At 35.0% G+C, this 144,179-nt stretch overlaps 1 protein-coding gene and 1 pseudogene across 5 annotated transcripts; both read left to right on the forward strand.

Annotated features, from left to right (window-relative positions):
• Positions 1-1,514: 1,514 nt before the first annotated feature.
• Positions 1,515-57,453, forward strand: LOC309966452 (platelet glycoprotein 4-like). Of its 4 annotated transcripts, none has more exons than XM_082846513.1 (14): positions 1,515-1,602; positions 22,757-22,965; positions 28,960-29,120; positions 35,534-35,681; positions 36,128-36,307; positions 37,582-37,670; positions 39,642-39,688; positions 42,620-42,689; positions 47,899-48,086; positions 49,102-49,220; positions 50,443-50,516; positions 51,076-51,130; positions 51,991-52,155; positions 54,678-57,452. In XM_082846513.1, the coding sequence occupies exons 2-13, from the start codon at positions 22,846-22,848 to the stop codon at positions 52,153-52,155; spliced, it is 1,416 nt and encodes a 471-aa protein (XP_082702639.1). In that variant the 5' UTR covers positions 1,515-1,602; positions 22,757-22,845; the 3' UTR covers positions 54,678-57,452. The 4 variants fall into 4 exon arrangements, with proteins under 4 accessions (XP_082702639.1, XP_082702640.1, XP_082702641.1 ...); XM_082846514.1 differs by lacking the exon at positions 54,678-57,452 and adding an exon at positions 53,477-54,671; XM_082846515.1 differs by lacking the exon at positions 54,678-57,452 and adding an exon at positions 53,144-53,465.
• Positions 57,454-83,395: 25,942 nt separating this feature from the next.
• On the forward strand, positions 83,396-119,299 carry LOC309966302 (platelet glycoprotein 4-like; annotated as a pseudogene). The gene is made up of 9 exons: positions 83,396-83,428; positions 86,500-86,664; positions 99,594-99,752; positions 104,069-104,216; positions 104,459-104,642; positions 105,884-105,974; positions 116,941-117,128; positions 118,141-118,259; positions 119,279-119,299. The product of its transcript is annotated as a platelet glycoprotein 4-like (transcript).
• The last annotated feature ends 24,880 nt before the right edge of the window (positions 119,300-144,179 follow it).

Below are 144,179 nucleotides of genomic sequence, written 5' to 3' on the forward strand. Positions count from 1 at the left end.
ATCTTACTAATGATTATTCTTCCTTTACATTCAACACATTGTCACTCTGTGGCAAACTCTATTCACCATTGTACAATATTTAGATTACTCTATCATGACATTCAGGAGACATCAATTGGTTAACACCATGGCAATTTTGCTCATAAAAAGAAGTTAAGGAGTGTTATTAGCTGTGGCAGATACAGTGGTAGCCCCAAATATTTTGTCCACTCCCCTGCATCTGTCAGACCCCTACAATTAGGAGCAGTTATGCAATAAATTCTGGCTGACTGTCCATGGATGGAAGCGCCACAGAATACTTCCTCAGAAGCATTGCAGAGCATTCAGGTTCTTATCAGCTGCTGCTACACCTGACCACGTGCAGATGAGATGGTGGACTCCCATCAGCTTGACTTCCTGGGTGACCGTGTAGAGCACAGTCCCACCAGCTCTCAAGTGTGAGGCATGTGTTATGAAAAAGAAATCAACTGTTGCTGTGTTAAGCCATGCAGATTTTGTTAAGTTATATTATCATGAAAACAAAACCAGTTTTGAATAATAAAAGATCCCCCAAAAGCTGGAAGTTTTTCAGGTTCTCTTCGAAGCCACCAACAGCCTATATACTACCTGTTTGATAATACGGAAACCTTGAAGATCTTTGTATTTGAGAATTGAGATATCCTGTAGCAATGTTAACTAAATGGTATCCCTTAGAACACTAATTCTGGAATATAATAATACATACTATATGGGAAAATTTGGTCCTCTGGGGAAATATTTGGGAAATATGGCAAACTAAATAGCCCTCTTGGAGAGTCACTAAACATATAAGCATGCTATATGTTCCAAGACACCAATATTCCTTTAATCCAATTTTCTAAACATAAGAATGGAACACAGTTTTTTCCATTAAATATATGGGGTAGTAAATTACAGAATTCCAATGTGGGAAAGCCAACATAAATAAATGTTTAGTACTTCTTTTCAATAGGACTGCTAAGTGATGGAGGGATTATGTATATTTTATATAGTTCAAGAGCTCCAGATAAATGGGTGCAATATAGGGAAGATAAAGAAGACATATGTTAGCTCAAAAAAGAAGCCTCTTTACTCCTAAGAAAGTGCTTGGATGGAAATAATGAGGACAACCCTCAACTTCAGCGGGCGGCAGTCAAGCTCCAAATGCAAATAGATTATTTGTGTGGGTCCCTAAAGTACCTGAACCTTAACTTCTCAGTCATGACAAAAATTTCCTGTTACATATAAAATTTTGAAGCAGATAAACAAAGGGAAGTACAAGAGGCACACATACACACAAACATACATGTGCGTGCACGCATGTGCATATGTGAGTGCGTGTATATATATGTGTGTATATACACATATATCGTGCATATAGATAAGAACATAAAAATGATTTTTTCCCCTCTCCTTAGAGAGTTGAGTCAGCTTTGCAAACAAGTCAGGTAAAAATTAGGTCTGCCAAGATTTTTAGGAGGCCTTTGACATTTACATATTGATCTAGCCCTGCTCACATGAGAGCTACCCACATATACAGAGGCGCTCTCAATTTAACCTGTCTTTTATACACAGTTCCTACCACGGCTTCTATGAAACATATGTGTAAGTTTATTTTATATCTTTGATGCAGTAGGTTTACTTTCATCCTGTGCTTTCGTTAATTAGACAACATGGCTTAAGTCTAAACTTTAATGACGTTGATATTTCTACATTTTATCTTTAATGATGTCCTTGAAAATTTCTTTTAAAAGTGATATTAAAACCTCAGTTTTAATCTCTCAAACTTTCACTGGCATTGCTGTATACTGTTATGTCTTGTGCATTTAATATTCTCTTTTTAAACTATGTATGTATATATTTATTCCTGCATGTGAAGCCCCTCCTCACTATATAAAGCAGATAGAACCTGCCTTTGGTTTACTACTTCTGTAAATGAACAAGGCACTGATTGAAAAAATAGATGTTTGTTTATGTATATATATATACACAAACACAAGCATGTGTGTTATGCATGTGCACAAATATGTGTGTGTAAATTTCCATGATTAGTTTTCCCAAGGATTAAAGTGATAAGATGAATTTTACCTTATCGTTTTGCAGTGGTAACTAATGTTTTGAGGTACTTTACAGTGTATGTGTTACAGGTCTTTAGAATGAGTTTTATTTAATCTCAAAATAATTCTATTATTTGCCACATACAGAATATGTTCATTGTCATTCCTTGTTTGTTGAATTTAGATATAATTTTCTAACATAGCATTATTTAAAATTGTTATTCTGTTTATACAAATGTCTTAAAAAGAATATGGAAAGTTAGGTATTGATCAAAAACTCATTTATGTATATTTTTTTCTTTCGGGAAAGAGTATAGGCTCTTCAGTCAGTCTATCAGGATTTTAATCCTTGTTTTGGCACATGCTAGCTGTGTGACCTCAACTAGTTGTCTAGAGAACATAGTAAGGTGATGTGGTGGGTCAACAAGATAACCTATGTGAAACACTTATTTCAACAACTGGCAGACAGTAAGCCCCCAGTACGTGTTAACTCTGTTACCTTATCATCATCATAACTTATAGGTTTTGATTGCTCATACAATCTAGAATTGCAAAGCATATGACACTAAAATTCTTTTCATTTGCTAGACTGCAAAAAAAAAAAATGAATCAAACATTTTCGTCTACTATATAGAATCTGCATACACCTGTACATTTTAAATTTAAATCTACCATATAATGATCTTCAGCTTGAGGCTGTAGGTAGGCTCTGTAGTTATTCTCTTTGACAAGAAAGGAAATCAGGAATATGAGGACTGTGTGCTGCCCAGTTCACAAAACCTATTATTATTAAAAGAGCTGTGGTCAGGACTTGGGCTGTGTGATTCCTCTTCTAGAACTCTTATTATGCATCCATTGTCTGCTTCTCAAATATGTTGTAATATTTACAATTACTCAATGTACTTTACTCTTCCTCTTTTACTTCACAAGTGATAAAGTCCATGAATCAGTTTATTTAGAAATACTGTTCTAAAGGATTTTTTGAAAACATACAAATGCTAGAAGAAAGTCTGTCTGTTATTTTTTATATTCTTGGAGAAAACCTTTCAAAGCATGACACAATATTTAAAAGTGAAAGTTAATGGCATAAAAGTTGAAATTTTCAGTAATTGAAAAATACAATAAAAATAAAGTTTAACATAGTCAAAAAAATTTTTAAGTGTCAAATGTAAGAAGAGAGGCTATTTCATTATTAGTTAATAAGGAAAGGACAAACAAACCCACTAGAAAAAAAAAAGATGAGTAAGTATATTCTCAGAAATATTTTAAAATATACATGTCAATATACTTAATAGGTTAAAACTTCACTCAATTAAATATTTACCAATAAAATAAGCACTTGTTAAAAATTTGAATTTCAGTATAAACCAGTGTGTGTGATGTATGGAAATAGGCATTTTCACACATTGCTGTGTACATGTAGGAACAGAAATTAGATAAAACTCTTCCTACCAAAAAAATAAGTACGAATTTTTGACCCAGAAATTTCACTTTCTCTGTTTACTAGTGCCCAAGCACATAAACAAAACTATACAGACATGAATTTTTAGCATCATTTTTGTTTAAGATCAGAGAACTAGAAGGCACCTGATATTAAAAGAGGCAAGTCACAGAAAGTATGATTCAGTGTATGTACTAGTCCATATATATATGTATATAAGTTTAAAATCTTAAAATTAATGGAGGGTATGAGGACACACCTGACATCGGTCACTTCTGAGGAATAGAACTGGTGGGTGAACGAGACTTCTCATTTTATACCCCTCTATAATTTTCAATATTTTTTACTTGTCCATATTACTTTAATGAATTTCCTAAAATAAAAATTTGCCAATGATCACATAACAATTATTTATTCAACAAATACTGTATGTCAGGGTCTGTGCTAAGTCCTTCATATTACCACTCTCGATCTTTACAACAATGCTGAGAGGGAGCTATTTCCACTATGACTAAGAGAGGTAAGGTAGTTAGCAACAAGTCACACACTGTAGGAAAGGAAGAATTCCAAATCCCACTTAGGTCCATTCACTTCCATAGCAGATGCCCTTCACCTCAAAGCACTACCTATTTGTGTTACAAACTAGCAATATAATAACCTCTAATTTCTGGTCATTCTCACTCCTTTCAAAATATTATTGTGGTTGTGATAATCATATGTGTGTCCATTCATTCAACTGATTACCAGCTATGAGGCTGCTCTGTGCTCTGGGGATTCAGCAGTGCACTAAACAGATAAAACTGTCTCCCCTCCCATGAAGCCAACATTCTAGTAGATGCAGAGACAGGACAAAAAAATAGGTCAAATGTATGTCTGATGAAGATATGTAATCTCCAGGAAACAGCAGAGAAGGGAGAAAAGGGGCAGGGGCCCGATGGGAAGGGAAGCATTTTGTTGCCTCATAATCAGGTACCTGTCAAGTGTTGCACACAACTCGCCTTAGTTAGTTCTCATTGTGATGCCCTGATTTATTTTCCTCCATTTTTTGATTAAGAAAATAAGAATGAGTTATCAGTTAACTCCTAATCCCCAGTCAATATAGCTAGGGCCTGGTAACATTAGATTCCAAACCCTAAGTGGTCTTTCAGAGAAAAAGAGTTCCGAAAGCACTGTGCCTAAGGTGACTTTAGCATGTGGACAATTTTAGCTTTCATTTTGTCTAGAGCTCTAGCGGATTTACATAAGGCAAGGTATACCCTCATAAAGAATACCCCTTCAAAATACTGCACATGCATAATCTTTTTAACATGGAAACACCAACATACGTTAGAAATGGGTATATTTTTCTGCCTTACTGCTCAAGCAGAATATTTTGCTCGAAATATAAAAATACGGTTGCAGATTTTACATAGCTCTACATTTTCAGAGTCTTGTGTGCTAAGCTACTCAGGAACTGTTGTCTATGGGACTGAACCCTTAACAGCTGCCTCTGAGAATGTAAATTTGATTCTCTGGTTTGCTCATGGGAGGATGTGACATTTTCCTCTCCAGAAACAGAGGATTTGGATGGCATTAAGCTACTGATTAAATAGTGATCCAAGTAAGTCCAGTGTCAACTTAGGCATCTATTTTACATGTATTTTTTTCTGAAATATCTTTCTCTAACAGTGTTCATATTTTCATTATAATTTAACTATCCTTTCAATACATTTAAGATATGCTGTATAAAATACCATCTGAACTCCTGTGTTAGTAGGCTATTTCTGAATTGTTACACAGGAGGGTGTGCATATTTGTGAGAATGAAGACTGAGAAGGAAATGTATCAAAGCAGTTTAACTACAAGAAAATACATATTCTTAATTAAAATATTTATTAAATTAGCCTTTATACTACCTTTTTACTAATACAACAAAGAAAAAGGTCACAGGTATAAGGGAACCATCTCCTTAAATTACCTGAAATCCCTGTAAGTTATTCTTTTTAAATGAAAAGCATAAATCATAATGAGATTACACAAGCCCGTTTCTACTTTATCATAATTAAGTGATCTGCCATTTGAAAAAACCCCAATATACCTAAAGAATTTTATAACTTATTAATTGTTAAATAAGTGTGTCAGTCAAAAAACCCTGGAGAAAGAAAGCAATGCTTGAGGAAAAAGAGTGCTTTGGTACGCGGGCCTCTCACTGTTGCGGCCTCTCCCGTTGCGGAGCACAGGCTCCAGACGCGCAGGCTCAGCAGCCATGGCTCACGGGCCCAGCCGCTCCACGGCCATGTGGGATCTTCCAGGACCGGGGCACGAACCCGCGTCCCCTGCATCAGCAGGCGGACTCTCAACCACTGCGCCACCAGGGAAGCCCTAAAAAATGTATTTTTAATATTGAGGGTCTTTTTTATCCTCCCCAAGTGCAAGATTTGGTTAGATTTTAAAATAATGACTTTCTTTTAAACTAACTTATGATTATGCTTTTTTATATTAAAGGGTCATCATAAATAGAATTATTTAAATGTTATCTAACAGTTGTCTTTTTATCTGAAGAGATCTAAGAGAAATTTAATTTTTTTGGTTTTCATAGAAGGATTTTGTTGTGCTCATGAAACTTCTGTACAACTAACAGAAAATGATAGTGAAGAACTCCCAGTTAGAAAAATAGCCTATTTCCTTTTTAAAGTCTGTTTGTCACCCTTGTTGACTGAGAGTCTCCAGTCATTTTCACAATTATTAGCCTCAATACCCTTTAGATTAATGCTGTATAGAAAAGTACGCTTTATTTAAATATCATGAAATGAGTTTTTCAAGCTCAATCATGCAGGAAAATGAGACTGATAATTCTCTTTAATTATTCACTTTAATTCCTCAGACCCAGTTTATCATCTGGAGTAATGACTGTGTAGTAAAACAGAGTATATTAGAGGCTACTCAGCAAGTTAGTTCCTTTTGTCTCTCTGGCATCTGATATACTTAGATAGAAAATGGCCAAAAAAAAAAAAAAAAAAAGTGCTGCAGAGGATCTCAGATATAGGTAATGGGTCCTTACCAGAACATAAAAATATACCCATAGGAGTCATATCAGTGGTGGGATGTGTGTGGGTTTTGTTTTTTTTTAATTCCTCTTGTACCAAACCAGTCACTGGGATCTGACGTCTTCATTTTTTTTTCTGAAAGCATATTTAAACTCTCACACTTTATGTAATGAGGATTTCAGTGTAGGGTTTTTCTGCAGAATACCATTTGGTCCTACTAAGAATTGACTGTTCAGATGTTGGAGCATTTGACTGAAAAATCCTTCTTAGCCTTTTTAAAAGTGAATCATAATGGGTTTTTTTAATAAAAAGATTTCTATTTCCCAAATTAATAGGAGATGACACTACTATATAAACACTCTTAAGAAGTTATAGAATAACAACAGCAAGCAGGAATTGTTTTCTTGAAGTTATTAGGCTTTTTTAAAAAATTAGGTTTCTGTTGTTTTCCAAGTTAGTAACCTTCTTACCTTTTATGTTTAAAAAAATATTAAAACATTGTCCACTAGTCTATGGCATTTTGCTTCTTGATGTTTAAAATCTTATGTTTATCTGTACATATTTATCAATATTTAAAACGAGGTACTATCCAATTTGATTACTGCAGAACTTTCATTGTCTACTTAGGCTATTTATACATAATTTCTAATTTAAATTATGAATAAAAGTCAACATTAATAAAAATTAGTATAGTGGAATTAGTTCTTATAAATGATTTGACACTCTTATGCCAACATGCTTCCTAATATGCAATTATTAACTAATTATTTTAGAGAGTTATTAGTTTAACTTTCTATCTGAATTTCACAACTTTTGGTGAAACTTTGTCTACATGGCTAAATGCAATGTCTTCTTTGGATATGTTCTTTTTAAGTGAACAAAGATACTGTAGTTGCTACTGCGAATGGTAAATTATATTAATTCCAAATAAGGATTCTAGATTTAATAATTTTGTATAAATTATATAAAATTCGGTAGCAGAATAAAAACAACTCAGAATTAATGATTTTGGCTATTTAGGAAGCTTATTACAAATATCAGTGAATTATTTTCCTGAATGATGATACCAAGTTTAGATAACAAAAATAATTCTGAAGAAATTTAAAGTTTTAATTTAATTAGTAAGTGAATTCATACATAAATGTAAATGGCATAAATTTTCTATATCTCAGTTTCTGGAATTATCAAGTTACATATTGAAAGATGTTTTCTAAAATCTTTTGCATGCACTTTTCAGTCCTTTCTTTACTATGTAGTTTTAAATTAGTACAAGAAACATTGTTTTTAATATTCATTCAAAAAATAATCCAAAAAATTTACAAAAATTGTTATGTAGATAGTCCAGTGGTTGACTGGATTTTATGAGAGAAAAAATACATAGAATTTTTTTTCATTTATCAGAATCATTAAGAGACTGGAAAAGTAAATCCAATACATAATCATCAGATAGCAGGTTAACCTGGGAAGAACCTCAAAATTACAATTGGAAAGGTACTTGGACAGAGTATACTGAAAATTTTGAAATTTACCTTGAAAGTTATAGTTGCTACCCATATTTTTTACGAAAATATTTGGTGAAGTTTACTCAAACATATTTGAATCTTGTGGATTTTTTGGTCCTGAAGGAACTGATTCTGTAACTATTATCTGATTTAACCACAAGGTGTTTTAGTTCAAGTGGGTGTTTTAGGCCCAAGTCATAGCTGAAAATTTCAAGGAGCACTGTTCTAAGCCAGAAGCTTCCTTTTTATTTGCATGATAGTCTTAGTTCCTGTATACATAAATAACAAATCATCTCATCAGATTTTATGGTAATCTAAGTGTTTTGCAAATAATCATTCCTACTTGTATAAACTATATATATTTATTAGATTTTTAAAAAATAATACTTGGCCAGTATGCGATAATATTTTACTGTTATGATTGTTCAAAATAACACATCATAATAACATTTGAAATAAAAATAACATGTGCTATGATAGGAATCTTTATTCATTATCTCATTTAATTTGATCTGACATTTGCAATCTTATATGATGTATCCTATCTCCAGTTAGTGAAAATTGAGCCACAGAGAAATTATAATATTAAGACCCAGAATTGACCTAAATTACTTAACTTCAAAGCCCAGAATCATAACTCTTGAAAATTGTATAGTATCTTATTATTTACAGTAAAACTTGAGTTAGAAATAAAACAGAGAATAGCATTTCTGTCGTGGATTCATCAAGAATGGCTCTAGATAATCCTATTTGAACCAACATGACTCTAAGAGAATAATTTCAAACTTATAGTAATCCCTGTATATCAAGTACTGCAAAAAGTACTCTAAAAGATAGGCTTATTTCTAGAAGAATCCTTAGTATAACAATATAACAATAAATATAGTATTTATTGTTTTAATTTTTTAAGACTGTGACCAAAACAAGTTGTAAGTTGTAATATTTGAGAGGCATAATTTAGTGAAGTGTATTATTTTATATTATAGATGTCTATAAATGTTTTTCTATCATATATTTTTAGCTCCACATATTCTGATACGATGGAAATGCAGAAGTAAATTAGAAGGATTATGGTAACTTCAATAAGAAAAGGTGTTGGAGATCTCCTAATCTAATTATTTAAATATTTTCTACAGAGCCCTTGGGTTCTGTGGGGATGACTCAGAGCCCAAATGAGATGTGACTGGAAAGGGCAAGGGCCACAGTTCTTGCTAACTTTGACCAGAATAGCTGTTCTTTTAACTATCTTTATGTATTGAAATTGCACGTAGAATAAGTACTAGTCTAATGACCTTTTGTTTCCACATAATGAAACACAACCAGATTTAAATGATTGATTTAACTAGCTTGAATGTGAATCTGCATATTACTCATGTCTGGGGAATCATGGCTTTGTAAACACACCTAGATATCGTGTAAAGTAAGAGTGTGAAAAGGAACTTAATTTTAAAAGTTAACTTTCATCATTCATATTCTACCTGTTGTTGCATTAATCATAACCAAAACTCTAAAACTGGGTTCTGTGGGTAGATACTGTATTTATCAGGTGAGGAAGACTGTGTATCAAAAGAATCACAGCATGTGTCTAGTGGAAAACAGAGGTGTGTGATCTGGCTTCCTATTCCAAGGAAAAGGGGAAGGAAGGTTTATGGATAGAATAGGAAATGTGAGATACTCACTCATGAGTACAAAAATGTCATACAGGTCCTGGCATTCATTTGTGGTACAAGTATGTACTCTTGTCATCTGAAACTGTTTTAAAGTTTTGTAGTTCACATCCCAGGAAATTTTACCTCTGGCCAAGCCTTTCCTTCGGGGGGGTTTCCCAGGGAACACAGCTCTATCCACACATCTGAATAATTACAGATTCTCTGGGAAAGTTCTCTGATTTTCTGACCTATTTACTGGACATACATCTTATAGCTCAGTCTCAGTTCCTACCACCAGGTTTCCAACATAGTGGAAAGGCATAACGCTCATAAGTTCATCCTAGAAACACTCCGTAGATATGACAGCAAAAAAAGAAACAGAAAAATTCTATTTCCTCTTTCAAAGATAGCCCACATGTAGATATACTCATGAGTTCTACAAATGAGAATAATCTATGATCTGACACAGCTAATCTCCCTATAGACGCAAGAAAGATATGCAATTAGTGGTATCTTAAAACATGCTTTCTTATTTTCTCTTCTTGACCTAAGTTCCAATAATTAGTTTTCTTTCCTGTACCTGTGATTATTCTTTGTTTTCTAAATTTAAGTACTTTAAGCAAGCAGTAAATTACTATAGATATCAATGTCTTATCTATTTTTTATGATGAAGAAATAACAATAAAATATAAAATTTAATCTAATTAGTAGGTAAAATAGATTTTAATATGTAAGAAGCTACACTATTAAGAAAACCAAGCATGCAAGGCAAAAATTTTATATGCTCTAAATAGCTGCATTTGAGAGAAGAGTGGGGACAAACAACACTGGTTTCCAAAGGTAAACATAAGTGGAAAAGCTAAGTAAAACATACTGAGTAACCTGAACTTTTCTCTTATGTACTCAGTGCATGTCTTACATAATGTGTTTGTCCCTCTTTTGCTTCAGGTGAATAAAACTACAGTTGACCCTTGAACAAAACAGTTTTGAACTTTGTGAGTCCACTTTTACACAGAATTTTTTTCAATAAGTACTACAGTACTACCCGATCCACAATGTGTAGTTGGTTGGATCCATGGATGCAGAATCACAGATAAGGAGGACTTACTGTATAGTTAGTTATATATGGTTCTTCCACTGTGCACAGTGTCCATGCCTGTAATCCCTCTGTGTTGTTCAAGGGTCAAATGTATTTGGAATTTTGTAGTGTGAAGCATAAGGTTAAAGCATGATTATAATAGCAATACTTAATCATGCTGACAAGACACTGAAGCATAATTAATGGACTCACAGTCCCCCCTTATCCACAGGTGTTAGGGGATACCTTTTAAGACCCTCAGCGTGTGCCTGAAACCATGGATAGCAGGATAGCACCAAACCCTAAGTAGTCCCCCCTTATACATGATTTTGCTTTCTACATGTTCAGTTACCCTCAGTTGGCCTTGTTTGACCATGGGTAAGTAAAACTATAGAAAGCAAAGCTGCTGATAAAGTAGGACTACACTCGTGAAATATCTTGCCTGTTCTTATAGGAAAACATGGAAATTTACATCAACGTAATGAAAGTGAGTCAGGCAGTTCAAAATTTGAAAAAGGAGGTAAAGTCAATCTTTTTCTGTTGAAAATATCAGTACACGTATGCAGGAATGTTAGAGTAACTCTTGTATCTTTGCTTATGCATCATCCAGACAGTGTTAGACTAAGAACTGTCTAACCATGCAATTCAACACAATAAATTATTGATACTTCTGTTTTCTGATGAGCTTGACTCAACAGCAGTGGGCTGTGTAAACTATCTCACTTCAGTTTTAAGTTCAAAGCAGACAGAGCCTAGGCAGTACCCAGGTCTGCCCATAACTTGACACCTTTGGACTCAGGGTCCTTGCAAGTCATAATAATGAGTTTTAAGGTTTAAAGAGTAAAGCACTGAAGAATATGTTGCCCCCTGGGTTTTCTAATGTACTTTCTTGGGACTCTTTGCCCTTTGGGACCCTTCCCTGTAGTCCATGGGGCTGCCTGAATAAAGGAGAATGATTCTGGGAAAGGTCAGGTAAATTCTAAACTTAGTGATGGCACAGAATCTGAAAAATGGCAGATATACACACATATATCCATTTTAGAAACAGTAGTTCTGTAAATTTTAGAACAATTTGGTACAGTCTCCCAAGACTGAACTAGGAAGAAATAGAAAACATGAACAGACCAAGCACTGAAATTGAAACTGTAATTTTAAAACTCCCAACAAACAAAGTCCAGGACCTGATGGCTTCACAGGCAAATTCTATCAAACATTTAGAGAAGAGCTAACATCTATCCTTCTGAAACTATTCCAAAAAATTGCAGAGTAAGGAAAACTCCCAACCTCATTCTATGAGGCCACCATCACCTTGATACCAAAACCAGACAAAGATACCACAAAAAAAGAAAATTACAGGCCAATATCACTGATGAACATAGATGCAAAAATCCTCAACAAAATACTAGCAATACGAATCCAACAATACATTAAATGAATTATACACCATGATCAAGTGGGATATACCCCAGGGATGCAAGGATTTTTCAATATCCACAAACCAATTGGTGTGATATACCACATCAACAAATTTAAGAATAAAAACCATATGATCATCTCAATAGATGCAGAAAAAGCTTTTGACAAAATTCAGCACTCATTTATGATAAAAACTCTCCAGAAAGGGGGCACAGAGGGAACCTACCTCAACATAATAAAGGCCATATATGACAAACCCACAGTGAACGTCATAATGGTGAAAAGCTGAAAGCATTTCCTCTACGATCAGGAGCAAGACAAGGATGTCCACTCTTGCCACTTTTATTCAACATAGTTTTGGAAGTCCTAGCTACAGCAATCAGAAAAGAAAAAGAAATAAAATGAATCCAAATTGGAAAAGAAGTTAAACTGTCACTGTTTGCAGGTGACATGGTACTATACATAGAAAATCCTAAAGATGCTATCAGAAAACTACTAAGCTCATCAATGAATTTGGTAAAGTTGCAGGTTACGAAATTAATACACAAAAATCTGTTGCATTTCTATACATTAACAATGAAAGATCAGAAAGAGAAATTCAAGAAATAATCCCACCTACCATCGCATCAAAAAGAATAAAATAGCTATGAATAAACCTACCTAAGGAGACAAAAGACCTGTACTCAGAAAACTATAAGGTGCTGATGAAAGAAATCAAAGATGACACAAACAGATGGAAATATATACCATGTTCCTGGATTGGATGAATCAATATTGTCAAAATGACTATACTACCCACGGCAATCTATAGATTCAGTGGAATCCCTATCAAATTATCAATGCCATTTTTCACAGAACCAGCACAAAAAAAATCTTAAAATTTGTATGGAGAAACAAAAGACCCTGAATAGCCATGGCAATCTTGAGAAAGAAAAAAGGAGCTGGAGGAATCAGGCTCCCTGACTTCAGACTATACTACAAAGGTATAGTTATCAAAACAGTATGGTACTGGCACAAAAATAGAAATATAGATCAATGGAACAGGATTGAAAGTCCAGAGATAAACTCACACACCTATGCTCAATTAATCTATGACAAAGGAGGCAAGACTGTACAATGGAGAAAAGACAGTCTCTTCAATAAATGGTGCTGGAAAACTGGACAGCTACATGTAGAAAAATAAAATTAGATCATTCTTTAACACCGTATAAAAAAAAAAAGTTCAAAATGGATTAAAGACCTAAATGTGAGACTGAACACTATAAAACTCCTAGAGGAAAACGCAGGCAGAACACTCTCTGATATAAACTGCAGCAATATCTTTTTCAATCCATCTCCCACAGTAATGGAGATAAGAACAAAAATAAACAAATGGTACCTAGTTAAAATCAAAAGCTTTTGCACAGCAAAGGAAACCATAAACAAAATGAATAGAACAATTTTTATTCCACCTGTCAGAATTGCAAAGGACATTGATATTGAATAATTTTTAGTGGTGCTTATACAGAAAATAAAACATCTTTCTAAAAGAGATGACTTTATCTTTGAGTTATATTTTTTTTGTTATGTAAACAAAACTGGAATTTGACCCTGGGGATTTTCTGTCCCAACTTTTTAATGAGTTGGAACCATAGGTTTCTACAGAGATTCTCCTTTAGTTTCCTAAAGATGGGACAGGATAGCGTTAGCTGCGAGGTGGGAGATCAAGTTAGGAATTAGGGTCAGGGTTCCCACCACTGTTGTAATCATAGTCACTCTGCCTGGTCTTCCATGTAAGAAACTGAGTGGAAAACTGGTTCAGCTGCTTAAAATAAAAACTGCTTAAATTAAAAAATGCAGACCTCATCTTAGCATCTTATTTTATACATGAGGAAATTGAGGAAAAGAGTGATTAAGGGGCTTGCCCATGGTCACCTGGCAAGAGAGTGGCAAGACTTTGGTTTAATCTCCAGTCTACCAGACTCAATTACACCAGGTTGGATCCCTGTATTCTGATAACCTGCAGGTGAGAATTGGGGAATGGTCTATGACAGCGGTCTCCAACCTTTTGGCACCAGGGACCAGTTTCATGGAAGACAATTTTTCCATGGGTCGGGGAGGCAGGATGGTTTTGGGATGATTCAAGGGCATTACAATTATTGTGCACTTTATTTCTATTATTACATTGTAATATATAATGAAATAATTATACAACTAACCATAATGCAGAATCAGTGGGAGCCCTGAGCTTGTTTTCACTTGCCACTCACTGAGAGGGTTTTGATATGAGTCTGCAAGCAATTGATTTATTATGGTCTCTCTGCAGTCAAACCTCTCTGCCAGTGATAATCTGTATTTGCAGCCACTCCCTAGTGTTAGCATCACCACCTTAGCTACACCTCAGATCATCAGGCATTAGATTCTCATAAGGAGCACGCAATCTAGATCCCTTGCATGTGCAGTTCATGAACAGTAGGGTTCGTGCGCCTATGAGAATCTAATGCTGCCACTGATCTGACAGGAGTGGAGCTCAGGCAGTAATGCGAGCGATAGGGAGCGGCTATAAATACAGATGAAGCTTTGCTTGCTTACCCGCCACTCACCTCTTGCTGTGAAGCCCAGTTCATAAGAGGCCATGGACCAGTACTTGTCCATGGCCTGGCGGTTGGGGACCTCTGGCCTATGAAATGGGCAGTCAGTAAAATATTACTTAATCAGCTCACCTGAATAAGATCACTTGTATATACTACAGAACACCTGGATGATAGTTTCTACTTAGCAATTAACAGATGATGTTTCACAAAATTTTTAAGGGACTGTGCAATTATCCTTTGCATAGGAGATCCTACTTGAGACTATCTAGTCATTACTATCAGGTTTAAATAACTTGTTCCATTGCACTATGACAACCTTGGTCAAAGCCATAGGAGGTAGTATGTTATTTTTCACCCTCCATCCCCAAGCAATTAATAAAAATCCTATCCTACTTGCTCAGGGACATATAAAATTCCATAGGGAAAGTAAATCACTTGTTTAGGCTTCTGATTTCTCCAATATAAACATTTTGTTTACCTTGGAAAATCATGTGACACTAATGACTATACAAGTTACCTAGCCACCAAGACCTCAGTGTGAATCAGTTTGTTCATCCTGATTTACAGTGGAAGTATCCTAGGTATTAGGCATAGGTAAAGGGAAATCCTAAAGGATATAAAACAAATAAAGTACCATGAAAGGAGGAACCAAGATGGCAGAGTAGAAGGACAGGCTCTCACTCCCTCCTGCGAGAACACCAGAATCACGACTAGCTTCTGGACAATCATCAACAGGAAGACACTGGAACTCACCAAAAAATATACCCAACATCCAAAGACAAAGGAGAAGCCACAATGAGATGGTAGGAAGGGTGCAATCACAGTAAAATCAAATACCTCAACTGCTAGGTGGGTGACTCACAGACTGGAGAACACTTATACCACAGAACTCCACTCACTGAAGTGAAAGTTCTGAGCCCCACGTCAGGCTCCCAACCTGGGGGTCCAGCAACGGGAGGAGGAATTCCTAGCGAATCAGACTTTGAGGCGTACTGGGAGTTGATTGCAGGACTTTGACAGGACTGGGGGAAACAAAGACTCCACTCTTAGAGGGCACACACAAAGTAGTGTGTGCATCGGGACCCACGGTAAGGAGCAGTGACCCCAGGGGAGACTGAACCAGACCTACCTGTTAAGGTTGTAGGGTCTCCTGCAGAGGCAGGGTGTGGCTGTGGCTCACCGTGGGGACAAGGACACTGGCAGTAGAAGTTCTGGGAAGTACTCCTTGGTGTGAGCATTCCCAGAGTCTGTCATTAGAGGCAACAAAGAGCCCAGGTAGGCTACAGTGTTGGGTTGCCTCTGGCCAAGAAACCAACAGGGAAGGAACCCAGCCCCATCCATCAACAGTCAAGTGGATTAAAGTTTAACTGAGCTCTGCCCACCAGAGAAACAGTCAGCTCTACCCACCACCAGTCCCTCCAATCAGGAAACTTACACAAACCTCTTAGATAGACTCATCCACCAGAGGGCAGACAGCAGAAGCAAGAACTATAATCCTGCAGCCTCTGGAACAAAAACCACATTCACAGAGACATAGACAATATGAAAAGGCAGAGGGCTATGTACCAGATGAAGGAACAAGGTAAAACCCCAGAAAAACAACAAAATGAAGTGGAGATAGGCGACCTTCCAGAAGAAGCATTCAGAATAATGATAGTGAAGATGATCCAGGACCTCGGAAAAAGAATGGAGGCAAAGATTGAGAAGATGCAAAGGATGTTTAACAAAGACCTAGAAGAATTAAAGAACAAACAAACAGAGATGTAGAATACAATAACTGAAATGAAAACTATACTAGAAGAAATCAATAGCAGAATACCTGAGCCAGAAGAACGGATAAGTGACCTGGAAGACAGAATGGTGGAATTCACTGCTGCAGAACAGAATAAAGAAAAAAGCATGAAAAGAAATGAAGACAGCCTAAGAAACCTCTGGGACAATATTAAACACAACAACATTCTCATTATAAGGGTCCCAGAAGGAGAAGAGACAGAGAAAGGACCAGAGAAAATATTTGAAGAGATTATAGTCAAAAACTTCCCTAACATGGGAAAGGAAATAGCCACCCAAGTCCAGGAAGTGCAGCGAGGGCCATACAGGATAAACCCAAGTAGAAACATGCTGAGACACATAGTAATCAAATTGGCAAAAGTTAAAGACAAAGAAAAATTATTGAAAGCAGCAAGGGAAAAATGACAAATAACATTCAAGGGAACTCCCATAAGGTTAACAGCTGATTTGTCAGCAGAAACGCTACAAGCCAGAAGGGAGTGGCATGATACACTTAAAGTGATGAAAGGGAAGAACTACAACCAAGAGTACTCTACCCAGCAAGGATCTCATTCAGATTTGATGGAGAAACCAAAAGCTTTACAGACAAGCAAAACCTAAGGGAATTCAGCACCACAAAACCAGCTCTACAACAAATGCTAAAGAAATTTCTCTAAGTGGGAAACACAAGAGAAGAAAAGGACCTAGAAAAACAAACCCAAAACAATTAAGAAAATGGTCATAGGAACATACATATCGATAATTACCTTAAACGTGAACGGATTAAATGCTCCAACCAAAAGACACAGGCTTGCTGAATGTATACAAAAACAAGACGCATATATATGCTGGCTACAAGAGGCCCACTTCAGACCTAGGCACACATACAGAGTGAAAGTGAGGGGATGGAAAAAGATATTCCATGCAAATGGAAATCAAAAGAAAGCTGGAGTAGCTATACTCATATCAGATAAAATAGACTTTAAAATAAAAAATGTTACAAGAGACAAGGAAGGACACTACATAATGATCAAGGGATCAATCCAAGAAGAAGATATAACACACCCAACATAGGAGCACCTCAATACATAAGGCAACTGCTAACAGCTATAAAAGAGGAAATAGACAGTAACACAATAATAGTGGAGGACTTTAACACCTCACTTACACCAATGGACAGATCATTCAAAATGAAAATAAATAAGGAAACAGAAGCTTTAAATGACACAACAGACCAGATAGATTTAATTGATATTTATAAGACATTGCATCCAAAAACAATAGATTACACTTCCTTCTCAAGTGCGCACAGAATGTTCTCCAGGATAGATCACATCTTGGGTCACAAATCAAGTCTCAGTTAATTTAAGAAAACGGAAATCACATCAAGCATCTTTTCTGACCACAATGCTATAGGATTAGAAATCAATTACAGGGAAAAACACAAACAAATGGAGGCTAAACAATACGTTACTAAATAACCAAGAGATCACTGAAGAAATCAAAGAGGAAATAAAAAAATACTTAGAGACAAATGACAATGAAAACACGATGATTCAAAACCTATAGGATGCAAAAAAGCAGTTCTAAGAGGGAAGTTTATAGCTATACAAGCCTATCTCAAGAAACAAGAAATATCTGAAATAAAAAATCTAACCTTACACCTAAAGGAACTAGAGAAAGAAGAACAAACAAAACCCAAAGTTAGCAGAAGGAAAGAAATCATAACGATCAAGCAGAAATAAATGAAATATAAACAAAGAAAACAAGAGCAAAGATCAATAAAACTAAAAGCTGGTTCTTTGAGAAGATAAACAAAATTGATAAACCATTAGCCAGATCATCAAGAAAAAGAGGGAGAGGACTCAAATCAATAAAATTTGAAATGAAAAAGGAGAAGTTACAACAGACACCACAGAAATACAAAGCATCCTAAGAGACTACTACAAGCAACTCTATGCCAATAAAATGGACAACCTGGAAGAAATGGACAAATTCTTAGAAAGAGATAACCTTCCAAGACTGAACCAGGAAGAAACAGAAAATATGAACAGACCAATCACAAGTAATGAAATTGAAACCATGATTAAAAATCTTCCAACAAACAAAAATGCAGAACCAGATGGCTTCACAGGTGAATTCTATCAAACATTTAGAGAAGAGCTAACACCCATCCTTCTCAAACTCTTCCAAAAACTTGTGTAGGAAGGAACACTCCCAACCTCATTCTATGAGGCCATCATCACCCTGATACCAAAACCAGACAAAGATACTACAAAAAAAGAAAATTACAGACCAGTATCACTGATGAATATAGATGCAAAAATCCTCAACAAAATACTAGCAAACAGAATGTAACAACACATTAAAAGGATCATACACCATGATCAAGTGGGATTTATCCCAGGGATGCAAGAATTCTTCAATATATGCAAATCAATCAATCTGATATACCACATTAACAAATTGAAGAAGGAAAACCATATGGTCATCTCAATAGATGCAGAAAAACCTTTTGACAGAATTCAACACCCATTTATGATAAAAACTCTCCAGAAAGTGGGCATAGAGGGAGCCTACCTCAACATAATAAAGGCCATATATGACAAACCCACAGCAAACATCATTCTCAGTGGTGAAAAACTGAAAGCATTTCCTCTAAGATCAGGAACAAGACAAGGATATCCACTCTCACCACTGTTATTCAACATAGTCTTGGAAGTCCTAGCCACGGCAATCAGAGGAGAAAAAGAAATAAAAGGAATAGAAATTGCAAAAGAAGAAGTAAGACTGTCTCTGTTTGCAGATGACATGATACTATACATAGAGAATCCTATAAATGCCACCAGAAAACTACTAGAGCTAATCAATAAATTTGGTAAAGTTGCAGGATACAAAATTAATGCACAGAAATCCCTTGCATTCCTATACACTAATGTTGAAAAATCTGAAAGAGAAATTAAGGAAACACTCCCATTTACCATTGCAAAAAAAAGCATAAAATACCTAGGAATAAACCTACCTAGGGAGACAAAAGACCTGAATGCAGAAAACTATAAGACACTGATGAAAGAAATTAAATATGATACCAACAAGTGGAGAGATATACCATGTTCTTGGATTGGAAGAATCAATATTGTGAAAATGACTATACTACCCAAAGCAATCTACAGATTCAATGCAATCCCTATCAAATTACCAATGGCATTTTTTACGGAACTAGAACAAATAATCTTAAAATTTGTATGGAGACACAAAAGACCCCCAATAGCCAAAGCAGTCTTGAGGGAAATAAACAGCGTTGGAGGAATCACACTCCCTGACTTCAGACTATACTACAAAGCAACAGTAATCAAGACAGTACGGTACTGGCACAAAAACAGAAACATTGATCAATGGAGCAAGACAGAAAGCCCAGAGATAAACCCACGCACCTATGGTCAACTAATCTATGACAAAGGGGGCAAGGATATACAATGGAGAAAAGACAGTCTCTTCAATAAGTGGTGCTGGGAAAACTGGACAGGTACATGTAAAAGAATGAAATTAGAACACTCCCTAACACCATACACGAAAATAAACTCAAAATGAATTAGAGACCTAAATGTAAGAGCAGACACTATAAATCTCTTAGAGGAAAACATAGGAAGAACACTCTTTGACATAAATCACAGCAAGATCTTTTTGATCCACCTCCTAGAGTACTGGAAATAAAGACAAAAATAAACAAATGGGACCTAATGAAACTTCAAAGTTTTTGCATAGCAAAGTAAACCACAAACAAGATGAAAAGACAACCCTCAGAATGACAGAAAATATTTGCAAACAAATCAACAGACAAAGGATTAATCTCCAAAATATATAAACAGGTCATGTAGCTCAATATTAAAGAAACAAACAACCCAATCCAAAAATGGGCAGAAGACCTAAATAGACATTTCTCCAAAGAAGACATACAGATGGCCAAGAAGCACATGAAAACTGCTCAACATTACTAATAATTAGAGAAATGCAAATCAAAACGACAATGAGGTATCACCTCACACCAGTTAGAATGGGCATCAGCAGAAAATCTACAAACAACAAATGCTGGAGAGGGTGTGGAGAAAAGGGAACCCTTGCACGGTTGGTGGGAATATAAATTTATACAGCCACTGTGGAGAACAGTATGGAGGTTCTTTAAAAAACTAAAAATAGATTTACCATATGATCCAGCAATCCCACTACTGGGCATATTTCAGAGAAAACCATAATTCAAAAAGACACATGCACCCCAATGCTCATTGCAGCACTGTTTACAATAGCCAGGTCATGGAAGCAACCTAAATGCCCATTGACAGATGAATGGATAAAGAAGTTGTGGTACATATATACAATGGATTATTACTCAGCCATAAAAAGGAACAAAATTGAGTCATTTGTTGAGACGTGGATGGATCTAGAGACTGTCATACTGAGTGAAGTATGTCAGAAGAAGAAAAACAAATATCGTATATTAATGCATGTATGTGGAACCTAGAAAAATGGTACAGATGAACTGGTTTTCAGGGCAGAAGTTGAGACACAGATGTAGAGAACAAATGTATGGACACCAAGGGAGGAAAGCCGCAGTGGGGTGGGGATGGTGGTGTGCTGAATTGGGCGATTGGGATTGACATGTATACACTGATGTGTATAAAATTGATGACTAATAAGAACCTGGTGTATAAAAAAAATGCCATGAAAAATGGTTATAATTTTGTTATACATTTGGGGGAAAACCTAACTTTCCTTATTTTCTTAAAGAATTAATTAATATCAAGACTTTAAAAGAATTAAATGGTTCCTCAAGTGAAGAGAAATACTAATAAAATCATCAGAGCGGTATTTCTACCACTACAAAGCTAGGGAGGGAAAAACTGAGACCATAACAAAATATAAGTTTTATTATTATAGTCACAAGGATGACAAAAATATTGTTTGTGTGTCTTTTCTGTCTATAGCCTCCATTCTGTTGGCACTTTTGTTTTCCTTTGCCAGGGGCATTTTGAAGCAGGGAATAATTTTTTATAAATACAAAGCACATTCCATTTATCAATGTCAGGTCAACCCCATTTTAAAAAATGCTGTTGCAAACAAAATGTCTCAAATGAACAGGTTTTTGAACACTAGAATAGCAAATTCTTACTAACTTTGTTACAGAAGGATCTACCAATTCCACTAAGAGTTTTCTTTCAATCTTTATGAAAGGAGCATATATTATATGAAGATACCAAAGATAAGACTGACTAGGTGAAATACATACTGACACAATCTACATATTTTAACAGAATTGGCATGAGTCAGCTGTCCAAAATGAACAATATTGCATTTGAATATGTTAAAAAATTCATTTGAGACTAGTAAGAAACCAATGCTGTGACAGAAACTAGGTATCCTCTACCTTACATATTTTCTTCAAATCTTTTTTACCTCACAACTATCTAAAAGTCAGTTACTAAAAATTAAATTGAAAATACTCTTCTTTAAAATATTTCAGTGTTTTCAACACTGTGCATAAGAAAGAATTCAGGCATGAACTCAATATTCCTGACAGTGGAATTTTCTTTTAATGGTGCTTATAATTTTGATGATATTAGAGACTATTCTAGTATTATTTTCCCAACTTACCCATGCTTTTCTGTTTTAACAGATAGCTTATAAATGATTAGAAAAAATGATTTCTTCGCAGACTCATCAGATCATTTCCTATAAAATCCCTATCTTTCTATTTGTGAAAAAGGAATAGTAAAGAAAACATCTGTCACTGTACTTGCTTAGCATTTGGATGGAAAAGACATCAGTCCACCCACATTCAGTTTGCAGGAGAACTCCAGGTAGGGTGCAGACAGATGGTTGTGTTTGAGTGGAGAAGCCAGATAGAGGATAAAGATGCTCATAAGTGTCCCAAGCTGATGGAAGTTAGGCAGGGGGTGAGAGTACAGTAAGCATATTCTCCTTAGTTAATATTTCAGTGTGTTAATCATCCATAGAAAGAAAATTTAAAAGAGGAGAAATTTAAAGAAATGCTCTATGTGACAATATGTATTACTTCTACCACTGGTAGGTAGTTCAAATTAAGAAAGGACAAAACCTAGAAAGTTTATATATTAAAAAAAGCATCTGTTTATTTATAACTGGCAAAATGATCTGTTTCAGTTGCATGTTTACTTTGATCTTTTTCTACTGGTATTTAAGTTTCTGCTTTATGATCTCCTTCCAATGATAGAACCAGACCTCCTGGAAACCACGTTCATCAGACCTGGGAGTTTGAAAGAAGCAGGTGCTGAACCTCAGCTGTCCCCCTGAACAAGAAAAATGGGCTGCGATCGAAACTGTGGGCTCATCGCTGGTGCTGTCATTGGTGCAGTCCTGGCTGTGTTTGGAGGTATTCTAATGCCAGTTGGAGACATGCTTATTGAGAAGACAGTTAAAAAGGTACAAGTATTATCAAGAATGTTTCTTGTCATCCTGATTCATTCTATCTTCCATCCCTTTTTGGCTTAGGGTGCCTGTTTTATATTTCATTGTAACTGGCAATTCTGTGTCTTCGACACAAAGGTGATAATGAATAATTGAAACTCTACATGATAGAGAAATGGTCAAAGCATGATGTATATTCTATATGAATGCACTGTCATCTTAAGTCTAAATATCCAAATTTTGATAAAAAACTATATTAGGTATGCATATTAAAAGAAATAATTGCTTTTAATTATGTCCAAAGAGTATGTTGATATGCTTTTTTTTGCATACATATATACCATTTTTTATTGAAAGAAATATTCTTTAAATTTATTGGCACACAGTTGTTCACAGCAGTCTCTTATGATTTTTTGCATTTCTGTGGTGTTGGTTGTAACTTCTTTTTCATTTCTGATTTTATTGATTTGGGCCATTTCTCTTTTTTTTCTGATGAGTCTGGCTAAAGGTTTATCACTTTTATTTATCTTTTCCAAGAACTAGTTTTTAGTTTTGTTGATGTTTATTTTTTGTATCTATTTCATTTATTTCTGCTCTTATCTTTATGATCTCTTTCCTTCTACTAACTTTGGATTTCTTTTTGTTCTTTCTCTAGTTCCTTTAGGTGTGAGGTTAGGTTGTTTAACTGAGATTTTTCTTGTTTCCTGAGGTAAACTTGTATAGCTATAAATTACCCTGTTAGAACTGCTTTTGCTGCATCCCATAGGTTTGGATCATCATGTTTTCATTTTCATTTGTCTCTAGGTAATTTTTGATTTCCTCTTTGATTTCTTCAGAGATCCATTGGCTGTTTAGAAGTACGTTATATAGCCTCCACGTGTTTTTCTTTTTCCAGCTTTTTTTTCGTGTCGTTTAAGACTCCCTTTTAATAAGATTATTGCACAGTCTGCACATAATAAAAGGCACTCTGGTCTACTGTGGTGGAGTACATATACTGATGGGTGATGGGATACAATGGAATAAAAGGACTAAATAGGGAGAGGAGTGAAAGTTGCAAACTGTAAGATAACCAGTTGAGTTATTGAAGGGGATGTATTCCTTAGAAGAATAAAAAACAGAGGTTTTAGAAGTGATTTGATATGAACATCAGATGTATTTCAAAGGTCAGTGCTCAGAGAGATTTGATCATTACTATAGAGATTACAGATAAAACTAAGCAATAGGTTCACTTTCTAGAGAGTCTGAATGTAGAGACAAAAAGACAGAGAAACTGGCCAACAGTAGGAGTCACATCTCTGAATTATGTGTAAACCCAGTGAGCCAAGTGTTTTACCCCTACCTCAAGAGCACTTAAGCTAATGCTGTTATTTCACAAATATATACAAGTTTTAGTACTGGTCAGTTTTTGTTTACCATTGAAATCATTGCAGATTACTTGCTTCATTTAATTGACTAATACCAAATTGGGAACGTTATTACCTGCATACAAACACTATTTAAAAAAAAAAAAGACGAATTAAAGTGCTTCATTTTAACAGATCAGAAAATCATCTCATGATGTTATCTAATTTTTAAAGTATAGATTTGGTACTCTACGATACCTTTCAATTCTAAAAGATGGTCCCCAGACTCCAGCATTTGAAATGGCCTAAAATAGTCCATACAGTTTACTTCATATATATATATATATATATATATATATATATATATATATATATATATATTTTCATATTTCTTTACTGTTTATTTCCAAGGGATTTTTTTTTTCTTTTTGCGGCACACGGGCCTCACCGCTGTGGCCTCTCCCGCCGCGGAGCACAGGCTCCAGACGCGCAGGCCCAGCGGCCACGGCTCACGGGCCCAGCCGCTCCGTGGCATGTGGGATCCTCCCGGACCGGGCCACGAACCCGCATCCCCTGCATCGGCAGGCGGACTCCCAACCACTGCGCCCCACCAGAGAAGCCCCAGGGATGTTTTTTAAGGACTTCATGATTTTTATGCGTTATAGCTGAAAACTATTTTTTTTTTTTACCAGTATTTTAGACTATGATTCCTGGTAGATTTTTCTGGACCAGCAGGTTTATGCAATCTTGCTAGACAGACTAAAAGTCAATGGCATGAGCTGCCATGTATGTGGAGAGTAGAAACTACCAAAGGACTTCAGAAAAAGGACAAAGTTTTGCCACTATTTACAAAGGATAATTTGTCACGTTGACATTCTTCATATCACTTGCAAATGCTTAGTGAATACTGTATAACACAGGTAATTTAAAATAAATTTTAATTTAATTTCCTTATGATATTAACTGCAGAACACCAAGAAGCAAATTAAAGATTTTTCTCTCAGCCTGTACACACATGCATGTGCATAATATATACACATATTAGAAAAATTTTTGGACGTGGAAACTGCTTGTAATTGGTCCCTAATAGAACAGATTTTGGTAGTGAGTGGAGAAGATGAAAACTATTTTCAGTATGTTTCTGCTTTTTAAGGAAGTTTTGATTTCACTGGATGGAGAATAAATATATAAATAATTAAATAGCAGAAAAGGAAGTGCTACAGGATTTTACATGTTATTGCCACATAACTGGTTTAGACAGTAATGCTAAGAGCAAAGTAGTTAAAGCAAGACGGGAAGCAAGTGAGATGAGAGTTCTCCTTCAAAGGGGTGGACAGGATTTGTATAACAGTAGCCAACGTTTATTGAATGCCTGCTATGTGCTAACACTGTTCTAAATGCTCACATTTAATAAATCCTATAACAACCCATGAGGATAAATATTTAATTACACCATGTTCTACTTATTCTGACTTTGAAAAATACTAATTTCATATAGTTCAACTTAATATTATTATTACCCCATTTTACAGATAAGGAAACTGAGGTACAAAAAAATTAAATAACCTGCCCAAGTTTAAATGGTTAGCACATGACCAAACTGGGGATCAAACTCATAGCATCTTGTTTCATTGTTAACCACTTCACTCTAGGCTTTGAGTAAAGAAGCCAATGGACTTGGTCAGGCTGGAAGTAGGGTAAGGAAATCAACTCATAGATTAAAATATGCTACACATGATACTGTCTCCTGTACACTATAAGAGCCTTGAGAAATGGGACAATATATTTTTGACATACGTGCTCTACATACTTCATGCATAGGAAGATATCAAGGACATTTTAATAGTTATACTAAAGTTGCCAGTCATGTGGATGAGTACTGTTTTCCTGTAACAGCAATAATCAAATGACCATGTGACTAGATAAAAACTATTACTCTTCCCAACGTCTGCTTTCAAATTAGCAAATGTAGCAAAATAGAAGTTTCAAGGTAAACAAAATGTAGCAAATGTAGAAGTTTCAAGGTAAATGTCTTTCAACTCAGCTGGAGGCCAAGCCACGTGAGAGTCATCAGGCTGGAATCCAGTCATTGCTAGGGCTGAATCAGCCAAGTGCGAGGAGCTTAAATTATATTACTTTTTCTATACACATAATTAACACCTTTGTACTTCAAATTTAGCAAAAGATTTGCAAAATAGACAGATAGTCCAAAGTCAATTTAAAATCAAGGCCTCTTAAATTCACAAAGGACATAAAAACTTTTGCTCCCTTTAAAATTAGAGGAACTGATGATAAAATAATCTTAGTAGTCAATGAGGTCTATACGATTTTCTAGTACATATAGTAGTGTTAGGATCAGAAGAAATGCATTCCTATTCTGACTGTTTCAGTATTTTTTTCTTTGTGAACAAATCGTGGTGTTATGCAAACCACACAAAATTGTAGTAAAAGACCTGATTCTCCATTATCTACTACTAAATTGTCATACAATATTGAATCGGACATCTGTTTTCTGTAGGACCTACTTCTACCTCTAAAAAATGGATGAAATTAGATGATCCTAACTCTAATAGCTGATAATTCAATGCATTCATTTCAACTCTTTGCGTTTCAGCTTTCCCAGTTGAAAAAATATCTCTAGATGAACAAATAAGGCAAAGTGATTCGTGGCTTTTAGAAAAAAGACATGATATGCTTACAATGCCTTTTGATATTAAATGCATAACCATTAGAATGAGGAAGTTTTCTGTCCTGCCAAGTACATTCTGTCACAGTCCCTTTTCAATTCTTTAAGTACTTATAGAGTTCCTTTCATTAAGAACTGAAACAAAATATGTGCCTTGAGAGGTACATGGTAAACAACTGATATTATATTAGTCCTTAAGATTCTTATATCACTAGTGTGAGAGTAATAATGTGTAGGCTCGTGTGTTTTCTTGAAATGGGTAAATTAACACAGATTTCAACTTCAGTATAGATTTCAGCTTCAACACCCTCGTAAACACCTTTACATTTAGAGGAACAGCCATAATACTTTATCTATGTGCAATATTGTCTTAATTTTCAGCTTACTATGGAAATAAGATTTTTAGGAGCAATAAAGCATTTTTTAAGGATAATTTGTTGTAAAAAAGTAAGATCTAACATCACTTTAGCAGCTCCAATGTACCCAGTGTAAAAGGATTGCAACAGCACAGGGTTTTGTAAAGGCATTATACCTGATGCCCTGTTCTTCTCTAAGGAATTCCCTTATTTCTCCACTAAGTAATAAGTAAAGTTTCCTGAAGCTATGAAACTTAACTTGACTTCTACCAACTAAGTGCAGAGGTGACAGGAACAAAAAATAGTAAAACACGGTGTAAAAGAGGACCAGCCTAAGGGTCAGAGACTAGGATCCTCGTCATGATTCTACTTCTAGGTATTTGCCTCGGTTACCCTTGGGCCAGACACCTGCTTTCTCAGAGCCTCAGCACGCTCTCCTAGAAAATGTGCTAATGTCCAATGTCCTTTCCTGATCCATCATTCTATGAAAGCAGGTGAAGGAAACAAACAGGTCAGACTGTCCCTGTAATCATGGGTCTTGTTAGGCTCATTTTGTGTGCAATACTTTTCTCCCTCTTCCTCTAGCACTAAGGTAAGTTGGAGCTTTACACCTGGGCATTCCTCCCAAGGTGCTTACTTGGAAACACTGCCTGCTACAAAGTCACCTTTGTCTGCATTAGCTACTAGAGCTTCAGAGGCTTCCTGCCCAGAGAGTGAAAGCCTTGGAAGGAAACCACGAGACCATCTATAATTCCCTTGTTTTACAGATACTGAAATTGACCCAAGGAATCTGGTGACTTTCTCCTCAGTCCCAGCTCCTAAAGCACAGGAGCCAATTTCTAATGTAGGGCTTTCGGATTCTGTCATTGGTATTTTTTCTGTATCTGTCTTTACTATAAGGAGCATCAAAGATTTTTAATGGATTTCACAAAAGAATAATAGGACATGTCCTTTTTTCATTCTTTTATCTAAAATGTAGTAACCTAATAGTAACGAATCAGACTGTTGTAATTTTTGGAAACACGTACTAATAGATTTCTGCAGATGTACTGAGAGTTAGGAAAGCCTCATTGAGCAGGGTTTGGAAGGGGAGAAGCGAAATTTGTGTTTTTCTTAGTCTGACAAATGTTAAGTGATAATCTTCCCTGGAACTGTCCAAGATTTGAAGAAAATGAAAAAGCTTCCAATACCACTACATTTTTCTCTCAGTTTTTCTGTTTTGCCTCCTCAGTCTAACTCACTGAAGGCAGAGGAGAGGTTAATGTTTGACCTGATAAGAATTTTTTGGAAAAAGTTTAATAAAATTTGCTTAATAAGTTGTGTTACGAACTCTCGCAATATTGCCATAGGGTCACTCTAAAGCTTGCCAGTGGCTGGCCTTACAATCGACAGACATGTCTACAATATTACACACTGATTCTCTTTGTAAAAGGTTAACTAAAAGAGATTGCTATCGTAAGGTGTTGAAAATATTTCTGTTCCAAGCGTGTGGCAGGCTGCAAAGGTTCTCATGAGCAACGTACTTGAGCTTATTGCTTTCGGTGACTAACTAAAGGTTTTCAACTCCCACAAGTGCCCATATTGACTACAAGTAAATAACCCAAACTTGTTTTCTTTTTCATAGGAAGCTGTCCTTGAAGAAGGTACAATTGCTTTTAAAAGTTGGGTTAAAACAGGCACAGAAGTTTACAGACAGGTTTGGATCTTTGATGTACAGAATCCAGAGGAGGTGGCAGTGAACAGCAGCAAAATTAAAGTTAAGCAAAGAGGTCCTTACACGTACAGGTGAGCGAGTCCCCATAAAAAGTGGCATTCTTTCCTTGACCATATGTGTTTCTGAAAAAGCTTCCACTTGACAACTGCCATTGTATTGAAATGTACTTATTATTTTCTTGCCATTAACATACATTGAAATATTCTGTTTCTGCCTATATAAAACCCTAATCTAAGGATTTAATGATTATAAGAAATACAGACTTTATTATGAATTTACCAGCATCAATTAACTGCTCTACATTTAAGAAGTTACAGGTGCTTTTCACTTGTAGCATATATTCTCAACAACTCTAGCAGTGTGTACATGTCAATCCCAAACTCCCAATCTCTCCACACTGCTATATTTAAAATAAACAAGGACCTACTGTACAGCACAGGGAACTCTGCTCAATACTATGTAATAACCTAAATGGGAAAAGAATTTGAAAAAGAATAGATATGTGTGTGCGTATATAAATATATATATATATATATATATATATCAATCACTTTGCTGTACACCTGAAACTAACACATTGTTAATCAGCTATGTTCCAATATAAAATAAATATTAAAAAATAATAGTAATAAATAGAATTTTAAAAACAAGTCTAAAATATACATGCTAAATAAAAAACCATCTATCAAAGTTTTAAAACCAGAGCACTTTAAAATCCTAAAATTGAAAGTGTAGGTTATATGAGTGGTTCTCCAAGGGTGGCTCCTGAACCAGCCACATCAGCATCTCCTGGGAACTAAGTAGAAATGTGAATTCTCAGGCCCCACCTTAGACCAAATGAATCAGAGACTCTTGGTTTAGACCCCAGTAATGAGTTTTACAAGTACTCTGGGGGATTGCAATACACACTCAAATTTGAGAACAACATTAAACTGATTTTATGTAATTACAAGGCTGCTAAGGATTTCTATTCAAACTATTTTCCAGGTCTTAAGGGTGTTTTTATTCATCCAGTAGTTTCATTCTTGTATTTTCTCCAGTACTTAGACTGAATAAGCTATACCTTTATCTACATTCCTTAACAGTTTAACACATTCTTGAATAGAATCTTAGACATTAGCACTAGGGGGAAATAATTAGCCAGAACCTTTCATTTTGTAAATTTTGAAAACTCATTCCAGGGGATATGAAGTGATTTACCAAGTTCACACATACCTAGGGACTGGTAACTCTTAGATTTTTGTGTCCATTTTCTCCTATCTAAGTTATAGACTATGTGTCTTTTCTAACTATTAAAGTAAGAAAAAGAGAGACTGAGGTGCTAAAGACACTAAACTTAACCAAGGATTAGAAATACACTTATGGTGCCCATATGGGAACAGAATTAAGTCCTGCTGTATGATTTGTTATAAAAATGTGTGATTTTTCCTCAAGAATAATTACAACTAGTTATATGCCATGATCAAGTATTATCACAAAATTTCGTATTTGTAATGATTTCTTCTAACTCATAGTTTTACTTTCTTATCTGTTTCAGATGGTCTATAATTATATAATTTCTTTCCTCTCCATTCATTAATATATTTCTAGATTGACAACTCACACTCAAATATAATGAAATAACAGTAGTTGGGAGGGTGATGCCTGCTGCCGCAACACATGAGCATGTCTGTGAGCATAAGCACGCATGCCGAGCGCCTGGGTGCCTATTCTGTCCTAGTAATTATCCCCACGTCTCCTGTCTCCAGGCACATCTGTGACTATTCACAACTCTGTCAAAGATGGCTTGGTTTTCACTGTTTCAAAAACAAAAATAACCCTCACCCTGGAAAATATTTTTATTTTTTCATGGTCTATAGTTCTTATGTTATTATCAAAAGCCTATGTGAGTATTATCTTGGTCCAAAAAAAAGTTGTAGCTATGATGTGTACCGATGAAAATCTAGAATTCCCACATGACCAAATAAGAATCTAAGCACGGTTGTTTAAATATTTCTATCCTGGCCTGAGAGGGCAGGGAGCGCAGCTGCAGGGTCCAAGCAGCGGGGGGCGAGCCCGGAGACCCCGGCCCTGGGAGCCTTCACACAGCCTCTGCACAGATAATGCTGTGCAGTTAATCAGTCAATAAATAAATATACTCTAAGAGAACTCAGTATGTGTGAGAATATTTGTTAGAATTTGAGAGCTGATCAAGTTTTTTGTTTAATTTTTTATTTGTTTGGAAGGGGTTATGTTTTTACTTTTAAAGATATTAACTGGAGTATCAGAAAACATAAACATAATATTGAATCCTGTGCTAGTCCTGCTCTGATAGGTGACAGTTAATATAAATTTTATTTTTAGAGGTTTTAACCTATCTCTCTAAGGGATGAAAGGGGGTGGGTTAGATATAATTGATTTACTTGGAGAAGCAATATGGGGAGGATTGGAGAAGAGAAGTTAGATTTGCAGCTAAAGTATGTAAACAATAAACTCCTATTTATATAACAATGTTAAAGGAATTTATGATCAACTGTGAGTCATCTTTTCTCATGATGTCGACAAAACAGAGTCCTTAGTGTCTGCTTGGGTGCCTTAAATGATGGGAAAACGACTGGTCACCTTTCAGAAAAAGTTAATAATTTGAGAGTCTTCCATGTGTTGAGTTGAACCTGCCTCCCCATCAATTACACCCTGAACTCAACTGAAATTGGAAGTGGAGGAGGATGTCCCTCCTTAAACAGAATGGCTGCTAATGTGAGCTTGATGAAACTTTGACAAGGTGTGACATGGGTCAAAGCATGAAATTACCTGGATAGACATCTTAATTATTATTCCAACCTACACCATCTCTATGAAGACCCAGTAACTCCTTCTGAATATTCTCAGATCCAACATGTCTTTTTTTTTTTTAATTACTTTGCTTTGGCAGGAGTACATAGAAAGCAAAACCTGAGGCAGATTCCTCCCTTTGACCTTATTAATACAAATTTTACAATTTGTATGGAAACACTAAAGACCTTGAATAGCCAAAGCAGTCTTGAGAAAGAAAAATGGAGCTGGAGGAATCAGGCTCCCTGACTTCAGACTATACTACAAAATTACAGTAATCAAAACTGTATGGTACTGGCACCAAAATAGAAATATAGATCAATGGAACAGGATAGAAAGTCCATAGATAAACCCACTCACCTATGGTCACCTAATCTATGACAAAGGAGGCAAGGATATACAATGGAGAAAAGACAGTCTCTTCAATAAGTGGTGTTGGGAAAACTGGACAGCTACATGTAAGCAAATGAAATTAGAACACTCCCTAACACCATACAAAAATATAAACTCAAAATGGATTAAAGACCTAAATATAAGGCCAGAAACTATAAAACTCTTAGAGGAAAACAGGCAGAACACTCTTTGACATAAATTGCAGCAAGATCTTTTTTGATCCACCTCCTAGAATAGTGAAAATAAAAACAAAAATAAACAAATGGGACCTAATTAAACTTAAAAACTTTTTGCACAACAAAGTAAACCATAAACAAAATGAAAAGACAACCTTCAGAATGGGAAAAAAATATTTGCAAATGAAGCAAACAACAGGGATTAATCTCCAAATATATAAACAGCTCATGCAGCTCAGTTAAAAAAAAAAAAAACCACCAACAGCCCAATCAAAAAATGGGCAGAAGATATAGACATTTCTCCAAAGAAGACATACAGATGGCTAAAACGTACACGAAAAGACACTCAACATCACTAATAATTAGAGAAATGCAAATCAAAACTACAATGAGGTATTGCCTCACACCTGTCAGATTGGCCACCATCAAAAAATCTACAGACAATAAATGTTAGAGAGGGTGTGGAAAAAAGGGAACCCTCCTACACTGTTGGTGGGAATGTAAATTGGTGCAGCCACTATGGAGAACAGTACGGAGGTTCCTTAAAAAACTAAAAACAGAGCTACCATATGATCCAGCAATCCCACTCCTGGGCATATATCTGGAGAAAACCGTAATTCAAAAAGATACATGCACCCCAGTGTTCACTGCAGCACTATTTACAATAGCTTGGACATGGAAGCAACCTAAATGCCCATCAACAGAGGAATGGATAAAGAAGATATGGTACAGATATACAATTGAATATTACTCACCCATAAAAAAGAATGAAACAGTGCCATTTGCAGAAACATGGATGGACCTAGAGATTGTCATACTGAGTGAAGTAAGTCAGACACAGAAAGACAAATATCGTATGATATCACTTATATGTGGAATCTGTAAAAAGGGTACAAATGAACTTATCTACAAAACAGAAATAGAGTCACAGATATAGAAAACAAAGTTATGGTTACCAGGGGATAAGGGGAGGGGGGAAGGGATAAATTGGGATTGACATATACACACTACTATATATAAAACAGATAACTAATAAGGACCTACTGTATAGCACAGGGAACTCTACCCAATACTCTGTAATGGCCTATATGGAAAAAGAAGTAAAAAAGATTGGATATATGTATAACTAATTCACTTTGTTGTACACCTGAAACTAACACAACACTGTAAGTCAACTATGCCCCAATAAAAATTAAAAAAAAACCCACCTTTCTAAAACCTGTATATATTCTTCTTTTTTTTTCTTTTGGCTGCACCCTGCACGGCATGCAGGATCTTAGTTCTGCAACCACGGATAGAACCCATGCCCCCGGCAATGGAAGCGTGGGGTCGTAACCACTGGACCGCCAGGAAATTCCTTATACTCTAATTTTTAAACCAAAAATTCAGTGATTATGTTCTCTTTTTAAAAGTACATTCTAAACACAGGCCTCAGTTTAAAGGATTTTTTTTCTCTTAGTGAGTGCCATCTACTGGTATAGTATTGTAAGTACAACTAAGTAAACTAGAATTGGGTCACAATTATTTTGCTGTTATCTCAATTATTATATACACATAAATGTTCCTGAAAATTAGAGCATTTTAATTTTAAATGTTAATAATATGTAATATAAGTTTAAAATACAATTATCTAAGAGGAAATAGTAATTGACTATTAATAGACTGTCCTGGCTGCTGTTTCAGATTTTTATATTCTTTGTATGTCTACAGTACTCAGAGAAAAGTAAATAATAAAGCTTTGAAGAAATTATATTAAAAGTAAAACATATTTATATCTTTTTTGAATTCTCTTTTGAGATATTAATGTGAGGTATTAATTAATTTATTCATTCAAAATTTTTTGTTGAGAACTTACCAAGTAGCAGGCACTGTGATTGGGAATCAAAAAAACACTCATAATACCAACCCTACAGGTATTGTACCTGATTGAAATGTGTGGCTTTTTTGGTTTGTTATGTATTATACATTTCAGTCCCATGTTTTTTTCAGTCTTTATCTTAGTTAAATAAAAATAGATAACTACTGTAGCCTCAAATAATAGACATTCAAATATATGATAATGCAATGTCTACCTTATTTCATCTCAGTAAATATCTTGTACTGGCAAAAGATTTTTTTTTCCATAATATGACCTTTCACCACATTCCTAAAAAGTAGTTGGTACTTTGCCTAGAGATTTTAGAGCCAGGAGCTTAGAGCTAATAAGTATACAATATATGAGGCAGAGATGGAGGGGAATTGATCTCTTAAGTGGAAATTATATTCCATTAGTTATCCTTCTCATTAAAATACTGGAAATTATGAAAAAAACAGTGCTGGCAAGGCTGTGCACTTTGAACAGTCTTTCTAATGTAAGAAGACATGCTTTTACTGTTCCCTTCCTTAAACCTCTCTGCTGTCTCCTCCTGACCCTCAGGATAAAAAGCTAAATATCTGAGTACAGGACACAACCCTTTTGTGTTTGAGATCTTGTTTATTTTAGTGGCTTTATTTCCACCACTCTCCTCACTCTAACTCTGTAAACCAACCATAGTAAAATGTTTGCAGATACATGTGTTAGCATATGGTATTTGTTTTTCTTTCTGACTTATAAAGCAGAAACTAAGACACCATTGTAAAGCAATTATACTCCGATACAGATATTAAAAAAAAAAGTTTGCATATCTAAAATTATACCATGTTCTTACTCCTTAATGTTCTACATGCTACTTTCTACCCTATTTTACCTAACTAAACTTCTCCTTGTCATTCAGACCACTTATGTGGAATTGTATCTTGTCCATTATCCCCCCATAACCATCCCAAGCCTGGGTTTGTACCTGTTCTGTGTTTTCCCACAGACTCTGTGTAAACTCCTATAATAACGCGTACTCCTTCTCCCCTGCTCTGCACCTCTAAGACACCTCCCCACCCACCCCTCCCCACCTTCTCTGATTTGCTAGAAACTCAGCATTTGCTTATATATCATTTTAACCTACCTGTTTAGCCTAATTTCTGACATAGTCTGTGCACTCAAAAATTATTTGTTGCATGAATGAACAGCATTTGAGACTTAATGTTCACTTGCAACAATTATTTTGAATTTTATTTACTTTTTTTTTCAGAGTTCGTTATCTAGACAGGGAAAATATAACCCATGACTCCGAGACCCACACAGTCTCTTTCCTACAGCCCAACGGTGCCATCTTTGAACCCTCACTATCAGTTGGAACCGAGAATGACACTTTCACTGTTCTCAATCTGGCTGTAGCAGTGAGTAGACAAACAGCGAAATTACTGGTTTTGAAGTACTCTAGAATCCTCTGTAATTAATCTCATGATTAGAGTTATCATTAAATATTATTTTTGTCATTTTTATGAAAATGTGTTCATTTGGCATTATTTTGAATTACGGTCATTTGGAAAGATGACAAGATCATAGAATAATCAACTGAATTGAGAAGACCACTTAAAGTGTATCATTTTAAAAAAGTAGGATTTAACTTTGAAATCTTCTTCCTGTGGCTCACACTGAGACAGAGAAAAGTAATCATTCAGAGATGAAGAAAATTACACTTTTAGTCCTGGAAAGATTTGGCAGTAATTTTAAAGAAACAGTTGAAAGTTGTTTTATTAAACTTAATTGTACTATTTATCCATTTCTTCTTAAAAATCTGATATAGCTATTGGTGTCTTAAACAGTGGTTTTTTTTTTATAGGCTGTGCCCCATCTCTATCCAAGCGCATTTGTTCAAATAATAGTCAATATCTTTATCAAAAAATCAAACTCTTCTATGTTTCAAAAGAGAACTTTGAAAGAACTATTATGGGGCTATAAGGATCCATTCTTGAGCTTGATTCCATACCCGGTTCCTACTACAGTTGGTGTGTTTTACCCTGTGAGTACCAAATATGAATGTCAATATTGTTAAACTTTAATTGGATAAATATAATGGCATTGTTAATTCATAATTTTATCATTTAGTGTGTTAACCTTATTTCTGATCTGGGAATACATATTCTAAGTTTTTTAAGTCTCCATCTCACATGGGTTTAGCTTTCCTGGTTGGGAACATTTACTTATCTGAATTTAACAATTAAATTTTTTTAACAATTTAATTTAAAATTAAGAAACTGAACATTTAATCAAGTTTCCACTCTTTGATAAATATACAACTGTCTAAAATTAGATTGTAAGCTGGCAAGGCTTTGAGCACTGTTTTTGATTTCCTGTCTAAAAAAATCAAGTTTAATGCCACATTTTTATTTATTTATGTTAAATATATTCGTCATGTCATTCTTCCTTCTCTAGACATCCTACAAATTTGTTGTACTGAATATTTAAAACTTAGCCAAAATTGCACACAATGAGACTGATACATCAGCAATGTCACATTTTCATAGAATTAGTTGAAAAGAATTTCTATAATCTACAAAAGTTATGAAATGGCAGTTTGGAGATTAAGAAAAATGTGAACTTGGTGATGTACTTAGTTATACCTTAATGTTTCAAGTTATAAATAGGATAATCTGACTAGTGAATTGAAATTTTGACCATGATTTCACTTGGCACTGTATGTGACATTAGTTATATTCTCCAGTTCACTGTTGTTATTTTACTGTAGATGTTTTTTTAGGATTGCAAGGTTATATATCAATTAAGAAAGCATTAAGGGATAAAAAATTCAGTTACTAGTATTTAACTAAATACTCTGAATTCTTTTGTTGGCTAATTCTGTTTTTAATTCTGTGTACCTACTCTTTAGTAACCACTTATTAGAAATAATAACGTTGAGAAAACTTCTAGAAATCTGTCACAGTTCTCATAGGTTTTGTTCACTATCCCGTCACCTCAATATAACAGGAGGAGTGATCAAAATGGCCTTTCTGGCTTAATTACGGCAAAGAGTGGTAGAGTTGGATCACATCAGCTTCTTATATTTGTTTTCTTCCTTTGCTCAGCATCTAGCGCTTATTTCTAGGTACCTTTCATATTCTGTCTTTTTAAAATGTTAAAGACCAATAATTTTAAAACTTTATTGCATATATATTTCAAATTACATAAAATAATTATAAACAGTGAGAAATGCAAAAGTGAGTTAATTACATATTTTATAACTTGGAAAATATGGCTTGTTCTAGAAGTAATTTTTTCTTGTATGCATCTTTTCAGTACAATACTGCAGATGGAGTTTATAAAGTTTTCAATGGAAAAGATGACATAAGCAAAGTTGCCATAATTGACACATATAAAGGCAAAAAGTAAGTATCCAGGCAAAGTGTGTATGTGTATGTGTGTGTGTGTCACTAGGATACTCTAAGGCAGGTAAGAAACTTATTTAACAACTGGTAATGCACAGGCACCAACCTATGGAACAGACCTGCCTGTATCTCAGCCCTAGAAACTCCTGTTCTGCCAGGTGTTAACCCTTTAGTTGTGATGACTAGTCACACTAGTGCATAGGTGCTGAGTATCAGCCCCACTTGAGGGTTGACGTTTATGCACAGGGTCTCTTACATAAAGAAATCTAAAGGGACTACTTCCATCTCTGCTGCATAACAGGCACTATCAAGCACCCGTACAATTACATAACCACAAATGAAAAGGAAGAAAATCAACTCGGTGTCTAGCAGGTTGAAAAGTATATATTACTGGGTGTTTTTGTTTTTTTTTTTTTACTGAGCATGGAATATAAAAATTGCTCATTCCAGTAACGTGACTAAGTGTGCCATAAGGTGGAAGCTCAATGTATCCATGCCAATGCTTTCATGACCTTCCCTTTAAACATTTTCTTGAAATAATTTTCTATATTGATAACTCAGCTTTTTTAAACCTTTATCAATGAAAAAATGGAATTAGTATTTCAAGTTCTAAAATTGACATATTAAACTTGAAGACAAAGAGCACGCCTCCTGTGAAATAGTAGTAAAATGAGAGATGTTCACATAGCCATGATTTCCTATTTTTCCCTAGCTCCTGCCTGTTTATCTGGAGTATACCAAATTCATCATATGTCTAAAATAGGAAGAACCCCAATAAATATCAAGGGAGAAAGTCTTTCCTCCTTAAAGTTAAAATGAGTTTTAGATCAGTGATTTCCTGACAAAGAATAAAGTAATCAAAATCAAGAGATGAAATATTTTAAGTAACTCTTGCCTCACACTGAGTTCCTATCTAAAAATTGCTTAAAACAGTTAAACGCTCACTCATGTAGTCCTTTTTCTTCCACAGAGTCCACAGTCACATATTTTTTATAGAAAAGTCTAATGGAGGAAAACAAACACTTCTAAATGCTCACTTCAGGGGAATCACATCTCTGTATTGAGGAAAATGAGCATTTCCTCTATTTCAATATTACAGATAGGTTTAAAGGAGAGTTTAAGATTATGACAAGGTTAATTTAACTGATCATGGCAAGACTGAGCATGATTAATCGCTTATTCTGTTTAAAAAAGAAGCAATAGCTTGCCTTGACATCTTACTGGATGGTATGTTAAGAGTGTGAAAAACCCATTTTCCATCACCAAAAAGTGGCTGAGTGTGCAGAGAAACTATCACTACTGTTGTCTTTATTGCTTCCATATATATATATATATATATATATATATATATATACTGAATATATATATATATATCTTTTGTAGATGCCAGAGCATAAATTAATAAACTCTGTCCTACTTAAATGCCAGTTATTGCAAGAGTTAAAAGAGAAGGAAAAGTATAAATTATCTATGTTTCCAATCTCGATTGATCCAACATCTGCTTCTCTTTCTTTCCTCCTCCACACTCCCCTCTTCTCCCTCATACTGAGTTTACATCAGTTATCCATTTACTATCTTCCTCCTATTCAGTTTGAATGCAACATACTATGAAATAATCCCACTGGGGAAAAAAACTTTCCCCTAAAAGATCTAAGTGTCTGATAAATGTTTCTCAATTTTCTTTTCTGCAGAACTGTTTCTGTTCCATGTTGTTTCTAACAACATTTGGCAGTTTTTATTTTATAATCTGATCACTTAATGGTTTCAGGCACTTCATTTAACTCAACAAAATGGAAACATCAAACAAAACATGGATCAAATGATTTAGAACATTTCTTAAACTTAGCCTGTCACATCTAGTCTAATCAATATTTATTATTTTAGCAGAAGTACTGAATCATAATAGACAAAGTGATGTGAGAAAGGTGCCCTTGAAATAAGAATATCATTTTCTATTTTTTTATTCCTAAGGCATCTCTCCTATTGGCCAAGTTATTGTGACATGATTAATGGTACAGGTAAGGGCATATGTTTTTTTTTATTGTTGTTGTTGTTTTGTGTGTGGTACGCGGGCCTCTCACTGTTGTGGCCTCTCCCGTTGCGGAGCACAGGCTCCGGACGCGCAGGCTCAGCGGCCATGGCTCACGGGAGCAGCCGCTCCGCGGCATGTGGGATCTTCCCGGACCGGGGCACGAACCCGTGTCCCCTGCATCGGCAGGTGGACTCTCAACCGCTGCGCCACCAGGGAAGCCCAAGGGCATATGTTTTGTGGTAATAATCACAATGAAACCAACTCCTTTCTCCCACAAATCCACCTCCATACCTACAATGTTCTGGGCGTTGAGTGTATGCGTTTGCCTATCTTTGTATTCCTGCAACATAATTCAGAGTCTCTGTTCTTACGTAGGTTTAGTAAATGTCTGTCTAATGTGATGGAATTTCTCAAGATTAACCATCGAGGATGAGCCTTTACTGCATTTCTGGGGAAACGTTTGCTTTGTACAAACTTAACGAACTCCTTCCTGACCACAGAAGTAAAGGGTTAGAAAACCTTAGAGTAGTGGTTACTGTTCACATCTTTTGTAAATACTATAAAGATAATAATTTAAAATTAAAGGAATTAAAATATCAGGATAATTACAAAAGGTAAGACATACCTCCAAAGATTTCAGGCTGAGTTAGAATCAGTGAACTTGTAAGCAGAGCCACCTATTTTGAAGAAGATGGTCAGAAAGAGAGAGAAAAGAACAACAACAGCAACAAAAACGAGGTTACATGTGTACTAACCATGAAAAATGTATGCAAAAATGAACATTCTGAATTAGAGTTAGGAAGAAAGAAAGTACTATGTACTTAGATTTAAGCGTGGTTAGATCCAGCTTATTATTCTTCTTGAAGTAAAGCAAAGTATATATATGCCTATGAGTTTAAGAATTAAGATTGTAAAAAGCAATGGGAATTGAATACCAAGAGGTGAGCTCTCCGCTGCTAAAAAGCAGAAGCAGAGCATAATGCTTCCAAAGCTAGTTAGGCAATACTTCATAGGAAAGTAACATAATGAAAGTGAAAAATGTTAAATACAAAGTTATGTAAAAGGTAGGGAATAAAAAGCAAACATGGGGAATGTTTACTTTTCCAAAGGTATTACTGAGTTTTGCATGTTGATTTAATTTTTTAATACTCTCTTGAAGAAAAAACAGCAAAACCACGGTTGAGTTTGCTTTGTAGTACTTTGAGTCATGGAATTGGGTGAAGAAATTCCTTTCTAAGTAGTTCATTTCTGCCAATAAATTGTCAAGTGTCCCAATACCACTAACTCTAGTAATTTCATAACCATAAACTTCATACTGTATCCTTAGATACAGAGAGAAATATATTGTGCTTCTCCTAAATCGTAAAGGAGTATTTATGGGTTTAAGAAAAAAAAAATTCAACACTTTTGTCCAAAACTGAGAAGAAAGAAGTTTTAAAAATGAGGTAGAGGATTTATTAATGACAATAACATAACTACATGAGTATCAGGCATGAAGTTAAAAGTATCTAAGAAGAAAATAGATGTAAAACAAACTAGGAACAGAGGTAGACTGAACAGGCCAGAGGACTCTGATGGCATCCCTGTGAGAGAGATTTTTGGTTATGGCACTAGGGAAAAGAGACTAATGAAATGGAAAAGATTCCAAGGAGTTTTAACCATGATTTAGAAGTACTTCCTCTATCTTCTTCAACAAACTTAAAGAGACAGAAAAGGAAAACACTGATTTACATTTGAATGCATTTAAAAAAGAGCCCTGCTAATATCAGCTATCCTATGATCATGACCCATGGTAATTGCTGGTGTCATTAATACATAATCTTCGATGATATTTCAAATGATTTTTTAAAGCTTTTCAATGTATTCTTTTCTTTTACGGCTAAGGTGTTGGGAAGACAGTTGTAGGCAACGCCCATTCAGGGACCTGTTTGGGGAGTTTAAGCTAATCTTTAATATCTCATTCTCTCAATGCTGATTCACTGTGATCATCTGTTGTATTTCACTTATCACAAGAGTATAAGTGAAATGTAATAAGATCACAAGGTTAGTGCAGTTATAAGAAAAAGAGTGTGGTATTCATAATTGAAGGATGGGTCTTACTGTTTTGAACAAACACATTCAGTAGTGGCTCATTTTGGTAATATTGATTTGTGGAGCAAATGGAGGAATTACCTATTTCTTCTTATATCCAGTGTGTGCATGGATCATAACCATAGTAGAGATTCAATAAACTCAACAAATGCCCTTTTTAGTTTGATGTGTATATTTTTCCAGCCATTTTCAGGAAATTCTATTTAGTGAGAGAACTTCAATAAATGATTTTAAAAATATTAATCAGCCATTAGGGCAGATGAATGAATCACTATTAAAAGTAAGAAGACCATTTACCAAACAGGAGTTCTAAATGAACCTCATGGTAAGAAAAGTGCTACTCTATAGATAGGGTGGGGATTTCAAAAACAAACACAATCACAGTTTTAACAACATGTGGTTTTGCCATTGTTTTTTTAAACTTGCATTTATTTTTAAGGAGTAGGAAAATTTAATATGAATGGATACCAGTGAATGTGTATAGTATACAGACTTGTTGAATACGGTAGCTACTAGCCATGTGTCACAATTAAGCACTTGAAATGTGGCTAGTAAAAATTGAAATAGGCTGTAAGTACACACTGGATCTTGAGATTTGTTAGTTTTTATATTGGTTACATGTTAAAATGATATTTTGGATATGGTGGGTTAGACAAAATATACCTGATACTTATTTTATTTTTAAAATGTGGCTACTGGAGAATTTTAATGTTATATATACAGTTTGTATTCTATATCTCTTAACTATGCTGGAATTAAGATTTCTAGATTTTTCTAGGACACATATTTCACCTAATCCCTTGCCACTTGCTTGATTTTTAAACAGATGGAGCCTCATTTCCACCTTTCATTGAGAAGACCCGGGTATTGCAATTCTTTTCCTCTGACATTTGCAGGTAAGACAAAGAAACTGATATGTTCCTATATATCAGAATTCTTTCTCCAAGTGAAAAAACACAGGCATAGAAGATCATACTTGATAATCATATTATTTGAGAAAAATAAAATACATTTAGGCAAGTTTTTCTTGACGTATTAAGAATAAATACAATATGGAATTCATAATATGTTTATTAAGTCTTTAAAAAATTGAAGGTTGCAGAAGGATACTTTGCATAACGAAAATCATTTTCTCCTTCATTTCTAAGCAAGAACATTTCTTTTCTCTTACTAAACTAGTAAAACAGTGAGGCGTGGCTCCACCTGAGCAACCTCATTCTCAATGTGCTCACAGGGTCCTCACAGATGTCAATGGACAGACGACAGAATATCAATAAGGCAACAGAGATCCTAAATGACACAATAGAACAGTTAGACTTAATTGATATTGTCAAAACATTACACCCAAAATAACCAGACTACACATTGTTTTCAAGTGTACATGGAATATTCTCTAAGGTAGACCACATACTAGGACACAAAATAAGCCTCAACAAATTTAAGAGGTTAGAAATTACTTCAGGCATCTTTTCTGACCACAATGGCATGAAATTAGAAATCAACCACAGAAAGAGAAATGAGAAAGTAATGATTACATGGAGACTAAACAACATGCTACTAAAAATACAATGGGTCAACAATGAAATCAAAGAGGAAATTAAAAATACCTTGAGACAAACAACTATGAAAATACAACCATACAAAATCTATGGGACACACCAAACGCAGTCATAAGAGGGAAGTTTACAGCAATATAGGTCTTCCTCAGAAAACAAGAGAAATCTCAAATAAACTAACTTACCACCTAAAAGGATTAGAAAAAGAAGAAGAAAGAAAGCCTAAAATGCACAGAAGGAAGGAAATAATAAAGATCAGAGAGGAAATAAATACAATAGATATTAAAAAAATAATAGAAAAAAAAATCAAGAGCTGGTGTTTTGAATGGATAAACAAAAGTGACAAAATTCTGCCCAAGCTCACCAAGAAGAAAAAAGAGAGGACTCAGATAAACAAAATAAGAAAGGTACAAGGAGGAATAACAACTGACACCACAGAAACACAAAAAATCATAAGAGAACACTGTGAACAATTAAATGCCAACAAATTGGACAACTGAGAAGAAATGGACAAGTTTCTAGAAATATACAGCCCACCAAAACTGAATCAAGAAGAAATAGATAATTTGAACAGACTGATCACTAGAAGTAAAATAGAATTGGTAATAAAACAAACAACCAAACAAAAAACCTCCCTGCAAACAAAAGTCTAGGACTGAATGGCTTCACTAGGGAATTCTGCTAAACATACAAAGAAAAACTTATACTGATCCTTCTCAAACTCTTCCAAACATTGAAGAGGAGGGAACACTCACAAAGTTATTCTATAAAGTCACCTCCATCCTGATAGCAAAACCAGACAAAGGCATTACCAAGAAAGAAATTACAGGCCAATATCTTTAATGAATATAGATGAAAAAATCCTCAACAATATATTAGCAAACTGAATCCAACAATATATAAGAAGAATCATACACTATGATCAATTGGATTCATTCTGGAGCCACAAGGGTAGTTCAACATAGGCAAACAATCAATGAGATACACCACATCAGCAAAAGAATAGACAAAATGTCACAATAGATATGATTATCTCAATAGATACAGAAATATCATTTGATAAAATTCAACATCAATTCATGATAAAAATTCTCACCAAAGTGGATATACAGGGAACATATCTCAGCATAATAAAAGCTATTTATTAGAAACCCACAGCCAACATAATACTCAAAAATGAGAAGCTGAAAGCCTTCCTGTTAAATTCTGGAACAAGACAAGCATGCCCACTGTCACCACTTATATTCAACACAGTATTGGAAGTCCCCATCACAGCAATCAGACAAGAAAAAGAATCAAAGGTATCCAAATTGGAAGGGAAGAGGTAAAACTCTCATTATACGTAGATCACATGATACTCTATATAGAAAAACCCTAAAGACTCCACACAAAAGCAAGGTAGCAGGATACGAGATTAACATACAGAAATCTTTGCATTTCTTTATACTAACAATGAAATATGAGAACAAGAAAGTAAAAAACCAATTTCTTTCAAAATCACATCCAAAAAATGCTTAGGAATAAACCTGACCTAGGAGGTGAGAACTATAAAACACTGAGAACTATAAAACATTGATAAAGGAAACTGAAGATGATTCAAATAAATGACTATATCTCATGCACTTGGCTTGGAAGAATTAATGCAGTAAGTCGCCTACATTCGAACGAGTTCCATTCCAAGAGTATATTCGTAAGTCCAATTTGTTTGTAAGTCCAACAAAGTTAGCCAAGGTACCCAACTAACACAATTGGCTATACAGGACTGTACTGTAATAGGTTTATAATACTTTTCACAGAAATAACACATCAAAAACAAACAAACACAAAAAAATAAAGAAAACATTTTCAATCTTACAGTACAGTACAGTAGTACCAGCTACATACCACCGCCACTTTTACTCTTACTTTTGGACACCCTGGGCTTGAAATACAGATACTGCACTACTGTACTCTATACAGTAGTGTACAGTAAAGTACACAAAAGCACAACCACTTGTGGAGGATGCACACACGTGACAATGTATGCCAGACAGGTGAACTAACTTATGTGATTGGACATATGAACGCATGTTCACATCTTTGAAAGTTCACAACTTGAAGGTTTGTATGTAGGGGACTTATTGTATTGTAAAAATGGCCACACTACCCAAAGCAGTCTACACACTTAATGTGATCCCTAACAAATTACCCATGACGTTTTTCACAGAAATAGAACAAATAATCATCAAATTTATATGGAAACACAAAAGACCCAGAATTGCCAAAGCAATTGTGAGGAAAAAGAACAAAGCTGGAGGTATAACCCTTCCAGAGTTCAGAAAGCTACAGTAATCAAAACGTGTGGTATTGGCAGAAAAACAGACATATGGATCAATGGAACAGCACAGAGAGTCCAGAAAGAAGCCCACGTATCTACGGACAATTCACCTTCAACGAAGGAGACAAGAATATACAATGGAGTAAAGAGTCTCTTCAGCAAGTGGTATTGAGAAAGCTGGAGAGGTGCACGTAAATCAACGAAGTTAGTACACACTCACACAACATACACAAAAATAAACACAAAATGGCTAAAAGACCTAAATATAAGACACAACACCATAAAACTGCTAGAAGAGGACCTAGGCAAAACATTCTCTGACATAAATCGTAGCAGTGGTTTCTAAGGTCAGTCTCCCAGGACAATAGAAATAAAAACAAAAATAAACAGATGGGACCTAATCAAACTTACAAGCTTCTACACAGCAAAGGAAAACAACAAACTGTAAAGAGAACATAAAGACTGGGAGAAATTATTCACAAACAATGTGACCCAAAAGGGCTTAATTTCCAAGATATACACACAGCTCATACAGTTCAGTGTCAAAACAAACAAACAAACAACCCAATCAAAAAATGGGCAAAAGACCTAAATAGACATTTCTCCAGAGAAGACATACAGATGACGAACAGCCACTTGAAAAGATGCTCAAAACTGCGAATTATTAGAGAAATGCAAATCAAAACTGCAGTGAGGTATCACCTCACACCCGCCAGAATGACCATCATAAAAACGTCTAAAAATAATAAATGCTGGAGAGGGTGTGTAGAAAAGGGAACCCTCCTACACTGTTGGTGAGAGTGTAAATTGGTGCAGCAATTATGGAAAACAGAATGGAGGGTCCTTAAAATATAAAACTACGGTTACCAGCAATCTCACTCCTGGACATATATCTGGAAAAGACAAAAACTCTAATTAAAAAATATATATGCACCCCAATGTTCATAGCAGCACTATTTACAATAGCCAAGATATGGAAGCAATCTAAATGTCCATCAACAGATGAATGGATAAAGAAGATCTGCTATATATACACAATGGAATATTACTCAGCCATAAAAAGAATGAAATAATGACATTTACAGCAACACAGATGAATCTACTGATTATCATAGTAAGTGAAGTAAGTCAGACAGAGAAAGACAAATAGTGTATGATATCACTTATAGGTGGAATCTAAAAAAATTGTATGAACAAACTTATTTACAAAAAGATTCATAGACACAGAAAACAAACCTACAGTTACCGAAGGGGAAAGTGGGAGAGAGAGAAACTAGGAGTTTGGGATTAACATATACACACACTACTATATAAACAAGGTCCTAGTTTATAGCACAGGGGACTATATTCAATATCTTGTAATAAGCTATAATGAAAAAGAATCTGAAAAAGAATATATATGCATATATTTGAATCATTTTGCTGTATACCAGAAACTAACAGAACACTGTAAATCGACTATACTTCAATTTTAAAAAATGTCCAAGATGGTGATACCACAGTCACAGAACTATGTTCATGTGCTCTGCTGACACTACAGCATCTTTTCAAATTGATGGGGTCCAGTAGCTATCACACAAGCACTGGCACCCACACTGGTATGCTTGCATCCTAGCTCTGTTTCTAGACACTGTGTGGTGTGGGCAAGTATTTAATATCTTTGAATATTTTCCTTATCTATAAAATTGAAGAGAGTAGCATTTCTTCATACAGAATTATCTGGCCATTAGAAATATTATGTATTGAGTTCCAGTACGTTGCTGAGGTTATGGTGGACACTTGGTAAATGATGGCACATAGGAGACATGTATCAAAACCCACATGCACACACCCTAGGAAGTGAGCAGCCCTTCTCTCCAGGATTAAGTTGTGGAAGATTGAAATTTTATTTTCTTTCATTTAAACTGGGCACAAATAGAGGACTTGAGGAAGTCATATATTTACTCTATAAAGGAAACTAACTCTGAGAAATGTCCTCAGTATAAATACTCCACGGTAGTTCACAAGCAAAAATTATTCTCAGAAGCTTTTGAAAACAAAGGTAAGAAGAGCTCATACTCAGGTACTGAGTTCTGGTGTGTCTTAAAATATCACAAGAACATTTTTCCTAAGACTTAAGCAAGAATTCTAACAAGATTATATCCAGTTTTTCTAATTTAAAAATAAGAAAAACAGAATCTCCATAATGAAGTTCAGTTTTCCAGAATGAAGGTCTTTCTTATCTGTGTTTAGATCATTCTATGCTGTGTTTGGAGCTGAAATTAATCTGAAAGGAATCCCTGTGTATAGATTTATCCTTCCATCCTTGGCTTTTGCATCTCCACTTCAAAATCCAGACAACCACTGTTTCTGCACAGAAAAAATTATCTCCAAAAATTGTACCTTATATGGTGTGCTAGATATTGGCAAATGCAAAGACGGTGAGTAAAAGGTCTTGATGTCACAATCCATGGCATAATATGCATTTTTCTTTAAAATGTAAATTTCACCTAGGTTTCCTTTCCACCAGAAATTTAAAGTGAGAAAGTAAAAAGGGCAGAAAGTAAAGGTGATGATAAGATATTTTTGTTCTGATTTTTGTACTGCTTTCAAGCTCCCAGTTGTATCAGTGTTGCAAAGCTTAGTTATTATTAGGTAAAACCCTACTGATATTTCCCTGTGCTACTTTGGAAAATGTCTCTTTAGGTCCTTTGCTCACTTTTTCATTGGGTTATTTACGTTCTTGAGTTGTGTGAATTCCTTGCATATTTTAGATTTTAATCACTTATGGGATATGTGTTTTGCAAATATTTTCTCCCATTCCATAGGTAGGCTTTTCATTTTTTGGTGGTTTTCTTTGCTGTGCAGAATCCCTGTGCTCCTTTTAGATTTAGGGTAAAATGAAAATAATTCTCAGAATACTCTGAACATCCCAACTTACCCATCTGACATTTTTCTAACTTTTTCTACCCTAGAAAATGGTAAATAAAAATAAATATATTTCAGGATGTCTCTGAAAGAAGAATTGACTCAAACACGAAATTTGGAGTCTATCTTATTTTGCTCACCTTTTTCATATTGGAGTGGGTGAGAATAAAGAAAGAAAAGCCTCTTAAATTCTCAGTCCACAGACATATTACTCCCTAAAACATGAAGGTATGTGGTTGTAAATTTGTGTTCAGCAGCTAAGCTTTACATATTGAAAATAAACACCTAAGGGATAAACGACAGACATCAACTGAATGGTTAGTAGGATGATGCAGAAGCTTATATTTTATTTTTGCTCAAAAGTGATTAGATGTAATAATTTTCCCTCACCCTCATTCCCCATTTAGTATTCAAAGCCAACTTTGCATTTCTTTTAACTTAAAAATCTATTTTCAAGGAAATCTTTTGAGTGCTATGCGTAATGAGGAAAATGATTTATCCCAATTGTCTCTTAAAACTTGTTTTCAGGAAAACCTGTGTACATTTCACTTCCTCATTTTCTACATGCAAGTCCTGAAATTGCAGAACCTGTTGAAGGCTTAAGTCCAAATGAAGAGGAACATAGCACGTACTTAGATGTTGAACCTGTAAGCAAATACATTATTGATCTGATTGGTTTAGCATTTTTTTAAATCAAAGAAAAATTAAGTTCTTGCCTTTCTGTCAATCACATTTATTGATGATATTTACTGCATCACAATCTTGACAAATTACTTAAAATTTTTTATGGAAGTATAGTTGATTTACAATGTTGTGTTAATTTCAGGTGTACAGCAAAGTGATTTAGTTATATTTATATGTATTTTTTTCAGATTTTTTTCCCTTATAGGTTATTACAAAATACTGAGTATAGTTCCCTGTGCTACATAGTAGGTCCTTGTTGGTTATCTATTTTATATAGAGTAATGTGCATATAATTACCTACTTTTATTTCAAGGAAAATCTCATTGGTTTCTTCCTGTTGTTGCCTATGAAATGTCGAGGTAATTCTATTTTAGTTTTTTCAGCATATGGAACTTTATAATCCTTTTTAATTGTTTGTAGGTCAGGGATAGTAATGATGGGTATGATTCTAATTGGCTTAAAACAATTTGGTATAAATTACAATTTTACTGTCATTTTATACTTAACTGTAAGTATTGCTTATATGAAGGGACACTGTAGATCATGAGGGATTAAAAGATTTTATGGGTATATGCGCATTTGAGGCAAGATCTATTATACTTAGCGTCAGGAAAAATCTATTAAATTTCCTATAGTGTAACAGTTTCAACTTTTAATTTATTTTAATATTCTCCTCTTCAAAAGTTAAACGTGCCAGACATGGCACGTTTGTGCCAGACATGCCAGAATTTTAGTAGTCACATTTAATTTTAACTAATGATAGAAGTATTATAATTATACTGATGACACATGGGTTCTGACTGAATATATATTTGACCATATATAATTTGGGATTTAAATTGACTATATGAGTTCTAAGTTTCACTGCTGTTGTTGTTGATTCCCCAAAACCAATTCAGATAAATATCACCTTGACAGTAGGTTGGGCAAAGAAATTGTGTGTGTGTGCATATATACATGTGTGTATAGGTCTGTATACACACATGCATATATACATAAAATGTAATTATGAAGAGTTATGTACATAATATTTAATATGTCTAATTAATTATTTAATAAATTTCACAAGTTTCAAGTACTACAGTTTTCCCTTAGGTTCTATATAACAGTAAAAATAAGTTTTAGATATTATAAATGAATTATTTAAAGGAAGTTGGTAATTATTTTAGTTTGTTCTCTTTTTAGATAACTGGATTCACTTTACAATTTGCAAAACGCCTGCAGATCAATGTACTGGTTAAGCCAGGAAAAAGCATTGGGTGAGTCTCTTGAACAGGTTCATTATGATTTTTAGTATTTTCTTGCCAGAAAGTGAGTATATGTATGAAATTAAGTGGAAATAATATAAAATTTCAACTTTTCTTTGGCTTAATATCATGAAATAATTTACAACTTTCATCTGTAATTTAGAATTATATCTAGTGTGTATTGAAATTGTATTTACACATATTCTGGAATTAGTGTATGATGGCGTTTCTCATTTTGCTAGCTGTCCAAATATTTCCAGGACAATTGTTTCTAAAATTCAATTTTAGTTTCCTGGGTATAAATTGTCGAAAGGGAAAATACATGCTTAGAAAAAGTCAATCTAATTAGAAATATGTATTAGAAAGATTTATAAGAGTGAAAGATGTCTGACAAACAGCCATAGTAATATTTAAATGATTCATTACAAGGAACAAAAATCAAGGAACTTAGCAAGTTTAAGAGCAACTAATTTCTGAACATTTATTTACACTAGTAATTACTAACATTTCTGTTATATATGGGTATTATATTAGTATATATTGTTATAATTATTTTCAATGTTTATTACAGAGCATTAAAGGGTCTGAAGCAGAATTATATGGTGCCTGTTCTTTGGCTTAATGAGGTTAGTATTCTTATCTCTTAGTCACCAAAAACTGTAAACTTCCTTGTATACAGAAACAGCTTTTAGTGTTTGAAAATTGAATACACATGTATAGAATTTGAAGTTGTATGTGTTTCCATTACCTATATAGGTGAATTTATATATTATTAATTATATAATTAATTATTCTGAGAGAACGAAGCCACACAGAAATATCAGGTTTATGTTAGTTTTCAGTGTTTTTATTTCAGAAGGATGAAGTACTTCCTATAATTTTACATTATTTTCATAATACAACTAGTAAACACTTTTTCTTGTCATAGTGCTTGTGTTAGGAAAGAGTCATACATACACGTAACTCCAAGTAACTCAATGTGAATACTGTAGTGCTAATAAAAGCAAACCAAACTTATAAAGACCACGTAAGAGTAGGTGTCTGCAGTCTATCCGAGTGCCTAACAAGATATTTTTAGTACTAATCACAGAATTGATTAGCCACAGAATGAGGAAATGCACTACAGAAGTCTTCAGAGGAAAGAAACTGTTGGCCTTTCCAATTTCCCTCTGTCACTAGGAAACATCCTTTGGAAAACTGGAAAATATTTCAGTAAGACCTTTGTATAGATCAATGAAGTCAGTGTATTGGAGAGGGCTATATAACATGTTTCAAAGGAAGATTATATTTCTCTCTCTAAATATTCTACCTTGGCATTTACTGCCTTCTTTGACATGAAAAGGGAATTACACTGTCTTTTCTTATAGATAAAGATGACTAACATCTATGCAGTGTTTCGAAAAAAGAGTGATACATAAATGGAGAGTTTTGAGTAATTTGCTCCACTAATCAACTGAAATAATGCTACTTGTTAACTTGATTACAGACTGGCACAATCGGTGATGAGAAGGCAGAAATGTTCAGAAATCAAGTGACTGGAAAAATAGAACTCCTTGGCCTGGTAGAAATGATCTTAATCAGTGTTGGTGCAGTGATGTTTACTGCTTTTATGATTTCATACTGTGCATGCAGATTGAAGAGTGTAAAATAAGTAAGTATATAACAAAATATATATATGGCTTCAGTAATGTTAGTTTATATATTACTGTTTCCATTTTATCAAACAGGAGTTATAAATTAGGCTGCAAATATTTCTGGACATGTCTGGCCAACTATCATTGTTAATACATCCTCGAAGTTTTGAGATACTAAATGTAAATTAAAACATAAATGAAACCTGAATGAGTAATAAGGCCTACTAATATCAAGCAGATCACTATATTTCATCTTTATTATTGGAGGAATGGGCTAAAATATGAAATTGTCACCTTTCAAAGTTAGAATGTTGCGCAAAAGCTATATATGTACTAACTTTTCTTTTCCTAATTATTTCTAGCTAGTTAATTATTTTAAAATTACAAATAATTAATTTAATAGATCAATGACCAGGAAAGTTTATGTAAAACTGAAAATGGTAGCTATTTGGGGAAATTAGAATTTACAAGGGAAAAGAAAATAAAAAGGAAAATTAAATAAGCTAGAAATTAATGAGAAATGAAAACTCAATGATAGAACTAAAATTAGGTAAAAAATATGCTATTTTTAAATGAAGATAGCATATTAATATAGAAACAGGATTGTTGCATATAGTCATGCTGTCCAAAATCACAGTGTGCACTCTAGATGTTTAGTGTGGAAGCCCTGATGAATTATTACAATTCAGGAGCTAGAACTGAATACAACAATACAAGAAAACAGAAGACAAAAATGTTCACACAGTAAAACCAAATTACTCAGAGTTTACAGGAAAATCAGCTAAATGTAGACAGATTTGAGTTTTGACAAAACTGTAGAGGTGTTTCAGGCCTCTGTGTTTTAGGTATTACTGCACAAGCCCCCTTGTACATAGAGGAATGAATGCCTGACCCTATCTTCCCTAAGCCTTTCTTTACTAATCATACTTGGCATAGGTATGGCCTATGGGGGGTAGGAAGGGAATTTGTCACTTACCCATAGTTTCTGTCCCCCTCCCTTCCCAGGAACCTCAAAAAATATACACAATCAAAATAAAAGCAATATACTTGGTATGAAAAAAATCACAACTTCAAAACAAAAGTCTTCTTGTTCTACTTCCAATCAGCCTGTTGACTGTAACCTGTCATGTAGAAATTCTGGAACTGCCACTGATAATTACTGAGCTTTTATTATGTGCCAAAATCATGCTAAATATTTTACATGAATTATCACAACTAATCCGTAATAATATTTCATGAGTTTCCAATAATCAGGGATTCATTAGCATCCATTCTATCTTATGGAGTCATCCCAGAAAGTTATAAATTTAAACTGTGCAAAATTGTCCATTTTCACAGTGTGAATCAGTCAAACTGAAGATGAAGAAAAATGAAGTGGAATTTTTGGACAATATTTTTTTGGATATGAAATTGAGAGCTTGAGACTAGGAAGGCAACTCCATTTTTTGTTCTGATTATTTCTGTCACTATTCACTCAAAAGAGGACTGAACAATTCTGCCTACAATCCATTTGAATAGGTATTCAAAACGCTAACCTAATATATTCACATTATAACACATAAAGGAAATATTGCATCACCTTTAAGACCTGTCATTAGTCCAGTAACAAATAAGTTATGATTAAACAAAGTAATTCATATGAACACATACAATAGACAAAAAGATCATCCACTGAAAAGGCAAATTACAACAAAAACTTCTTCTTGTGGGAAAATATGCTTTTCAAAATGAAGTATGAGTCATAAATTTTTTCTGTATAGTTCTCTACTGAAATTACATGAACAACTTCATCAGTGCTTAATGAGCCCTGAATGCCAATTATCTTGGGTCTGTACATGGCTCTATTAAGGTGAAAGATTGAAAACTTTCTAGAGTGCCTTTGTCAACAAGTATATTGGTTTGGCTTAACATCTGACTGTTACAGGGAAAAGCTACTGCTCTTTACACAACAATACATCTTTTTTCTTTACAAATAGAGAAGAACACTGTTTTCTGTAGATTACTTGATTTACTAGATTTAGAAGAATTACAGATATAGATTTCCTTAAGCTTCAGTTTCGAATATTATAATAATTATGCCTTTGGGAAGATTTAAAAACAATTGAAAAGTAAGGAGATGGATGTACAAGAGGGAGTAAAGCAAAGATGGTGGAGCTAAGGTGTAATTTTGCTCAATGAATCACAAAGAGAGTAAGCCAATAGTCCTTTCGAAAGTAGCAGTATATACACCGCTAAATGGAGGATGGTCTGAAGGGACAGCAAAGAGTGGAAATGCTCATCCAGAGCAGATTTAACGAGCTACCCCTCCTTATCTGGCCACGCGCAGCTCTTGAGAGCTGGGAAGCAGCCTTCCATGTATCCTGGAATGGGAAAATAATTGCCTTATCCATGAAGTTCATCAGAGAATTTTTCTCTGCAGCTTGAGAAATTGGGCTAATTACTAGAAAACATGACATCTGCAGTAATTAGAATTTGAATATTACCTGTTTTATTTTTCCACGACTTTTTGATAAGTACTTACCTTTCTTCTGCTTTCCAGGAAGCAAATGAGTCTTTACATTTATGCACCAGCTACATCAGGACCTTTCTTAATATCGACCTACAAAATAAAGATTTAATATGCTTTATGTTTGCAAAACACATCTTATCTTATAGTTGAAGAACTGGTGGCAATTTTTTTTTTTTTGTACTGAGAAGCAGCACATTTCTAAAGGATTATTAAGATGTCATTAAAATCCATACTTTGAAAAACACAGCACCTTTTAAAATTCAACATGTTCACAATGGAATGGATTTCAGTTTCTACAGATGTGGCTTCAGCATTATCCAGTTATTTTTATTTGGTACTGATTCACTGATTGGTTCCAGTTTGCTAAATTCAGCAGATGGGTGGATGTTCTAAACAAATCCTGGACCCTGAACTCTTGTCTTCCTCATCAAAGGGAAAACATCACTACCCTCATCAGTGTCCCTGCAATACAAAGACCCCAGGACTGTCAGGACATTGCATTTCATGAGTATCAACTATTTTGAAAGACATTTAAGAATGGAAACTAAATGACTGGCCTATGAACCATTTATTAAACATTATTTAATTTTCTTTCTCTATTAAATCCTTCAGACAGCATGAGCAAGCCTATCACCACGCTCTTTATAACAATATGGCTCACATTTTTCTCAGTGATAATGCAAATGAACATGTTTAGGGACTTTGTCATTTTCCACATTCTGGAAATCTGAGTAGATTTTGATCTTTTCACTCAGTTGCATATAACTTATGCTTGGCAACTTCAGAATGCTGTGCTAGTATTAAGAGTTGTAAATGATAATAAAGAAATTATTGTGTGGGAGATTACAAAGAGTAGAATGTCCATTCATAGTTATTTGTTGTAATAATTCTTGCTTTCATAGTCGCCTCAGAAAGACTGGTTTCAAACATTAAAAAATGTTGCTCCTTAAATTCCTGTGCTTTTGTCCAGTTCCTGTTGTGTCACAAAACATTTACTCTGGTTTTCTGACCGATGTATTCTATCTGAATTTTTATTTCTTTATGCATCTATATTTCCTCATGAAACATTTCTAAATTCAATCTTGACCACTTTTTCCTTTGCTAATTTTTTGAGCCAGTTGGGGGAAAAGGAAATAAAAAGATACTTGGTCATGCTTTAGAGTTGCAGTATTTAAATTCTAGACTGTGAAGTATATTTCCTTTTTATTAGAAGACATATTGTTAGGTAACCCTGCTTTCTTTAGCAGGGGTTCACTTATGGCAGAGAGCACTAGGCCCCCTAAAAAGGCCCCCCATACAAAGAGAAGATGGATCACATTCTGCCTATGTTTTACACACAGAGGTTTCTAGGATAAATTATTAGTAACTGGTTTGTCTAGATACTGAAATCAAGAATAATTAATCTCCTCATGCTAGCTGCCAGGGTAAATACTGAAAACCCCAAACTAAGATACCACCAGTTTGGAAGGATTGTTGGAAAATCTTGAAGATACTCAAAACATACTGATGTAATAATGTCCTCTCATTTATTGGGAACAGAAAAAAAGTATCCCCCTAAGATATGGACATATGAGATCCTAAACATCCTCTTCTGATACTTGAGTCTACTTTCACCATATTAGGATATTTGTGGACATGTTGATCTAGGAGGAATATAAAGGATACTTCTTTAAATCTTAAACTAAGTAGGGCTGAATGATGTAAAGTAGAAACTGTTCAGAAGAATTGGTTGAGAAATTACATATCCACCTCATGGTAGAACTGTATAACCAAACAATTTTAAATCTTCATACAAAAATGCATCTCATAGTATATAGATATCAGGAAAAAGGCTTTGATTTATGTGTCTATAACTAAATACATGAATATTCTAATCTTTACCATTCCTCACCATGTTTTCTCTAAATTCTATATATTATGTATGAGGAAGGATAATTCATACTCAAAGATAAGTGAAATACATTAAAAATACCCAGTAGAAAACAATAATACTTCATTTAATAAATGGGAGATAGATTTTTCATATAAAAAATGGATTTGGATGTGTGTGTGTTTCCGTGTGCATGTGCGTATGCTGAATTGGGAGTGGGCGCTTTGGGGAATGTGTTAAACGTGACTTGTTTGACTTAGAGAAAGTGTCATTGTACACGTGAATGAATTTGTATGTTTTATTCCATAGAAAACTTGCACCATTTTGTAAAGTGGCACATTTTCATTCCAAGGTATGTTTAATCACCACAAAACTATAGTTGTTCAAAACTTAAGTTTGAAAATGTATAGCGTATGCAAAAGAGTTAACATAAGTTAGAGAATCTACAGCATCTTAAAACGGGTGAAGGCTTACTGTTGCTGACAAGTACATGAAAAGAGCTATACAGTTTTCAGTTCTCAGAAAAAGAGAAGAAAAGGGGGTATCATTTCAGGAAAAAAATGTACTAATAAGGCAAATTGGTTATCCCTGAAAATTTGTTCTTGTGAAAGTGCTGGATATTTGTATTTGGATTTTTACATGTGAAATAATCTGTCAATCTTAACCCATTTTCAATGTCTGAGCTACACATTAATTATCTTTGGAGCTCGAGTTTGTTGCAGCTGTGTTCCACCTGTCAGTTCAGTGTTTCCAGTTGAAGTTCAATGTATTAGAGACACTGTGGCTGCTCTCTCTTCATCTGCCTCTTCTGGCCCATCTACAGCTCTAAATAACCACTCCACTCACTCCACTTAAACGATCACTGTCCCTTACCCTTTTCTGCATACACTAACAGAACTACCTATGATTGTTTTTCTGAGTTATTTGCAGTGAGCTGAGCTAATGAACTAAGAATGACTCAGTGTTGAATATCTGTATCAAATACATATAGGCATACTCTGCTTTTTCCTTTCCTGGCTCAAAGGAAGCTACGTTTTTAAATATTTGTGAAAATAAAAACTTTATTAGATAAATGATTTGCTTTTCATTTATAATTTTTGAATGTGCTTGACTTCAATATTGTTTGATATTGCTACTATAATTGTATATTAGCTGTTTTTGTCTATGAGTTATTGACATATTAACTCCCATTTTCTTTTCCCAACTGCTCTCAGATGCTAGTAAGCTTATGTGTACATACTTCAGAAATGTTCCATTCTACACACTCATGAAGGAGAACTGTGACATACCTAGGAAAACATAAATGTTTTAAAGTTTTGTTTCTTTAATTGTGTGAAATCTGAGTCGGGTTTCTCAGCATAACCTGTGAACTTGTTAAAAATGCAGAATCTCAGATGCTAACCCAGATCTACTGAATCAGAATCTGTAGTTTAATAGGATACCAAAGCGATTTCTATACGCAAGAAATTGAAAAAGCCCTGATTTAAGTCATACTGAAATTGGACCACTGTGTAACAGTTTTATTTGACCTGTTGCTGGTAATAGTTTGATATATCAGCAGAATAACTTAAGAGAACAAAGCTATATAAGCATACTGAGATAAGAAGAAATCCATCAGACTTTAAAATTTGCTATAAATATTCTACTAAGTTTTGTCATTTGACTGTTGACTTGTAAATGCTATTTTCAGATGGTAATAGAACTATCTATATGGCAGAATAGAGGGTGAGATAGTACTAACTTTATACTCTCTAAATTTTCTAGAATGTGTTCTTTGATCTGCTTGACAATATTCATGACAAATATTCATATTTACTGCATGTAAAGTAGCAGATAGGTCAGGGGCAAGTAAGAGATATTAACACTGGAGATATTCCCCAGAATCAGTCTACATAGTTGAGGACTATGGTCATTATGAAAAGATGGGTCTACATGAAAGGATAGGAAATAAGTGGTGGGTCGTTTTATAAACTCCACCTCCTAAATATTAAAGAGGAGAATTTAGTTATTGGAGACTTTGAGGAACTGTCTTAAAATAGAAATCTGGATTGTGAGAAAATATTAAATATCTTCAGATTTTGATAGAGACCAGGGAGCAGGATTCTAAAAATTTTCTTTCTTCTGAAACTTTTTTGAAATATTAACATACATTAGTGTTGCACATTTTTCCATAGATATCTGAATAATCATTTAAAATTAAAGGTCCTATAAGATTGTGAGAATTATCTGTATTGATCATCAGCCACTTCCTTTTGCCCATCCCCATTCCCTTCCCACCCCAGCCTGCCACCAGCACACATGTAGCATGTTTCTAGAAGTATAAGGAGGGGTATCAGTGGAGTAACCAACTCAGTGGGCAGTTGAGTCACGAGGATTCAGAAATTTCTTCTACAAATAATTCTTGCTGAAATGTGTTATTTTTCTGTATTATTTATATTTGCTGTGTTATTAATGAATATTTAGCTCTGGTTCCAGTTGAAGATGGCAACATAGGAAGATCCTGAACTCAACTTCTCCCACACACATTTCAAATCTACAGCAGCATAAGGAACAATTTTCTCTGAATAAACTAAAAACTAGCTGATCAATTCCATGAGACCCACAAGGGCACAGAAAAACTGAGAAATGACTCTGTTAAAGGGCTCACATGCTCAGGCTCACCTCCCCCAGGGCTAGGTACAGAAGCAGCAGAACAAGAGGCACCCAGACTGTATATGAGAGAGGCTCATTTGCTAACTTTAAAATGTCAGACTGAGGTGCAGGCATCTCATTTAGTACACATATAGGCACCTGCTGGGATACTTTTGTGGGACAGAGGCTGGTGACACCATCTTCACACTCTTCCTCTGCCCTGTTCCAGCAGGTGGGTGCCACCTCCCTCTCCCTCCATGAGCACCATGCTTATGCACCTCCTCTGCCCCATTCCAGCCAGAAGATGCCGATTTCACACTCTCCCTCTGCAGTGCTAAGAAAAACCACTATCTTCCATAATGGAGTTTTACATGAATTTAATAATTCAGTTTTTATACCTGATGCCCTGGGTTTAGAGGATGATTCCCAGGGGATACCCCTCACCTGGCTCTAGAGGCCAGAGGGCCTTGTGTTCCTGAGTCTCATGGGACTCTAACAATCAGAGTGACAGTTCTTGGCAGACTACCATGTCGAGGACACTGCACAAACAAGAGATTGAAACACTCCCATTCTTTCTGTGATAGAGGCGTATTTGCTTGCCCTGGATCTTTGACCTGAGGGGCATAGGACCTGAGTCCTATGGACATACTCAGGGAACATAGGCTGGTGAACACCAGCTCAGTTTTCTCCCTCTGCCTCACTATAGCTCACTGGTAACTTCCAGAAAAGAACTATTTTACTTGTCTGGAGCCCTGATTTTTGCAACTTCCATTCAGAGCACATCTCCAGAACACTTGGTTTTGGAGGCCAAATTGGCATAAAACTATGATCCCACCAGACAGTATAAATCTGCATAATTTAAGAGCTGCAGCATAATTTAAGAGCTTCCAATCAGCCTGAATCTAAGTCCTTGGTGAGCTCCTCCTTTTTGGGATGCTGACAGGTCTTGCACACGTGCAACTACTTTGAGCTATTAAAAATAAAATAGGCTGCTTGAACAATCACAAATGTGTCAGAGAAAACCAAGAGCTAGGGCACAGATGAATGATATGGTTCATTTCCTACACAAGACCCCTCCTTTAAGACTGAGAAGGAGGGCTATTACATCTCATGCACAGAAACCAATACAGAGAAAAAAGCAAAATAAAGGAATATGTTCCCCCCAAAAGAACAAGATAGAACCTCAGAAAAAATCTTCATGAAATGGAGATAAGTAATTTACCTGATAAAGAGTTCAAAGTAATGGTCATAAAGATGCTCCTTTAACTCAGGAGAACACAATGAGAACTTCAACACAGAGAGAGAAAATGTAAGAAAGTACAAAATAAAAGTCACAGAGCTGAAGAATACAATAATTAAACTAAAAATACACTAAGGAAAATTTAACATCAAAATAGATGAAGCAGAAGAAAGGATCTGTGAACTCAAAGACAGGGCAGTGGAACTTACCCATCAGAATACCGAAAAGAAAAAAGAATGAAAAAAAAAAAGACTGAAGACAGTTAAAGGAACTTATAGGACAACATCAAGTAGACTAACATTTGCATTACAGTAGTCCCAAAAGGAGAAGAGAGAAAGAAAGGAGCACATACCTTATTTGAAGAAATAATGACTGAAAACTTGCCTAATTTTGGGAAGGACACAGACATCCAAATCCAGGTATACAGAGAGCTCCAAAAAAGATGAATCCAAAAAGATGCTGATCAAGACACATTTTAATTAAAATATTAAAAGTAAAAGACAAGGAGAGAATCTTAAAAGCAGCAAGAGAGAAACACCTTGTTCCATACAACAGAACCCCCATAAGACCATCAGCAGAATTTTCAGCAGAAACTTTGCAGGCCTGAAGGGATAACCATGATATATTCAAAGCGCTGAAAGAAAAAAAAATTTCCAACTAAGAATATTCTACCTGAAAAAGTTATCATTCAGAGGTGAAAGAGATAAAAAGTTCACAGACAAGAAAAACCTAAAGGAGTAATTTGCAGATGATATAATACTCTACTTAGAAAATCCTAAAGCTGCCTCCAGAAAACTACTAGAGCACATCAATGAATTCAGTAAAGCTGCAGGATACAAAATTAATATACAGAAGTCTGCTGCATTTCTATACACTAACAATGAAATAGCAGAAAGAGAAATTAAGAAAATAATCCCATTTACTATCACATCATAAAGAATAAAATATCTAGGAATAAACCTAGCTAAGGAGGCCAAAGACCTATGCTTGGAAAATATAAGACATCAATGAAAGAAACTGAATACCACACAAACAGATGGAAAGATATACCATGTTCCTAGATTGGAAGAACCAACACTCTTAAAATGACCATACTACCCAAAACAATCTAAGATTCAATGTAATTCAATTCAATTTGATAGATTAATTCTATCAAATTACCTATAGCATTTTTCACACAACTGGAACAAAAGATTTTGAAATTTGCATGGAAACACAAAAGACCCCGAATAGCTAAAATAATCTTGAGAAAGAAGAACTGAGCTGGAGAAACCATGTTCCCTGACTTCACACTATATTACAAAGCTACAGTCATTAAAACAGTATGGTACTGGCACCAGACACATAGATCAGTGGAGCAGGATAGAGAGCACGGATATAAATCCATGCAATTATGGTCAATTACTCTACCAAAAAAGGAGGCAAGAATATACAATGGAGACAAGACAGTTTCTTCAACATGTAGTGCTTGGAAAACTGGACAGTTACATATAAAAGAATGAAATTAGATCATTCTCTAACACCATATACAAAAATAAATTCAAAATGGGTTAAAGAGCTAAATGTTACATCAGAATCTATAAAGCTCCTCAAGGAAAACATAGGCAGATCAAACTTCGACATAAATCATGGCAATTGTTTGTGGATCCATCTCCTAGAGTAATGGAAACAAAAACAGAAGTAAAAAACATGGGACCCAATTAAACTTAAAAGCATTTGCATAGCAAAGGAAGCCATAAGCAAAAGGAAAAGACAAACCATGGACTAGGAGAAAATATTTGCAAACGATGTGACTGACAAGGGCTTAAATTCCAAAATATAAACAGCTTATACAGCTCAATATCAAAACAAAAACAAGAAAAAACAATCAAAAAATGCACAGAAGACCTATACAGACATTTCACCAAAGATGACATTCAAATGGCCAACATCCAGATGAAAAGATGTTCAACATCGTTAATTATTAGATAAATGCAAATCAAAATTACACTGAGGTACCACCTCACACCAGTCAGAATGGACATCATTAAAAAGTCTACAAATAATAAATGCTGGAAAGAGTGTGGAGAAAAGGGAACCCTCCTACATTGTTGGTCAGCATGTAAGATGGTGCAGCTACTGTGGAAAACAGTATGGAAGTTCCTCAGAAAACTAAAAATAGAATTACCATATGATCCAGCAATCCCATTCCTGGACATATATCTGGAAAAGACAAAAACTCTAATCAGAAACAATATGTGTTTCTGATAGCCCAATGTTCATGGCAGCACTATTTATCATAGCTAAGACATAGAAGCCACCTAAATGTCCATCGACAGATGAATGGAGAAAGAAGATATACACACACACACACACACACACACACACACACACACACAATGAAATATTATTCAGTCATAAAAAAGAATGAAATAATGCCATCTGCAGCAACATGGATGGACCTAGAGATTATCATACTAAGGGAAGTAAACCAGACAGAGAAAGACAAATACCATAAGATACCACATGTGGAATCAAAGAAATTATACAAATAAACTTATTTACAAAACAGAAATAGACTCACAGACATAGAAAACAAACTTATAATGACCAAAGTGGAAAGGGGTGGGGAGGAATAAACTGGGAATTTGGGATTAACAGATACACAATACTATACATAAAATAGATTAAAAAACAAGGACCTACTGTATAGCACAAGCAACTATATTCAATATCTTGTAATAACCTAAAATGAAAAAGAATCTGAAAAGAATTTATATATATATATACGTATGTGTGTGTGTTTGTGTATAACTGAATCACTTTGATGTAATGTGAAACATTGGTAAATCAACTATACGTCAATAAAAGAATAAAAAATAAAAACAAATAAAAATAAAACCAGAAAAAAATAAAGAAAATAGACTGAAAAAAAAAGTCAAAAGAATAAATTATCACTAAACCAGTCTTACAAGAAATGTTAAAGGAATTTTTTAAATGAAAAACGGGTGCTAACTAGTAACAAAAAAACTTATGAAAATATGAACCCCACTGGTAAAGGTAAATATTTACTGAAGGTAGTATAAAGGTTGAAAGTCAAAAGTAGTAAAAATAACTGTAGCTACAAGAATTACTTAAGGGATATACAAGATAAAGACGTAAATCTGACATCAAAAACATAAAGCCAGTGGGAAGAGTAAAAATGTAGAGCTTTAAAATGTGTTCAAACTTAAGCAGTTATCAACTTAATATAGACTGTTATAAATATGTTGTTATATGTGAACCTTTATAGGTATGTTATAATGCTGTTGTATGTAAGACTCATGGGAACCACAAAACAAAAACCTGTAATAAGTTAGGCCAGTATACTGCCTAACTTAGGTATATACTTAACAAGTGTATGTAGAACACTCCATCCCAAAGCAACAGAATTCACATTCTTCTCAAGTGCACATGATCTCGAGAATAGATCATATGATAAACCACAAAACAAATTTTAATAATTTTATGAAGACTAAAATCATATCAAGCATCTTTTACAACAATGGTATGAAATTAGAAATCAATTTCAAGAAGAAAACTGGAAAATTCACAAATATGTGCCAATTCCCCAACAGGCTACTGTGCTACTGAACAAGCAATGGGTCAGAAAGTAAAACAAAAGAGAAATCAAAAGACATCTTGAGACAAATGAGAATGGAAATACAAAATACCGAAACTTATTGGATGCAGCAAAAGCAGTTTTAAGAGGGAGTAAATAATGATAAATGCCTACTTCAAGAAATAAGAAAAATCTCAAACAACCTACCTTCACACTTCAAGGAACTAGAAAAAGGAAAAAAAAATGAGGTTCAAAGTTAGCAGAAGGAAGGAAATAAAAACAGAGCAGAAATAAATGGAGACCAAAAGACAGTAGGAAAGATCAGTAAAACTAAGAGCTATGAAATCAGTAATCTAAAACCTCTCACTAAACAGAAGTTCAGGACCTGACAACTTCATCAGTGATTTCTATCAAGTATTCAAACAAGAATTGATACCAATACTTCTCAAACTCCTTTAAAAAATAGAAGAGGAGGAAACACTCCAAACTCATATTACAAGGCCAGCAAAACCATCATACCAACACTAGACAAGGAAGCCACAAGAAAAGAAAATTACAGGCCAATATCTCTGGTGAATATGGATGCAAAAATCCTCAACAAGATATCAACAAATCAAATTCAACAACACACTGAGAGAATTATGCACCATGATCAAGTGGAATATATTCCAAGGACACAAGGATGGTTCAACATGTGCAAATCAATCCACGTAATACACCACATTAACAAAATGAAAGATAAAAAATCATGATTATCTCAATAGATACAGAAAAAGCATTTGACAAAATTCAACATTTATTTATGATAAAAACCCTTAACAAGGTTAGAGTAAATACACCTCCAACATAATAAAGGCCATTTATGACAAACACGCAGCTAACATCATACCCCATGGTGAAAAGCTGAAAGACTTTCCTCTAAGATCAGTAACACGACAAGAGTGCCCACTCACACAACTTTTATTCAACATAGTGTTGGAAGTCCTATCCATAGCAATCAGAAAGAAAAAGAAATGAAAGATACCTAAGTTGGAAAGGAAGAAGTAAAACTGTCACTGTTTGCAGATGACTTGATATTACATAATATCAAGTCCTAAAGACCCTACAAAAATCTGTTAGAACTAGTAAACAAATTCAGTAAAGTTGCATGATACAAAATCAATATCAAAACTGTTCATTTCTTGGGCTTCCCTGGTGGCGCAGTGGTTGAGAGTCCACCTGCCGATGCAGGGGACACAGGTTCGTGCCCCGGTCCGGGAAGATCCCACATGCCGCAGAGCGGCTAGGCCCGTGAGCCATGGCCGCTGAGCCTGCGTGTCCGGAGCCTGTGCTCCGCAACGGGAGAGGCCACAACAGTGAGAGGCCTGCGTACCACAAAAACCAAACAAACAAAAAAACCTGTTCATTTCTATACACTAATAACAAACTCTCAGAAAGAGAAATTAAGAAAACAATCCCATTTGCAATTGCTCCATATTGCTTCAATTCCTACATAGGGATAACTTAACCAAGGAGGTGAGAGACCTGTACACTGAAAAATATGAGACACTGATGAAATAAATTGAAGACGTCACAAAGAAAGATCTTCCATGCTCATTAATTGGAAGAATTAATATTGTTAAACTGTTTATACTACTCAGCAAATTATAGATTCAATGCAATCCCTAATAAAATTCCAATGGCATTTTTCACAGAAATAGAGCAAGTCATCCTAAAATTTCTACTGAACCATAAAAGACCCCAAATAGCCGAAGCAATTTTGAGAAAGAAGAACAAGGCTGGAGGCACCATACACCCTGATTTCAAACCATACCACAAAGTAACAGTAAGCAAAACAGTACATCATTAGCATAAAAACAGACACATTATTAATGGAACAGAATAGAGAGTACAGCAATAAACCTATGCATATATGATCAATTAATTTATAACAAAGTAGCTCAGAATATACAGTTGGGAAAGAATAGTCTCTTCAACAAATGTTGCTGTAAAAACTGGACAGCCACATGCAAATGAATGAAACTAGGCCACTGCGTTACACCATACACAAAAATTTATGCAACATGCATTAAAGACTTGAATATTAGGCCTTAAACCATAGAACTCTTGGAAGAAAACATATGCAGTAAACTCTTTGATGTCAATCTTGGTGATAATTTTTCGAATTTTACAACAAAAGCGAAAACAAAAGAGTAGAACTACATCAAACTCAAAAGTTCCTTCAGAGCAAAGGAATCCAATAAAATAAAAGGGCAAATTATGGAATAACAGAAAATATTTGCAAATCATATGTGTGATAAGGGGTAAATATGCAAAATACATAAAGAATAAAGAACTCGTAACACTGAATAGCAAAAAACAAAAACCAATCTTGTTAAAAAAGTGGCAGAAGATCTGAATAGACATTTTTCAAAAGAGATACAAATGGCCTAACAGGTACATGCAAAGATGCTCAACATTACTGATCATCAGGGAAATGCAAATCAAAACCACAATGAGATCTTGCCACACACCTATTAGAATGGCTGTCATCAAAAAGACAAGAAATAACAAGTTTTGGCAAGGATATGAAGGAAAGGAAACCATTGTGCACTGTTGTTGGAAATGTAAATTGAAGCACCCACTATGGAAAAACAGTTGGAGGTTTTTCCAAAAATTAAAAATAAAAATGCCATAAGATCCAGCAATTCAACTTCTGGGTATTTATCTGAAGAAAACAAAACCACTAATTTTGAAAGATATATACATTTCCCATATTGTTGCAGTATTACTGACAATATCCAAGATCAAGAAACAGCCTAAGTGTTCATTAATGAATGAATACAAAAAGAAATTGTGATAGAAATATATAGATAGATATATGTATCTATCGATCATCTATCTATCTATATATGGAATGGACTATGATTCAGCCATAAAAACTGAAATATTTCCATTTGTGATACCATGGATGGACCTTAAGCACATTATGCTAAGTGAAATAAGTCAAACAGATGAAGACAAACAGAGGATGATCTCATTTACATGCAGAATCCAAAAGGAAAAAAAAAAAAGCTCATAAATACAGAAACCAAACTGGTGGTTTCCAGAGGCAAGGGGTGGGGGTAGACGAAATCAGTAAAGTGTGTCAGAAGGTACAAACTTCCAATAATAAAGTAAATAAATCCTGGGGATGTATTGTACATGATGATTCTAGTAAATAATACTGTATTGCACATTAGAAAGCTGCTAAGATAGTAAATCTTAAAAGTGTTTATCACAAGAATAAAGAATTATAACTATTTACAGTGATAGTTGTTAACTAGACTTATGGTGGTGATCATTTCACAGTGTATAATAACATCAAATCTTTATGTTGTACACCTGAAACTAAGGTAATGTTATAATGTCATCCCTAGGTATCTGCAGGGGATTGGTCCAGGACCTCTATGGATACCAATTCCCCAGGGATGCTCAAGTCCATTATATAAACTGGCATAGGGCCATTGGTCTTCCATGTCTACCGTTCGTATCTTCAGATTCAACCAACCACAGACTGAACTCCGAGTTTGGTTGAATCTGTGGATGGGGAACCCATGGATATGGAGAGACAACTATGTGTCAATTATACCATTTACATAAAAAGTGTATTTAGTGCTGCTAATCAGAGAACAAATAACAAGGACAGATGAAACTAAGTGTAGAAGCTAATGTGACTAATTAAAGTAGAGCATTTGTCAAAAATAGGAAGGGATGGAAATATCAAGTATACATGAGGCAGTATGTGTAAAGTGTTACATTTATAGGAGTTATAGAGGTACCACATTTGTGCCGTCAGTATCACACTGAAAAAACAAAAACAAAATCCATGCTCTCCATCAAGTCACTGGTTGTCTACAGCTCTGGCGATACTTGCCCCTGTGTCTCTCCAATACAACGAGAGAAGATTTTGACACCAAGCACCTTCTGTATTTTTGGCTCCCTTGTTCCTGAATCATGTACTTCAGGATTAAGGTATAATAGGGCTTTCACCCTGCTTGCACCCTGTCCTAAATTTGTAAACCTACCCCACATTTCTCACCTAACTTATCACTGTGTATTTTAAATTTCAGTTTAAAATTATGGTATTTAATCATCTAAAGCTCTGAGATTTTTTTGTTCTAAGACCACTGGGATAGTGATTGGAAGTGTACTTGGAGGACACTGTTGCATCAAGGTAATTTCCTACACAGCTCTGTAGTTCCTATTTCAGGATCAAAAACAAGTTTCTATTTATTTATCAATAGAATAATTTATCATGCAAAATATGAAGAAAATATTCAACAGACTTGTTAAGTAAAAAAAAGTTACAAACAGTATATTCAGTCTAAGGCCCAGATGGCAAATAATTTCTTTCAACAACCATTTGATAGTAATTGCCTGAAATCATTTGGATGAGAATGATTTAAACTTGTTGAGAAAGATACAGTCTCCAAGATCTATGCAGATCAAAGGCTGTGAACAGTTAGCAAGGTCTATCATGAGAAATGTTAAGTAAGAAAATTCATGGATCCCTTGGGGAAGGAAAAACCGCTAAAGGTAACTATGAAATGGGCAAGATGATGTGTGGCTTTAACCATTAACATCATTAAGTGGAATAAAAATTTCTGGTCAACTAGTTTAATTCACTGTCACACTGTAGAAATATTTACAAACAAAAACTATCGAAGTTCAGCGTATACTGATAGTAGGGTTCATTTCTAAACATTAAAGCTCCATGTTTGACTCACTTTTATATACACGCTGAATAAAATATTTATTATTGATGAAAATGTGCATAAGGTACTAAAACAGGAATCAGCAAACTTTTTCTCTAAAGGACAAGATACGAAATATTGCAGGCTTTGCAGGTCATATGGCCTCAGTGGCAGTTGCCCTACTCATCTCTGTCACTGCAGCGCAAAGCAGTCATAGACAATACCAAACAAATGGGTGTGACTGTGTTCCAAGAAACATCTATTTATAAAACAGAGGGTGGGCTAGAATTGGCCCACCTGCCACAGTTTGTTGATCCCTATACCAGAAGGTGCTTAAAATTTGTAAATCTTCATATCGTGAATAATCATTTTGCGTGGCTTGGTTAGCCCCAAAGTTTCCTATAGCACTACAGTTGTACTAACCTATCATAGCTATGTAAAGTACATGTCATGAAGAATTGGGGCTACATGAAATAGATACTTTTCAACTGACTGAATTGCTTTGCCACACCAACAAAGGAACTCTTGACTTTCAGGATTAGGGACCAGTGTTACCATCCGAACAGGGCTGCTCTGCTTGATACAATCTGAATGATTAAATAAGGAGTGTTAACCATATCTTGAATTGGTGGGGCTCTCCTAGTTCAAAACTCATTTGCTCTCTTCTCATATATTCTTTATACTTGTTTGACAATAAAATTTTGATCTGCTTTTCTCTTTATGGGTAGACATTTGCAAATTAAGGTTTTTAATATTTCAAAAAATTGTTCTTCAATAAAGTATTTTATTATATTTTTTCTTGTTTCTATGGTGAATAAATTTAAAACTCCAAATCTCCTTTCTCTAAATGTGATGGATAGAAATTTGGTTCTGGTGCCTGGGGTTTGAATTCCAAGCCCACTGCTTACTGTTTGACCTTAGGAAAATTAATTAACCCCTCTATGTCTTAGTGCCCTTATCTGTAAAATGAAGATACTGGTACCTAAATCATGGAGTGGCTTTGAAGACTAAACAAGTTAATTCATGTCAAGTGCTTTCCACAGTAAATGAAAGAGTAAGCACTCAAATGCTAATTAAGACCTTGTAACTGTGGTAGATCATAGCATCTATGAGTTGATTGTCTAGTAACTCATATTTCTCCTCTGTCAAAATTGGTAGCCCTGGAAAAATTACTCAAATTAATCAACTTATGTAAAAAGCTGAAAGTTTATTATTACTACATTATACTATTATATCCTGGATTTGAATTTACCCTAGTTATAAGCTAGTAAGCTACCTTAAAATGTACATGGATGTTGGCAGAAGAGACATGACGCTCCTGGGAGAGAGACAAAAGTTCTCTTATAGCTCAGTAAAAAGCTTGAATATCAGCCTATTTGCTTTCACTTCCCTTGGACCTCAAGTCTCACATGGGAGGTGCAACAAGGTCAAATGGTTATTGTGCACATAGTGGGATTGTACTGCAGATCAGGAAGACTGAGTTTCAGGGATCTACCACTTGTACAGCAAGCAGTAAGCAAGGCCTCTTATGGTTTGGAGGGCAGGAGTGAGGCATTATATCATCCCTCCAGGTTCACCACTGAAAACATAAGCCCAAGGAAAGGCCCACATAATGAGCAGTTAGGTCCTGTCTTTCTTGGCACACCCAGAAAGACATGTAGGGAAACAATAAGCTCAACAACTACTATTTCTTTCATTTGTACACCAGGCCCAGCAGTGTGTGATACATTAATTTTTCTTTACTCTTTTTAGCTCTATGATAAACAGCTTGGTAAACTTGGGTTTAATGGCTTTAAATTGATTTCTTCTTGGAATGTTTTTCAAGCTCTTAATGTGCTATAAATCTCCAAAAAGAAAAATTTACTGTTCAGTGTTTCCCAAACTTTTATGACCATGGGTTTCTTTTACTTAAGAAGAATTACTTACAAATACCAAGTGCATTTTTCAAAAGTACTGTTGCTCTTGCTATTCTGCTTGCTTCTCACTATTTCCTGATATTTTAAGAAAAATCACTGTAATACACTTAATCTGTTCATGAATATACAGTGCCAAGGTCTAGTAGTTTTCCGGTGACATCCTTAAGATTTTCTATGAATAATATCCTGTCATCTGCATCAATTAATTTGGTAAACTTACAGTTACAAAATTAATATAAAGAAATTTGTTGCATTTCTATACACTAACAACAAAATAACAGATAGAAAAATAAAGGACATAATCCTGTTTACCATAACATCAGAAAGAATAAACACCTATGAATAAACCTAGTTAAGAAGGCAAAAAACGTGTACTTGGAAAACTATAAGACTCTGATGAAAGAAATGGAAGATGAAACAAACAGTTGGAAAGATATGCCTTGTTCTTGGATTGGAAGAATTAATATTGTTAAAAAGACCAAACTACCCAAGGCAGTCTAGAGATTCAGTGTAATCCCTATCAAATTATCAATGGCATTTTTCACAGAAATAGTAAAAAAAAAATTTTTTTAATTTCTGTGGAAACACAAAAGACCCCAAATAGCCAAAGCAACCTTGAGAAAGAAGAATAGAGCTGGAAGAATCAGGCGCCCTGACTTCAGAATATACTACAAATCTACAGTCATCAAAACAGTATGGTACTGGCACAAAAACAGACACCTAGATCAATGGAACCGGACAGAAAGTTCAGAAATAAACCCACCCACCTATGTTCAATTAATCTACAGAAAAGGAGGCAAGAATATACAATGAAGAAAAGGCACTCTCCATAATAAGTGGTACTGGGAAAACTGGACAGCTACATGTAAAAGAATGAAATTAGAACACTCCTTAACACCATACACAAAAATAAACTCAAAATGGATTAAAGACCTAAATGTAGGACTGGATACTATAAAACTCCTAGAAGAAAACATAGGCAGAACACTTTTACATAAATCACAGCAGTACCTTTTTGGATCCACCTCCTAGAGTAATGGAAATAAAAACAAAAATAAACAAATGGGACTTAATTAAAGTTAAAAGCATTTGCACAGCAAAGGAAACCGTAAACAAAACAAAAATACAGCCTACCAAATGGAAGAAAATATTTGCAAACAATGCAACCGACAAGGGATTAATTTCCAAATATACAAACAGCTCACACAGTTCAATATCCAAAAAAAAAAAAAAATACACAAAACAAACAACAACAACCACCCAATCAAAAAATGTGCAGAAGATCTAAACAGACATTTTTCCAAAGAGGACATACAGATGGCCAACAGGCACATGAAAAGATACTCAATATTGCTAATTACTAGAGAAAAGCAAATCAAAACTGCAGTGAGGGATCACCTCACACAGTTCAGAATAACCATCATGAAAAAGTCTACAACTAAAAAATGCTGGAGAGGGTGTGGAGAAAGGGAACCCTCCTCCACTGTCGGTGGGAATGTAAATTGGTGCAGCAATTATGGAAAACAGAATGGAAGTTTATTTTAAAAAGTAAAAATAGAATTGCCATATGATCCAGAGATCCCACTGCTGGGCTTACACCCAGAGAAAACTATAATTTGAAAAGACACAAGTACCTCAATGTTCTTAGCAGCACTGTTTACAACAGCCAAGACATGGAAGTAGCCTAAGTGTCCATCAACAGATGAATGCATAAAGAAGATGTGGTATGAACACACAATGGAATATTACTCAGCCATAAAAAAGAATGAAATAATGCCATCTGAAGTAACATGGATGGACATAGAGATTAACATACTAAGTGAGGCCAGTCAGACAGAGAAAGACAAATATCACATGACATCACTTGTATGTGGAATATAAAAAATTGGTACAAATGAACTTATTTATAAAACATAAATAGACTTACACACACAGAAAACAAACTTATGGTTACCAAAGGGGAAAGTGGGGGAAGGGAGAAATTAGGAGTTTGGGATTAAAATATACACACTACTATATATAAAATAGATAACCAACAAGGACCTACTGTATAGCACAGGAGCTATACGCAATATCTTCTAAGAACATATAATGGATAAGAATCTTAAAAAGAACATATATATGCATAGATATAACTGAATCACTTTGCTGTACACCTGAAACTAACACAGCATTGTAAATCAACTATATTTCAATAAAAATTATAAAATTAAAATTAAAAAGGGAAAACAAAACTTATAAAATAAAGTGCCTAAGGCAGAAAGAGGTACATGTAAAGTGCTCAGTATTTGAAATAGTTGCCTTTCCTATTCTGTGGCTTTCACTGACATGCTAACCTTAATCATCTGATCATGCTAGTAACTGCATTGTTTTATTAACTTTTCGTACCATATAACACATTCCTGGACTACACAGCTACCATTTTTAAGTGAATGCTAAACATTCCTTTAATTCCCTGCTGTAACTTTCTGAAATTCTTCTCTTGCTCTTACATGTGGGATATCTTACTAATGATTATTCTTCCTTTACATTCAATACAACCTCATTCTGTGGCAAACTCTATTCACCATTGTACAATATTTAGATTACTCTATCATGACATTCAGGAGACATCAATCGGTTAACATCATGGCAATTTTGCTCATAAAAAGAAGTTAAGGAGAGTTATTAGCTGTGGAAGATACAGTGGTAGCCCCAAGTATTTTGTCCACTCCCCTTCATCTGTCAGACCCCTACAATTAGGAGCAGTTATGCAATAAATTCTGGCTGACTGTGCATGGATGGAAGTGCCACAGAATACTTCTGAGGCACAGGAAGTGCTTCAGAAGCATTGCAGAGCATTCAGGTTCTTATCAGCTGCTGCTACACCTGACCACGTGCAGACGAGATGGTGGGTTCCCATCAGCTTGACTTCTTGGGTGACCGTGTAGAGCACAGCCCCACCAGCTCTCAAGTGTGAGGCATGTGTTATGAGAAAGAAATCAACTGTTGTGTTAAGCAATGGAGATTTTATTGAGTTATATTATCATGAAAAGAAAACCAGTTTTGAATAATAAAAGGGCCCCCCCAAAGCTAGAAATTTTTAAATCCACCAACAGCCTATATACTCCCTGTGTTAATAAATTTGGAAACCTTGAAGGTGCTTGTTATTGAGAATTAAGATATCCTGTAGTAACGTTTACTAAATGGTGTCCCTTAGAACACTAATTCTTGGGTATAATAGATACTATATGTAAAAAATTGGTCTGCTGGAGAAATATTTGGGAAATACTGCAAACTAAATAGCCCCCTTGAAGAGTCACTAAACATATAAGCATGATATATGTTCCAAGACACCAATATTTCTTTAATCCAATTTTCTAAATGTAAGCATGGAAGACAGTGTTTTCTATTAAAAATTTGGGGTATCCAAGTAAAATAAAATCTATATTCACACAGAAACCTGAATGTAATGTTTATAACAGCTTTTTTCTTCTGTAACCACCAAACACTGGAAACAACCAAGTGTTCCTCCCCTGGGAAATGGATAAACCAACTGTGGTCTACCCACACCATGAAAGAGCACTCAGCCACAGAAAGGAAAAAAGTGCTGATACACCCAACAATATGGGTAAACTTCAAATGTGTTACGCTAAGTGAAAGAAGCCATTCTCAAGAGGCCACATACTGTATAACAACATCCACTTGCATGACATCCTAGAAGAGGCAAAAAAATACAAGCATAGCGAACAGATCTGGGTTCACCGGGTTAGCACTGGGGCGGGCTGGGGCGGTGGGGGGGCACAAAGAAATTACACGGGTGCTGGAAATTTTCTGCACGCTGTCTGTGCACGAGACTGTAAGAACCTAGTCTATGCATGTGTAAAAATTCATCAAACTTTATCCCAAAAAAGTGATTTTAACTGTACGTAAATGTGAAATGTTTAATTCCTATCAAAAAACTTAAAATACTAAAAAAAATATTTGGGGTAGTAACTTACAGAATTCCAGTTTGGAAAAGCCAGCATGAGGAAATGTTTAGTACTTCTTTTCAACAGGGCTGCTAAGTGATAGAGGGACTATGCATCTTTCATATATTTCAGGAGCTCCAGATAAATGGGTACAATATAAGGAAGATAAAGAAGATACATGTTGGCTCAAAAAAGAACCCTCTTTACTCCCTAAGAAAATGCTTGGATGGAAATTAATGAGGACAACCCTCAACTTCTGCTGGCAGCAGTCAAGTTCCAAACTAGAATAGATTATTTGTGGGAGTGCCTAAGGCACCTGAACCTTAACTTCCTAGTCATGACAAAAATTTCCTGTTACATATAAAATTTTGAAGCAGGTGAGCAAAGGGAAGTACAAGGTGCAACACACAAAAACACACATGTGCATGAATACACATGCATATGTACATACAAGGATACATATGAGTGTGAGTATACATAGGTATGTGTATATAGATAAGATCATAAAAATGAATTCTTCCCCCTTCTTGTAGATAGTTAAGTCAGCTTTGCAAAAGTTCAAGTCAAGATTAGGTCTGCCAAGATTTTCAGCAGGCCCATGAAATTTACATATTAATCTGGTCCTGCCCACATGAGAGCTACCCACATATACAAAAGTGCTCTCTCTTTAAACTGTCTTTTACACACAGCTCCTACTGCGGCTTCTATAAAACATGTGGTTAAGTTTATTTTATATCTTTAATGCAGTAGGTTTACTTTCATTCTGTGGTTTGATTCATTAAACTACATCGTTTAAGTCTAAATTTTAATGACCCTGATAGTCTACATTTCATTTTTAATGGTGTCCTTTAAATTTTCTTTTAAAGGTGATATCAGTAACCTCCATTTTAATCACTCAAGCTTTCACTGGCATTACCATACCCTGCTATGTCTTGTGCATTCAATATTCTCTTCTTAAATTATGTACATATGTTTTTATTTTTACCCTTGCATGTGAAGACCCTGCTCACGATACAAAGCAGGTATAACCTCCCATTGGTGTACTATTTCTATTAATGAACAAAGCAGAGATTGAAGAAATATGTTTGCTTATGTATATATGCACACAGACACACAATCATGTGTATTATGTATGTGCATAAATACCTGTGTGTAAATCTCTATGGTTAGTAACCCAAAGGATTAAAGTGATGAAATATATTTTACCTTATGGTTTTACACTGGTAACTAATGTTTTGAGATACTTTACCTGTATGTGTTACAGGTCTTTAGAATGAATTTTATTTGTTTTATTTAATCTCAAAATAATTCTATTACTTGCCACTTACAGAATGCTGTCATTGTTCATTCCTTCTTTGTTGTATATAGATATCATTTTCTTTTCTAATATCAGGTTATTCAAAATTGTTATTCAATGTGTACAAATGTCTTGAAAAGAATATGTAAAGTTGGTATTGATCAAGAACTCGTTTATATATATATACATTTTTTCTTTTAGAATAGAGTATAGGTTCCTCAGTCAGTCTATCTGGGTTTCAGTCCTTTTGCAAATATTACCTGTGTGACCTCAACTAGTTCTCTAAAGAACATAGTAAGTGGTATGATAGGTCAATAGGATAACATATGTGAAACACTTATTTGGACAAATGGCAGATAGTAAGGTCCCAATACATATTCACTCTGTTACTGTATCATCACTGTAATTTATAGGTCTTTGCTTCCCCATGTAATTCATAGGTCTTTGTTAGAATTGCAATGCATATAATATTAAAATTCTTTTCATTTGCTGGACTGTAAAAAAAGAAATGAATCTCTTTATAGACTTTATCTACTACATAGAATCTATTGGGTTGGCCCAAAAGTTCATTCGGGTTTCTCTGTAAGATGTATGGAAAAAAATAAACAGAGCACTCTATGACATAAATCACAGCAAGATCCTTTTTGACCCACCTCCTAGAGAAATGGAAATAAAAACAAAAATTAAAAAAATGGGACCTAATGAAACTTCAAAGCTTTTGCACAGCAAAGGAAACCATAAACAAGACCAAAAGACAACCCTCAGAATGGGAGAAAATATTTGCAAATGAAGCAACTGACAAAGGATTAATCTCCAAAATTTACAAGCAGCTCATGCAGCTCAATATCAAAAAAACAAGCAACCCAACCCAAAAATGGGCAGAAGATCTAAATAGACATTTCTCCAAAGAAGATATACAGACTGCCAATAAACACATGAAAGAATGCTCAACATCAGTAATCATTAGAGAAATACAAATCATAACTACAATGAGATATCATCTCACACTGGTCAGAATGGCCATCATCAAAAATCTAGAAACAATAAATGCTGGAGAGGGTGTGGAGAAAAGGGAACCGTTTTGCACTGTTGGTGGGAATGTAAATTGATACAGCCACTATGGAGAACAGTATGGAGGTTCCCTAAAAAACTAAAAATAGAACTACCATACGACCCAGCAATCCCACTCCTGGGCATATACCCTGAGAAAACCAAAATTCAAAAAGAGTCATGTACCAAAATGTTCATTGCAGCTCTATTTACAATAGCCAGGACGTGGAAGCAACCTAAGTGTCCATCATCGGATGAATGGATAAAGAAGATGTGGCACATATATACAATGGAATATCACTCAGCCATAAAAAGAAACGAAATAGAGTTATTTGTAGTGATGTGGATGGACCTAGAGTCTGTCATACAGAGTGAAGTAAGTCAGAAAGAGAAAAATAAATACCGTATGCTAACACATATATATAGAATCTAAAAAAAAATAAAAAAGGTCATGAAGAACGTAGGGCCAAGATGGGAATAAAGACACAGACCTACTAGAGAATGGACTTGAGGATATGGGGAGGGGGAAGGGTACGCTGGGACAAAGTGAGAGAGTGGCATGGACTTATATATACTACCAAACCTAAAATAGATAGCTAATGGGAAGCAGCTGCATAGCACAGGGAGATCAGCTCGGTGCTTTGTGACCACCTAGAGGGGTGGGATAGGGAGGGTGGGAGGGAGGGAGACGCAAGAGGGAAGAGATATGGGAACATATATATATATGTATAACCGATTCACTTTGTTATAAAGCAGAAACTAACACACCATTGTAAAGCAATTACACTCCAATAAAGATGTTTTTTTAAAAAAAAAGATGTTATGGAAAAACCCGAACGAACTTTTGGGCCAACCCAATACATATAGCTTTACGTTTTAAAATTTAAATCTACCATATGGCTTGGTTTTCAGCTTAAGGCTTGTAGTTATTCTCTTTGACAAAAGAGGAAATCAGGAATATGGTGACTGTGTGCTGCCCAGTTCACAAAACCCATTATTATTAATAAAGCTGTGGTCAGAACTTGGGCCATGTGATTCTTCTTCTAGAACTCTTATTATGTATCTGTCATCTGCTACTCAAATATGTTGGGATATTTACAGTTACTCAACTTACTCTTTTACCTCCTTTACTTCTCAAGTGTTAAATTCCATGAATCAGCTTATCTAGAAATAATGTTATAAAGGATTTTCTGAAACCATACAAATGCTAGAAGAAAGTTTGTTCACTATTTTTCTTTTTTTTTTTTTTTTTTTTTTTTTGTGGTATGCGGGCCTCTCACTGTTGTGGCCTCTCCCGTTGCAGAGCACAGGCTCCGGACGCACAGGCTCAGCGGCCATGGCTCACGGGCCCAGCCGCTCCGCGGCATGTGGGATCTTCCCGGACCCGGGCATGAACCCATGTCCCCTGCATCAGCAGGCGGACTCCCAACCACCGCGCCACCAGGGAAGCCCTGTTCACTATTTTTCATATTCTTGGAGAAAGACTTTCAAAACATGACACAATACTTAAAAGGAACTACTGTGAAAATTAATGGCATAAAACTTGAAAATTTCAGTAATTTATAAAAATACAATAAAAATAAACTTTGAAATAGTCAAAAAATTTTTTACTTGTCAACTGTAAGAAGGCTTACTAATTAATAAGGAAGGGATAAACCCACAAGGGGAAAAAAAGATATTATCATTAATATTTTAAAATGTAAATGCCAATATAATTAAGAAAATACATTAAACTTCACTTAATTAAATATTTACCAATAAATGCTAAAAACTTAAAGTGCGGTATAAACCAGTGTGAGTGATGTATGGTATGGAGAGAGGCATTTTCACACATTGTTGTTTACCTGTATGAACTGAAATTTGGTAAAACTCTCCCTATCAAAAAAAAGTACGTACTTTCAACCCAGAAATTTCACTTTCTGCTTACTAGTGCCCAAGCACATAAACGAAACTATACAGGCATGAATTTTTAGCATTGTTTTTATAAGATCAGAGAACTAGAAAAATCAAAAGTTTCATTAAAAATGATACTGGTCATTTAAAAGACTACTACATTTATTATGGACTATTTTTTAATAATGGAAAAAAAGAGAGTTAACACTATCAATGATATGAGAATATCTCCAAGGTACTTGATATTAAAAGAGGCAAGTTGCAGAAAGTATGATTCAGTGTATGTAATAGTCCATACACGTATGTATATAAGTTTAAAATTCTTAAAATTAATGGAGGGTATGAGGACACACCTGACATCAGTCACTTCTGAGGAACAGAACTGGTGGTTGAACAAGACTTCTCATTTTGTACCTCTAAACAGATAAAACTATCTCCCCTCCCATGAAGCCAACATTCTAGTAGATGCAGAGACAGGACAAAAAAAATAGGTCAAATATATGTCTGATAGAGAGACGTAATCTCCAGGAGCTATAGCAAAGAGAGAAAAGGGGAAAGGGACCTATGGAAAGGGAAGCACTTTGTTGCCGCATAATCAGGCCCCTGTCAAGTGTTGCACACAGCTCACCTCAATTAATTCCTATTATGATTCTCTTATTTAGTTTTCTCCATTTTCTGATTAAGAAAATATAAATAAGTAGTTATTTAACTCCTAATCCCCAATCAATATAACTAGTGTTGGTAACATCAGGAGTCACTTATGTCTGTCTGTTTCCAAATTCTAAGTGGTCTTTCAGAAGAAAAAGAAGAGCTCCCAAAGCACTGTGCCTAAGCTGACTTTAGCACGTTGACAGTTTTAGCTTTCACTCCACTGAATTTGTCTAGTGCTTTAGTGGATTTACATAAGGCAAGGTATACCCTCATAAAGAATATCCTTTCAAAGTACTGCACATACACAATCTTTTTAAAGTGGAAACCCCAACATACATTAGAAATGGGTACAGCATTTTTCTGCCTTATTGCTCAAGCTGAATGTTTTGCTCAAAATGTAAATATATGGTTGCAGACTATACATAGCTCTGCATTTTCCGGGTCTTGTGTGCTAAGCTACTAAGGAACTGTTGTCTATGGGACTGAACACTTAACAGCTGCCTTAGGGAATGTAAATTTGATTCTTTGGGCTGCTCATGGGAGGGTGTGACATTTTCCTCTTCAGAGACAGAGGACTGGATGGCATTAGGCCATTGATTAAATAGTGATCCAAGTAAATTCAGTGTCAACTTATGCATCTATTTTACATGTATTTTCTTCTGAATCACCTTTCTCTAATAGTCTTCATATTTTCATTATCATTTAACTATCCTTTCAATATGTTTAAGATATGCTGTTTAAAACGGCATCTGAACTCCTGTGTTGGTGGGCTATTTCTGAATTGTCACACTGGAGGGTCTACATATGTGTATTTGTGAGAATTAAGGCTGAGAAGGAAATGTATCAAAGCAGATTAAATACAATAAAATAGACATTCTTAATCAAAATAATTATTAAATTAGCCTTTATACTACCTTTTTTACTAATATAACAAAGATAAAAGGTCACAGATATAAGGAAATCATCTTTTTAGATTACCTAAAATGTCCATAAGTTACTCTTCTTAAATGAAAAGCATAATGAGATTACACAGGTCATTTCTACTTTATCGTAATTAAGTGGTCTGACGTTGGAAAAAAGAATCTCAATATATCTAAAATTTTTTTTATAACTTATTAATTTTACAATAAATGTGTCATTCAAAATACTCTGGAAAAATAATGCAACGCTTGAGGAAGAAGAGTGCTTTGGATTCCTTTCCAGTTGTATTGCACAGCTAGAAAATTGCACAGCTAGCAAACGAGGATCCAACACATGCCCAGAAGGGACAGCACAAGCAATCCAATGAGGACTGGTTTAAATATGACCTAATGAACTAAATGTATTTCTGCCTGATACTGTTAGGTTGTCTTTCAAGGCTGACTTAGAGGTATTTATTCAGCTGGTCAGAATAAATACAGAAATATCAATTCAAATAAATTCAGAAATATCAATTCAATCTATCTGGTCTATTGTGTCATTTAGAGCTTCTGTTTCCTTATTTATGTTCATTTTGGATGATCTGTCCATTGGTGTAAGTGAGGTGTAAAGTCCCCCACTATTACTGTGTTACTGTTGATTTCCTCTTTTACAGCTGTTTGCAGTTGCCTTATGTATTGAGGTGCTCCTATTTTGATACATATACATTTATAATTGTTGTATCTTCTTCTTGGATTGATCCCTTGATCATTGTGTCATGTCTTTCCTTGTCTCTTGTAACATTCTTTTTTTAAAGTCTATTTTATCTGATATGAGTATTGCTACTCCAGCTTTCTTTTGATTTCTATTTGCATGGAATATCTTTTTCCATACCCTCACTTTCAGTCTGTATGTGTCCCTAGGTCTGAAGTGGGTCTCTTGTAGACAGCATATATATGGGTCTTCTTTTTGTGTCCATTCAGCAAGCCTGTGTCTTTTGGTTGGAGCATTTAATCCATTCACGTTTAAGGTAATTATCGATATGTATGTTCCTGTTACCATTTTCTTAATTGTTTTGGGTTTGTTTTTGTAAGTCCTTTTCTTCTCTTGTGTTTCTTGCCTAGAGAATTTCCTTTAGCATTTGTTGTAGAGCAGGTTTAGTGGTGCTGAATTCTTTTAGCTTTTCTTTAGCTTTTGTCTGTAAAGCTTTTGATCCCTTGAATCTGAATGAGATCCTTGCTGGGGTAGAGTATTCTTGGTTGTAGATCCTTCCCTTTCATCACTTTAAGCGTATCATGCCACCCCCTTCTGGCTTGTAGCGTTTCTGCTGACAAATCAGCTGTTAACCTTATGGAAGTTTCCTTGCATGTTATTTGTCATTCTTCCCTTGCTGCTTTCAATAATTTTTCTTTGTCTTTAATTTTTGCCAATTTGATTACCATGTGTCTCGGCGTGTTTCTACTTGTGTTTACCCTGTATGGGACTCACTGTGCTTCCTGAACTTGGTTGGCTATTTCCTTTCCCATGTTAGGGAAGTTTCTAACTATAATCTCTTCAAATATTTTCTCTGGTCCTTTCTCTGTCTCTTCTCCTTCTGGGACCCCTATAATGAGAATGTTGTTGCGTTTAATATTGTCCCAGAGGTTTCTTAGGCTGTCTTCATTTCTTTTCATGTTTTCTTTATTCTGTTCCGCAGCAGTGAGTTCCACCATTCTGTCTTCCAGGTCACTTACCCGTTCTTCTGCCTCAGGTATTCTGCTATTGATTTCTTCTAGTATAGTTTTCATTTCAGTTATTGTATTGTACATCTCTGTTTGTTTGTTACTTAATTCTTCTGGGTATTTGTTAAAACATTTCTTGCATCTTCTTGATCTTTGCCTCCATTCTTTTTTTGAGGTCCTGGATCATCTTCACTATCATTATTCTGAATTCTTTTTCTGTAAGGTTGCCTATATCCCCTTCATTTAGTTGTTTTTCTGGGGTTTTATCTTGTTCCTTCATCTGGTACATAGCCCTCTGCCTTTTCATATTGTCTATCTTTCTGTGAATGTGGTTTTTGTTCCACAGGCTGCAGGACTGTCATTCTTCTTGCTTCTGCTGTCTGCCCTCTGGTGGATGAGGCTATCTAAGAGGTTTGTGCAAGTTTCCTGATGGGAGGGACTGGTGGTGGGTAGAGCTGACTCTTGCTCTGGTGGGCAGAGCTCAGTTAAACTTTAATCCACTTGTCTGCTGATAGATGGGGCTGGGTTCCCTCCCTGTTGGTTGTTTGGCCTGAGGCAACCCAACACTGGAGTCTACCTGGGCTCTTTGTTGGGTATAATGACAGACTCTGGGAGGGCTCATGCCAAGGAGTACTTGCCAGAACTTCCGCTGCCAGTGTCCTTGTCCCCACGGTGAGCCACAGCCACCTCCTGCCTCTGCAGGAGACCCTCCAATACTAGCAGGTAGGTCTGGTTCATTCTCCCCTGGGGTCACTGCTCCTTCCCATGGGTCCCGATGTGCACACTTTGTGTGTGCCCTCCAAGAGTGGACTTTGTTTCCCCCAGTCCTGTCAAAGTCCTGCAATCAAATCCCACTAGCCTTCAAAGTCTGATTCTCTAGGAATTCCTCCTCCAGTTGCCGGATCCCTAGGTTGGGAAGCCTGATGTGGGGCTCAGAACCTTCACTCCAGTGGGTGGACTTCTGTGGTATAAGTGTTCTCCAGTCTGTGAGTCACCCACCCAGCAGTTATGGGATTTGATTTACTGTGATTGCACCCCTCCTACCGTCTCATTGTGGTTTCTCCTTGGTCTTTGGCTGTGGGGTATCTTTTTTGGTGAGTTCCAGTGTCTTCCTGTCGATTACTGTCCAGCAGCTAGTTGTGATTCTGGTGTTCTCACAAGAGGGAGTGAGAGCACATCCTTCTACTCCGCCATCTTGGTTCAGGGCCCATCCAAAACAAGTTTTAAGTTGTTATATTTGAAAAACATAATTTAGTGATGTATATTATTGTTTTATATTATAGATATCTATAAACTTTTTTCTATTACATATTTTTACCTCCATATATTCTGATAGGATGGAAATGCACAAGTATATTAAAAGGATTATGGTAAGTTCAAGAAAAAAAATGTGTTGGAGATCTCCTAATCTAGTTATTTAAACATTTTCCACAGAGCCCTTGGGTTCTGTGGGGATGACTCAGAGCCCAAATGAGATGTGACTGGAAGGGGAATGGGCCATAGTTCCCACTTTGACCAGAATAGCTGTTCTTTTAACTATCTTTACATATTGGGATCACATGTAAAATACGTACTAGTCTAATGACCTTCTGTTTCCACATGATGAAACACAACCAGATTTAAATGACTGGTTTAACTAGCTTGGATGTGTATCTGCATTTTATTCATGTCTAGGGAATCATGGCTTTATAAACACACCTAGATATCGTGTAAAGTAAGAGTGTGAAAAGGAACTTAATTAATTTTGAAAGCTAAATTTCACCACTCATATTCAACCTGTTGTTGTGTTAATTACACTCAAAACTCTAAAACTGAGTTTTATGGGCAGATACTGTATTTATTAGGTGAGGAAGATTGAGTATCAAAAGAATAATAGTGTGTGTCTAGTGGAAAACAGAGGTGTCTGATCTGGTTCCCTATTCTAAGGAAAAATGGAAAGAAGACTTATGGATAGAATAGGAAATTTGTGATACTCACTCATGAGTTAGAAAATGTCATCCAGGTCTTGGCATTCATTTATGGTACAAGTATATATTCTTGTAATCTGAAGCTGTTTTAAAGTTTCGTAGTTCACATCCCAGGAAATTTTACCTCTGGGTGATGGCTTTTATTTTTTTTTTAATTTTTTTAAATTAGTTTATTTTTGGCTGTTTTGGGTCTTCATTGCTGCATGCGGGTTTCTCTAGTTGCAGCGAGCGGGGGCTACTTTTCATTGCGGTGCACAGGCTTCTCATTGCGGTGGCTTCTCTTGTGGAGCATGGGCTCTATGTGCGCGGGCTTCAGTAGCTGTGGCACGCAGGCTCAGTAGTTGTAGCGCATGGGCTTAGCTGCTCCGTGGCATGTGCGATCTTCCCGGACCAGGGATCGAACCCATGTCCCCTGCATTGGCAGGCAGATTCTTAACCAAAGAGCCATCAGGGAAGTCCCTGGGTGATGCCTTTTCTAGGTGGAGTTTCCCAGGGAACACAGCTCTATCCACACATGGGAATAATTACAGATTCCCTGGGAACTTTCTCTGTTGTTCTGAACTCCGTATTGGAGATGCTTTTTAGAGCTCAGCCTCAGTTCCTACCACCAGTGCAACATAGTGCAAAGGCATACTGCTCATTCTAGAAACACTATGTAGATATGACAACAAAAAAAGAAACAGAAAAATTCTATTCTTCCTTCTTTCAAAGAAAGCCCACATGTAGATATACTCACAAATTCTACAAAAGAAATAGAATTTATGATCTATGAACTGATAGGATACAGCTGATATCCCTACAGACTCAAGAAAAGTATGTGATTAGTGATATCTTAAAACATACTTTTTACTTTCTCTACTTGACATAAGTCTTAATAATTAATTTTCTTTCCAGCACCTGTTTTCTAAATTTAAGTACTTTAAACAAGCAGTAAATTACTACAGACATCAATATCTTGTCTATTTCTACGAAGAAGAAACAATAAAGAAAAAAGTTTAATCTAAAATTAGCAAATAAAATAAATTTTAATATGTAAGATGCTGCATTGTTAAGAAAACCAAGTAAGCAAGAAAAAATTTTACTTGCTATAAATAACTGCATTTGAGAGAAAAGCGGGGACAAACCACATGTTTTGGTTTTTTTTGTTTGAAGATAAACATAAATGGAAAAGCTGTTGAGTAGGATGTGCTGAGTAACCTGAACTTTCTTCTCATGTACTCAGTGCATGCCTTACATAATGTGTTTGTCCCTCTTTTGCTTCAGGTGAATAAAACTACAGGCGACCCTTGAACAAAACAGGTTGAAACTTCAAAGGTCCATTTTTATGCAGATTTTTTTCAATAAAAACTACAGTACTGCCCAATCCACAATGGGTGGTTGGTTGAATCCATGCAGAACCACAGATAAGGAAGGCTGACTATATAGTCATAATGTGGTTTTTCCACTGTGTACAGGGTCCGTGCCTATAACCCCTCTGTGTTATTCAAGGGTCAACTGCATTTATAATTTTGTAGTATGAAGCATAAGGTTAAAGTATGATTATGATAGCAATACTTATTCATGGTGACAAGGCATTGAAGCATAATAAATGTACCCAAGTACGGTAATCACTCCCTTATCCATGGGTGTCGTGGGGTACCTTCCAAGACTTTCAGCATGGCCCTGAAACCATGGATAGCACCAAACCCTAAGCAGTACCCCTTATTCAAGAGTTTGCTTTGGACAGTTTTAGTTGCCCTCAGTTGACCTTATGTGACTGTGGGTAACTGAAACCACAGAAAGCAAAGCTGCTGATAAAGCAGGACTACACTCATGTGAAATATGTTCCCTATTCTTAGAGGGAAAAACATGGAAACTTACATCAAGGTAACAAAAGTGAGTCATGCAGTTAAAAACTTGAAAAAGTAGATAAACTCAATCTTTTTCTGTTGAAAATATCAGTACACATGTGCAGGAATGTTAGAGTAACTCTTGTATCATTGCTTATGCATCATCCAGAGTTAGACTAGGAACTGCCTAACCATGCGATTCAACACAATAAATTATTGACACTTCTGTTTTCTGATGAACTTGACTCAACAGCAGTGGGCTGTGTACACTATGTCACTTTAGTTTTAACTTTAAAGCAGACAGAGTCTAGGCAGTACGCAGGTCTGCCCATGATTTGATGTCTCTCAGCTCAGGGTTCTTAGAAGTCATAATAATGAGTTTTCAGGTTTAAAGAGGGAGGCACTGAAGAACGTGTTGCCCCCTGGGTTCTCCAGTGGACGTTCTTGGGACTCTTTGCCCCTTGGGACTCTTCCCTATAGTCCATGGGGATGCTTGAATAAAGGAGAATGATTCTGGTAAAGGTCAGATAGATTGTCAACTAGGTGATGGCATAGAATCCGAAAAGTAGCAAATATACACACGTATATCCATTTTAGCAACAACCAAATTATAATTTTTAAATCATTTTATATTCCATCTGTCAGAACTGCAAAGGACATCGGGGTCTCAGGGTTGCCACCACTGTTGTAATCATAGTCACTCTGCTTGGTTTTCCGTGTAAGAATTTGAGTGAAGAGCCAGTTCAGCTGCTTAAATTAAAAACTACAGATCTCATCTTAGCATCTTGTGTTACACATGAGGAATTTGAGGTATAGAGCCATTGAGTGGCAGCATATCAGGCTTTGGTTTCATCTTCAGTCTACCAGTCTCAATTACACCAGGTTGGATCCCTTTATTTTAATGGCCACCTTAGGTACAACTTGCAGGTGAAAACTGGGGAATGTTCTATGAAATGGGCATTCAGTAAAATATTACTTGATAAGCTCCCCTGAATATGATCACTTGTATACAGTACAGGACACCTGGGTGACATTCTCTACTTAGCAATTACAATGATCGTTTAAAAGATTATGTTCCACGAAAATTTTCAGGTGCTGTACAATTATCTACCTGAGAATATCTAGTCATTATTATCAGGTTTACATAACTTGTTCCATCGCATTATGACAACGCTGGCCAAAGCCATAGGAGGTAGCCTGTTATTCTTCACCCTCCACCCCCAAGCAATTAATAAAAAGTTCACCCTACTTGCTCAGTGACACATAAAATTCCACAGGAAAAATAAGTCACTTGTTTAGGCTTGTGAGTTTTTCACTTACAATGGAAAAAAAAAAAACATGTGACACTCATGACTATTCAAGCTTCTTAGCCACCAGGACCTCAGTGTGAATCAGTTTGTTTATCCTGACTTACAGTGAAACAGGTAAAGGGAAATCCTAATAGATAAAAAGAGTAAAATATTAATAAATTGCCATGAAAATTTTTTATAACATTTGTCTTTCTGCATTTTGGGGAAACTCTAATTTCCCTTATTTTCTTAGCCATGCTGGTAATAATTCTGAAAAACTAAGTGGTTCCTAAAGTGGAAAGAAATACTAATAAATTCGTAACAGTGGTGTTTCTACCACAACAAAGCTATGGAGGGAAAATGTGAGACCATAACAAAATATAATTTTTATTACTATATTTACAAGGTTGACAAAAATATTATGTGTGCCTCTTTTTTGTCTATAGCCTCCATTCTGTTGGCATTTTTGTTTTTCCTGGCCAGGGGCATTTTGAAGTAGGGAATATTTGTTTATAAGCTACAAAGCACATTCTGTTTATTGATGTCAGGTCAACTGCATTTTTAAAAAATCCTGTTGCAACCAAAATAGCTCAAATGAGTATATTTTCAAATATTAGAATAATAAATTCTTTGTTACAATAGGATCTACTCATTCCACTAAAAGTTTTCTTGCCATCTTTATGAAATAAGCATATATCATATAAAGATACCAAAGATAAGACTGACTAGGTGAAATACATACTGACACCATCTGGTTGATTTTAACAGAATTGTCATTAATCAGTTGTCCATGACAAAGTGAACAATACTGCACTAGAATATGTTAAAATGTACATATTTGAGATTAGTAAGAAAACAAGGCTAATCACAGAAACTAGGCATCCACTACCTTAAATATTTTCTTCACCATTTATCCCCTAGGCCTATATTGTCCCTCCCTCCTCTCCTCTCCTCACAGGTAACCACTAGTTTGTTGTCTATATCTATGAGCCTGCTGCTTTTTTTTCCCACTACTTTGTTGTATATTTTAGATTCCACATATAAGTGATACCATACAGTATTTGCCTTTTCCGTCTGTCTTATTTCACTTAACACAATGCCCTCCAAGTCCATCTATATCACTGCAAATAGCTAAAAAAATTCTCATGGCTGAGTATTTATTCCTTTGTGAAAATATACCACTTCTTTATCCATTCATCTGTTGACGGACACTGAAGATGCTTCCGTATCTTGGCAACTGAAAATAATGCAGCTATGAATACTAGGGTGCACGTATCTTTTCACATTAGTGTTTTTGTTTTTTTCACATATATAGCCAGGAGTGGAATTTCTGAGTCATATAGTAGTTCTATTTTCAGTTTTTTTGAGAAACCTCCACACTATTTTCCACAGTGGCTGCACCAATTTACATTACTACCAACAATGAATCAGGGTTCCCTTTTCTCCACATCCTCACCAACATTTCATATTTGCCATGTTTTTAATGATAGCCATTCTGACAGGTGTGAGTGATATCTCATTGTGGTTTTGATTTGCATTTTCCTAATGATTAGCAATGTTGTATATCTTGTCATGTGCCCATTGGCCATCTGATATCCTCTTTTAAAAATGTCTAGTAAGTTCTTCTGCCCATTTTTAAAATAGGTTGTTAGGTTTGGGTTTTCTTTTGATGTTGAGTTGTATGAGATGTTTATATATTTTTGATATTAACCTCTTATCCATGGTCATAGCATTTACAAATATTTTCTTCCATTCAGTAAGTTGTCTTTTTGTGTTGTCAATCTTTCCTTTGTTCTGCAAAAGCTTCTAAGTTTCATTAGGTCCCATTTGTTTATTTTTGCTTTTATTTCCTTTGCTTTTTGAGACAGAGCTAAAAAAATATTGCTGCAATTTATGTCACAGAGCGTTCTGCCTATGTTTTCCTCTAGGAGTTTTATGATATCCAGTTTTAAATTTAGGTCTTTAATCCATTTTGAGTATATTTTTGTATATGGTATGAGGGAGTGTTTAGTTTCATTGATTCTCATGAGGTTGTCCAGCTTTTGCAACACAACTTGCTGAAGAGAATGTCTTTTCTCCATTGTATGTTCTTGTCTCCTTTGTTGAAGTTTAATTGATCATAGGTATGGGTTTATTTCTGGGCTCCCTATTCTGCTCCATTGATCTATGTATCTGTTTTTGTGCTAATACAATACTGTTTTGATTACTGTAACTTTGTATAATTCTCTGAAGTCAGGAAGCTTTATTCCTCTAGCTCCATTTTTTTTTTCTCAAGATTGTTTTGGTTATTTGGTGTCTTTTGTGTTTCCATACAGATTTTAAAATTATTTATTCTAGTTTGTGGAAAATGCCATTGGTATTTTGATAGGGATTGCACCAAATCTCTAGTTTGCCTTAGGTGGTATTCTCATTTTAATAATATTAATTCATCCAATCCATGAACACAGTATATCTTTGCATCTGTTTGTGTTGTCTTTAATTTCTTTCATCAGTGTCATATAGTTTTCCAAGTACAGGTCTGTTACCTCCTTAGGTAGGTTTATTTCTAGGTACTACATTCTTTTTGACGCAATGGTAAATGGGATTGTTTCCTTAATTTCACTTTCTGATAGTTCATTGTTAGTGTATAGAAATGCAACAGATGTCTATATTAATTTTGTATCCTGCAAGTTTACTGTATTCATTGATGAACTTTAGTAGTTTTCTGGTGGCATATTTAGGATTTTCTATGTATAATAAATGTCATTTGCAAACAGTGACAGTTTTACTTCTTCCTTTCCAATTTAGATTCCTTTTATTTCTTTTTCTTCTCTGATTGGTGAGGCTAGGACTTCCAAAACCATGTTGAAGAAAAGTGGAAAGAGTGTACATCCTTGTCTTGTTCCTTATCTTAGAGGAAATACTTTCAGCTTCTCACCATTGAGTATGATGTTAGCTGTGGTTTGTTATGCATGGCCTTCATTATGCTGAGGTCGGTTACCTCTGTGCCCACCGCCTGGAGAATTTTTATCATAAATGGATATTGAGTTTTATCAAAAGCTTTTTCTGCATCTATTAAGATGATCATACGGTTTTTATTCTTCATTTTGTTAATGTGGTGTATCACACTGTTTGATTTGCAGATACTGAAAAATCCTTCCATCCCTGGAATAAATCCCACTTGATCATGATGTATGATACTTTTAACATATTGTTGGATTTGGTTTGCTAACATATTGTTAAGAATTTTTGCATCTATGTTCATCAGTGATATTGGCTTTTAGTTTTCTTTTTCTGTACTATGTCTGGTTTTGGTATCAGGATGACACTGGCCTCGTAGAATGAGTTCGAAAGTATCCCTTCCTCTGCAATTTTTTGGAATAGTTTCAGAAGGATATGTGTCAATTATTCTCTAAATATTTAGTAGGATTCACATGTAAAGCCATCTGACCCTGTACTTTTATTTATTCGGAGTTTTTAAATTACTGATTGAATTTCATTACTCGTAATTGGTCTGTTCATATTTTCTATTTCTTTCCTGGTTCAGTCTTGGGAGACTGTATCTTAGAACTTATTCATTTCTTAGTCTAGGTTGTCCATTTTACTGGCACACAGTTGTTCATAGTAGTCTCTTATGATCTTTTGTACGTCTGTGGTGTCAGTTATAACTTATGCTTTTTCATTTCTGATTTTACTGATTTGGGCTATTTCTTTTTTTTCTTGATGAGTCTGGCTAAAGCTTTATCAAGTTTGTTTATCTTTTCAAAGAACCATCTTTTAGTTTTATTGATTTTTTTTTAGTTTCTATTTCATTGTTGTCTGCTCTGATGTTTTTGATTTCTTTCTTTCTACTAACTGCAGGTTTCTTTTTGTTCTTCTTTCTCTAGTTCCTTTAGGTGTAAGTTAAGATTGTTTAACTGAGATTTTTCTTGTTTCCTGAGGTAAACTTGTATTACAGGAAACTTCTCTCTTAGAACTGCCTTTGCTGCAAAGCACTGGTTTTGGATCATCATGTTTCATTTTCATTTCTCTCTAGGTAATTTTTGATTTCCTCTTTGATTTCTTTAGTGATCCATTGGTTGTTTAGTAACATATTGTTTAGCCTCCACGTGTTTTGTTTTGTTTTGTTGCAGTTTTTTTCTTGCAGTTTATTTCAAGTCTCATTGCACTGTGGTCAGAAAAGGTGCTTAATATAATTTCAATTTTCTTAAATTTACCAAGGCTTCTTTTGTGGCCTAGCATGTGATCTGTCCTGGAGAATGTTCCAGGTGCACTTGGAATGAATGTGTATTCTGCTGCTCTCAAGTGGAATGTTCCATATAATCAATTAAGTCCGTTTGGCCTAATGTGTCACTTAAGGCCAGTGTTTCCTTACTGATTTTATATGTGGATGATCTATATGATGTAAGAGGGGTGTTAAAAATCCTCTATTATTATTGTGTTATTGTCAATTTCTCCTTTTATGTCCATTATTATGTGCCTTATATGTTTAGGTGCTCCTATTTTGGGTGCATATATATTTACAAGTATTATATCTTCTTCTTGGTTTGATCCCTTGATCATTATGGAGTGTCTTTCTCTGTCTCTTATAACTGTTTTTATTTTAAAATCTATTTTGTCTTATGTAAGTATTGCTACTCTGGCTTTCTTCTGAATTCCTTTTGCATGGAATACCTTTTTCCACCCCTCACTTTCAGTCTGTGTCTTTAGATCCAAAGTGAGTCTCTTGTTCACAGCATATATATGGGTCTGTTTTTGTATCCATTCAGCCATTCTGTCTTTTGGTTGGAGCATTTAGTCCATTTATATTTCATGTAATTATTGATATTTATTTATATTGATATTTATGTTCTTATTGCCATTTTATTAATATTTTTGGATTCATTTTTGTAGGTCTTTTTCCTTCCCTTCCTCTTTTGTTCTCTTCTCTTGTAATTTGATGGCTATCTTTAGTGTTATGATTTATTCTGTTTTCTTTTTTGTGTGTATATGTATTATAGACTTTTGATTTGTGGTTACCATGTGGTTTTTGTATAGCAGTCTATATATACATGTATGACTGTTTTAAGTTGTTGATCTCAATTTCAAATGCATTTTTAAAAACCTGCATTTGTATTCTCCTCCTCTCGTGATGACTTTTTGATATTATATTTTAATCTAGTTATTTTTTGTATTCCTTAACTGCTTATTAATTGCTTTTAATTATGTCCAAACCATATATTGATATGCCTTTGAATAAGAAATAAGTAACTGTATTTTGTGAGAGTATATTTACAGAAGTAGTTGCACTCTGGTTAATATTCAGAAAAGTAAAATGATATTTCTTATACATAACTTAAACATAATTGTGTTTAATACTGATACAGGAATATTTGGCAAAACTGGTAAAAAAATAATTTTTTGTTTGCTAAACTGCTTTTTAAAATATGTGTAATAATATATGATTGTCTTATAAATATTGATATTTCCTATTGATGAAGTTTTACACTTGACTCTTAAAAATATTTTCAGAAATGATATATAGGACATACCCCAGTATATGCATAATAAGTTGACTATAGTTTTAACTAAAAATAAAATGACTTGGTATATAGACTTTGCACAACAAGCCAAAATTTATCTCAATCCTAGTTCTTTCTAATTCAGCTTCACACTCACCAACTTTAATTGATAAAGAGACAGAAAACTAGGATAAGGAGTAGCAGATCTGCTGAAGTCCTAAACCAGGGATGGAAAATTCAAATTTCAAGTGGCTTCAAGGGTTTGAAGACAAACTTAACAAAAAATTTTGAAGATGCCAAGAATAAGATAAAGTGAAGAGAGGGACTACTGGAATTTAAAAGTGTGTGCCCTGCCTAAAGGCATGTGTGTTCATTTTCTAAACCTAATGCTGGCCAAATAAAACATATCTGAGTGCTTGCCTCAGCTCTCAGTGTGGTTCAGATGTCAATGGTCTAGATGTTAGTAAGCACAGTGCACACTGGAGAACAAGAACTGGTTCATAAAATGGGCTAGACTACCAACTCACACTGCAATTTCTGTTCCTGCCAAGACCATTATCTGTCTCATCCACGTTTGACAAATAAATATGTAGATTTAATTTCAAATCAAGTTTCTTAGGACAAGAAGTTATTATTTTCCAATGCTTTGTTTTTGTTGCTTAGCTAAAATGCTTATGTTTTACAGTTTAAATAAATTGTCTCATTGTACCATTACAGCTGTTGTCTCAGTATAAAAGACAGAAAAATAAGACATTTTAAGGTACACTTTCTATACTTGCCTGCTATATTGGCTTAGTAATAATATAGTAATTTCTATCTTTTCTGTTACTAACAGATTGCCTATCTTCAACTGCATACATTTAATTGAAAAAAATATTATAAGTTGAATGCCATCTCCTTCCTTGGAATTGCCACATTTCTCGATACCATTTTTTATACAGTTCAACAGAGACATACAGGTGATGGTGAGGTGAAGGTTAGCTAATGGTGTGACAGAGAATTGTCATTGCTCAACACACTTCTTATTCTATAAACTGTGCTTCCCTTCTGAATTTTCTGTTTAGAGAGAACAGGGTCAGTTCTGACACACAGACTATAACTTATATTATGGAAAAGTTTTCAGAATAGAAAAGTCACAACAATCTTCCAGTGCATAGCATTTTACATTAAGACTATTTTTTTTCTGATACATAATTGATGATCAATAGCTGAATAGTGAACAATTATATTTTTTTATTATTATTAAACAATATTATACATATAGATTCTGTTAGATGGCAGGAGAGGTGCTAGCATCTATTTTAATTGTTTAATACTTATCTCTAAATTCACAATGGCTAATCCTGAGGAAATAAGAGTTTTCAGACATCAGAAATTTGCTTTTGTATAGAGGCTAAGAGAGAATAAAATAAATATTTATCTGAAGAAATATAAGTTTTAACTGGGGAAAAGCAAATTGTAAAAACATATAGAGACCTATGAAACTCTATAATTGAATTCTAAAGTATAGAATATGGAAAAATAAATGTTATTTAGAAAGAGAACTTTCTCAGAGTACTCAATAACTTCAGGAAGAAGGAGAGACTTGAGTTGCATTTTGAAGAATAAAATTTTGAGTGTCCAAAGTAGACTGCAGTAAAAGTGTCAAAGAACTGGTTAATACGATGGATAAAGTTGTGGAAATGCAACTAAATGTGATGAGGGAAGGAGCAATGTAGAAAATGTGCCAGAAATACAGGATTAACAAGAGAGATGATTAGAAAGACAATATGTGGTAAGATTTTGGTAGTTTTGAACATTACGCAGAAGACTTTAATTAATGACATGATAGACAATAGTAGTTGGTGTATGTTTTCTGGTAGGGGTTAGATATAACAAAATCTGCATTTAGTGATTGATATCAAATATACTATATACTAATATACTATATACTAAATAATTAATTTAGTGTTATTTAGTGTTACTAAGAGCTGCATATATACTAATTCATTTAATCTTCACAAGTATCTATGAGAAGGTACTATTATTTTACAGTCACAAGACCTTAAATCAACTTGCCAACTCACCTAGCCAAAAAGAGGACGAGTCAGTTTCCAAACCTAAGCACTATGAAAGGAGGGACTTGCTGATTTACACAGCTTTGTACTCTGTAATTCTACAATAGAAAGTGTTGGAAAGTGAGGAGACCAAAAACAGGAAACACCAATATAGGACATGACCACTTTCAAGGAGAATTTAAGACTCCCTTTAGAAAGATCTTTGCACAGTCTTCACATAACAAAAGGCACTCTGGTCTAGTGTGATGGAGTACATAGAACTGATGGGTGATGGGATGCAGTGGGATAGAGGGACTAAACAGGGAGAGAGAGGAGTAAAAAGAACAAACTGCAAAATGTCCAACTGAGTTATTGATAGAACTGTATACCTTAGGAGAAAAAGAGAGAGGTTTTATAAGTGATCTGATATGAACATCAGTGTATATATCAAAGATCAGAGCTCAGATTTAATCTTTACTATAGAGATTACAGATAAAAGTAAACAGTAGATTTGCTTTCTAAAGAGTTTGAATGTAGAGACAAAGGACTGAGAAATTGGCACACATCTCTGAGTTATGTGTAATCCCAGAGAGCAAAGTGTCTTACCCCTGCCTCAGCAGCACTTAGGTTACTGCTGTTATTTTTACAAATGTGTACAAGTTTTAGTACTGAGCAGATTTTGTTTACCACTGAAATCATTGCAGATCACTTGCTTCATTTTATGGACTGATATCAAACTGAGAACGTTATTACCTGTATAAATGTGCCATTAAAAAAGAAGAATTAAATTGCTTAATTTTAAAAGATCAGAAAATCATCTCATGTTGTTATCTAATTTTTAAAGTATAGAGTTGGGACTCTATGATGCCCTCTCATTCTAAAAGATGGCACCTTGACACTGGCAGTTGGAATAGCCTAAAATGGTCCATATATTTTACTTCATATATATATATGTATTTCTTTACTCTTTATTTCCAAGGAATGTTTTTTTAGGGACTTTGTGCTTTTTATGCATTGTATGTGAAAATTTCTTTACCAGTATTTTAGACTATGATTCCTACTAGATTTGTATGAACCCAGCAGGTTTATGCAATCTTGCTAGATAGACTAAAAGTCAATGGTATGAGCTATCACGAATGTGGAAAGTAGAAACTACCAAAGGACTTCAGAAAAAGGACAAAGAAGGGAATTAAAGATTTCTTTCTCTCAACATGCACAGACATACATATACATAATTCACACACGAGAAAATTTTTTGAACATGGGAAAACTGCTTGTAATTGGTCCAAATCAGAACAAATTTTAGTAGTGAGAGGAGAGGATGAATACTGTTTTCAGTATGTTTCTACTGTTTTAAGGAAGTTTTGATTTCACTGGATGGGGAGTAAATATTAAAATGACTAAATGACAGAAAAAGAAGTGTCATAAGATTTTACATGAGCTATTTCCACAGGACTGGTTTAGACAGTAATGTTAAGAACAAAGTAGTGCAAGCAATCTGGGAAGTAAATGAGATGAGAGTTCTCCCTAGAAAGGGTGGATAGAATTTGTATAATAATAGTAGCCAATGTTTATTGAATGCTTATTATATGCTAACACTATTCTCAGTGCTCACATTTGTTAATTCTTATAACAACCTATGAGGATAAATATTTAATTACTCCATATTCTGCTTATTTTGACTTTCAAAAATACTAATTTTATACAGTTCAACCTAATATTAATATTTTTATTATACCCATTGTACAGATAAGGAAAAAGAGGTACCAAGAAATTAAATAACCTGCCCAAGTTTAAATGGTCAGCATGTGGCCAAATTGGGGATCAAACTCATAGCAACTAGTTTCATTGTTAACCACTTCACTCTAGGCTTTGAGTAAAGAAGCCAATGTATTTGATCAGGCTGGGACTAGGACAAGGAAATCTACTCAAAGATTAAAATCTGCTGTGTATGATTCTGTTTCTTGGAACTCTATAAGAGCCTTGAGAAATGGGATATATATATATATTTACAAACGTATTCTATACACTTCATGCATAAGAAGATATTAAATTTAATAGTTACACTAAAGTTGACCATCATGTTGATGAGTACTGTTTTCCTGTAACAGCAATAATGAAGTGACCATGTGACTAGATAGAAGATACTATTCTCCCAAACATCTGCTTTCAAATTAATGTAGCAAAGAGAAGTTTCAAGGTAAATGGCTTTCAATGCAGCTGCAGACCATGCCACATAAGAGTCATCAGGCTGGAATCCCGTTATTACTAGGGCTGGATAATCTGAACATTTAAAGTCAGGGACACATACTGATGTACTTCTCAGGCAAGTGAGAGGATCTTAAATTATATTACTTTTTCTGTACACATATTTATCACCTTTGTACTTCAAATTTAGTGAAAGATGTGCAAAATAGACCAGATAGCCCAAGGTCAATTTAAAATCAAGGCCTCTTAAATTCACAAAGGACATCATAACTTTTCCTCCTTTTAAAACTAAAGGAACTGGAGATAAAATTAGTCTTAGTACTCAAGTAGGCCAATACAATTTTCTAATACATATGGTAGTGTTACGATCAGAAGAAATTTATTTCTGTTCTGACTGCTTCAATATTTTTTTCTTTGTCTCTGAACAAATCATGGTATTATGGAAACTACACAAGATTGGAGTAAAAGGCCTGATTCTCCATTACCTACTACTAAATTGTCATACAACACTGAATCAGACATCTGTTTCTCTAGGACCCACTTCAACCTGTAAAAAAAAAAATGGATGGGGTTAGATGACCCTATCTCTAACAGCTGATAATTCATGCACTGATTTCAACACTTTGTGTTTCAACTTTCCCACTTAAAAAAAAAAAAATCTATCTATCTATCTATCTATGTCTCCAGATGAACAAACAAGGCAAAATGATTCATGGCATTTAGAAGAAAAAGCATGATACACTTATGATGCCTTTTGATATTAAATGCACAAGCATGATAGTTAGGGAGTTTTCTGTCCTGCCAAGTACATTCTATCACAGTGCCTTTTCAATATAAACATATATTGTGTTCCTCTCATTAAAAACTGAAATAAATATGTACCTTCAGAGGTACATGATAAACACTTAATATTGTATTAGTCCTTAAGATTCTATAGTGTGAGAGTAATCATGTGTATGTGTGTATGCTCATGTGTGTTTTCCCCTCATAAAGTCTCTTGAAATGGGCAAATTAACATAGCTTTCAGCTTCCATATAGATTTCAGCTATAACACTCTGATCATTTAGGGTAAACATCTTTACATTTAGAGGAATAGCAATAATACTTTATCTATGTGCAATTCTGTCTTAATTTTGGGCTTGCTATGGAAATAAGACATTTTAGGAGCAAATAAAAAGATTTCCAAGGACAATTGCTTGTAAAAATTAAGAAGGTCTCACATTGCTTTAGCAGCTCCAATGTACCCAGTGTAAAAGGATCGCAACAGCACAGGGTTTCGTAAAGGCATTATACCCAATGCCCTGTTCTTCTCTAAGGATTCCCCTTATTTTCTACATTAAGCAATAAGTAAAGTACCCTGAAGACAGCTAACTCAATTTGAGTTCTACCAACTAAGTGCAGAGAGGACAGAAACAAAAAAATTAGTAAAAACACGGTGTAAAAGAGGACCAGCCTAAGGGTCAGAGACTAGGATCCTCATCATGATTCTACTTCTAGGTATTTGCCGGGTTACCTTGGGCCAGACACCTGGTTTCTCAGAGCCTCAGCACGCTCTCCTAGAAAATGTGCTAATGTTCAATGTCCTTTCCTGATCCATCATTCTATGAATTGATGCTTGTAGGTGAAGGAAACAAAGAAATCAGATTGTCCCTGTATTCATGGGTCTGATTAGGTTCATTTCGTGTGAAATACTTTCCTCCCTCTTCTTCTAGCACTAAGGTAAGTTGGAACTTTATACCTGGGCATCCCTCCCAAGGTGCTTACTTGGAAACACTGCCTGCTACAAAGTCACCTTTGTCTGCGTTAGCTACTAGAGCTTCAGAGGCTTCCTGCCCAGAGAGTGAAAGCCTTGCAAGGAATCCAGGAGAGCATCTATGATAATTCTCTCGTTTTACAGATACTGAAATTGACCCAGGGGGTTTGGTGACTTTCCACTCAGTGCCAGCTCCTGAAGCACAGGAGAGATTTCTAATGTAGGGTTTTCTGATTCTGTCATTGGTATTTTTTTGTTTGTCTATCATTACTACAAGGGGCATCAATTATTTTAATGGAATTCACAAAAGAATAAAAGGAAAATTTCCTTCATCCTTTTATCTAAAAAGTAGTAACTTAATTGTACTGAATTAGCCTGTTGTAATTTTTGGAAACATGTACTAACAGGTTGCTGTAAATATATTGAGAATTAGGGAAGCCACACTGAGCAGGATTTTGAAGGAGAAAAGTCAAATTTGTATTTTTCTTAATCTAACAAATGTTAAGTGACCTGCCCCTGAAGTATCCAACTTCTGAAAAAAGAGAAAAAGCTTCCAATACCACTAGATTTTTCTCTGTTTTTCTGTTTTGCCTTCTCAGTCCAACTCACTGAGGGCAGAAGTTAATGTTCAACCTGATAAGAACTTTTTGGAAAAGGTTTAATAAAATTTCCTTAGTAAATTGTGAACTCTCACATAAAGTCACTCTAAAGCTTGCCAACAGTTGGCCTTACAATCAACAGACATGTCTGCAATATTACACACAGATTCTCTTTGTAAAAGATTAACTAAAAGAGATTGCTTTCATAATCTGTTGAAAACATTTCTGTTGCAAACATATGGCAGGTTACAAAGGTTCTCATGAGCAAGATACTTGAGCTTAGTCCTTTTATTGAATAATTAAAGGTTTTAAACTCCAACAAGTGCCCGTACCTACTACAAAGAAATAACCCAAACTTGTTTTCTTTTTCATAGGAAGCTGTCCTTGATGAAGGTACAATTGCTTTTAAAAATTGGGTTAAAACAGGCACAGAAGTTTACAGACAGTTCTGAATCTTCGATGTGCAGAATCCAGAGGGAGTGGCAGTTAACAGCAGCAAAATTAAAGTTAAGCAGAGGTCCTTACACGTACAGGTGAACGAGTCCCCATAGTAAGTGGCACTCTTTCCTTGACCATATGTATTTCTGAAAAAGCTTCCACTTGACAACTGCCATTGTATTGGAATATACTTGTTATTTTCTTGTCATTAATATACACTGAAATTTTTGTTTCTGCCTATATAAAACCCTAATCTAAGGATTTAATGATGATAAGAAATATATATTTTATTATGAATTTACCAGCATCAATTAACTGCCCTACATTTAGGAAGTTAAAGGAGTTTTACACTTGTGGCATATATTCTCAACAAGTCTAAAATATGCATGCTAAATAGAAAAAAATCTATCACAATTTTACAACCAGAGCACTTTAAAATCCTAAAATTGAAAGCGTAGGTTATATGAGTGGTTCTCCAAGGGTGGCTCCTAAACCAGCCACATCAGCATCTCCTGGGAACTAAGTAGAAATGCAAATTCTCAGGCCCCACCTTAGACCAAATGAATCAGAGACTCTTGCTTTGGAGCTCAGCAATGAGTTTTACAAATACTCTGGGGGATTTCAATACACACTCAGTTCTGAGAACCGCACCATTAAACTGATTCTACCTAACTACAATACCTGCTAAGGACTTCTATTCAAACTATTTTCCAGGTCTTAAGGGTATTTGTATTTATTCAATAGTTTCATTCTTATATTTTCTTCAGTACTGAGACTAAATAAGTTATACCTTTATCTTACATGCCTTAACAGTTTAATAGACTTTTGAACTCATTCTTAAACTCTAAGAACTAAGGGAAAATAATTAGCCAGAACTTTTCAATTGTAAATTTAGAAAACTGATACCAGGGGATTTGAAGTGATTTACCATATTCATACAAACTTAGGACTGAGATCTCTTAGACTGTTGAGTACATTTTCTTCTATCTAAATTTTAGACTATGTGTCTTTTCTAACTATCAAAGTAAGGAAAGGAAAGATTGAGGTGCTAAAAACACTAAACCTAACCAAGGATTAGGAATACATTTATGGTGCCCATATGGGAACAGAGTTAAGTCCTGCTATATCATTTGTTATACAAATGTGTGATTTTTTCCTCAAGGATAATTACAACTAGTTATACACTATGATCAAGCATTATTACAAAATTTCATATTTATAATGGTTTCTTCTAAATCATAGTTTAACTTTCTTATCTGTTTCAGATATTCTAAATTATATAATTTCTTTCCTCTCCATGCATTAATATGTTTCTAGATTGACAACTCACACTCAAATATAATGAAATAACAGTAGTTGGAAGGGTGATGCCTGCTGCCGCAGCACATCATATATAAGCTGCAGAGCACCTTGGTACCTATTCTGTTCTAGTAATTATCCCCACATCTCCTTGTCTTCAGGCACAGGTCTGCGACTATTCACAACTCTGTCAAAGAAGACTTGGTTTTCATTGTTACAGAAAAAAATCTTACCTTCAAAAATATTTTTATTTTTTCAGGGTCTTATAGTTCTATGTCATTATCAAAAGCCTATATGAATATCTTGTTCAAAAAATGTTGTAGCTACGATGTGTACCTATGAAAATCTAGAATTCACATATGACCTAATAAGAATCTAGGCATAACTGTTTAAAAATCACAACTCTGTGAACTGACCACATGCAAGAAAAGAGAACAGTTTCTAGAATTTGAGAACTCATCACAGTTTTTGTTTAATTTTTTGTTTGTTTGGAGGGGTTATGATTTTACCTTTAAGGATATTAATTGGAGTATGGGAAAACATAAACATAATATTGAATCCTGTCCTAGTCTTGCTTGATAGGTTATATAAATTGTATTCTTAGAGGCTTTAACCTATCTCTATCTGGGATGAAAGCAGGGTGGGTTAGATATAATTGATTTACTTGGAGAAGCAATGAACTGAGGGTTAGAGAAGTTGGATTTGCAGCTAAAGTACATAAACAATAAACTCCTATTTACATGACAATGTTAAAGGAAATTATGATCAACTATGAGTCATCTTCTCTCATGATGTCAACAAAACAGAGTCCTTAGTGTCTGCTTGGATGCCTTAAATAATGGGAAAACGACAGTTTACTTTTCAGAAAAAGTTAATAGTTTGAGAGTCTTCCGCGTGTTGAGGTGATCCTGCCTCTCCATCAGTTACACCCTGAACTCAGTTGAAATTCTAAGTGGAGGAGGATGTCTCTCCTCAAACAGAACCACAGGCTTATTTGGCTTTTGGCTGCTAAAGTGAGCTTGATGAAACTTTGATTGACAAGATGTGACATGGGTCAAAGCATAAAATTGCCTGGATTGAGATCTTAATGATATATATTCCAACCTAGACCATTTCCGTGAAGACCTGGTACCTCCTTCAGAATATTCTCAGATCCAACATAAAAAATAATAATAATTTAAGTTACTTTGCTTTGACAGGCGTACATAGAAAGCAATACTGGGCTAAATCTGAGGCAAATTCCTCCCTTTGACCTTATTAACCAACACTTTCTAAAAGTTGTATACATTCTCATTTTTAAACCAAAAATTGAGTGATGATGTTCTCTCTTTAAAAGTACATTCTAAGCACAGGCCTCAGTTTGAAGGATTTTTCCCTTAGTGAGTGCCATCTACTGGTATAGCGTTGTAAGTACAACCAAGTAAACTAGAATTTGGGTCACAATTATTTTTGCTATTATTTCAACTACTACATATATATCAATCTTCCTGAAAATTACCGTATTTTAATTTTAAATGTTAATAATATGTAGCCTAAGTTTAAAATACAATTATCTAAGAGAAAAGAGTAACTGACTACTAATAGACTGTCCTGGCTGCTGTTTCAGATTTTTATATTCTTTGTATGTCTACAGTACTCCAAGAATAGTAAATAATAAAGCTTTGATGAAATTATATTAGAAATAAGATACTTCTTTTTGTGAATTCCCTTTTTAAAGAATATGAACAATTAATTAATTTATTTATTCAAAAATATTTACCAAGTACTTACCATATACCAGACAGTGCTTGGGGATACAAAACACACATAATACCTATCCTATAGGAATTTACTTTTTTATTATACCTGATTGAAATCAGGTCAGGTTTTCTTTGGTTTGCTTTGGTTTTTACACTTCAGTTTCATGTTTTTTCAGTCTTTACCTTAGTTAGATAACAACAGATATCTACTGTAGCCTCACAAAGCAGACATTCAAATATATGATAGAGCAATGAATACCCTATTTCATCTCAGTAAATATCTTGTACTTGCAAAAGATTTTTTTCCATAATAATCACCCTTCACCTCATTCCTAAAAAGTAGTTGGTATTTTCCAGGAGCTTAGAACTAATGAGTGTACAGTATATGGGGCAGGGATGGAGAGGAACTGATCTCCAAAGTGGAAATTGTATTCCATTAGCTATCTTTAATTCTCATTAAAATACTGGAAATTATGGAAAAGCCAGTACAGGAAAGTCTGTGCACTTTGAACAGTCTTTCTAATATAAGAAAACGTGCTCTTACTGTTCCCCTGTTTAAACCTCTCCGCTGTCTCCTCCTGACTCTCAGGATAAAAGCTAAACATTTAAGTATGGGATGCAACCCTTTTACGTTCCAGATGTTGCCTATTACAGTCGCTTTATTTCCACCACTCTCCTTACTCCTTAAACCAACTATATTGAAACATCTGCATTTCTAAAATTACACCTGGTTCCTACTTCTTACCTAATACATGTTATTTTCTACGCTATTTTACCCAACTAAACTTCTCTTTGTCATTCAGACCACTTATGTGGAATTGTATCTTTTTTTAAAAAATTTTTATTGGAGTATGGCTGCTTTACAATGCTGTGTTAGCCTCCACTGCACAACAAAATGAATCAGCCATACACATACAGATACCCTCCCTTTTGGACTTCCCTCCCATTTAGGTTACCACAGGGCATTAGGTAGAGTTCCTTGTGCTGTACAGTAAGTTCCTATCCGTTGTCTATTTTATACATAGTATCAATAATGCATACATGTCAATCCCAGTCTCCTATCTTGTCCATTATCCCCACCACAACCAACCCAAGCCTGGGTTTGTTCCTGTTCTGTGTTTTCCCACAGAATCTGTGTAACCCACTATAATAACACGTATTCCCTCTCCTCTGCTATGCACATCTAAGATTCCTCTTCTCAACTTTGCTAGAGGCTCAGCATTGGCCTACTGATCATTTTAACCTACTTGTTTAGCCTAATTTCTGACATAGTCTATGCACTCAAAAATTATTTGTTGCATGAATAAACATCATTTGAGACTTACTGTTCACTTGCAACAATTATTTTGAATTTTATTTACTTTTTTTTTCAGAGTTCGTTATCTAGCCAAGGAAAATATAACCCAAGACTCTGAGACCCACACGGTCTCTTTCCTACAGCCCAACGGTGCCATCTTTGAACCCTCACTGTCAGTTGGAACCGAGAATGACACTTTCACTGTTCTCAATCTGGCTGTAGCAGTGAGTAGACAAACAGCGAAATTACTGATTTTGAAATCTCTAGAATCCTCTGTAATTAATCTCATGATTAGAACTATCATTAGATATCATTTATTTTGTCATTTTTATGACAATGTGTTCTTACGGCATTATTTTGAATTATGGCCCTTTCTTTTATTAAGCTAAATTCTAGTATTTTCCATTTATTTGTTAAAAATCTGATACTGCAATTGGTGTCTTAAACCATGATTTCATTTTTGGAGACTGCACCCCATCTCTATCCAAATGTATTTATTCAAGGAGTACTCAATTTACTTATCAAAAGATCAAGCTCTTCTATGTTTCAAAAGAGAACTTTGAAAGAACTATTGTGGGGCTATAAGGATCCATTCTTGAGCTCGATTCCACACCCTATTACTACTACAGTTGGTGTGTTTTATCCTGTGAGTACCAAATATGAATGTCGATATTGTTAGACTTTAACTGGATAAATATGGTGGCATTGGCAATTCATAATTTTATTATTTAATGTGTATTTCTGATCTGGGAATACATATTCTAATTACTTAAAAGTCCCTATCTCACATGAACTCAGCTATACTAGTTGGGAAAATTTACGTATCTGAATTTAACAATTAAAATGAAGAAGCTGACATTTAATCAAGTTTCCATTCTTTGACAAATACATAAATTGTCTAAAATTAGATGGTAAGCTGGTAAGGCTTTGAATACAGTTTTGGCTTTGATTTCCTATCTATAAATAATCAAGCTTAATGCCATATATTTGTGTTAAATGTATTTATCATATCATTCCTCCTTCTCTAGACCTCTTACAAATTTGTTTTAATGTAAACTTAAAAGTTACTCAAAATTTACATGAGAATGATAACTCAGCAATGTTATATGTTCATAAAATTAGTTGGTATGAACTAGTAATCTATAAATGTCATGAAATGGCAGTTAGGAGATTTTTAAAAAATGGTGATGTATTTAGTTACAGCTTAACATTATGAGTCACGAATAGAACAAGATGACTACTGAACTGAAAAACTGAGTATGATTTCACTTGTCACTATATGAGATATTTGTTATATTTTCTAATTCATTGCTGTTATTATATTTTAGATGGTTTTTAGGATTGCAAGCTTATATATCAATTAAATATAAGTATAGAAAGCCTTGAGGAATAATGAATTCAGTTACTATTATTTAACTCAAATACTCTTCTTTCCTTGGCTAATTCTGTTTTTAATTCTATGTACCTAATCTTTAGTAACCACTTATTACAGATCATAACATTGAGAAAACTTCTAGAAATCTGTCATTGTTCTCGTAGGTTTTGTTCACTATCCCCTCATCTCAATATAATAGGAGTAGTGATCACAATGGCCTTTCTGGCTTAATTACAACAAAGAGTGCTGGAGTTCGATCACGTCAGTTTCTGATATTTATTTTCTACCTTTGTCTCAGCATCTACAGCTATTTCTAGGCACCTTTTACATTCTGTCTTTTTAAAATGTGAAAGACCAATAATTTTAAAACTTTATTGCATATATATTTCAAATCACATAAAATAATTATGAACAACCAGTGTTTGAGAAATGCAAAAGTGAGTTAATTACATATTTTATAACTTGGAAAATATGGCTTGTTCTAGAAGTAATTTTTTCTTGTACATATCTTTTCAGACCACAATACTTCAGACGGAGTTTATAAAGTTTTCAATGGAAAAGATGACATAAGCAAAGTTGCCATAATTGACACATTTAAAGGCATAAAGTAAGTATTCACACAAAGTGTGTGTGTGTCACTAGGATACTCTAAGGCAGGCAAGAAACTTGTTTAACAACTGGTAAGGCACAGGCACCAACCTATGGAACAGATCTGCCTGTATCTCAGTCCTAGAAACTCCCGTTCTGCCAGGCGTTAACCCTTTAGTTGCGACGACCGGTCCTACTAGTGCATAGGTGCTGAGTATCAGCCCCACTTGAGGGTTGACGTTTATGCACAGGGTCTCTTACATAAAGAAATCTAAAGGGACTACTTCCATCTCTGCTGCATAACCAGCGTTATTGTGCACTCATACAATTACATAACTGCAAATGAAAAGGAAGAAAGTCAAAATGTCAACTTATCATCCAACAGGTAGGAAAATATATCTTACTGTTGTTTTATTTCTTTACTGAGCATGAAATATAAAAATTGTTCATTCCAGGGACATGACTAAATATGTCCATAAAGATGGAAGCTAAATGAATCCATGCCAATGCTTTCATGACTTTCCCCTTCAAATTTTTCTTGAAATAATTTTATATATTGATAACGCAGCTTTTTAAAACTTTATCAATATGAAAATGGAATTACTATGTCCTGCTCTAACATTGACATATTAAACTTGATAAAGAGCACGCCTCCTGTGAAGTAGCAGTAGAATGAGATATGTTCATATAGCCATGATTTCCTACTTTTCCCTAGCTCCTGACTGTTTATCTGGAGACACCTAATTCATATATCTAAAATAGGAAGGATCCCAATAAATATCAAGAAAAAGCCTTTTCTCCTCAAAGTTAAAATGAGTTTTACATCAGTGATTCTTGATGAAGAATAAAGTAATCAAAATCAAAAGAGATGAAATCTTTTTATTAATTAAGTAACCATTACCTCACACTGAGTTCCTATCTAAAATTTGCATAAAACAGTTAAATACTAACTCATGTAACCCTTTTTCTTCTACAGAGTCCATAGTCACATTTTTTTTATAGAAAAGTCTAATGGAGGAAAACAAACACTTCTAAATGCTCATTTTAGGGGATATCACATAGTGTTTGTATACTGACGAAAGTGAGCATCTCTTCCATTTCAATATCACAGAGAGGTTTTGAGGAGAGTTACTATATGCTCTTAATTGGAGTAAGAATTTCACATGAGTTTAAGATTATGATAAGGTTAATTTAACTGACCATGGCAAGACTGAACATGATTAATAGCTTACTCTGTTTAAAAAAGAAGCAACAGCTTGCCTTGACATCTTACTGGATGGTATGTTAGGAGTTTGAAAAACCTGTTTTCCATCATCAAAAAGTGGCAAACTATCTCTACTGTTATATGTATATATACCAGGAAACAATACAAACATCTTAAGTAGATACCAAAGTATAAATTAATAAACTTTGTCCTACTTTAATGTCAGTTCATGCAAGAGTTAAAAGAGGGGAAAAGTATAAATTGATTATCTGCATGTTTCCAATAGCTATTGTTCAAACATCTGCTTCTTTCTATCCTCCTCCACACTGCCCTCTTCTCCCTCATACTGAGTTTGCATCCATTATCCACTTAATATTTTCCTTCTATTCAGTTGAACACTCAACATACTATGATACAATCCACTTCTCCCATTGCAACAAAAAAAACTTAACCTAAGAAGAGATCTAAATTTCTGATAAATATTTCTCAACCTTTTTTGAAGAACTCTGGCTGCTCCAAATTGTTTCTAACTAACAACATTTGGCAGTTTTTATTTTTTAATCTGGCCACTTAATGGTAACAGGCACTTCATTTATCTCAACAAGATGAAAACTTCAAACAAAACATAGACCAAATGATTTAGAATATTTCTTAAACTTAGCATTTGTCACATCTAGTCTAATCAATATTTATTATTTTAGCAGAAGTACTGAATTATAATAGACAAAGTAATGTGATATGGTGTTCTTGGAATGACAATGTTCATTTCCTTTTTTTTTTAAATTTTTTATTCCTAAGGCATGTCTCTTAGTGGGCAAGCGATTGTGACATGATTAATGGTACAGGTAAGGGCATTTCTTTTGTGGTAATAATCACAGTGAAATCACCTCCTTTCTCCCATAAATCCACCATCGTACCTACAATGTTCTGGAGGGGTATGCATTTACCTGTCATTATATCCCTACAACATAATTCAGAATCTCTGTTCTTATACAGGCTTAGTAAATGTCTGTCTAATGTGACTGAATTTCTCAAGATTAACCACTGAGGATAAACCTTTACTGCATTCCTAGGGAAATGTTTGCTTTGTAAAAACTTTACTTAATTAACTGCCTTCCTGGCCGCAGAAGTAAGGGGTTAGAAAAACTTAGAGTAGTAGTTACTGTTCACATGTTTTGTATATACTGTATAGATAATAATTTAAAACTGAAAGAATTTAAAAATCAATATAATTACAAAAGGTAAACATACATCCAAGGGGAGGTTTCAGTATGAAGTAGAATCAGTGAATTTCCAAGTAGAGCCATCTATTTTGAATAAGATGATCAGAATTACAGAGAAAAGAACAACAGAAGCAACAAAAACAAGGTTACATACGTACTAACCAAGGTACTAACCATGAAAAATGTATGCACAAATGAACATTCTGAATTAGAGTTGGGAAGAAAGAAGGTGCTATGAACTTAGATTTAAAGTATAGTTAGATCCAACTTATTATTCTCCTTGAAGAAAAGCAAAGTACACATATGCCTATTAGTTTAAGAATTAAGGTTTAAAAAGCAAGGGGAATCAAAATGAGGTAATTAAAATCAGAGGCGAGCTTTCAGCTACTAAGAAATATCAACAGAAGCAGAGCATAATGTTTACAAAGCTGGTGAGGCAATACTTTATAGGAAAATATATAATGAAGATGAAAAATGTTAAAACAAAGTTATGTAAAAGGTAGGGAATAAAAAGAAAACACAGGGAATGTTCATTTTTACAAAGGTATTGCTGAGTTTTGCATGTTTAATTTTGTTAACACTCTTCTAGGAAAAAACAACAACAACAGCAAAACCACTGATTGATTGATTTGCAGAGCTTTGAACCATGGGGATGGGTGAAGAAATTCCTTTCCAAGTGATGCATTTCTGTGAATAATGTCCTAATACCAATAAAAGTGTCCCAATACCACTAACTTTAGTAATTTCCTAAGAATAAACTTCAATCCTTCGATACAGAGAAAAATATACTGTGCTTCTTTTAAATAGTATTTATTATGAGTTTAAAAAATGTATTTAAAAACTTTGTCCAAAACTAAGAAGCAGTGAAGTTTTAAAACAGGAATTGGAGGATTCATTAATGACCATAATATAAATATATGAGCATCAGGCATGAAGTTAAAAGTATCTAAGAGGAAAACAGAAGTAAAATAAACAAGGAGCAGGGGTAGTTTGGACAGGCCAGGGACTCAGACAGAATCTGTGTGAGAGAGACTGTTGGTTATAGCACTAGGAAAATAGACTGATAAAATGGAAAAATTCCAACATTTTTATCATGATTTAGAAGTACTTCCTATATCTTCTTTAATAAGCTTAAAGAGACATAAAATGAAAATATTGATTTACATTTGAATGTATTTTTTTAAAAAAAGAGTCCTGCTAGTATCCACTATCTTACAGTCATGACCTTTATGGTGTCATTATGACATACTTTATGGTGTCATTATGACATAATCTTCGATAATACTTCAGATGATTTTTAAGGCTTTTTGATGTATTATTTTCCTTTAATGGCTAAGGTGTTCGAAGGCAGTTGTAGACAATGCCCATCTTACTGTTTTGAACAAACACATTCAGTGGTGGCTCATTTTACTGATATTCATTTGTGGAGTAAATGGAGGAATTATCTAGTTATTTCTTCTTATATCCAGTGTGTGCCACAGATCTTAACAATTGTAGAGGTTCAATAAACTCAAAAAATGCCCTTTTTATTTTGATGTATACATTTTCAAACTATTTGCATAAAATTCTGTTTAGTGAGAGAACTTCAATAAATGATTTAAAAAACATTAATCAGCAATAAGGTTAGGTGAATGAATCACAATCGACAGTAAGAACATTTACCAAAAGAACTTGTAAAGGAAACTCAAGGTAAGGAAATTGCCACTCTACTGATTGGATAGAAAAACACAATCACAGTTTTAACAACATGTGATTTTGCCATTGTTTTTTTTTAAACTTTCATTTATTTTTAAGGAGTGGGAAAATTTAATACAAAATTGAATACCATTGAATAGTATAGTATACAGACTTGTTGAATATGGTAGCAGCTAGTAACCTGTCACTATTAAGTACCTGAAATGTGACTGGTACAAACTGAAATGTGCTATAAGTATAGAGTACACACTGGATCTTTAGATTTTGTTAATTCTTATATTGATTATACATTAAATGATATTATTTTGGATATACTGGGTTAAATAAAATATAACTGATATTTTTATCAGTTTGAAATGTGGCTACTGGAGGATTTAAAAATTACATGTGTACAAATTTCTGGGTTGATTGGCTGGTAAGATTGCAGGATAGAAGGACGTGAGCTCACCCCTTCTTTCAAAAACACCCAAATCACAACTAACTGCTGAACAACCACCATTAAAAAAAAAAAAAAAAAAAAAAAAACCACTAGAGACTTCCAAAAAAGATACCCTACATCCACAGACAAAGAAGAAGCCACAACAAGACAGTAGGAGGGGCACAATTGCTATAAAACTGAATCCCATACCTGTCAGCTGGGCAACCCACAAACTGGAAAATAATAATACCAGAGAAGTTCTCCCTCAGGATTGAAAGTCCTGAGCCCCATGCCAGGCTTCCCAGCCTGGGGGTCTGGCAAAGGGAGGAGGAGACCCCAGAGAATCTGGCTTTGAAGGGCCATGGTGTTTGATTGCAGGAATTCCACAGGACTGGGGGAAACAGAAGCTCCACTCTTGGAGGGCACACACAAGGTCCCAGGCATACCAGGACCTACAGAAAAAAGCAGTGACATCATATGACTCTGGGCCAGACCTACCTGTTAGTATTGGAGGGCCTCCTGCTGAGGTGGGGGGCAGCTGTGGCTCATGGTGGAAACAAAGACACTGGCAGTGGCAATTCTGGTGAGTACTCATTGGCATGAACCCTCCTGGAGGCTGCCATTTCCTCCCCAAGGCCTAACCTGATCCAACAGCCTGTAAGCTCCAGTGCTGGGATGCCTCAAGCAAAACAATGAAGAAGGCAGGAACACAGCCGCAACCATCAGCAGACAGGCTGCTTGACGTCTTCATGAGCATGGCCCTGCCCACCAGAGGGACAAAACCCTCTTCAACCCACCAGTGGGCAGGAACAAGACCCTTCCACCAGGAAGCCTGCATAAGCTGCTTAGACAGCCTCATACACCAAGGGGCAGAGAGCAGAAGCAAGAACTACAATCCTGCATCCTGCAGAATGGAAATTGCAATCACAGAAAATTAGACAAATGAAATGGCAGAGAAGTATGTCCCAGATGAAGGGACAAGATAAAACCCCAGAAGAACAACTAAGTGAAATGGAGATAGGCAATCTACCCAAAAAAGAATTCAGAGTAGTGACAGTGAACATGATCCAATATCTTGGAAAAAGAATGGAGGCACAGATCAAGAAGACACAAGAAATGTTTAACAAAGAACTAGAAGAACTAAAGAACAAACAAACAGAGATGAACAATACAATAACTGAAATGAAAACTACACTAGATGGAATGAATAGCAGAGTAACTGAGGGAGAAGTACGGGTAACTGAGCTGAAAGCCAGAATGGTGGAAATCACTGCTGCAGAACAGAATAAAGAAAAAAGAATGAAAAGAAATGAAGACAGTCTAAGAGACCTCTGGGACACCATTAAACACACCAACGTTTGCATTATAGTGGTCTCAGAAGGAGAAGAGAGAGAGAAAGGACCCCAAAAATTACTGGAAGAGATAATAGCTGGAAAATTCCCTAACATGGGAAAGGAAACAGTCACCCAAGTACAGGAAGCACAGAGCCCAAGGCAGGATAAACCCAAGGAGGAACACACTGAGACACACAGTAATCATATTGACAAAAATTAAACACAAAGAAAAAATATTAAAAGCAGCAAGGGGAAAACAACACATAACATACAAGGTAACTCCCATAAGATTATCAGCTGACTTCTCAGCAGAAACTGATTCAGCTGATTTCTCAGCTGCTTTCTCTGCAGGCCAGAAAGGAGTGGCATGACATATTTAAAGTGATAAAAGGGAAGAACCTACAACGAAGAATACTCTACCCAGCAAGGCTCACATTCAGATGCAAGAGAGAAATCAAAAGCTTTACAGACAAGCAAAAGCTAAGAGAATTCAGCATCACCAGACCAGCTTTGCAACAAATGCTACAGGAACTTCTCTAAGTGGGAAACACAAGAGAAGAAAAGGACCTACAAAAACAAACCCAAAACAATTAAGAAAATGGTCATAGGAACATACATATCAATAATTACCTTAAATGTGAATGGATTAAATGCTCCAACCAAAAGACACAGGCTTGCTGAATGGATACAAAAACAAGACCCATATATATGCTGTCTACAAGAGACACACTTCAGGCTGGAGTAGCAATACTCATATCAGACAAAATAGACGTTAAAGACTGTTACAAGAGACAAGGAAGGACACTACATAATGATCAAGGGATCAATCCAAAAAGATAAAACAATTGTAAATATATATGCACCCAAAATAGGAGCACCCTAATATATAAGGCAAATACTAACAGCCATAAAAGGAGAAATTGACAGTAACACAATAATAGTGGGGGACTTTAATACCCCACGTTCATCAATGGACAGATCATCCAGAAAGAAGACCAAAGGAAACACAGGCTTTAAAACACAAATGAGACCAGATGGACTTAATTGATATTTAGAGAGCATTCCATCCAAAAGCAGCAGAATATACTGTTCCAAGTGCACATGGAACATTTTCCAGGATTGATCACACACTGGGCCACAAAATGAGCCTCGGTAAGCTTAAGAAAACTGATATTATATCAAGCATCTTTTCCAGCCACAATGCTATGAGATTAGAAATCAACTATAACAAAATAAAAAACTGTAAAAAAAACACAGTTTGAGGCTAAACAACATGCTACTAAACAACCAATGGATCACTGAAGAAATCAAAGAGGAAATAAAAAAAAATACCTAGAGACAAATGAAAATGAAAATCTGACAAGCCAAAAGCTACGGGAAGCAGCAAAAGCAGTTCTAAGAGGGAAGTTTATAGCAATACAATCTTACCTCATGAAACAAGAAAAATGTCAAATAAACAACCTAACCTTACACCTAAAGCAATTGGAGAAAGAAGAATAAACAAAACCTGAAGTTAGTAGAAGGAAATAAATCATAAAAATCAGAGCAGAAATAAATGAAATAGAAATGAAGAAAACAACAGAAAAGATCAATAAAACTAAAAGTTGGTTCTTTGAAAAGGTAAACAAAATTGATAAACCTTTAGCCAGACTCATAAAGTAAAAAAAGGGAGAGGGCTTAAATCAATAAGATTAGAAGTGAAAAAGCAGAAAATTTACAACAAACACCACAGAAATACAAAGAATTATAAGAGACAACTACAAGCAAATATATGTCACTAACTGGACAATCTGGAAGAAATGGACAAATTCTTAGAAGGGTACAATCTCCCAAGACTGCACCAAAAAGAAATAGAAATATGAAAAGACCAATCACAAGTACTGAAATTGAAACTGATTAAAAACTTGCAAGAAACAAAAGTCCAGGATCAGATGACTTCACAAGCAAATTCTATCAAACATTTAGAGAAGAGTTAACACCTCTCCTTCTCAAACTATTCAGAAAGTTGCAGAGGAAGGAATACTCCCAAACTCATTCTATGAGGATACCATCAACCTGATACTAAAACCAGACAAAAGCACCACAAAAAAAGAAAATTACAAGCCAATATCACTGATGAACATAGACACAAAATTCCTGAACAAAATACAAGCAAACCAAATCCAACAATACATTAAAAGGACAACACAACATGCTAAAGTGGGATTTATCCCAGGGATGCAAGGATTTTTCAATATCTGCAAATCAATCTGTGTGATACACCATGTTAACAAATGGAAGAATAAAAACCATATGATCTCAACAGATGCAGAAAAAGTTTTTGACAAAATTCAACATGCACTTATGATAAAAAAAAAAAAAAACTCTCCAGGAAGTGGCTATAGAGGTAACCTATCTGAACATAATAAAGGCTATATATGACAAAAATACAGTTAACATCATACTCAGTGGTGAAAAGATGAATGCATTTCCTCTAAGATCAGGAACAAGACAAGGATGTCCACTCTTGCCACTATTATTCAACATAATTGTGGAAGGCCTAGTCATGGCAATCAGAGAAGAAAAATAAATGAAAGGAATCCAAATTGGAAAAGAAGTAAAACTGTCACTGTTTGCAGATGACATGACACTACACATAAAAAATCCTAAAGATGCTACCAGAAAACTACTAGAGCTCATCAATGAATCTGGTAAAGTTGCAAGATACAAAATTAATACACAGAAATCTCTTGCATTTGTATACACTAACAAGGAAAGATCATAAAGAGAAATTAAGGAAACAACGCCATTTATCATTTCATCAAAAAGAATAAAATACCTAGGAATAAACCTACTGAAGGAGACAAAAGACCTATACTCTGAAACTATAAGATGCTGATGAAAGAAACTGAAGATGACACAAACTGATGGAAAGATATACCATGTTCTTGTATTCAAAGAACGAATATTGTCAAAATGACTATACTGCATAAGGCAACCTACAGATTCAATGCAATCCCTATCAAATTACCAATGGCATTTTTCACAGAACTAGGACAAAAATTTCAAAATGTGTATGGAGACACAAAAAACCCTGAGTAGCTAAAGCAATCTTGAGAAAGAAAAACGAAGCTGGAGGATCAGGCTCCCTGACTTCAGACTATACTACAAAGCTACAGTCATCAAAACAGTATGGTACTGGCACAAAAACAGAAATATAGATCAATGGAACAGGCTAGAAAGCCCAGAAATAAACCCACAGACCTGTGGTCAATTAATCTATGACAAAGGAAGCAAGACTGCACAATGGAGAAAAGACAGTATCTTCAATAAATAGTGCTGGGAAAACTGGACAGCTACATGTTAAAAAAAAAAGTGAAATTAGAGCATCCTTTAACACCATAGACAAAAATAAACTCAAAATGGATTAAAGACCTAAATGTAAGACCGGATACTATAAAACTCTCAGAGGAAAACATAGGCAGAACACTCTCTGATGTAAATTACAGCAATATCTTTTCTGAGCCATCTCCTACAGTAATGGAAATCACAAGAAAAATAAATAATCCTAACTGAACTCAGAAGCTTTTGCACAGCAAAGTAAACCATAAACAAAACGAAAAGACAACTCACAGAATGGGAGAAGATATTTGCAAACAATGCAACCAACAAGGGATTAATGTCCAAAATCTTCCACAGCTCATGCAGCTCAGTATCAAAAAAACAGGGCTTCCCTGGTGGCGCAGTGGTTGAGAGTCCACCTGCCGATGCAGGGGACACGGGTTCGTGCCCCAGTCCGGGAAAATCCCACATGCCATGTAGCAGCTGGGCCCGTGAGCCATGGCTGCTGAGCCTGTGCGTCCGGAGCCTGTGCTCCGCAACGGGAGAGGCCACAACAGTGAGAGGCCCGCGTACCGGAAAAAAAAAAATCATTAAATATCAAAAAAACAAACAACCCAATCAAAAATTGGGCAGAAGATATAAATAGACATTTCTCCAAAGAAGACAAACAGATGGCCAAGAGGCACATCAAAAGATGCTCAACATCGTCAACTATGAGAGAAATGCAAATCAAAACTACAATGAGATATCACTTCACACTGATAGGAATGGCCATCATCAAAAAATCCACAAATAAAGCCTGGGGAGGTTGTGGAGAAAAGGAAATCTTCCTACACTCTTGGTTGGAATGTAAACTGGTACAGCCACAATGGAGAACAGTATGGAGGTTCCTTAAGAAACTAAAAATAAAGCCACCATATGATCCAGCAATCCCCCTCCTGGGCATATATCCGGAGAAAAACGTGGTTCAAAAGGATACATGAACCCCAATATTCATTGCAGCGCTGTTGACAATAGCCAAGACATGGAAGCAACCTAAATGTCCATGGACAGATGAATGGATAAAGAAGATGTGGTACATATATACAGTGGAATATTACTCGGCCATTAGAAAGTATGAAATAATGACATTTGCAGCAACATGGATGGACTTGGAGATATCATACTAAGTGAAATAAGCCAGACAGATAAAGACAAATACCATGTGATATTGCTTATATGTAGAATCTAAAAAAAAATGATACAAATGAATTTATTTACAAAACAGAAACAGACTCACAGCTTAGACAACAAACTTAGGGGTTATGGTGGACACATAGTAGACAATGGAGCGTAGGAGACATACAATGAACACCCACATGCATGGACCCCAGCAAGTGAGCAGCCTTTCTCTCCAGGATTAAGCTTTGGAAGATTGAAACTTTATGTTTATTTCATTTAAATTGGGCAAAAATAAAGGATTTGAGGGAGTCATATAAATATTTAGTCCATAGAGGAAACTAACTATGAGAAATGTCTTCAATATAAATACTCTCTGGTAGTTCATAAGCAAAAAATAATCTGAGAAGCTTTTGAAAACAAAGATAAGAATAGCTCATATTCAAGTACAGTTCTGCTAAGCCTTAAAATTTCCCAAGATTTTTTCCCTAAGATTTAAGCATGAATTCTAACAAGATTATATCTAATTTTTGTAAGTTAAAGCAATAATATAAATTTAAAAATAGGAAAAGATGGATCTCCAGAATGAAGTTCAGTTTCCCAGAATGAAGCTCTCTCTTATCTGTGTTTAGATCATTCTATGCTGTGTTTGAAGGCAAAATTGATCTGATAGGAATCCCTGTGTGTAGATTCATTTTTCCATCCAGGGCTTTTGCATCTCCACTTCAAAATCCAGGCAACCATTGTTTCTGCACAGAAAAAATTACCTCCAAAGACTATACCTTATATGGTGTGCTAGATGTTAGCAAATGCAAAGAAGGTGAGTACAAGTTCTCAGTGTCACTATCCATGGCATAATTTGCATTATTCTTTAAAATGTAAACTTCACCCGGGATTCCTTTCCACTAGAAATTTAAAGTGAGAAAGCAATAAGGGCAGAAAGTTAGGGTGATGGTAGAATATTTTTGTTCTGATTTTTGTACCGCTTTCAAGCTCCCAGTTGTTTCAGTGTTGCAAAACTTAGTTACTGTTAGGTAAAACCATACTGATATTTCCCTGTGCTACTTTGGATAATATAACTTTAGGTCCTTCATGCATTTTTCTTGGATTATTTATTTTTTTGAGTTGTGTGAATGCCTTGTATATTTTGGATGTTAATCACTAATGGGATATGTGGTTTGCAAATATTTCGTCCCATCCCATAGGTAGCCTTTTCATTTTTGATGGTTTCCTTTGCTGTGCAGAAACCCTGTGCTCCTTTTAGATTTAGGGTAAAATGAAAATAGTTCCCAGAATACTTTTTGCATCCCAATTTATCCAGCTGACATTTTTCTAACTTTCTCTACCCTAGAAAATGGTAAATAAAAATAAGTATATTTCAGGATGTCTCTGAAAGAATTGACTCAAACACGAAATTTGGAGTCTATCTTATTTTGCTCACCTACTTCATGTTGGAGTTAGTGTGACTAAAGAGAGAAAAACCTCTTCAATAAATTCTCAGTCCATAGACATTTACTGCCTGAAACATGAAGGTATATGGTTGTAACTTTGTGTTCAACAGCTAAGCTTTGCATATTTTAAAATAAACACCAAAGCGATGAACAACAGACATCAATTGACTGGTTACTAGGAGAAGTTTAAACTTTATTTTTGTTCAAAAGTGATTAGATGTTATAATCTGCCCTTACCCTGACCCTCCAATTAGTATTCAAAGCCAAATCTGCATTTCTTTTTTAACTTAAAAAGCTTTATTTTCAAGGAAATCTTTTCTGAGAGGTATGTGTAATGAGAAAAATGATTTATCCCGATTGTCTGTTAAAACTTGTTTTCAGGAAAACCTGTGTACATTTCACTTCCTCATTTTCTACATGCAAGGCCTGAAATTACAGAATCTTTTGAAGGCTTAAGTCCAAATGAAGAAGAACATAGTACGTACTTAGATGCTGAACCTGTAAGCAACTACATTATTGATCTGATTGGTTTAATATTGTTTTCTAAAAATGAAGGAAAAATTATATTATCTCCATTTTCTCAATCATATTTATTGATCATATTTATTACATCAAAATCTTGATAAATTACTTACTTTTACCTCAATGAAAATTACATTGATCTCCTCCTATTGTTGCTTATGAAATGTCACAGTAATTCTAGCCTAGTTTTTTAGCATGTGGATTTTTATAGACTTTTTAATTGTTCACAGGTCAGGGAAAGCAATGATGGAATGATTCTAACTGGCTTAAAACAATTTGGTATAAATTACAATTTTATGCTCATTTTATACTTAACTACAAGCATTGCTTTTATGAATTGACACTGTAGATTACAAAGGATTAAAAGAGATTTTATGGGTATATGTGTATTTGAGGCAAGATCTATTATACTTAGTGTCAGGAAAAAAATCTATTAAATTTCCTATAGTGTAACAGTTTCACCTTTTAATTTATTTTAATATTCTCCTTTTCAAAATTTAAATGACATGCCAGAATTTTAGCAGGCATGTTTCAGTTTAAATAATGATAGAAGTAGTATTATAATTATACTGATGATACACAGGTTCTGGCTGATATATAGTTGAACATGCATAGCTCAGGATTTAAATTGACTGTATGAGTTCTAGGTATCAGTATTGTTGTTGTTGTTGTTGATCCTCCAAAACCAGATCAGAAAAATATCACAAATCTAACTAAAGCTTAGACACGAGGCTGGGAAAAGGAATTGTGTGTGTGCATGTATACGCATATGCATATACATCTGTATATGCACAGGCATATACAAATAAAATTTAATTATGGAGAGTTATGTATGTGATATTTAATATGTTCAATTAATTATTTAATAAATTTCATAAGTTTCAAGTAGTACAGTTTCACCTTAGGTTCTACATAACAGTAAAAATAAATTTTGGATTTATAAAAGACTTTTTTTTTTAAGGAAGTGGGTAATTATTTTAGTTTATTCTCTTTTTAGGTATCTGGATTTACTTTATGATTTGAAAAACAGCTGCAGATCAATCTACTGGTTAAGCCAGCAAGAAAAATTGAGTGAGTCTCTTGAACGAGCTTCATTATGATTTTTAGTATTTTCTTGTAAGAATATGAGTATATCTATGAAAGGAAGGGGAAAGAACATAAAATGTCAACTTCTCTTGGCTTAATGTCATTAAATAATTATTAAATGCTTGTAACTTTCATTTGTAATTTAGAATTATATATATTTTCTATTGAAATGGTATTTACACACATTTTGGAATGAGTATATGGTGGCATTGCTCATTTTGCTAGCTGTCCAAATATTTCCATGACAATAGTTTCTAGAATTCATATTTTAGTTTCCTGGCATAATTTGTGAAAGGGAAAATATATGCTTAGAAAAAGTTAATTTAATTAGAAATCTGTATTAGAAAGATTTATGAGTGAAAGATGTCTGAGAAACATCCATATTAAAATTTAAATGATTTATTACAGGGAACAAAAATTAGTTGCAAGAGCAACTAATTTCTGAACATTCATTTACACTAGTAATTACTAACATTTCTGTTATACATGTGTAATGTATTAGTATAAATTTTCATAATTATTTTCAGTGTATATAACAGAGCATTAAGGGGTCTGACACAGACTATATGACGCCTGTTCTTTGGCTTAATGAGGTTAGTATTTTTTAATCTATTAGTCACTAAAAACAGTAAACTTCTTTGTATACAGAAAAAGCTTCTGATGTTTGAAAATTGAATAAGTATGTATAGTATTTGAAGTATGAGTTTCCATTACCCATATGGACAAGTTCATACATTATTAATTATATAATTAATTATTTTGAGAGAACCAAGACACACAGAAATGTCAGGATTATGTTAGATTTCAGTGTTTTTATTTTAGAAAGACAAAGTACTTCCTATCACTTAAGATTATTTTCATAATGCATCTATTAAACACTATTTCTTGTCATACTGCCTGTGATGGGAAAGAGTCAGGCAAACATGAAACTCCAAATAACTCAGTGTGAATTCTGAACTGCTAATAAAAGCCAACCAAGTTTATAAAGACCAGGTCTGAGTAGGTATAGGCAGTTTATCTATTACCTGACAAGATATTTTTAGTGTGAATCATGGAACTGATTAGGCACAGAATTAGGAAATGCATTTCATAAGACTTTAGAGGAAGGAAACTGTTGATATTTGCCATTTCCCTCTGTCACTAGGAAACATCATTTGGAAAACTGGAAAATATTTCTGTAAGACCATTGTTTTGATCTGTGAAGCCAGTGTATTGAAAACTGCTATATAACATGTTTAAAGGGAAGAGGATTATATTTCTCTCTCTAAATATTCCACCTTGGCATTTATTACCTTGTTTGACATGCAAAAGAACTTCCATTGGTTTGTCTTACACATAAAGACGACTAAAATGTATGCAGTGTTTTGAAAAAAGACTGATACATAAGTGGAGGGTTTTGACTATTTTGCTCCACTCAACTACCCAAATAATGCTAAAAATTATTAACTTGATTACAGACTGGCACCATTTGGTGATGAGAAGAGAGCAATGTTCATAAATCAAGTGACTGGAAAAATAAACCTCCTTGGTCTGGTAGAAATGATCTTAATGAGTGTTGGTGTGGTGATGTTTACTGCTTTTACGATTTCATACTGTGCATGAAGATCAAAGTAAAATAAGTAAGTATATAACAAAAATTATATAGAGCTTCAATAACATTAGTTTATATATTAGCTGTTTTCATTTTATCAAAAAGAGGTTATAAATGATGCTGCAAATATTTCTGAACATATCTGGTCAACTAATGTTTTTAATACATCCTTGAAGTTTTGAGATGCTTAATGTAAGTTAAAATATAAATGAAGGCTGAATGAGTAATAAGGCCTATTACTATCAAGCATATCACTATATTACACGTTTATTCTGGGAGGAATGGGCTAAAATATGAAATTGTCTCCCTTGAAAAGTTAGAATGTTGCACAAAAGCTATATATGTGCTAACTTTTCATTTCTTGATTATTTCTAGCTAATTATTTTAGAAATCACAAACAATTTATTATGTCACTGACTAGGAAATGTTATGTAAAAATGAAAATGGTAGATATTTCGGGAGACTGAAATTTACAAGAGAAAAAAAATAAAAAGCAAAATTAAATAACCTAGAAATTAATGAGAAATAAAAACTCAGTAAATGATAGAGATAAAATAGGATAAATATGCTATTTTAAAGTGAAGATAACATATTAATACAGAAACAGGATTTTAGCATATAGACATGCCGTCCAAAATCACGGCGTGCACCCTATATGTTTAAATGTGGATGCCCTGATGAATGATTACAATTCATGAACTAAAACTGAATACAACAGTACAAGAAAATTGAAGAAAAACAATGTTCAACACAGGAAAACTGAATTACTCAGAGTTTACAGGAGAAAATCAGGTAAATGTGGACAGTAGGAGTTTTAGCAAAACTGTAGAGGCGGTTCAGGCCTCTGTGTTTTAGACATTACTGCCCGTGGCCCCTTGTACATAGAGGAATGACTGTCTGACCTTATCTCCCCTAAATGGAAGCCTTTCTTTAATAAACATACGAGGAATAAGTATGGCCTGCGGGGGGTAATTTTCCACTTAACCATAGTTTCCATCCTCCCTCCCTTCCTAGGAACCTCAAAATATATATACAAAAAAGAAATATATATATATATATATATATATATATATATATATATATATATATATACAATCAAAATAAAAGCAATATACTTAGTATGAAAATCACAGCTTCAAAACAAGTCTTACCCTACTTCCAATCAGATTACTGACTGTAAGCTGTCTTATACAGAAATTCTGGAGCTGCCACTGATAATTACTGACCTTCTTTTATGCACCAAAATTATGCTGTTTTACATGAATTATCACAACTAATCTCTAATAAAATTTTATGTTTCCAATAGCCAGGGATTCATCAGCAACCATTCTATTTGAGACATTCCAGAAAATTTTAAATTTTAACAGTGAAAAACTGTCCATTTTCAAAATGTGAATCTAATCTAATATTAAAAAAATAAAGTGGAACATTTGGAACAATATTTGTGAGTACGTGAGACTGAGAGCTTGGGCCTAGGAAGGCAACTCAATCTTTTGTTCTGATGCTTTCTGCCTATATTTATTCACTAAAAAAAGGACTGAACAATTCTGCCTACAATCCTTTGAACAGAATATATTCAAAATGCTAATCTAATGTATTCACATTATAATGAAGGAAATACTGCATCACCTTTAAAACCTGTCATTAGTCAATTAACAGATAAGTTATGATTAAACAAAGTAATTCATATGACTGTTTATATAATAGATAGAAAAGATTATCCACTTAAAAGCCAAATTACAACAAAACCTTGTTCTAGTGGGAAAATATGTTTTTCAAAATGAAGTATAGTAGTTGTAAAAATTTTCTGATACTATTCTCTACTAAAATTATATGATCTACTTCATCAGTGCTTAATGAGCCCTGAATGTCCAATATCTTGGGTCTCTATGTGGCTAAATTAAGGTGAAAGATTGAAAACTTCCTAGAGTGTCTTTGTCAACAAGTATATTGACTTGGCTTAAACATTTGACAGTTACAAGGAAAAGTTACTGCTCTTTACACAATGATTTGTCTCTTTTTTTCTTTACAAATAGAGAAGAACACTGTTCTCTGTAGATTACATGATTTACTAGATTTAGAAGAATCACAGGTATAGATTTTCTTAAACAAGCCTCAGTCTTAGTATTGTTATAATTGTGCCTTTGGGCAGACTTACACACAATTGAAAAAATAAGGAAATGGGTGTACAGGAGGGAGTAAAGCAAAGATGGTGGAGCTAAGGTGTGCTTTTACTCAAAGAATCACAAAGAGAGTAAGCCAATAGTCCTTTCAAAAGTAGCAGTATATACACTGCTAAATGGAGAATGGTCTGAAGGGACAGAAAAGAGTGGAAATGCTCATCCAGAGCAGATTTAACGAGCTACCCCTCCTTATCTGGCCATGCGCAGCTCTTGAGAGCTGGGAAGCAGCCTTCCATGTATCCTGGAATGGGAAAATAATTGCCTTATCCATGAAGTTCATCAGAATTTTTCTCTGTAGCTTGAGAAACTGGGCTAACTTACAGAAAATATGATATCTTATATATGTATAGAATTTGAGTATTACCTGTTTTATTTTTTCACAACTTTCTGATAAGTACTAAGTACTTACCTCTCTTCTACTTTCCAGGAAGCAAATGAGTCTTTACCTTCATGCACCAAATACGTCAGGACCATCTTAATATCGACCTACAAAATGAAGATTTGTATGCTTTATTTTTGCAAAACACACCTTATCTTATAGTTGAAGAACTGGGGGCACTTTTTTTTGCACTGAGCATCAGCACATTTCTAAAGGATTATTAGGATGCCAGTGAAGTCCATACTTTGAACAAAAATAGGTACCTTTTAAAATTCAACAGGTACACACAATCGAATTGATTTAAGTTGCTACAGACTTCACTTATTCATGATCCCACTATTCTTACTTGGTATTGATTCACTAATTAATTCCCTGGTGGCAAATTTGGCAGAGGAGTAGGCAATATAAACAAATCCTGGACCCTGAACTCTTGTCTTCCTCATCAAAGAGGAAATACCATTACCTTCATCAGTGCCCCTGCAACACACAGACCCCAGGACTGTCAGGACATTGCATTTCACAAGCATCAACTATTTTGAAAGACATTTAAGAATGGTAACCAAATGTTTGGCCTATGAACCATTTATTATACATTACTTAAGTTTCCTTCTCTATGGAATCCTTTGTACAGTATCAGTAGGCACTATAACCATGCTCTTTACAAGAATATGGCTTATATTTTTGTCAATGATTCTGCATATGGACATGTATAAGGACTTTGTCATTTTCCATGTTCTGCAGCTCTTCTGGAAAACTGAGTAGATTTTGATCTTTTCATTCAGTTGCATACAACTCATGCTTGGCAACTTCAGAATGCTGTGCTAGTATTAAGAGATATAAATGATAATAAAGAAATTATTGTGTGGAAGAGTACAAAGTGTAGATAGAATGTGCATTCATAGTTATTTGTTGTAATATTTCTTTCTTTCATAGTAACTGCAGAAAGACTGGTTTCAATCATTAAAAGATGTCCTTTCTTAAATCCCTATGCTTTGCCTAGTTCCTGTTATGTCGCAAAACAGTCTAATTTTATGTCTGAAGTAGTCTATTTGAACTTTTATTTCTTTCTGCATCTATCTTCTTTTCTGAAACATTTTCTTCTGAAACATTCTTTCTAAATTCACTCTTGACCACTAATTCACTCTTGACCACTAAGCTAATTTTTAAAGCAAGTTGGGGGAAAAGGAATAAAAGATACTTGGTTACAGCTTACCAACCAAGTATCTTTTATCCCTTGGTTTCATCCTTTTCAGCAGCAGGACTTAAGCTCTAGACTGTGAAGGATAACCCTACTTTCTTCAGCAGGGGTTCACTTTTGGCAGAGAGCACGAGTTCTCCTAAAAAGCTCCCCACAGAAAGGGAAGATGGACCACATTCTGTCTTATGTTTTACAAACAGAAATTTATAGGACAAAGTATTTGTAACTGATTTGTTTGGCTACTAAAATCAAGAATAATTCAGTCTCCTCATGTTAGGTGCCACAGTAAATACTGAAAACCCCAAACCAAGATACCACCATTTCCGAAGGATCTTTGGAAAATCTGAAGATACTCAAAATATACTGATATAATGTCCTTTCATTTAATTGGGAGGGGAAAAATAGTATCCTCCTAAGATATGGACATGTGAAATCCTAGACATCCTCTTCTGATACTTGAAAGTCTACTCCCTTTGCATTAGGATATTTGTGGACATGTTGATCTAGCAGGAATATAAAGGATACTTTTTAAATTCTTAAAATAAGTAGGGCTGAATGATGTAAAGTAGAAACTCTTCAAAAGGAGTGAGAAATTGCATATCCACCTCATGGTAGAACCATAAAACCAAACAATGACTCAGATTTTTAAATCTTCATACAGAAATGAATCTCATAGTATTTATACATCAGGAAAAAGATTTTGACTTATGTGTCTTTAGTATTATTTAACTAAATATATGTATATTCTAATCTTCATCATTCCTCACCATATTTTCTTTAAACTCTATAAATTATGAACAAGATGAAAGAAAATCCATACACAAACATTAGTGAAATACATTAAAAACACCCAGTAGAAAATATGATACTTTCTTTAAAAAATGATAGATTTTTTAATGAAAAATATATTTGGACGTGTGTGCATGTGAGTGAGTGTGTGTGTGTGTGTGTGTGTGTGTGTGTGTGCACGCACTGAGATGGGATGAGGCACTTTTGGGAATGCATTCAATGTATGACTTGTAGCTTGCCCTACAGAAAGTGTAATATAGCATCTGCAAAGGCGTTAACACAAATTAGAGAATCTATAGCGTATTAAAATGGGTTAATGTTTACTCTTGCTGACAAGTACATGAAGAAAGAGAATAATGTACACAGCTTTCAGTTCTCAGAAAAAAAGAGGATTTCATTTCAGGAAAAAATGTAGCTATAGGCAAACTAGCTATCCCTGAAATTTTACACTTGTGAAGGTGCTGGATATTTGTGTTTAGATATAATCTGTCCCATTATCAATGTCTGATCTACACATTAATTATCTTTGGAGCTTCAGTGTGTTGCAGGTGTGTTACAACTCTCAGTTCAGTGTTTCCGGTTGCAGTTCAATGTATGAGAGACACTGTGGCTGCTCTCTCTTCATCTGCCTCTCCTGGCCCGTCTACAACTCTAAATAACCACTCCACTCACTCCACTTAAATGATCACTGTCCCTTACCCTTTTCTGCATACACTAACAGAACTACCTATGATTGTTTTTCTGAGTTATTTGCAGTGAGCTGAGCTAATGAACTAAAAATGAATTAGCGTTGAATATTGTTATGAAATACATACAGGCATACTCTGCTTTCTCCTTTCCTGACTCAAAGGTAGCTGCATTTTTAAATATTTGTGAACATAAAGACTTCCATGATTAGAATAATGATTTACTTTTCCTTTATAATTTTTGAATGTGTTTGACTTCAAAGTTGTTTGATATTGCTACTATAATTCTATATTAGCTGCTTTTGTCTATGCATGAATTATTGACATATTAACTCCTATTTTCTTTTCCCAACTGTTCTCAGATGCTAGTAAGCTTATGTGTGCATATTTCAGAAATGCTCTGTTCTACACACTCATGAAGAGGAATTGTGACATAGCTAGGAAAACATAAATGTTTTAAAGTTTTGTTTCTTTAATTCTGTGAAATCTGAGTCAGCAGCCTCAGAACACCTGAGAACTTTTTTAAAAACAGAATCTCAGATGCTAACCCAGACCTACTGAATCAGAATCTGTAGTTTAATAGGATCCTCAAGTGATTCACATATACAAAAAAAAATTGGAAAAGTCCTGATTTTAAGTCATACAGAAATTGGACCACCTATGTAACCGTTTTATTTGACTTGTTGCTGCTATTACTTTGATTTATCAAGGACTTAAGAGAGCAAAGCTATATAAGCCTACTGAGACAAAAGGAAACCCATCAGACTTGAAAATCTGCTATACATATTCCACTGTTTTGTCGTTTGCCTTGTTGAGCCTGTAAATGGTATTTTCAGATAGTATTAGAGCTAATCTATATGGCAGGGTAGAAGATGAAGTGCTACGAACTTTATTGTCTAATTTTCTGGAATATGTTATTTGATCTGCTTGACAATATTTATGACAAACATTCATACTGACCGCATGTAAAGTAGGAGATAGTATCTCTTACCTGCCTCTGACCTAACACTGGAGATAGTCCCCAGAATTTATCTGAGATGGAAATTATCCACTGGAATAAAGGGACTCTTCAGCATCCAAGAGTTTTACATATTATATAAGTTATAAGGAATATATTAACAGCTATGGGGCTTTACTCTGGGCAAGATAATGGGCGGGATTGCTAGTTTGGAGGATGTCTAGAGTGGGATAAGGAGCGGGAGAAAAGGAGAGGCATACAAAGATGAGGGCTTATTTCTAGAGAAGAATGAGTGTCTATACAGTTATAGAAGAATAAATAAGGCCAGTGTGGAGGAGAGAACTATCTAGGCTCAAAGAGCCAAGTTGACAGCTACTGTTCTTCTCTAATCCTACCCTCAGCCTACATAGTTGAGGACCACGGTCATTATGAAAAGATGGGTCTACATGAAAGGACAGGAAATAAGTGGTGGGTCGTTTTATAAACTCCACCTCCTAAATATTAAAGAGGAGAATTTAGTTATTGGAGACTTTGAGGAACCATCTTAAAATAGAAATCTGGATTGTGAGAAAGTATTAAATATCTTCAGATTTTGATAGAGACCAGGGAGCAGGATTCTAAAACTTTTCTTATTTCTGAAACTTTTTGGAAATATTAACATACGTTAATGTTGCACATTTTTCCATAGATATCTGAATAATCATTTAAAATTAAAGGTCCTATAAGATTGTGAGAATTATCTGTATTGATAGTCAGCCACTTCCTTTTGCCCATCCCCATTCCCTTCCCACCCAAGCCTGCCACCAGCACACATGTAGCATGTTTCTAGAAGTATAAGGAGGGGTATCAGAGGAGTAACCAACTGAATGGGCAGTTGAGTCACTAGGATTCAGAAATTTCTTCTACAAATAATTTCTTGCTGAAATGTGTTATTTTTCTGTATTATTTATATTTGTTGTGTTATTACTGAATATTTAGCTCTGGTTCCAGTTGAAGATGGCAACATAGGAAGATCCTGAACTCACCTTAACTCACAGACACTTCAAATCTACAACTATGTAAGAAACAATTTTCTCTGAATAAACTAAATGCTAGCTGAGCAATTCCTGCACATAGAGCAAGTGAGAAAAATCCACATCAAAGCAGGCAGGGGAGGCTGAGACACAATCTTGTCAAAAATCCCACCCCCAGCATGGCAACCAACATTCAGGAGGAGACTTAAAACCCATATCTCTTCCCAGAGGAGCAAAGAGTTTGAACCCTACATTGAGCACCTTAGCTTTTAATATCTGCACCTGAAAGATGAGCCCCCAGAACATCCAGCTTTCTAAGCCAACACGTCTTGCATCCACGAGACCCACAAGGGTATAACGAACTGAGAAATGACTCTTAAAGGGCTTACAGGGCTCACACACTCAGGTTCACCTGCCCCAGGAGCAGGTACAAAAGTAGCAGAACAAGAGGCACCCAGATTGTATATGAAAGAGGATCATTTGCTAACCTTAAAATGTCAGACTGAGGGGCAGGCATCTCACTTAACACACATACAGGGGCCTTCTAGGATACTTTCTGGGGACAGGGGCTGGTGACACCATCTTCACACTCTTCCTCTTCCTTGTTCCCTACCCCCACCGTGGACACCATGCTTTTGCTCTCCCTCTGCCTCACTCCAGCCAGCAGATGCCAATTTCACATTCTCCCTCTGCAGTGCTAAGGAGAACCTGTATCTCAGAGACGGGAGCAAATTTACACGAATTTGGTGATTCTGCTTTTATATGTGGTGCCGTGATTTTGGAGGCTACTTCCCAGGGGATACCCCTTAACTGCCTGACTCTAGAGGCCAGATGGCCTTGTGTTCCCAAGTCTCATGGGACTGTGACAAATTGGAGAGACAGTTCGTGGTTGACTACCACCCCCAGGCCACTGCACAGAAAACAGACTGAAACACCCCCATTCTTTCTGTGACAGAGGCCTATTTGTTTATCCTGGAGCTTTGCTGAGGGGCAGACCTCAGGACTGGCACACATTTAGAGGCCTACAGAAATACTCTCATGGAACATAGGCTGGTGAATGCCAGCTCAGTTCTCTCTCTTTGTCTCACCACAGCTCACTGGTATCTCCCAGAAAGGAGCTTATTCACTTGGCTGAAGCCCTGATTTTTGCAACCGCCACCCAGGGGAACACCTCTGGAATATCTGTCTTTGGTAGCCAATGGTGCTTACAATTGTGGTCCCACAGGATAGTATGAATTTGCATATTTTAAAAGCTGCAGCCTGAGGTCTGGCTTCCAGTCAGCTTGAATCTAGGTGCTCACTGAACTCCTCTTTTTTGGGACACTATAGGTCTTGTACACCCCCAAATACTTGCAGCCATTAAAAATAAAGCAGGCTGCTTGGACAATCACAGCTATGTGAGAGACAAACAAGAGCTAGGGCACGAATGAGTGATATGGTTCATTTCCTGCACAAGATCACTCCTTCAAGACTGGAAGAGGTGGCTATTTCATCTAATGCACATAAACCAGCACAGAGAGTCAAGCAAAATAAAGAATTAAAGGAATATGTTTCACAAAAAGAACAAGATAAAACCTCAGGAAAAAAAACCTTAATGAAATGGAGATAAGTAATTTACCTGATAAAGAGTTCAAGGTAATGGTTGTAAAGATGCTCACCGAACTCAGGAGAACACAATGAGAACTTCAACAGAGAGAGAGAAAATGTAAGAAAGTATGAAATAGCAGTCACAGAGCTGCAGAATACAATGACTGAACTGAAAAATACACTAGATGTGTTAAATATTATAGTAAATGAAGCAGAAGAAAGAATCAATGAACTCAAAGACAGGGCAGTGGAACTCATCCAGTCAGAACACCAAAAAGAAAAAACAATGAAAAAACTGAAGATAGTTTAAGGGACTTATGGAGCAATATCAAGTGGACTAACAGTTGCATTATAGTGGTCCCAGAAGGAGAAGAGAGAAAGGCGCAGAGACTTTATTTGAAGAAATAGTGGATGAAAACTTTCTTAACTAGGGGAAGGAAAGAGACATCCAGATCCAGGAGCACACAGAGCTCCAAATAAGATGAACCCAAACAGACCCACACAAACACACATTATAAAACATCAAAAGTAAAAGACAAAGAGAGAATCTTAAAAGCATTAAGAGAGAAACATCTTGATCCATACAACAGAATCCCCATAAGACCATCAGCAGAACTTTCAGCAGAAACTTTGCAGTACTGATGGGAGAGGCATAATATATTCAAAGTGCAGAAAGAAAACAAAAAATCTTCCAAACAAGAATACTCTACCTGGCAAAGTTATTATTCAGAATTGAAAGAGAGATTTAAAATTTCCAGGCAAGCAAAAGCTAAAGGAAGAAATTACCTTTGAACCAGCCTTACAAGAAATGTTAAAGGGAACTTTTAAGATGAAAGAAGGGTGCTAATTAGTAACAGGTAAACATATGAAAGTATAAATCTCACTGGCAAAGGTAAACATTATATATGGTAAAGCTAGTATGAAGTTTAAAAGTCTAAAGTAGTAAAAATAACCATAACTACAATAATTACTTAACGGATATATAAGATAAAAACATGTAAAATGTGACATCAAAAACAAAATATTAGGGAGAGAGTGAAAATGTAGACCTGTAGGATGTGTTCAAACTTAAGTAGTTATCAAGATAAAATAGACCAGTATAAACATAAGTTGTTATATGTAAGCCTCATGGGAACCACAAAGCAAAAACCTATAATAGATGGACAAGAGAAAGAGAAAAAAAGCTAAGCTTACCACTAAAAATGTCATTAAAACAAAAAGGAAGGGAACAAGAGAAGAAAGAGAGAGAAACTACAAAATAGTCAGAAAACAATTTACAAAGTGACAGTAAGTACATATCTATCAATAATTACTATAAATTTAAATAGACTAAATTCTCCAATCAAAAGCAAAGAGTGGCTGAATGGATTAAAAAGAGAAAGGTTCATCCATATGCTGCCAGCAAAAAACTTACTTCAAACATAAGAATGTATACAAACTAAAAGTGAAGGAATAGAAAAACATATTTCATGCAACTGGAAACCAAAAGAAAGCTGGGGTAGTTATGCTTATAGCAGACAAAAGAGACTTTAAAACAAAGACTGATAGAGACAAAGGAGAGCATTACATAATAATAGAGGGGTCAATCTAAAAAGGATGAAGCATTGTAAATATTTATGCATCCAATACAGGAACACCTAAATACATAAACTAAATATTAACAAAAGTAAATGGAGAAATAGGTATACAATACTAGTAGGAGACTTTAATATCCTAGTTACATCAATGTATAGATCATCCAGACAGAAAATCAATAAGGAAACATTGGGCTTAAGTGATAAGTCAGGCAAGATGGACCTATATATAGATATGGATATGGATATACATATAGATATAGATGTAGATAGAACATTCCGTCCAAAAGCAGAATACACATTCTTCTCAAGTGTACATGGATCTCCAGGATAGATCATACGTTAAACCACAAAACAAATTTTAATAAATTTAATAATACTTTAAGAAGATTAAAATAATATCAAGCATCTTTTCTGATCACAATGGTATGAAACTAGAAATCAATTTCAAGAACAAAACTGGGAAATTCACAAATATGTTCAGATTCCACAACATGCTACTATCCCAATGAACAACCAATGGGTCAAAGAAGAAATCAAAAGAGAAATCAAAAAATATCTTGAGGAAAATGAGAATGTGTTTCAAAATATGTACAAAATACCAAAATTTATTGGACAGCAAAAGCAGTTTTAAGAGGGAGTTCACAGTGATAAATTTCTACCTCAAGAAACAAGAAAAATCTCAAACAACCTACCCTCACACTTCAAGGAACTGAAAAAAGAAAAAAAAAATGAACTCTTAAGTTAGTAGAAAGAAGGAAATAAAATCAGAGCAGAAATAAATGGAGACTAAAAGAAAATAGAAAAGTTCAATGAAACTAAGAGCTGATTTTCTGAAAAGAGAAATAAAATTGACGAATATTTAGCTACATACACCAAGAAAAAAAGAGGATCCAAAAAAAAAAAAACTAGACATGAAAGAGAAGACATTACAGCTGATACCACAGAAATACAAATGTTCCTAAGAGACAACTATTGACGATCATATGTCAAGAAATTTGAATACCGAGAAGAAATGGATAAAGTCCTAGAAACATACAAACTGCTAAGACTGAATAATGAAGAAACAGAAAAACTTAATAGACCAATTACTAGTAAAGAGATTGAATCGGTAATCTAAGACCTCTCGCCAAACAAAAGTTCAGGACCTGACAACTTCATTGGTGATTTCCACCAAACACTGAAAGAAGAAATGACACCAATCCTTCTAAGATTTTTTCAAAAAATAGAAGAGGAGGGAACACTCCAAGCTCATTTTATGAGGCCAGCATTACCATGATACCAATACTAGATAAGGAAGCCACAACAAAAGAAAATTACAGGCCAATATACCTGATGAACATAGATGCAAAAATCCTCAATAAAATATTAGCATAGCAAATTCAACAACACACTAAAAGGATCATACATCATGTTCAGTGGTATTTACTCCAGGGGTCCAAGGATGGTTCAAAATATTCAAATCAAACCCTGTGATATACCACACTGACAAAATGAAAGATAAAAATCTTATCACCATCTCAATAGATACTGAAAAACATTCACAAAAGTCAACATCCATGTATGATAAAAACTCTTAAAGTTAGAGGGAACTTACCTCAACATAATAAAGGCCATATATGACAAGCCCACAGCTAAAATGAAACTCAACAGTGTAAACATAAAAGCCTTTCCTCTAAGACTGGGAATAAGACTAAGGTGCCAACTCTTACCTCTTTTATTCAACATAGTATTCAAAGTCTTAGCCACAGCAATCAGACAAGAAATAAAAGGTGCAAAAAGGAGGTGAAAAACCTGCACACTGAAAACTGTAAGACAATGAAGAATGAAACTGAAGAAGGCAGAAAGAAATGGAAAGATATTCCATCCTCATGAATTGGAAGAATTAATATTGTTAAAATGTCTGTAGTACCCAAAGCAAACTACAGATTCAACACAATCCCTATCAAAATTCCAATGGCATTTTTCAGAGCAATAAAGCAAATAATCCTAAACTTTGTATAGAACCATAAAAGATCCTGAATAGCCAAAGCAATTTTGAGAAATAAGAGCAAAGCTGGAGATATCATGAACCCTGATTTCAAACTATATTACAAAGTTATAGTAATCAATGCAATATGGTATTAGCATAAAACAGACACATATATCAATGGAACAAAATAGAGAGCCCAGCAATTAACTCATGCATATATGATTGTCTAATTTACAACAAAGGAGACAAAAATATACAATGGGGAAAGGAGAGTCTCCTCAGTAAATAGTGCTAGAAAAATTGGAGAGCCACATGCAAATGAATCAAATTAGCCCACCATCTTACAGCATACACAAAAATTAACTTAAAATGGATTAAAGACTTGAATGTAAGCCCTGAAACCATAAAATGTAAGCCCTGAAACCATAAAACTCCTAGAAGAAAACATAGGTTGAAAACATTGGTGAAGATTTCTTTAATTTGGCAACAAAAACAAAGGCAACAAAAGCCGAAACAAACAAATAGAACTATATCAAACTCTACATCTTCTGCAAGGCAAAGGAAACCAATAAAATTAAAAGGCAACCCTCATAATGGGAGAACATATTTGCAAACCATATATGTAACAAGGGATTAATACCCAAAATATATATAGAACTCATGAAACTGAATAGCAGAAAAAGCAACCTGATTTAAAAATAGGCAGAAGATCTGAATAGACATTTTTCAAAAGAAGACATAAGGATAGCCAACAGGTACAGGCAAAGATGCTCAAACATCACTAACCATAAGGGAAATGCAAATCAAAACTACAGTGAGATCTCACCTCACACCTGTTAGAATACCAACCACGAAAATGACAAGAGACAACAAGTGCTGGCACGAATATGGACAAAAGGGAACCCCTGTGTTCCGTTTTTGGAAATGTAAATTGTGCATCCACTTGGGAAACAGTTGGAGGTTCCTAAAAAAATTAAAAGTAGAACTACCATACTATCCAGCAATTCCACTTCTGGCTATTTATCCAAGGAAAACAAAAACACTGATTTGAAAGATATATGCACTCCTCATGCTCATTGCAGCATTACATACAAAAGTCAAAATCTGGAAATAACCTAAGGGTTCATCAGTGAATGAATGCATAAAGAATCTGATACACACACACACACACACACACACACACACACACACACACACACACAATGGAATATTATTCAGCCGTGAAACTTGAAATCCTGCCATTTATGATAACACAGATGGACCTTAAGGGCATTATGCTAAATAAAATAAGTCAAACAGAGAATGACAAATACCATATGCTCTCACTTACATGTGGAATCCAAAAGAAAAAAGAAAACAACAAATTCATGAGTACAGAAAACACGTCAGTGGCTGTCAGAGGCAAGGGATGGGTGTGGGGGAAATGTGTGAAGGGAGTGTAAAGGTACAAACCTCCAGTTATAAAATAAATAAATCCTGAGCATGTAATGTACAACATTATGACTCTAGTTAATAATAATGTATTGCATATTTGAAAGCTGCTAATATAGTAAATCTTAAAAGTCTATCATAAGAAAAAATATTTGTAACCATTTACAGTGATAGCTGTTAACTAGACTGATTGTGGTGATCATTTTGCAGCATATGCAAATATCAAATCATTATGTCATACACCTGAAACTAAGGTAATGTTAGACAGTCATCCTTAGGTATCTGCAGGGGACTGGTCCAGGACACCCACAGACACCAAAATTCAGGGATGCTCAAGTCCCTTATATATAAAATGGTATATAGTACAGTTGATCCTCTATGTCCATCGTCCACACCCCCAGATTCAACCAGCCACAGACTGAACTCCAAGTCTGATTGAATCTGTGGGTGGGAAGCCTGTGGATATGGAGCAGTGACTGTCTTCAATTATACAAGTTTTTAAAAGTGTATTCAGCTATGCTAATAAGAGTAACAAATAACAAGAATAGATGAAACTAAGTGTGAAAGGAAGAAGCTAGTGTGACTCATTAAAGTTTAGCATTTTTTGAAAAAAGGAAGGGGTGGAAATGTCAAGTACACAAGAGTCAATAAATCTGTAAGACATTACATTTGTAGGAGACACAGAGGTATCCTATTTGTCCCCTGTCCGTATCACACAGGGAAAAAAAAAAAGTAAAAACTATGCTGTCCATCAGGTCACTGGTTGTCTGCTGCTGTGGCAATACTTGCTCCTGTGTCTCTCCAACACAACAAGGGTAGAATTAGACACCAAGCACCTTCTGTATTTTGGACTCCCCTGCTCTTGAATCATGTACCTCAGGATTCAGGTGTAGTGAGTCTTCTGCCTTGCTTGCACCCTGTCCAAAGTTTGGAAACCTATCCCATCTCTCTCTCCTAATTTCTCACTATGTATTTTAAACTGATTTTAAAATTACGGTATTCAACTATCTAAAGTTCTCTGAGATTTTTTGTTCTAAGACCTCTGGGAAAGTGCCTCAAAGTGTATTTGGAGGCCACTACTGTGTCCAGGTAATTTCCTACCCAACTCTATAGTTATGTTGTGATCAAAAACAAATTTCTGTTTATTTAGAGTAAGCCAGCATGCAAAATACAAGGAAAATATTCAACACGCTTGCTTAATAAACAAAAATTACAAATAGTGTATACAGTATAAAGCCCAGATGGCAAATAAGTTTCTTTTAGCAATGGTTTGATTGTAGTTGCCTGAAATCATTTGGTTGAGAAAGACTGAAACTGGCTGAGAAAGATATATAGACAGTCCAAGATCTGTGTAGACCAAAGGCCACGAACAGATAGCAAGCTCTATCGTGAGAAATGTTAAGAGAAAAATCCCTGGACCTCTAGGGAAAAGGAAAAGTCCCTAAAGGTAACTATGAAATGGGCAAGTTAATGTGTAGGTTTAACCACTGACATCAGTAAATGAGATAAACATTTATGGTCAAATAATTTAATTCACTGTCACACTGTAGAAATATTTACAAATAAAAATTCTCAAAGTTCAGCATATACTAATAGTAAGGTTCACTTTTAGATATTAAAGCTGCATGTTTGACTCACTTTTATATACACGCTGGAGAAGATATTTATTATTGATGAAAATGTGCTTAAAGGCCCAGAACAGGAGCCAGCGAACTTTTTCTGTAAAGGATCCGATAGGAAATATTGCAGGTTTTGCAGGTCATATGACCTCTGTGGCAGTTGCCCCTACTCAGCTCTGTCATTGTAGCACAAAGCAGTCATAGACAATACCCAACAAAGGGGTGTGACTGTGTCACAATAAAAATTTATTCACAAAACAAAGGGTGAACTAGAATTGGCCCACATGCCAGTTTGTTGACCCCTGTAGCAGAAGGTGCTTCAATTTTGTAGCTCTTGGTATCATGAGTAATCATTTTGAGTGGCTTGGTTAACCTGAAAGTTTCCTACAACACTACAATTATGCTAACCAATCACAGCTATGTAAAGTATATGTTATGTTGAATTCGGACTACATAAAACAGCTATTTTTCAGCTGACTGAATTGCTTTGCCACACCAACAATGAACTCTGGACTTTGGGGATTAGAGGCCCATGTTACCATCTGAATGGGGCTGCTCTGCTTGATACGATCTGAATGATTAAATAAGAAGTGTTAACCATATCTTCAATCAGTAGGGCCCTCTCTTTTAGTTCAAAACTCATTTGCTCTCTTCTCAGGTATTCCTTACACTTGTTGGACAATTAAATTTTGATTTGCTTTTCTTTTAATGGGTAGAAATTTACAAATTCAAGTTTTTAATATTTCAAAAAATCTTTCTTCAATGAGATCTTTTATTATTATTTTTGTAACAATTGTTCTGGTTTCTACTGTGAATAAATTTAAAATTCCTATATCTCCTTTCTCTTTATGTGATGGATAGAAATTTGGTTCTGATACCTAGGGTTTGAATTCCAGGCCTACCACATACTGTGCGACCTTGAGAAAATTAACTCCTCTGTGTCTTAGTTTTCTCATCTGTAAAATGAAGATACTGGCACCTCCATCATGGAATGCCTTTGAGTAGTAAACAAGTTAGTGCATATAAAGTCATTTCCACAGTAAATGAAAGAGAGCAACCACTCAAATGTTAATTAAGACCTTGCCTATCAAACATTTAAAGAAGAATTAATACCTATCCTTCTGAAATTATTCCAAAAAATTGCAGAAGAAATATTCTCAAACTCATGCTATGAGGCCACCATCACCCCAATACCAAAATCAGACAAAGATACTACAAAAAAAGAAAACTACAGGTCAATATCACTGATGAACATAGAAGCAAAAATCCTGAACAAAATACTAGCAAACTGAATCCAACAGCACATTAAAAGGATAATACACCATGACCAAGTGGGATTTATCCCAGGCATGCAAGGATTTTTCAATATCCACAAATCAATCCGTGTGATACACCACATTAACAAATTGAAGAATAAAAACCATATGATCATCTCAACAGATACAGAAAAAGCTTTTGACAAAATTCAACACCCATTTATGAGAAAAAGTCTCCAGAAAGTGGGCAGAGAGGGAACCTACCTCAACATAATAAAAGCCATATACATCAAAAATACAGTTAACAACATACTCAATGGTGAAAAGATGAAAGCATTTCCTCTAAGTTCAGGAACAAGACAAAGAGGTCCACTCTCACCACTTTTATTCAACATAGTTTTGGAAGTCCTAGCCATGGCAATCAGAGAAGAAAAAGAAATAAAAGGAATCTAAAACTGTCACTGTTTCCAGATGACATGATACTATACCCAGAAAATCCTAAACATGCTACCAGAAAACTACTAGAACTCATCCAGAAAATCGGTAAAGTTGAAGGATACAGAATTAATACAAAGAAATCTCTTGCATTTGTATACACTAACAAGGAAAGGTCAGAAAGAGAAATTAAGGAAACAACCCCATTTACCATGGCATCAAAAGAATAAAATACCTAGAAATAAACCTACCTAAGGAGGCAAAAGACCTGTACTCTGAACACTATAAGATACTGATGAAAGAACATGAAGATGACACAAACAGATGGAAACATATACCATGTTCTTTGGTTTGAAAAATCAATATTGTCAAAATGACTAAACTACTCAAGGCAATCTACAGATTCAATGCAATCCCTATTAAATTACAAGGACATTTTTCACAGACTAGAATAAAAACTCTTAAATTTGCATGGAAACACAAAAGACCCTGAATACCCAAACCAATCCTAAGGGGGAAAAAAAAGGACCTGGAGGAATCAGGCTCCCTGACTTCAGACTGTACTACAAAGTTACAGTCATCAAAACAGTATGGTACTGGCACAAAAACAGAAATACAGATCAATGGAACAGGATAGAAAGCCCAGAAATAACACCACACAACTATGGTCAATTAATCTACAACAAAGGATGCAAGAATATAAAATGGAGAAAAGACAGTCTCTTCAATAAGTGGTGCTGGGACAACAGGACAGGTACATGTAAAAGAATGAAACTAGAACATTCTCTAACACCATACACAAAAATAAAATCAAAATGGATTAAAGACCTAAATGTAAGACTAGATACTATAAAACTCTTAGAGAAAAACATAGGCAGATCACTCTTTGACGTAAATCACAGCAATGTCTTTTCTGAACTGTCTCCTAGAGTAATAAAAATAAAAACAAAAATAAATAAATGGGACCTAATTAAACTTAAAAGATTTGCACAGCAAAGGAAACCATAAACAATACAAGAAGACAACCGACAGAACAGAAAAAAATATTTGCAAACAAAATGATCGACAAGGGATTAATTTCCAAAATATACAAACAGCTCAATATCACATAAAAAACAAACAACCCAATCAAAAAATGGGCAGAAGATCTAAATAGACATTTCTCCAAAAAAGACATACAGATGGCCAAAAAGCACGTGAAAAGATGCTCAACATCACTAATGATTAGAGAAATACAAATCAAAACCACAATGATGTGTCATCTCACACTGGTCAGAATGGCCATCATCTAAATGTCTACAAAAAATAATTGCTGGAGAGAGTATGGAGAAAAGGGAACACTCCTGCACTGCTGGTGGGAATGTAAATTGGTACAACCATTATGGAGAACAGTATGGAGGTTTCTTAAAAAATTAAAAATAGAACTACCATAAAATCCAGTAATCCCACTCCTGGACATATATCCAGAGAAAAGTCTAATTCAAAAAGATATATGCACCCCTGTGTTCACTGCAGCACTATTTACAATACTCAAGACAAGGAAGCAAACTAAATATCCATCAACAGAAGAATGGATAAAGAAAACATTGTACATATATACAAAGGAGTATTACTCAGCCATAAAAAGAATGAAATAATGCCATTTGCAGCAACATGGTTGAACCTAGAGATTATTTTACTAAGTGAAGTAAGTCAGAGAAAGATAAATATCATATGATATCCCTTATATGTGGAATCTAAAAAAATGATACAAATGAACTTATTTACAAAACAGAAACAGACTCACAGACTTCAAAAACAAACTTATAGTTACCAAAGGGGAATGGTGGGGGGAGGAATAAATTAGCAGTTTGGGATTAACATATACATACTACTATATATAAAATCAATAATCAACAAGGACCTACTGTATAGCACAGGGCACTACAGTCAATATTCTGTAATAACCTATATGGGAAAAGAATCTGAAAAATAATGTATACATGTATATGTATGACTGAATCACTTTGCTATATACCTGAAACTAACACAACATTGTAAATCAACTATGCTCTAATATAAAAAATTAAATTAAAAAAATTAATAAAATGTGATATTGACACACACATTAAAAAAGGCCTTGTAACTCTGTTAGATCATAGCCTCTGTGAGTTGGTTGTCTAGTAATTCATATTTCTCCTCTGTCAAAATTAGTAGCCCAGGAAAAATTACTCAAATTAATCAACTTATGGAAAGAGGAAAAATTTTATTATTACTACATTGCAGTATTGTATCCTGGATTTGAATTTACCCTACTTACAGGCTAATAAGTTAGCCTAAACTGTTCAGGGATGTTGGCAGAAGGCACATGATACTCCTGGGACAGAGACAAAAGACTTTGTTACAGCTCAGTAAAAAAGCATGAGTATTAGCCTACTGGCTGTCAGTTCCCCTTGACCTCAAATCTCACAGGGGAGATGTAACAAGGTCAAATGGACTGTGCACATAGTAAGTTTATATCATAGCTCAGGAAGACTGAATATCAGGAATCTACCACTTTGAAAGCAAGCAGTAAGCAAGGCCTCTTTTTGTTTCTTTCAGTTGTATGCCAGGCTGAGCAGGGTATATATAATAGGTTAGTTTTTCTTTATTCTTTCTGGCTATATGATAAAAAGTTTGGTAAACGTGGGTAAAAGACACTAAAGTGATTTCTTCTGGGAAGACTTCTCAGAGCGCTTAATGTGCTATAAAATATCCAAGAGGAAAAGTTAGTGTTCAGTGTTTCCCAAAGTTTTATGACCATGGTTTCTTTTTACTTAATACTTATAAATGCCAAGTACAGTTTTTAAAAGTACTCTTGGTTACTGCTATTTTGCTTGCCTCTCACAATTTATTTTGTCTTTTTTTTAAAAAAAGAACACTGTAATATACTTAATCTATGCATGAATATAAAGTGCTTAGGCAGAAAGCAGTACATAAAAAGTGCTCGATATTTGAAATTCTTGTTTTCCCTATTCCGTGGCTTTCACTTACATCCTAACTTTAATCATCTGATCATGGTAGTAACTGCATTGTTTTATTAACTTTTTGTACATGACACATTCCTGGACCACACAGCTACCATTTTTAACTGAATGCTAAATATTCCTTTAATTCTCTGCTGTAAATTTCTGAAATTCTTCTCTTACTCTTACGTGTGAGATAGCTTACTAATGATTTAATCTTTTTTTATATTTAATATGTCCTCATTCTGTGACAAATTCTATTCATCATTGTATAATATTTAGATTAAGCTATCATGACATTCAGGAGACATCAATCAGTTAATGCCATGGCAATTTTGCTCATAAAAAGAAGTTAAGGAGTGTTATTAGCTGTGGCAGATACAGTGGTAGCCCCAAATATTGTGTCCACTCCCCTGCATCTGTCAGACCCCTACAATTAGGAGCACTTATGCAATAAATGCTGGCTGATTGTCCGTGGATGGCAGCACCACAGAATACTTCCTCAGAAGCATTGCAGAGCATTCAGGTCCTTATCAGCTGCTGCTACACCTGACCACGTGCAGATGAGATGGTGGGCTCCCATCAGCTTGACTTCCTGGGTGACCGTGTGGAGCACAGCCCCACCAGCTCTCAAGTGTGAGGCATGTGTTATAAGAAAGAAATCAACTGTTGTTGTGTTAAGCCATGCAGATTTTGTTAAGTTACATTATCATGAAAAGAAAAAGTTTTGAATAATAAAAGAACCCCCAAAGCTAGAAGGTTTTAAAGTTGTCTTTGAAGTAACCAACAGCCTATATACTACCTGTGTTAATAAAATTGGAAATCTTGAAGTTTCTTATATTTGAGAATTAAGATATTCTGTAGTAATGTTTACTAAATGGTGTCCCTTAGAACACTAATTCTGGGATATAATAATAGATGCTATATGGGAAAAACTGGTCCTCTTGTAAAATATTTGGGAAATATTACAAACTAAATAGCCCTCTTGGGGAGTCAATAAATATAAAAGCATGATATATGTTCCAAGACACAAATATTCCTTTAATCCAATGTTTTCTAAATGTAAGCATGGAACATGGTTTTTTCCATTAAATATTTAGGGTAGTAACACAGAATTCTAATTTGGGAAAGCCAACCTAGAGAAATGTTTAGTACTTCTTTCCAATAGGGCTGCTAAGTGATAGAAGGATTATGCATATTTCATATATTTCAAGAGCTCCAGATAAATGGGTACAATATAAGGAAGACAAAGAAGATACATGTCGGCTCAAAAAAGCAGCCCCTTTACTCCTAAGAAAGTGCTTGAATGGAAATAAGTGAGGACAACACTCAAATTTAGCTGGCAGCAGTCAAGCTCCAAATGCAGATTATTTGAGTGGGTACCTAAAGCACCTGAACCTTAACTTCTCAGTCATGAGAAAAATTTCCTATTACATGTAAAATTTTGAAACAGATAAACAAATGGAAGTACAAGTGCACACAAACGCATGTGCGTGCACACACATGTATATGTATATATATATGTGTGCATATATGTGCCTGTTTATATATGTATGTGTATACAGATAAGAACATAAAAACTGTCCTGTTTCACACAATATTTGGTTTCTCAAACAAGCATATATCCTAAATTTTATGAGTAATAAGTTTGGAAAACCTGAATTTAACAAAACTCAGCCAGAAAATATTTACTAAACACCTATTATGTGCCAAATATTATTCCAAGATCATCAGATTCTAGTTCTTGTTTCTTATTAAGCTTACATTATAGCAAGTGATATAACATTTTTTTTAAAAGGCATGTATAAAGAATTCAATTAAGGTGATATGATAAAGTGGCTGAGTAGTTCCTTCATATTGGGTAATCAGGGAAGGCATGATTTGGAATTTGCAATAAGCAGTGTGGCCCTCCAAAGTTGCCTATGCTCTAATCCCTAGAACCTGTATGTTTTGTTATATGGCAATGGAACTTTGCAGATGTAATTAAGGTTACAGACCTTGAAATAAGGAGGTTATCCAGGTGGGTCTGAACTAATTGTGTGAGTCCTCAAAGCAGAGACTTTTTTCTGCCTGGAGGCAAAAGTAATGTAGCCGGAAACATCAGAGGGAAGAAGGCAAGCACATTTCATTCAGGGTTTGGTAAACTGAGGTGAGGAGTTAGATTTCTTTAAGATAGATTCTCTCATTTTTTATAAGGATATACCAAGAATCACCACAAACAAGCTATGTTGTGTAATATTTCTGAAACATATTTTTTCGGAACAACCTGCAGAACGAGTGTTGTGTAGAACAGGCCCTAGGAAATGGTCATCCAGACAAATTATGATCCATATATGTGAAGGGGAAAGAAGAACTGGTTGAAGAAAAATAGACCAGCTGCCAAATTTAGTGCTAACTTCCAATAACTTTCTGAGTGGATTTGATTTGCTTCACCTGTAAACTGAAGTAACTGAGCTAAACTAAGTGCTATTTATCTTGCAAACTCTAGATTTTCTTAAAGAAGCCTATCTGCTTATAATACACTGGTACAGAAATACACTAAACAAGAAAATTGGTAAACAAGAACAACAGTGATTATATTTTGAAAGTAATCTGATTGAAATTATTCAGGAGAGATAGGCCAAGATAGTGGACTAGGAAGACCCTGAGCTCACATCCTCTCACAAACACACCAAAATCGCAATTATTTGCAGAAAAACCATCAGTAAGAAGACCAGAACCTACCAAAAAAGATCTTCTACAACTAAAGACAAAGAACGAACAAAAACAAGATGGGTAGGAGGGGCAGACTTGTGATATAGTCAAGTACCATACATCCCCAGATGGGCGACCCACAAACTGGAGAGTAATTACATTGCAGAGGTTCTCCTACAGGAGTCAGACTTCTAAGCCCCACGTCACGCTCCTTAGCCCAGGGGTCCTGCACCAGGAAGACAAGGCCCCAGAGAATTTGGCTTTGAAGTCCAGTGAGGTTTAATCTTGGGAGTCCCACAGGACTTGGGGAAATAAAGACTTCATTCTTAAAGGGCATAGAAAAATCTCACACACTCTGGGACCCAGAGCAAAAGAGTTATTTGATAGGAGCATGGGCCAGACCTACCTGTCTTAGAAAGATCCCCAGAGAGGCAGGGGGTGCCTGAAGCTTACCCTGGGGACA

This window comes from Leucopleurus acutus, assembly GCF_964270905.1.
Source record: "Leucopleurus acutus genome assembly, chromosome: 9".
Classification (NCBI taxonomy): Eukaryota; Metazoa; Chordata; class Mammalia; order Artiodactyla; family Delphinidae; genus Leucopleurus; species Leucopleurus acutus.

Excerpts from the sequence above, each read along its gene's own strand:
- LOC309966452 (XM_082846513.1), top strand. The coding sequence starts at position 22,846 with ATGGGCTGCGATCGAAACTGTGGGCTCATCGCTGGTGCTGTCATTGGT. Across the intron at positions 35,682-36,127 it reads TTCTCAATCTGGCTGTAGCA|GCTGTGCCCCATCTCTATCC; the intron begins GTGAGTAGACAA and ends TTTTTTTTATAG. Across the intron at positions 42,690-47,898 it reads TTTTCCTCTGACATTTGCAG|ATCATTCTATGCTGTGTTTG; the intron begins GTAAGACAAAGA and ends ATCTGTGTTTAG.